The sequence below is a fragment of the Amblyraja radiata genome, chromosome 2 (assembly GCF_010909765.2).
Source record: "Amblyraja radiata isolate CabotCenter1 chromosome 2, sAmbRad1.1.pri, whole genome shotgun sequence".
Taxonomy (NCBI): domain Eukaryota; kingdom Metazoa; phylum Chordata; class Chondrichthyes; order Rajiformes; family Rajidae; genus Amblyraja; species Amblyraja radiata.
In genome coordinates this window covers 55,137,263-55,281,441 of record NC_045957.1, presented here as the reverse complement: position 1 = coordinate 55,281,441, position 144,179 = coordinate 55,137,263, and the positions used below count along the sequence as shown (strand labels likewise).

General features: G+C 42.9%; 1 protein-coding gene across 4 annotated transcripts; it reads right to left on the bottom strand.

Annotated features, from left to right (window-relative positions):
* Positions 1-30,714: 30,714 nt before the first annotated feature.
* On the bottom strand, positions 30,715-118,951 carry LOC116989430 (ubiquitin-conjugating enzyme E2 E1-like). Of its 4 annotated transcripts, none has more exons than XM_033046808.1 (6): positions 118,790-118,951; positions 117,989-118,348; positions 117,436-117,486; positions 45,506-45,638; positions 40,557-40,704; positions 30,715-35,412 (listed from the first exon to the last, which is right to left on the bottom strand). In XM_033046808.1, the coding sequence occupies exons 2-6, from the start codon at positions 118,252-118,254 to the stop codon at positions 35,315-35,317; spliced, it is 696 nt and encodes a 231-aa protein (XP_032902699.1). In that variant the 5' UTR covers positions 118,255-118,348; positions 118,790-118,951; the 3' UTR covers positions 30,715-35,314. The 4 variants fall into 4 exon arrangements, with proteins under 4 accessions (XP_032902699.1, XP_032902709.1, XP_032902716.1 ...); XM_033046818.1 differs by having other exon boundaries at positions 117,989-118,341; XM_033046825.1 differs by having other exon boundaries at positions 117,989-118,284.
* Positions 118,952-144,179: the final 25,228 nt, after the last annotated feature.

Below are 144,179 nucleotides of genomic sequence, written 5' to 3'. Positions count from 1 at the left end.
CACTTGGACAACAAAAATTCATATGTCAGGCTGTTATTCATTGACTACAGCTCACCGTTTAACACCATCATCCCCTCCAAGCTGGTTACCAAGCTCTCATATCTGGGTCTCTGCGCATCCCTCTACAATTGGATCCTCCACTTCCTCATCCACAGACCACAGTCTGTCCGTATTGGTAGAAATGTGTCATCCTCGATAACAATCAGCACGGGAGCACCTCAAGGCTGCGTGCTCAGCCCCCTGCTGTACTCACTCTATACTCATGACTGTGTAGCCGGACATAGTGCGAACTCCATCATCAAGTTCACCGACGACACCACTGTTGTGGGACGAATCACTGATGGTGACGAGTCAGAGTATAGAAGCGAGATCCACCGATTGACCAAATGGTGCCAGCACAATAACCTGGCTCTCAACACCAGCAAAACCAAGGAACTGATTGTGGACTTTGAAAGGGGTAGGACAGGGACCCACAATCCCGTTTGTATCAACAGGTCGATGGTGGAAAGGGTCAAGAACTTCAAATTCCTGGGCGTGCATATTTCCGAAGATCTTTCCTGGTCCCAGCACACTGACGCAATTATAAAGAAAGCACATCAGCGCCTCTACTTCCTGAGAAGATTACGGAGAGTCTAGTTTCAACTTTATAAATTAAGATAAAGGTGAGGCATAGCATGCACATTCTAGGCAGTTCAGATCAGTGAAATGCAAATCCCTAACCACAAGATAAGTTGTGGACACTTCCATTGGCCTACAGTGCCCTCCATATTGTTTGGGACAAAGACCCATCATTTATTTATTTGCTTCTGTACACCACAATTTGAGATTTGTAATAGAAACAAATCACATGTGGTTAAAGTGCACATTGTCAGATTTTATCAAAGGATATTTTTATACATTTTGGTTTCACCATGTAGAAATTACAGCTAGCCCCCAAAACAAGCATAAGCTAAAGATGGCTGCAATACAGGCCTGGCATCACCAGTGAAGACACCCAGCAACTGGTGATGTCCATGAATTGCAGACTTCAAGGAGTCATTGCATGCAAAGGATATGCAACAAAATACTAAACATGACTACTTTCATTTATATGACATTGCTGTGTCCCAAACATTATGGTGTCCTGAAATGGGGGGAACTATGTAAAAACACTGCTGTAATTTCTACATGGTGAAACCTAAAGATATAAAAATGGCCTTTATTAAAATCTGTCAATGTATACTTTAACACCATGTGATTTTTTCTATTACAAATCTCAAATTGTGGAATACAGAGGCAAATAAATAAATGAATGGTCTTTGTCCCAAACATTATGGAGGGCATTGTAGACACCTACTTAAGGATTTATTGTCTCCAGGTGCAGTTGTTTGAACTGAGCTGGAGTAAAGGTTGAATTCACTGCAAGGCTGAGGACTATAGATGGCACATTTAGACGGATAGTCACACTGCGGCTGTGTGCAGAAAGAGGGTATAGGTGACGACCCCAAAGAAGAGGAGGAATAGCCAGGTTGTCTAGCAGTCTCCCGAGTCTATTTTATTTCCTAATAGGCTCCACATTGTAGTCTGCTCTGAAAGGATAGATCACCTACAATGACGAAGCGGTAGAGTTGCTGCCTCACAGCGTCGGAGACCCGGGTTCGAACCCGACTACGGGTGCTGTCTGTACGGAGTTTGTACGTTGTTTGTACGTTCTCCCCGTGACAGTGTTGATTTTCGCCAAGATCTTCAATTTCCTCCCACACTCCAAAGACATACAGGTTTGTAGGTTAATTGGCTTGGTAAATAACAAAATTGTCCCTAGTGTGTGTAGGATAGTTAATGTGCAGGGATCGCTGGTCGGTGCAAACCTAATGGACAGAAGGGCCTGTTTCCGCACTGCATCTCTACACTAAACTATGTGGATGATTAGGGAAACATGCCATTTAGTATATCAAGCGTCCACATTCATTAACACCAATTCTACATTAATTCATTAAAAAAATCATCCCACATTCTCTTTAATTCCCTCCAGATTCTACCACTCTGAAAACACACTGTTTTCATGACAAGGATGATTTTAACAGTCATAAAAGAATATGGTTGAATTGCCATTACAAAATCAAGGCTGCAGGGTGATTAAAGCTGAGAACTAAGTATTTTAGGAAGGACAAGCGGAAAGGAAGTGGAGGTGTGGGAGCATTGTTTGTAAGTGCTGACATCAATACAAAATCATTAAGGATCAGCTAAGCAGAATGTGAAATAGAATTAGAATCAATTGGTGTGGAGCTAAAAAAACAGCAGGGTGGTACGTGGAAGAGTTGCTGCCTTACAACGCCAGTAGGCCCGGAGTTTGAATGTTCTCACCGTGACCATGTGGGTTTCTCTCTTCCAAAGACGTAGGCCATGTGGATTAGGAATATGGACATAGCACGCCTTGAAGAAATGAGACTCCGACTAATAGATAAATATGACCAATTCTTAAGGAGTTGGTCTCCTTTCATCGACTTTTTGGAATCATGTGATGCAGCGGTACCATAAGGATTGCTGATTTCAGTTCATGACGTGGATAGATTTACATCTCCGAATATAGATTTGAAAAATTCTCTTTTAAGGGGCCTTCTCTTCTATTTCTACTTTCCACTTTTTCTTTTTTCTTTTCTTTTTTTCTTTTTTATATACACACTTCACGTTTTTCTACTCTCTACCATCTATTTTTCCACTTTTTCCCCTTTCTATTGTTTTCTTTTTCTTGTCTTGCTTACTTCCTTCTCATAACATAAAACTAGAGGTTGTACATAGAATGGATTACGGTATGACATAGTTGGCACCTAAAATTAGGTGCCACTGTATTGTTTTGTACTGTATTAACTTCTAATAAAATATATATATATTTTTTTAAACAAAAAAAAAAGAAAATAAGTGTAAATTGTCACTAGTGTATGTAGGATAGTGTTAACGTGCGGGGATCGCTGGTCAGTTCGGACTCGATGGGCTGTAGGACTTGTTTCCGCACTGTATATACAGTGCCGGAATTAGATGAAGAGAGGCCCTAAGCTGTTCCACTTGTGAGGCCCCCAACGACCGGACAGCCATGGCGGCCAAATCTCCCACAATTCAAAGCGAGGGAGAAAGTGCCCAGCGCCAACCAGTTGCCGTTGCAGTGCGCATGCGCAGGGCGGCTGATGATGTGCTGGCCGTGGTTGTGCGCATGTGCAAGGCGGCCTGCCGTGCCAGCGGATGAGGAGCGAGCGGAGCCCGGCGGCCCGGACACGGATAGCGGGGGGAGATGGAGAGAGAGAGATAGAGAGGGGGGCCGCCCAGAGTTGAACGGTAGGTGTTCTGCCTTGGCCGGAGGCCCCCCTAGACCTCGAGGCCCATCAATTTTTTCGGGGGGCCCCCTAGAAAGTGGGGGCCCTAAGCTATAGCTTGTTTAGCTTATACGTAAATCCGGCACTGTGTATATATAAACTAAACATTGGAAGAATGTGTAGGAAGGAACTGCAGATGCTTATTTACATCGGATAGACACAAAATGTTGGAATAACTCAGCGGAACAGGCAGTATTTTTGGATAGAAGGAATGGGTGACGTTTCGGGTCGAGACCCTTCTTCGATCAGAAAGTTGTTTATAATCACCTGAATATTTTGCATGGTATACATAAGGAAAGTAAAGGTGCATGGAACTGGGGGAATAGAGTGTGATTCTGATCTATATGTAGAGTGGGCAAATTAAATTGTTGTTATAATGTAGATGAATTCCTGGAATGTACGCAAGAGAGATTTCTAGATCAGACTGGTGTGATACTGCTCCCTATCTCAATCTTACTGCAATGGGAAAGATTAATTAATATTGGAATAACCTGAACAATTTCCCCTGTATAATCGGAAACTGGGATTTTCAACATAAATATACGGCACTATGCAAGAGATTGGTGCGGTTTTGCTCTGGTAGATTTGGAAACTGAAAGAGCATGGCAATGGATAGGCAATATCAGGCATAAATGAAACAGTAAATGACAAATACATGTTATTTTATGGCACAGTAATGACAAGAGAAGAGGTCAAGGCATGGATTGGTATATTAAATTGAGATGTTAAAGAAAACCAAAGCTTAGAAGGCTTATAAATTTGACAGAACACAGTACACCCAAGGACTGAGATTATTTTAGAATTCTGCAAAGAATAACTGAGAAATTGAAAAGTAAAGGAAGAGTAGAATACAGGGTTACAGGGTTTCCTTTATTGTCATTCAGACCGAAGTCTGAACGGAATTTCGTGCCTGCAGTCATACATACATACAATACAATAAAAAAACAACAATAAACACATATTAACATCCACCACAGTGAGTCCACATAGCACCTTCTCACTGTGATGGAGGCAAAAGTCTTAGGGCTGCAGTCTCTTCCCTCCTCTTCTCCCTCTGCGCTGAGGCGATACCCCACCGGGCGATGGCACAAACAGTCCCGCGGCTCAAACACCGCGGCCCCGGGGTGGTCGAAGCTGCCGTCCACCAGTCCTGCCGACACAGCCGCTGGCCCGCGGCCGAACCCCGGACTCAGGTCACCGCCGCCAGAACGCCATCCCAGCCACCGGAGCACCGTTCCAGCCCCGAGCCGGATCGCCCTCACGTGAGTGCCGTTACTGTCTCAGCCTCGCGCCAGGCCGCCCCGACATGAGAGTAAACTGGCAAAGAACTTGAATTCAGACCAACTTCAATAGAAATGCTAAAAAAGAAAAGTAGGCTAATGTGAATCAAAGTATGAAAGGGAAATAATGTTTGGCTAAACTACTAGTTCTTTGAGGATGAATCCAGTAAAGTAGATGAGGAAATCTAGTGGGTTCGGTATACTTGGAATTGCAGAAAGCTTTGGATAAAGTCTCACACAGGAGATGGATTAGAAGATTGAGACCGCTCCCTCCGTAACTCCCTGGTCAATTCTTCCCTTCCCACCCGAACCACCCCCTCTCCGGGCACTTTCCCTTGCAACCGCAAGAAATGCTACACTTGTCGCTTTACCTTCCCCCTTGATTCCATTCAAGGACCCAAGCAGTCTTTACATGTGCGGCAGAGGTTCACCTGCACCTCCTCCAACCTCATCTATTGCATCCGCTGCTTTAGATGTCAGCTGCTCTACATCGGCGAGACCAAGCGTAGGCTTGGTGATCGCTTCGCCAAACGCCTCTGCTTGGTTCGCAATAACCAACCTTATCTCCCGGTGGCTCAGCACTTCAACTACCCCTCCCATTCCGAATTGGGCAGTTTGCACCCCAACGGTATGAACATTGACTTCTCTAATTTCAGGTGGTCCTTACTTTCTCCTTCCCCTCTCAGCTCTCCCTCAGCCCACGGGCTCCTCCTCTTCCTTTCTTCTTCCCCCCCCCCCATCAATCTGAAGAAGGGTTTCGGCCCGAATCGTTGCCTATTTCCTTCGCTCCATAGATGCTGCCTCACCCGCTGAGTTTCTCCAGCATTTTTGTCTACCTTTGATTTTCCAACATCTGCAGTTCCTTCTTAAACAGGAGATTGATTAGTTGGTTACAGCACATGAAATTGGGGATAATATACTAAAACAAACAAAGTTGGTTAATAGATGGAAAATAATAGTGTATGATTGGGAGCAATTCAGGCCGCATCTGTGAAGGGAATGGACAGGGGGAAGGTGGGCCATCGGTGAATACAGGTAAGGGGATGTGATTGGCACGTGGGTGGAGTAAATGACAAAATGAGACAAAAGAATGTCAGATAAGGACGGAAGAGGAGTGGTGGGATGTAAAGTTGGGGAGAGGGGTAGCGTGAAAGTGGACAGGGTAAATGTAGGGAGAGGAAAGCAGGGGAACAAAAAAGAAAACATGAGATTTTAGGGATGGGAGATAAGCATACAAAGGAGGGGAAAGGCACAGGGTGACTGGTGGTGGGAAACGTGTGTGCACTGTGGTGAGGGCAGTTATGATTTGAAATTGGAGTCTTCCACATAACTTTTTTTTCCTCTTTGCATTTAGCAACCAGGTAAAACTGCAATTAGGCGTTTGAATATTCTATTGTTGTGATTAAGACCTTTCCTATTTCCATAACTCACTTTGGAAAGTGCAGCCAATAGCGATAACACTCCAGATTAGCTGGTTAAAATGGGATCCAATTAAAGATGCTTTAGAAGTCCATCACAATAAAATAATGTTTAATAAAATAATGTCCAACATGGAGCAGAAAATAATTCTCTTGTCGGTGAACAACATTGTGGACTTCTGCCCAGCAAGCTTTTTTCATCAAACTGAGGGAGGCCAGGGCAATGAATTTGTTAATGGCCGAGATAGTCTCAAGGCCATTTGGCCCAAAGAACGGTTGAGAATTGTCAGGTAGAAACGTGAAGCTGAGGACAAGAAGAATGAATGGTGGAACAGGCTCCAGGATCCACACGAATAAAAACAGCAAACTACTGGAAACACAAGTTAGTTAGCATTTGTGGAAAAAGAAGCTGAGGAACTGTTTCAGAACCAGGACTTGTGTCTGAAAGGGTAACTCTATTTCTCTTTTCATTTTTTATTTTGCCATCTGCAGTTATTTTTGATTTTCATAATATGGTTCTTATTGCCTACAGGCTGGTGGAAAGTGAGTCAATCAGGCACTTCCGTGCAGAGCCCTGGGAAAAGAGCAGAGATATGGAACTGGAGGGATTGCTGTGCTTAGATGATATAAATTCAATATATTCCCAGTCCATTATAAATTACTATTGAAACACAAAGTACCATAACCATACTATGATCTTAAGTGAAAATCTGCTTTTCATTTTGTTTAAAGTTTCACTCCAATATTGTGGACTTAAAACAATGCTGTAATCTATATAAAAATACATACGCTTGAGTAAAAGAAAATATGTAACTTTAAACAACGGCAATTGTCAAAGTCAATATGAAGGTTTTTGTGAGCTTTACTACAAACACTATAAATAATGCATTGTCAGAGCTTTAAAAGTAAATCAACTAGAATGAAATATTGCAATAGGTAGACTCATGTGGCCATGGCTGGATGCCTTAATATTCTCTTTAATGATTGGCTATTCATCACACCTTATCTTTCTATATTGCAGTTCACCACTACTCAGATCAGAAATGAAATAAGAAGTTATAAAGCTGAAAACATATCAGTCTTTTGAAATAATATTTTTACCAGCAATAGCATGCACAATTTAAAATGATTTATGACATGCATGACATATAATTGCATTATTAATTACACGTTATTGTACTGGCTCATTGTGCCACACACAATTTACCAGGATACCTGAGTAAGGGAGGTGAAGGCTTGGATTTCTTCACTTTGTCTCAGTACTTCTGGAGTCTTTTGTAGCTAGTTTGATAAGAAGGAAAAAAACTTTGCAGTAGATGCATGTTAATTAAATATTTTTCTGAACCACACAAATTATTCATTCACATTCCAGACTGTCGAGTGGATTCATCATAATTTAACAAGGCTGTCAGTTGTCTAGTAATGAAAATAACATTGAGAAATGTGTGTGGATGGGAAAAAAATGAAAGAAATAAACACGTAGATAAAAGCATGAGTAAATCATTGGAAGACAGCAACAGCAGCCAGAAAGAGTGCTAGAGCCATCAAAGAAGAAGTGTGAACATTTTGTATCAGAAATATGGCCTTGGTTTCAGGATTCTCCACATAGATATTCTTTCTGAAGAGTGAAACTGTCTTTGCTTGTGCCTGTATAATGTGGTGGAAGGTCTCTTCAAAATGTTCTACACTAGTCAGCAGCAGTCAGGGAAGATCCAAAAAAAATTAATACTGCTATGCAAAGTAACTGTTTTCATCGTAGATGACATTCCGATATCTATGTTAACTGGTCACAAATTCACTCTCACGTTGATTGGATAGCTAATCACCACATGCCACTCTCTTTAAGAGAACCAAGAAAGTCTGACTGTCACTGTGATGAGATTCTGCATGTCTAACATCAATACTGTAAGTTTCATTTCAATTTAGAGTTTATGACAGAAGTTGTCGATGAAACAGCAAACCATTGACTATATTTGATTTGAGAGATTTAGTGTAATATTTTAGAATACACACTTTGATAAGCTGCTATCATCTTAATTTAAAATGTACCAAATATAATCATGGGCCCTGAAAACAACTAAGTAGTTTAGCCAAATATGGCTGAAATCAAAACCTAAGCTGAAAGTAAGGGTGACAACATTCTAACATTTGCTGACTCAATTTAATGTAGAATACAACATTTTTTATCACTGTGCTTATTAAAATTAATGACAAGACCACAAATTGAATAACAAATAATCTATTAGTTACAACAATTATCTGCTTTTTCACATTTTAAAAGATCAAACAGAAAAGTGGTTTTGATAATGCTCTGTGTTTTGTCACCATTATCAGCAGTCTTTGCAGCTATTTAATGGATGTCAGCCTAATCAATCACAGCATATTGAAATCGGGATAAACTACTCAGTGCCATAATCTTCTGTGCACAGTAAAAACTTGTAAGATTTGACTTACTCTAATAGCACAAATATAAAGTTCAAACAGTTTGTATATAGTTCAGTTTCATGAACAAAACTGACATCCGACAGCATAATTTAAATTGCCATCTTTGGCATGGATATAGGCTCTTCCAGACATCTATGAGATTAGGGTAATCTTAAAAAACGTACTTTGACTCAGTGGTTGAGTATAAACATCATTTAATACATTGATCTTAAATTACCACCGAACTTGCTTGTAAGAATTAAAGCAATATTATTAACTGAATACTATAGTCAAAAATAATGTTGTGGTTGTTATGGGAGATTTCAACATGCAGGTAGACTGGGACAATCAGGTTGGTACTGGACCCCAAGAAAGGAACTTTGTAGAGTGCCTTCGTGATGGATTCTTAGAACAGCTTGTAATGCAGCCTACCAGGGAAAAGGCAATTCTGGATTTAGTGTTATGTAATGAACCGGATTTGAAAAAGGACCTCGAGGTTAATGAGCCATTAGGAGGCAGTGACCATAACATGGTCAGGTTTAATCTACATTTGGAGAGGGAGAAGGGTAGATCGGAGGTGTCAGTGTTGCAGTTGAATAAAGGGGACTATGGGGCCATGAGGGAGGAGCAGGCCAAAGTTGACTGGAAAGATACACTAGCAGGGATGACAGTGGAACAAAAATGGCAGGTGTTTCTAGGAATAATACAGAAGGTGCAGGATCAGTTCATTCCTAGGAAGAAGAAAGATTCCAAGGGGAGAAAGGGACGACCATGGCTGACAAGGGATGTCAGGGACAGTATAAAAATTAAAGTGAAGTAGTACAACATAGCAAACATGAGCGGGAAGCAAGAGGATTGGGTAATGTTTAAAGAACAGCAGAAGATAACCAAAAAGACAATACGGAAAGAAAAGATGAGGTACAAAGATAAGCTAGCCAAGAATATAAAGCAGGATAGTAAAAGCTTCTTTAGGTATGTGAAGAGGAAAAAATTAGTTAAGACCAAAGTTGGACCCTTGAAGACCGAAAAAGGTGAATTTATTATGGGGAACAAGGAAATGGCAGATGAGTTGAACAGGTACTTTGGATCTGTCTTCACTAAGGAGGACACAAACAATCTTCCTGATATAGTAGTGGCCAGAGGATCTGGGGTGACAGAGGAACTGAAGGAAATCCACATTAGGCAGGAAATGGTGTTGGATAGACTGATGGGACTGAAGGCTGATAAATCCCCAGGGCCTGGTGGTCTACATCCCAGGGTACTTAAGGAAATGGCTCTAGAAATCGTGGATGCATTGGTGATAATTTTCCAATGTTCTATAGACTCAGGATTAGTTCCTGTGGATTGGAGGGTAGCTAATGTTATCCCACTTTTTGAGAAAGGGGGGAGAGAGAAAACAGGGAATTATAGACCAGTTAGCCTGACATCGTGGTGGGGAAGATGCTGGAGTCAATTATAAAAGATGAGATAGCCGAATATTTGGATAGCAGTAACAGGATGGCATGGATTTACGAAGAGGAAATCATGCTTGACTAATCTTCTGGAATTTTTTGAAGATGTAACTAGGAAAATGGACAAGGGAAAGCCAGTGGATGTAGTGTACCTGGACTTTCAGAAAGCATTTGATAAGGTCCCACATAGGAGATTAGTGGGCAAAATTAGGGCACATGGTATTGGGGGTAGAGTGCTGACATGGATAGAGAAGTGGTTGGCAGACAGGAAACAAAGAGTAGGGATTAACTGGTCACTTTCAGAATGGCAGGAAGTGACTAGTGGGGTACTGCAAGGCTCGGTGCTGGGACCGTAGCTATTTACAATATACATCAATGATTCAAAGTAACATTAGCAAATTTGCAAATGACACAAAGCTGGGTGGCAGTGTGAACTATGAGGAGGATGCTTTGAGAATGCAGGGTGACTTGGACAGGTTGGGGGAGTGGGCAGATGCATGGCAGATGAAGTTTATTGTAGATAAATGTGAGGTTATCCACTTTGGTAGCAAAAACAGGAAGGCAGATTACTATCTAAATGGCGTCAAGTTGGGAAAAGGGGAAGTACAACGGGATCTTGGGGTCCTTGGCACGGCGACGGCGGTGGCGGAGTCTGCGGCGGCGCGACTCACTGTTGCAGCGGCCCCTACAGCCTGTCTGTCTTTTTTTTATTTTTTGTCTAGTTAAATGTAGTTGTTCGTGTTTTTTAAAAAAATACTGTTTTTAACTGTGTACATGTGGGGGGCGGGGGGGGGGAAACTTTAAAAACTCTCTTCCCTGCACGGGAGACCCGACCTTTTTACTGTCGGGTCTCCGTTGTCGTTGGGGCCTAGTACCGTGGAGCGGCCTCCAACCGGAATGACCTGGGGGCTCCAGTCGCGGAGCCTGCGGACTTACCATGGTCTCGGAGCGTGGGGAGTGGTGGTGGCTCGCTGCTGCGGCCCGACTCCGGACCTCGGAGGCTCCAGCTGCAGCCGCAGGTCCGGTGGACTGTGATATCGGGAGCTCGCAGGTCCGTGTGGGAGACCACTTTTCGGAGCTCCCGCAATGCGACTTCTCCCGCCTGTGTCGTGGGGGTTGGAACGACCGGTAGCGGGTCCGTACATCGCCCGGCGCGGCTTTAATGGCCACGGGACATTCCAGCGCCCGCCTGAGGCTCCAACTTTGTGACTTTTGGGTCTGGAGCGGGGCCGTACATCGCCTGGCGCGGCCTTAAATGGTCGTGGGACTTACCATCGCCTGCCTGGGGCTTCGACATCGGGAGAGAAATGGTGCAGGGGAGAGAAAAGACTTTGCCTTCCATCACAGTGAGGAGGAGATTCACTGTGATGGATGTTTGTGTAAATTGAATTGTTTGTATATCTTGTAGGAATTGTCTTTGTTTGTATGGCTGTGGAAACAAAGTTTCGTTTGAGCCTCACTGAGGTTCAAACGACATGGAATAAAATATTGTATTGTATTGCATTATTGTATATCAGTCTATGAAAGTAAGCATGCAGGTACAGCAGGCAGTAAAGAAAGCGAATGGCATGTTGGCCTTTATAACAAGCGGAATCGAATATAGGAGCAAAGAGGTCCTTCTGCAGTTGTACAGAGCCCTAATGAGACCACGCCTGGAGTATTGTGTGCAGTTTTGTTCCCTAATTTGAGGAAGGACATTCTTGCTATTGAGGGAGTGCAGCATAGGTTTACAAGGTTAATTCCCGGGATGGCGGGACTGTCATATACTGAGAGAATGGAGCAGCTGGGCTTGTACACTCTGGAGTTTAGAAGGATGATAAGATTGAAAACATAAGATTGTTAAGGGTTTGGACACGCTAGAGGCAGGAAACATGTTCCCGATGTTGGGGGAGTCCAGAACCAGCGGCCACAGTTTAAGAATAAGGAGGAAGCCATTTAGAATGGAGACGAGGAAACACTTTTTCCTCACAGAGAGTGGTGAGTCTGTGGAATTCTCTGTCTCAGAGGGTTGTGGAGGCAGGTTCTCCTGAAGCTTTCAAGAGAGAGCTTGATAGGGCTTAAAAATAGCAGAGTCAGGGGATATGGGGAGAAGGCAGGAACGGGGTACTGATTGGGGACCACGAGTGAACATCTGGGAAGAACGGAGTGGAGGCTGGCTGGACTATGGTGCCTTTCTCACCTTGGTGCCACTGTGTTATGTTGTGTCGTGGACTTTCACTGTTTGTGCTTTTTTTTAAATTCTATTTTATTTTTAATATGTTTTATTATTTTTTATTATTTATTTATTTTTTATTTTTATGATACTGCCTGTAAGGGAAATTCATTTTGTTGTCTCTAACTGAGACAATGACAATAAATTTGAATACAATACAATACAAGGATGATCAGCCATGATCACATTGAATGGCGGTGCTGGCTCGAAGGGCTGAATGGCCTACTCCTGCACCTATTGTCTATTGAATATGCCAGGACAAATATGCCAGGAGATTGCAGACTGCCACAGGTCAAATAAGGTTGTTATAGTGGGGTATTTCAACTTGCCCAATATTGACTGGGAAAATCATAGTGTGAAGGGTGTAGATGGGGTGCAATTTCTTAATGGTGTTCAGGAGAGTTTTCTCCAGCAGTATGTAGAGGCCCACACGTGTGAGAGGGCAACACGTGATCTAGTATTGGTAAATTGGAAAGGGCAAGGAATTGAAGTGTTTGTGGAGGAGCTTTTTAGGACCAGTGGCCACTGTTCGATTAGGGTTAAGATAGTTATGGATAGGGACAGGGTGGGCCCTCGTGTTAAAATCCTCAATTGGGGTAAGTCCAACTTTGAGGGTATGAGAGAAGGTCTCACTCAAGTTGACTGGAGTAGGTTATTTGAGGGGAGAGGAACATCAGCCAAGTGGGATGTTTTTTAAAGTGTGATGACAAAAGCTCAGGATATGTACATCCCCGTTAGAGTGAAGGGCAAGGCAGGCAAATGTAAGGAAGCTTGACTGAGGAGGGGAATAAATGAATAAATGCTTTATTGTCATGTGACAAGTCACAGTGAAATTCTTTGTTTGCATGCCCAAATGTATGCAAATAGTTGCCACATAGAGAGGGTACTCAGAAAGTATCCCTGTGCCAGGTCCCCCCAAGGTTGTCCCCCAACATAGATCCTCTTTTGTTCCTTCCCCAGGCTGCGGTGTCCTTACTTCCACATGTCCGTCTTCGTCCTTCGGTTGGCACCATCATCGACCGCCGCACCGACCTCTCTACTATCACCGCCAGATTCTCTCCTCTCTGGGAAGTCTAACATGGGCAGGACCTACACAGTGAATGGTAGGGCTCTGGGGAGTGTTGTAGAGCAGAAGGATCCAGGTGTGCAGGTGCATGTTTCCTTGAAGGTCGAGTGGCAGGTAGATAAGATGGACAAAAAGACTTTTGGTACATTGACCTTCATCAGTCAGATTATTGAATATAGAAGTTGGGAGGCCATGTTGCAGTTGTATAAGACGTTGGTGAGACTGCATTTAGAGTATTGTGTTCAGTTCTGGGCACCATGTTATAGGAAAGATATTGTCAAGCTGGAAAGGATTCAGATAAGATTTATCAGGATGTTGCCAGGACTAGAGAGTCTGAGCTATAGGGAGAGGTTAAGTAGTCTGGGACTCTATTCCCTGGAGCGCAGGAGGATGAAGGGTGATCTTATAGAAGTGTGGTATAAAATCATGAGAGGAATAGTTCGGGTAGATGCAGAGTCTCTTGCCCAGAGAAGGGGAATCGAGGACTGGAGGACATAGGTTTAAGGTGAAGGGGCAAGATTTAATAGGCATGTGAGGGGTACCTTTCACACACAAAGGGCGGTGGGTTTATGGAACAAGCTGCCGGAGGAGGTAGTTGAGGCAGGGACTATCCCAACATTTACGAAACAGACAGGTACATGGATAGGACAGGTTTTGATGGATTTGGACCAAATGCAGGCAGGTGGAACTTGTGTAGCTGGGACATGTGTGGACAAGTTGGGCCGAATGGCCTGTTTTCACACTGTATCACTCTTTGACTATGAATTCAGGTCTCTCCCTAGCCTTTCTTGGAATCACATTAGCCAGATGAGTGGGTATGAATGGACAGACTTTGAGATATGGCTAACTTGTTACTTTAGTCAAACAATTTGGAGAGTCTTCATTATGCATGTAATTTACAACCACTACAACTTGCATGTACAGAGCACATTTTAATGTCCCAAGAGAATTTGACAGTCCAATATGGAAACAGGAGTTGTAGCATTTTATAAATGTTAATAGGTATTATATTATACCTATTAAATGGATATTATATTATATACCTATTAAACTGTGAATTGATGTACTTAACGTAGACCTTCCTTCCAATCACATATAACACTCAAGGCTAAATATCTCAAATGATACCGCTGAATTAATGGAGTCCTTTATAATCCTTTAATACAGTCCAGTTTCTAATACTGTTCCCTACTAATACTGTTTATTACATGACCTGACATGAAACATCCTTCATTTTATGTAGATAACTCTAAAAGCTATCAGATTCAAATGGATGAACAAAAGAACACATTTTAAATTTCAAATTATGAGAATAATTATGTGATGAGAGATCTCTTTTAACTGTGCCCATTGGTTTTCATTCAGAGACACAGTCCCCTACGGAACAGAATTATAAATTTAATTATATGTTGGTTCTTATATTTGCTATATCATGAATATGTTTCTATGGTAACTGAATTGGAACAATAGATGTATAGCTGTAAGAGAAATGTTTCTAAATTTGCAATTATAAAAAAATCATCAGTGGAGTGTAGTGTGTATTTCTAATTGGTTAGTCACTTTAATAGATGGAGGGGCAGGTAGTGTAGAGAAAGCAAGGACTCTGCAGAAGGATTTGGGTAGGTTGAGAGTTGGCAGAGAAGTGGCAGATGGCATATAGTGCAGCAAAGTGTGGAGTCATGCATTTTGGAAGTAGGAATAAAAGCGTAGAATATTTTCTAAACGGGGAGAGAATCCAGAAATCGGATGTGCAAAGGGACTTGGGAGCGCTGGTGCAGGATTCCCAAAAAGTTAATCTGCAAGTTGAATCGGTAGTAGAGAAAGCAAACTCAATGCTAGCATTTATTTCAAGAGAGCTCATATACAAAAACAGGGATGTAATGCTGAGGCTCTACAAGGCACAGGTCAGGACACGTTTGGAATATAGTGAGCAATTTTGGGCAACATATCTGAGGAAGGATGTGCTGGCTAGAGGAGGTTTACAAGAATGATCCTCGGAATGAGTAGGTTAACATAGGATGAGTGTTTGATGGCACTGGGCCTGTATTCGCTGGAGTTTAGAAGAATGAGGGGGGGGACCTCATTGAAATGTACAGAATAGTGAAAGGCTTGGATAGAGTGGATGTGGAGAGGATGTTTCCATTAGTGGGAGAGTCTAGGACTAGAGGTCATAACCTCAGAATTAAAGGACGTTCTTCAGGAAGGAGATGGAGGAATTTCTTTAGTCAGAGGGTGGTGAATGTGTGGATTTTTTCGCCGCAGAAGGCTGTGGAGGCCAAGTCAGTGGCTATATTTAAGGCAGAGATAGATAGATTCTATCTCTGTATGGGTGTCAGAGGTTATGGGAAGGTCAGGAGAATGGGGTTCGGAGTGAGAGAAGATCAGCCCTGATTGAATTGTGCAATAGACTTGATGGGCCAAATGGCCTAATTCTGCTCCTATCACTTATGATCTTATGAAACCATTCACAGTATCTATTGGCAGGATCTCAGTTTGGACAACTAGAAACTGTTTGGATAAATAATTTCCTCAAGTAAATGCATCCTATCTACTCGGTCAAATAGAAGTAAATGATCTCATAGCATTACTCAAAGTAAAATAGAAAATACTACTGGCATCCAAGACAATATACTTTCTTTAAGCAACATTAGTCGTATCAGATAAAAAGGTAATTTACCTCTTGTTTCTGGGACATTGCTACTATTTTTGGTGCAAATATCACTATGACCAGGTGACCAACTATGAGTGTTCAGGTTTCTCGCTGCAGTTTCAAAGCAAGTAGAAAAATAAATCTGCATTTGAAGTTTCTTGTTACTTCTCACAAAACATCTCAAACTATTTGATATACTATAAAGCTGCAATTTTATGCAGGTAAACACAACAGCCATCTTGTATACGTACCAATGTCCCACAGTCAACATGATGTGAATAGTCAGTTAATTAGTTTTTGGTATTGTTAGTTGATAATGACTGTTGACTGGAACGTCACAACTGTCAGCCCCACTTCAAATGTAGCCCCAGAATCATTAACGTTCACTTGATCCAGCAGATGGAGTCTCAGTTTGAAACTCTACAAAAGATGAAATTCGTATTGCAGCAAACCCTCGGCATTAAAATGAAATTCCAACCTGCATTATATGCTGCTGAACCAAAGAGCTTGAATCTGAATTGTTTTTGACATGGCGGCATTAATATCATGAGTTGAGCCAAACTAACAGTAGAAAATTTGAATGTTTGAAAGTAGAACAATGTATATCAGCATAACCAGAAAAAAAAATCAGAAGCTCTGTATCAGTACACCACAATTTTTAGGACTCTTTCTGATAAAGTTACAATTCATAAGTGTAAATATGAATGGTTTGAAAAAGAAACAATGTAGTAATTTTTTGGCAGACTACTGGAATAAATGTTTTATTTGCACATTTTAAAAAACATGACTCATGAAAAGAGAATGATGTGGAAAAATGTAGCATTAAAACTGTTCCTTAATGTAAAAAAAAACCCTGAAAAGAAACAGATTGTTAATAATCAACTTAGGCTGTTAGTGCAAATTGTGTTTGTATAACACTGAGCGCGCGTGATTTGCACCTTGTGTAGATTTTTAGAGTAAGCACAGCTGACCGTGCTGAGATGCTACTGGGAATTAGTAGCATTTCAGATCCCACAGAGTTGTCACAAAGGATAATTTAATGTCATTAAACCTCCATTATCGTCTGCAATAGCAGCTGATCTCACTCTCTCTCTCACACAATATGTTTATGACACTTTTTCTTATGTGGCTAAACAGTTGTAAGTGCTTTGGGTTTAGGTTAATAACTAGTGCTTATGCAAATATAATAATCCATTCAATTACTCCTGCATTGTGCATAGTTGATTCTGGAAATATCAGGAGTGTAAGAGATTTCTAATTACCTTTAGATGTTTCACAACTTAAATAAAAAATGGGGAGGAATCATAAACACTATTAAATGCTTGTTACTTTAAGAAATTGAGGAAGAACTTGTTTGGCATCACCACCAGAATGGAGTCAAGGTAAACCTAAAGATCAATTATGGAAAAAGTTGGTTAATTTTAAGAAACATTACATTAATTTTAGTTAAAATAGTTTCTGGTTTCATGATGCTGAGACATGTTTGTTGGTTTGTGTATTTTGTCTTTATCTACTAGAATTTGCCATACCAGTATTTCCAATATTATTGTTTGCATGTCATTAGTCCATGGTATGCATATAATAAACACTATGGCTCCTGATAATATCCCAGTTGTGGAGATAATGACGTACAACAAAAGTAGGTCCTTCACAAAACTAGCCTCCCCAAAACAAAGAGGGTGGCACAGTCACGCAGTGGTAGAATTACTGCCTTACAGCACGAGACCCATGTTCGATCCTGACTACGGGTGTTGTCTGAACGGACTTTGCACGTTCTCGCTGTGACCGCATGGGTTTTTTCCGGGTGTTCCAGTTTCCTTCCACACTCCAAAGACATGCAATTTTGTAGGTTAATTGCCTTCTGCAAATTGTCCCCAAGGGGTAGGATACAACTGGCGTAAGGATGATCGCTGGTCGGCCCGGATCCAGTGGGCCAAAGTACATGTTTTCACGCTGTATCTCTAAACTAAACTAAAGCTGTTGCAACATTAGCCACATGGCAATGTGTCATTACTATCTTGCCAGCCTCATCCAAATCATCATGAAGGATTTATTTGAAATGTCATTATATGACATTTAAACCCCTGTCCCACGGTACGAGTTCATTCCAAGAGCTCTCCCGAGTTTGCCCTGATTCGAACTCGGAGATTTACGGTAATGGCCACTCGTCGGTACTCGGGGCTCTCGTGGACATTTTTCAACATGTTGTAAAATCTTCATGAGTCTTCCCGTGCTTACCTGCCATTAGCGAGTCTTCCCGAGTACCTGCCGTTAGCGTTATGAGCCGCTAAGAGACGTCCCCGAGCTCAGACGTACCCGCTACGTTTATTCTCCATGCTTACCCCGAGTTTGATTTTTTTTTAAACTCGGGAGAGCTCTTGGAATGAACTCGTACCGTGGGACAGGGCTATTACACCTCAATAATCTGATCACTGATCCTCAGTTCAGGTTCTGCCTGAGAAATTTGACCCCAGATGTCATCATAACCTTGATTCAGATCTGGCAATCATAAACAATGCCATATGTAGGGTAAGAGGAACTACAACATATTAATCACACACAGCACCAAAAAGGTCTAACTAAATCTGAAGTAATTGTAAACAGAAAACTTTCATACTGAGATACCGTGGTCACTGAATATCACTGGAATTCCTCAGGGAAGTGGCTTTAGCTGCTTATTGTCAATTTATTTCCCAAAATAATTCTGCAAATAATTTCTGAGAACATTTTATTGAATCTCCAACAAGATTGTTGTGAATTCTGACAAAATAACCGGTGGATACATGGCCTTTTAACTGGATTCTTTTCATTACTTTATTATAGAGGAAAGAGTTATTTCCCAATGATTCCACAAAACTCAGTCTCATTTATTGGCCTTGGTAAACATCCAAGCTCAGGTTGACAATTGGTGGTTATCGTCACACCATTTTAATCTGACCATCAATGACGTCAGGATTGGTATTCCTGCAGCAACACGTTGGGAAGGACCAAATAAATTGAACTGGACCAGCTATATCAACATTGTAACTACAAGGGCAGGGCAGAAGCTGGAAAATGTGCATTCATCTCACGATCCCTGGAAGCTCTCAACCTTTAAGAACTCTTGTCAGGGATGTGGTAGAAAACCTTACATTTACATGAACAGACACAGTCACAATAACACTCAAGAATTTGATATGACCCAGATTGGAATGTTTCATTTGAGTAATGTCCACATTCTTGGATTCAATATTGATTCAAGATCCATTATCTATATGTTGTCACTCCAGTATCCTCGAAATACTGGTGCACTTCAAAAACTCTTCACGCTTACTTTAACATTGTATCTCTTATTACAATTGTATGAAATGAGTATACCACTAAAGATGGCAGAAAAATATAGTTTTGGTACATTCAGGGTTAACTCGCTAATAATCAACCATTACAGCTTAATGTAAACTCTTGGCCTTGAATAGTTACCTTTACAAGTATAGGGTTGTGTCTTAGAGGAAAAATGATATGGGAGATTTTCAAACTAAAAATTGAAATAATTTAAAATATTTCCCTTTTTGTTTCTTTTGTATCTCTCTCGTAATATATTTCCCTATATTTATTTCACCTTCCAGATACTATTTAAAGCTTATTTCCTGGTTGGGATGCTGTCCCAGGGTAGGTAGTTCCAACAGACTGGTTGAAGAGCCTTGCTAATTGCTTTGTTCATGGACACTACAGATTCCTGTAGAAATAAATCCAGATTAATGGAAATCTCCAACTAGATAGATAGCGTTGGTGAGGTGAATGGTCAGTTATAGAGTCATAGAGTGATACAGTGTGGAAATAGGCTCTTCGGCCAAATTTGCCCACAACGGCCAGCGTGTCCCAGCTACACTAGTCCCACCTACCTGTGCTTGGTCCATATCTCTCCAAACCTGGCCTATCCATGTTCCTGTCTAGCTGTTTCTTAATGTTGGGATAGTCCCTGCCTCAACTACCTCCTCTGGCAGCTTGGCAGTGTTCCATACACTCACCACCCTTTGTGTGAAAAAGTTACTCCTCAGATTCATATTAAATCATTTCCCCTTCACCTTAAACCTATGTCCGCTGACCCTCGATTCACCTGCTCTGGGCAAGAGACTCTGTGCATCTACCCAATCTATTCCTCTCTTGATTTTATACACCTTGGGAAGAGCACCCCTCATCCTCCTGCGCTCCAAGGAATAGAGTCCCAGCCTACTCAACTTCTCCCTAGAGCTCGGACCCTCTAGCCCTGGCAACATCCTTGTAAATCTTCTCTGTACCCTTTCCAGCTTGACAACATCTTTTCTATAACATGGTGCCCTAACAGTTCAGTTCAGTTAGGTAGAACTGAACACAGTACCCTAAATGCGGCCTCACCAATGCATTAGACAACTGCAACATGACCTCCCAACTTCTATACTCACAACTGAATCAATGCATACTTTTGGAGCATCTTTTTATTCTTGCTCTAAGTGTGCTTGTCACCGGGATTACCAACATATCCTGTCCAACTCTAAATGTCTCTAGTTTGCGGGGCCAGTTCAGAAAGCTGTTGGGAGACAAGCTCATTCGTGGGTTTGGAGTGACAAAAAGGACAGACCAGGTAGTCATAGATAGACAATTGAAGGAAGAGGCGACGTTTTGGGTCCGACTTCAGTCTCGCCTCGAAACATCGCCTATTCCTTCTCTCCATAGATGCTGCCTCACCCACTGAGTTTCTCCAGCATTTATGTCTACCTTCGATTTTTCCAGCATCTGCAGTTCTTTCTTAAACAGGTAGGCAGCGCTGGTTTCCTTTCCGTAAGGCCATGTGTGTCAAATGGGTTTTTAAAACAATCATGTTGTGCTGTGGACATCATTACAGATTCAAACATTTCCAGCATTATTTAAATCACAAACCTTAGATTTCTCAACTGCCATATTGAGATTTGGACTCTTACCTACAGATTAATAGTTCAGGCTATCAAAAGGCGATACAAGTAGTTCAAGTACTTTGTGCATTACCTTTTTAAGACTTGTTATACTAGTTCCAGTAGCTATATTTAGCAATATATTCCATCTAAGTGCAATTAGTGTTTGTTTTTCATCCAACTCGAGTAAACTGAACCCAGTTATTAACATCATTGCTGGTATTTATTTGCAATTGGTTCATTGGAACGGAAGTCACAGCACTGAGAGAGAGTGGGGAATGCATGGAGTCCTGTAACACCCATGGGGATGCATCTGTTGTATCAGGAAATGCCATTGGATTTTACTTTGACCACTTCATGTCACGTTATTCCCTTTATCATGTATTTGTGCACAAATGGCTCAATTGTAATCACGTATTGGCTTTCCGCTGACTGGTTAGCATGCAACAAAAGCTTTTCACTGTACCTCGGTTGGTAAACTTCACTCAAACTCGAATAGTTATCATTCTAACGTCACATGGTTTGCCAGCTGGAAGGAAGTTGGCTTTTTTGTTTCCAGTCCATTCAAGCTATTGCAGGGATTATTCAAGTGAATCATTTCTCAGTTTACTGCTGCATTCAAAACAACAATATTTTCCAAACATACACACCCTACAATGGGATATTTGTTATTGAGCTACAGTATCGGATATTCAGACAATAAGACCTCTTTGCAATGGGTATGTTCCCAAGGTGCAAGCGCCACAGATTATATCATGTGCCCATTCAGATACCAGATAAACCACAAATATAAAGCAGGGCAAAGGAAAAGAATGTTACTGAGCATGTATGGAGATAATGTGTGATGTCAACTTAACATAAGAAATAGGTTTTCTGGCCATTTGAACCTGACCCGTAATTTCATTATGATCTCTCACATAAGCATAATCTTTACGTGGTCAAATATTTCCACATCCCTTGATTTCATTTAATATTCAGGTATCAATTAATCTCAGTTTTAAATGAAGACTACAATTGAGACTCCACAGCCCAATGACATACACAATTTTAAAGTCTGAATAAGGGTCTCGACCCGTAACGTCACCCATTCCTTATCTCCAGAGATGCTCCCTGTCCCGCTGAGTTACTCCAGCTTTTTGTCCATCTTCGGTTTAATCCAGCATCTGCAGTTCCTTCCTACAGGACTTTTAAAAGTCCAGCACCAACTTGAGTGAAGAAATCTCTTCTCATCTCAGCCTGAAATTTCTGAAACTCGCAGAATCTGCCCATAAGTTTCAATCTCCTCAATCAGGTGAAACAACTTTAATTTTATCTCAAGTTCAAAAATGTTTTGCTAAAATCTCTTTCTTCTAAATTCTAAATACATTTCTAGTCCACGTAATCTCTCCGATATTGCAAACCTGCCCTCCCTGGAACCAATCAAGTGAACCTTCACTTACTCCCAATATGGCAAGTGCATCCATGGATAAGGAGACTAAAACTGTATGCAGTACTCCAGGTATGGTCTCACTCAGATGCCATACAATAAGTCTTTCTTTCCCAGGATGGAAAACAGGATGACATTGATTGGAGAATCGGGGATGAGGCATGGTTCCATACATTTGCATGTGCTTGAGGTTGTGGACTGAACTCATGCAAAGTTTTGAGCAGCAGTTGATGCTACCTGTACTACATTTAAAAATTGACAACATACAGAAAAACACCAAGAGAGCCACTATGGTTTTTCCAAATAATAAAAACATTTGAAGCTTATGCTAATCCAAGAAAAATCAACTTAAATCAACATCTTTTTGTGATTTTTAGTTTGTGAAATCTTAGAAATGGAAAGCTTTGATATTATCTTTTCAACTGGAGCTGTCAGATAGAACACCTATGCTGGTGGGAATTAGGGGCTTGTGGTGATGGGAGGCAGGGCTTCTCCTTTTGGCATGGTCCCACTGTGATTCTGGAATGGGGCCAATCATATAACTGCATGGTTTCTCTGCAGGATTTGTGCTCTACAGAGCAAATCTGTCTTGGCAATTGAAGGCAATCCTTTTATCTATCTGCTGCACACTCACTAAAGGAAACGCGGAATGATCGCGTTAAAAGGACCCCTTAAGATAAATACCTCTGAACTAATTGCCAGGAGCAGTGCAGACATTAGGAACTTTTAGTAATTATGGAGACTTGAATTTTCAACCCTTCAAGCTTATTCTGCCATTCAATTCCAAAAACCTTCCTTTGTTCCAAATTTAAGTAACTAGAAGGAAATAATGAGCATTAACTCTGTGACTATCAAAATGTTTAATGATTGACGACTTCTTCACAACCTTGTTTTCTCCTCATCTTTTCATCCTTTGCCATAATTATCTATTATTCTGCTCATAAATTTCCCCTACTCTTTCTTGTGTCTCCATATCCTTTATATAAGGTAACCAGAACCATATGCAATGTTCTAAGTGTGCTCTGAAAAAGGTTAAAAAGTTTTAGCAAAACTTGCGTACTTTTCAATTCTATTCCTCCATAAGGAAATCCTGTGGCTCGTTTTTGCTCTTTTTTTTATTATAGCCTTGTGCTGCTCCTTCCTAACATTGTGCCAGATTCAGCTATGTTCGTATCCACCACAGTGCTAGATTTTCTTGCACTTGCTGTCGAGAAGCATTTGATTTAGAAAACCTTGAAGGGAAAAATGATAATTCTGTCTCACAGAAATAATGAAAGTAACTAACTGAGGTAATGGGATGAAGAGGATGGTGGGGAGGGGTTGGAGCAAGACGGAATAAACACGAGATAAAGACTGAAAGAAACATAGACACAATTCTATTATACTTTTTTTACTGTGTTTCCAAAGGACATGTAGATTTTGTAGTAGTTGCAGTGTAGATTTACTAAAATATTACTGGGGCTAAAAGGGTTAAATTACAAAAACAGATTGCAGAGTGTAGTTTACTTTCCCTCGCTTATAGAGGATTAAGGGATGATCTAATTTATTTAAGATGATTAAGGTATTTGAGAGAGTAAAAGAACTGCTCACGATAGTTGGAAGGCTTGAAGGGGATAGAAACTTAAAATCAGTTAGGATGTTCAGTAATTTCAGGATGTGTATCTTTCATATAAAAATGGGTAAATTGAGATCAATGTTTTTCAAAAAAGTTGTTGGGGGTTAGATTATTGCTCAAAATTGGAAAGTGTGACAGTTTGATTCTTGTTAGGTAAGTGATTGTGAACCAAGTCAACTAAAAAGAGTCAAGATTTAGATTAGCAGGAAACAAATGGGGGAAATGGAACTGGTGGGTTCCTCCAACACAAGACATACACCCAATGGGCCAAATTACTTCCTTCCATGTAAGGAAATACAAAATTACATTTTACATAATAGGGCGGCACGGTGGCGCAGTGGTAGAGTTGATACCTTGCAGTGTTGGAGACCTGGGTTCGATCCTGACTACGGGCGCTGTCTGTACGGAGTTTGTACGTTCTCCCCGTGGGTTTTCTCCGAGATCTTTGGTTTCCCCCTACACTCCAAAGATGTACAGGTTTGTAGGTTAATTGGCTTGGTATAAGTGTAAATTGTCCCCAGTGTGTGTAGGATAGTCCTGTGCAGGGATCGCTGATCAGTGTGTCGAAAGGCCTGTTTCCGCACTGTATCTCTAAACAAAAAACTAAAAAACACAAAATATTACATTGGGAGAACTACTTGCTGATGTTGGTATAGACAGGTTTAAAAACAATACATGGTGACATTTCCTTTTGTTGCAAACTCAATTTTAAGAGCTACATCCTCATAGAAAGACCTAAATTAATATGGATTGGCAACGCCACCAATTCCTCACTGACCATTAACAAAGGGAGCACCTCATGGCTGTGTGCTCATTTCCCTCCTCTGCTCTCTCCATACCCATGACTGTGTAGCCAGACACAGCTCCATTACCATCTTAAAATTCAATGAATAATATCACTGTCATTGGACGAATAATGGGTGACAGGAGTCAAAGTACAGGAAAGAGATTGATGCTCAGGTTGAGTGGTGCCAAAACGACAATTGTGCTCTCAATGTCAGTAAGACCAAGGAGCTAGTTGTCATGCACCCATCTTCATTGGTGGACCGGATCTGGAGTCAACATCTTCAAGTTCCAAGGCATATACCTCAATGAGGATCTATCATAGGCCCAGCACATTAATGCATGTTGGCATGTCACCAAATACTTTATCTAACCTCCACAGATCGACTGTGAAGAGCATACTGACGGGTTGCATCACAGCCTAGTTTCGTAATTCGAACATTCAGGATAGGTGGTGGTTCCAGAGTCATGTGCAGTGCCCAGTGGATCATAGTTAGCAACTTTTCTTCCACTCCCCAAAATGAAGGAAGCTACAGGAAGTACTGTCTCAAGATAGCTAATATCACCAAAGACCCACACCGTCCTGGCCACACTCTGGTCTCGCAGCTACCAATGGGATAGTGGTACACACACCCAAGAACCAACTTCAAGAATCGTTTCTTCCATTCAACTGTGAGGCTCTTGAACTACATTGCACACCTATCATGGACTTTGCACTTAGGCTGTTTGGTACTTTTGTTTTTGGACCATTTTTGTCTAGTTTACCTAGAATTTTTGCATATTTATTTGTTGTGTTGTTATTGTGCCTGTAAAGCTGCAGCAAGTATGAATTTCATTGTTTTGTTCCTGGTGCACATGACATTGAATCACTCTTGACTCACTTTAAAGCTGCCTTTTTAATTGAAATTTATATAGCTGATTCATTTGTCCTGGGGCCCAAACTGTGTTGTGGGCAGGATCAGTTTGAGCGCACACTTTTAATCAGATATACATTTTAAATCATATAACCTGATATGCAATCAATATACTCCTAAATTTCCAATCTTTTGCACTGATTCGGGTAATTTTCCCGAATGGCACTATGACATTTCAAAGCAATATTTAATCAGTCTTCTAATTAACACCTTTCATCCGTTGAGCTGATCTGGCTGCATATAATCATTGATAAATATTGACATCACTGACTACTTCACAGCTTGCAAGCAGCCAGGTTTACACAATCATTAGAATCAATTAAAGCCACTAATTCATGCTGAATCATTGCCCATTCAGCCTTCAAATGTTGATTCTAAATTGGGTACAGCTCAGTTCTGGGATTTTCCAAGGCAATATTCAGAAGTAACCTAAACTATTACTTAATTGATTAGGTAATAATAACCTAAATTACAATTGATTGTTATTTCTGAATATCAGGGATACCTACATCATGATAATTGAATGATAAGCCTTTTGCAAAATGATTTTATTATACGTTAATTAATAAATTAGACGTTTATAGGCAATGTTGACACAAAATAAGCAATTTCTCAAGTTTTTCCTTACTAAAAGAACAAAATTTCAATTTTCTGAAGCATGTAAAAGTCACACTACAGTTGTTTCAATAACTGTAAGAAACAGTTTGAAAGAAAGTCAGTCCTTTTCAACATGTAGGAACAGTTGAATTTAAGATCAAAATATGGATTGTGGATTACAGAGGAATCACAGGGAACAAAAGGAAGATGGTAGAGGCCAGCATCACATCCAAAGCTGGGCCGAGAGGTCCTCTTTTATTAATATTTCAGTCATTTCAATGGGGATATTTGCAACTAGGATCTGGGCGATCTTGTTAGTAGTGTTTGCTGCATCTGCTTCTTTCTTTCCTTAACATAATGAGCCAACCCGCAAACATATTCCCCACCAGCACCTCCACTTGTGTATTGTTTCTGTTTCAGGCCCATTCCCCTTTTCGATCCATGCCCCGCACTTTGATTCCCACCATCCATCTTTCCTTCCTGATCCCATTGTTCTTCGGATGTGAGATTACATCTCCCAAAAAACAATCCTTTAGTCCTCACAAATGCAGTCTCATTTTTAATCTCCCTTCCCTCTTTGAAGTTGTGAAACCCATTGTAATCCTCCTGAATCCAGGCCGAACTCCTCATCTGAACCAGTGGATATCACTCCATAGATTATCTGATCGTTACGACAGATGATTGCAGCAATTTCTATGAAACAATGGATAACTTTTAGAAAATACTTCATTTGCTCTAAAAAGCTTTACCACAATATACAAACCTTTTGTTTTATTTAGTCGTATACATAAGCCACCCTCAACCAACCCATCTCCTGTCCCAATCTCTCTCTCTCTCTCATCAGATACTTTTTTATAACCTTGCATATCATCCACTCCATATATACTTAAGTAGCTTTTGACAAATTTAAATTGATGACAGTCCTGTGAATTTTCTTTGAATATTTTGTTAAAGAACAACATAAATATAGATTCCTACTGCAAAACTATTGCTGTTAAGGAGACAACTATGGTTGTTAAGGCCAAAAGAACCACAAAATTTCACTGAACTTATCTTCTGGGTTATGTAGAACAGATCGGCACGAGTTGGTCCATGTACAGTCGCTGTCCCTGCTGCTTTGTCATGGCAGATACTGTTAAAGCACAGGGTCTTATATTTGTCTGAAACAAGTTGTTAGTGGATGCACACTCACATCTTCATTCAAAAATAATGACGTCATGCATGCAGTCCCATAATTTTTTTAAGTTTAATATCATACGGACCTTTAAACAGTACATTCTGAGGAGTTATTTTTTACAGTTGCAAATATCTGTTGAGACTTCAGGTGCACATCAAACTGAAGATCACACTCAAGTGTTAAAACAAGTGCTTAAAAGTCTGAAGATGGTTCTGACCTGAAATGTTGTCTGTGTAATCCTCAACAGATACTGCCTGACCCAATGAGTTGCACCAGCACTTTGTTTTCTTTACTAAAACTCAGCTGTGAGAAGGTATGATGCATTCCTGCAGCTAGCCTTTAAAATCAGACATAATGTGGCGTTTTTTTCCCCTACAAAAATAATTTAATGTTGCTGCTCCCATTTTAAGATTTTCTCCACCCCATTTTTAGATTTTCAGTCCCTTTTCCAGGTGTGTTCCAGCTTGTCTCTTGTCACTTCCTCTTGGCAGGCGAAACCCCATCATTAGTTTAAAGAAAATCCAGTTCACTTCTTGTAACACGTGTTTACAGAGGTGTGATCAAGATTATCACTTTGTTTCTGGAAGGACTTTATTGAAATGTTGTCACCACGTGGAGAGGGTTCTGGAGACGGGCTCAATGTATGGAAGGAAAACGTTTAGAATGTAACATACAGCTCCCTTATGTTGAGGTTAAAGCATTGCTATGTGAAGACATAGGACTGAATTGTCTACTCTTCCAGCAGTTTGTCCTGTTTTATGTCTTCCTATTCCCCAAGAGGACTCTCCCTCAGCTGCATACAGACATACTTTCACTGGCTTGGGCAAAAAGACAGCAAGAACAACAATTCCAGTCTCTGTTGATTTATTAAACCAACTGCCCTGGAACTTAGCGAAGCATACGCTATGACTTGAGCGACAGCCAAAAGTAATAATCAAGCAATTTACATACAACCCTTGCACAAAACCGTAAAATAGCATAACACACTGACAAACACGATCAGTTCACGACTTGCAAACAGTAATAGTGGCCTCAATTCAACAAAGCACACCGATTCATCTCAATCCATTATTGTTCTGCATATCAGTGGAGATGTATGCTCACCCTTTTCATAAGATTGCACTGCAGGGCTACAAAGAAGGAATTAGACTGCTAGATGTATGCCGTTTGCTCAAAAGTTTCCTTTTATGTCGCAGGTTTCCTGTGAGTTATCTCCAGTTGCAGTCATCTGCAATTCATCCAATATAGCAGTCAAGGGCCTGTCCCGCCCGCTTGGGCGATTTATCAGCGGACTGCCGGCGACTGTCAAGTTCGTGGCACTCGCTGAAAAACCGGGAACAGAAACGGCGATTGTCAGAATGGAACACACGCGCACACGCAAACACATCGCCAAGGCGGGGGCCAGGGAAAGCGGGGGAGTGTTGTCTGAAATTCACATAGTGCAAAGCCAAGGTGATAGACACACACCGCGATGAACAGGAAGGTTAAGACAGCTAGCACAGTGTACAGCAAGTCCTTTAAAAGAGGGGGGGGGGGGGGGGGGGGGGGGTGGAGGAGAGAAGGAGTGGAGACACTTTTCAGAAGCCAGACAACTTTTAATAAGCCAGAGATACACAGATATGAAGTTCGGCGGACATTTAACATTACCGGTCGGTTCTCCTTGGTTCTGAAAACTTGTGCTTACGTTTCTTTCCCCCCAATGAGCCAATGAAAATGTCCGGTCAGCAAAGGAGATTAACTAAAACCACCTACGTCTAGCTCGACTACCTATAACTACATGGCGACCCCACTACAACTGCACCTACGACTACAAAAGTATCGAATTTCTCCATGGCGACCAATTTATGGTCGCAGAAAAACTTCTAACATGTTGAAAAATTTGTGGTGACTAGTTCCCAGAATGGGAGAACTCCTCGCGACCATGAAGGAGACTCACCAGTGAACATGTAGCAACTATGTGGCGAGCGCAGTCGCCTGCACTCGCCCAAAAAGTCACCTAAGTGGGACAGGCCCTTAAGGCACTTGGCAGCTTGCCACATCACAATTCCGTTAAATAGTTACAGTCAAGCCACACAAATGATTATCTTCAACAAGAACGTAAACACTTAGCATTACTTTTGCTAGGTCCCAAGCTATCCTGTAGAGTTCCTTGAAATGATTTGGTGACTAGAGCAGCTTCCAGTCTGTGTAGTGTGTGATTCACATTTAATTCTGGAAACTCTTTTCACTGGCCACAAAGGGAAATTAGTTTCATTCTTGCTATCACTATTCAAATGATGTTTCAACTCCTTAGAACCTCTGGTAAATCCATACTTTAAGGTTTTACATCATGCTGAAATCAGAAGATGCAGGTCTCGCCCAATAAATCATCCGTCGTTTTTATTGTTGAGAATGGAAAACCATAATCACTGAGGTTACCAGGTTTTAAAATAAAATCTAATTATTCTTTGACAGATTGGTCTTTAAAACAATGAATATGACACAACATTATCTGATTTAAAGAATATAGCTGTTTGGTCCCTGGGCGCTTCCAAGCATAACGGTATAAGACAGACAGCCAGCTATAGGAATTCCAGCAGAAGTGCAAGCTACACAATCCCACAAGTTTTTTTTACACCACCAAACTAAATCAAGGTCTATATCAGCTTTATTTCCACTCCCTTTTTAATTTCAGCAAGTTCACAGGTTATAGGAGTAGAATTAGCCCATTCGGCCAAACGAGTCTACTTCACCATTCAATCATGGCTGATCTCTGCCACCTAATCCCATTTTCCACCTTCTCCCCACAACCCCTGACACCCATTCTAATCAAGAATTTATCTATCTCTGCCTTAAAAATATCCAACTTGGCCTCCACAGCCCTCTGGCAATGAGTTCCACTGATTAACTACGCTCTGACTAAAGAAGTTCCTCCTCACATTGTTAAAAGAGTGTCCTTTAATTCTGAGGCTATGACCTCTGGCCCTGAACTCTCCCACCAGTGGAAACATCCTTTCAACATCAACTCTATCTATGTCTTTCATTATTCTGTAAGTTTAAATGAGGTCCCCCCTCAACCTTCTAAACTCCAGTGAGTAAAGGCCCAGTGCTGTCAAACGCTCATCATATGCTAACCCACTCATTCCTGGAATCATTCTTGTAAACCTCCTCTGGACCCTCTCCAGAGCCAGTACATCCTTCCTCAGATATGGGACCCAAATTTACGCACTGTACTCCAAATGAGGCCTGACCAGTGCCTTATAGAGCCTCAGTGCCACAAAACCCATCTTCACTCCCACACATACACTTTGAATCAGCATTCTAGCCACCCGAGGGTGGAAATTTTAAAAGAGTCATAATGCTGAGTGAAGAAAGGTCTCATCTTAATGCTAAATGACTACTCTGAGATCTTGTTCTCCATTGATATTGCCTAATAGTATAGTGTTTTTATTTTTTTTGCTATTTCCTCTCTTCATCCAGCCATATCCCTCATTCCCATAGCTACTCTATTCTTTCCTCCTTTAAAATGCTAAATGACTGTTTTCTTATTCTGACATCTAGTGTCCATATTGTGCCATCTTTATTAATATTATCTCCTGTAGTGATGCACATTGAAGAGTATATGGCTGGGTACACTGCGGAAAAAACAACAAAAAGCCATATGATCAGTTGAGAAAAAACAAAGCTAATGTTTCCAGTTATTGGTTTTTCATTAGACTTTTCTCTGCAGATGCTAGCTGACCTCCTGAGTATTTCTCTTTTGTAAAACAAGAAACAAAATGTAAATGTTCTATCATAAATGGAAATCAAAAATCCACATAGGGTAAAATTAATCAGTCAGAAAAGCAAAAAAAAAAGAAGCAGAAATTGCTCAACTGGTCAGGTAACATCTGAGGGAAGAGAAGCAGAGTGAACATTTCAGGACTAAAGCACTTCATGTGGTCTTTGACGTGCTGCGTGTTTCCAGCAGATGTTTTTTAAGCTCTCTATGTTATTTTTAATTAACAAAGAAAATTAATCAGGATGTACTTTGTGACTATACAAATTGCAGTAGAAGTACAGAATTCAGAAATTATCTTAACATTAGCTTCAAAACATTAATACTGCTAACAATTTTGAAACTGAGCGCAGTACAAAATCGAGAGGTTGAAAAATTCAGCACTTGTTAATTAACACTCTTCAAATCATTACCATCCAGGTCCTCTATTAAAGACTAATTCGATTTAGAACAATGGACCACATCAGGTTGGCTTTAAACAAATTGCCAAATTAAACAAATCCCTTCACCTGCACATGAACCATGTCCTATTCCCTGTATATCTATGCGCCTAATCTAAAAGCCTTTTTATACCCGCTTCCAATTCCATCCCTAGCACCACGTTCAGACACCTAGCACTTACCGTGTAAAAAACATGCACATTTCCTTTAAAGGCTCTCTCTACCCCCACTCTTCCCTCTTCCTCCCATTCCCGACATCATCTAGTGTATGATATTTCTAACCTGGGGAAAACAGATTCTGACTCTCTCTCAGAATTTTATAAAATTGCCTTAGCCTCCAGCCCTCCAGAGTCGACCATCCAAGTTTGTCCAATCCTTCCTTACAGCCAATATCCTCCCATCCTGGTATCCTAGTCTTCTGCACCCTCTCCATAGCCACCACATTCTTCCTGTAACCAGGTGCCGCAAGACCCAATGTGCAACCTAGCTAAAGTTTTATAAAGCTGCAACACAAGTTCTTGACATCCTCGATGCCTCAACCTTCTTTACCACTCGATTTACTTGTGTTGCTACTTTCAAGAGCTGTGGATTTGGATCCCAAGATTCCTCTCTACATCAGTGCTCTTGATCCTTCTATTACCTGCATACTTTCCTTTTACATTTGATCTCCCAAAGTGCAACAGCTCACAAAATAAAATCCATCTGCTACTTCACCACCCATATCTATAACTGATCTATATCCTGCTGATGGTCTTCTTCACCTACATTAACTCCACTCATTTTTGTGTTCCCTTAAATTCACTAACAACCCATCTACATTTTCATCCAAGACATATACATCACAGAATACCGAGGCCTCCAGCCAGAATAACGCCCTGCCACCACTACCCTCTGTCTTCTATGGGTAAGCCAGCCAATTCTAAATACAAATTGCTGAATCACCATGAATTTCATGCATCTTTATCTTCTGGATAATCCATTCGTTTCCAAATACAAGCAAATTGTATCCCTTAGAGTCGTCCCCTCTCAAAAACAAAATAAAATTCACGACTCAAATTAACAAAACTCTTCAATGACAAAGTGCTTTGAAATTAGTCTTCCAAATCAGAAAAGATACTACAGAAGCAAAAGATGAATCCCGGAGTAAACAGAAAACAGGGTCTGAAGGGAAATATCTGTGAGTGAAAACATCCACATTTCATTTCACATCTCAAATTATACAAAATAAATAAAATAAATACATGCTCTCTGGGATCTAGCCATATCCACTCCATGCTCGAGGCTGCATTTTATGTTTTATTTTTATTTCCTCTGCTTTCTTCTTTGTGCAATTCCAAATGGTTCAAAGCAGACTGCAACTCTCGGAATCACCCTTAGGATAATTTCAGAACCTGGGTGATTTTCACCAAATACCAACAGTGAGCATCTTCAAAATGGGATTACAGAAAAGCTCCAATAGATTTGTAGTTTTGACTTCAGAAGGAACTTGGTATCAGATGTATGCAAAATAAAACATTAAAAACTCTCATCTGCAAGAATGAAAAACCTTGCATCAAATCTTAAAATGCATGACTTAAACAGATGTGCTGATTTTTTTTTACCCAATGAAAAAATATATTATGAATACATATTTGTACTCAAGATACCAAGGAATGAGCATAAACCTTCCTGAATCTAAAATAACCGTTTAGGTATCTGCTTTGTGTCTGCAATTCGGTTGTCTGTAAAAAGTTAAACATCATGGTCCATTGTATATTTTCAGGTAACTTGCATCTCATGGTAACATCTGGATAACAATTTGGTAACAATTACCTAAGTTTAAACTAAAATAATGGTCCTGATCTACTTACATTAGGGAGACTGATTGTGAAGCAAGTTCTGAAGAATTTTATAAACTTTTCAATATTGCTTGGTGTAGTTTCAAGTGTAGCAGCAGCTTGTGGTACCTCATCTAACACTTAGAAGTTCGTATATCAAAACTAATTGCAAGCAAAGTCTGCAGAAATGCACTTCACCGCATGTCTTGCCAAATGGCAAGCAGCTGTAGGACCCTGGAATCTGGTTGATTTTGCTCCTCTTTGTCTAATGAGGCATCTTGTTGATCTTCCACTGAGATTCACCAACTCAGCAACATTTTAAATTGAGTCTGTTACCTTCTGGTTTGCATCATGTGCACCAGTTCTGTATTTACAATATTAGGACTCTCAGTTACTGGAATAACCATAACAAGAAAACAAAGCTCAAGACTGGCATTGCAATGGAGACAACTAATTATAGTTAGAGTCCGTGAACAGATGATAAATAGAGAGCAGGGGCGGGGGGAAGCAGTGAAAATGTTGATTCATTGGTCAGTCAGTAACACTTTCAGTTATTTACATACATTAATTGTGTCACCACACATCTTAAAGCTACTTTCTAAAAAATAAGAAACTCTTTTAAACAGTTTTGGGATATGCACATTAATACCATTTGTGAAAGGTGATTTTGTGCCATCACAGAGCACACACCAATTTTCCCCCTGTAAAACTGTAAGTTGCAGACGCCACTTATTGATTAGTTCTGTGTTAATGTACGCATGATACACAATTGGTTTTTTTAAGTGTCCTGTGAGCAGTATCTCCAAACTGCCTTTTATAAATTCTGAACATTCACAAACAGCAGAACCAACCAAGTCTATGGATCAAATGCAGGGTTTATGTGATTTTCAACGACTGCTCATTAAATAACATATCTTGATCAGTGTTTTTAATTACAACATGCGATTTCCTACAATCTGGCAATGTAATTTTTCCAAAGAAAATATCAGCAGTTACAGTGGTTACAGACCAGTGGCTGTACAACTTTGGTAGAGGTCAACATTCTTTAATTTTGTAATGTGAATGGGGCCAATAGAGTTGTAACAATAAGTTGTTTGAAAGGATTTCAATTACTAACAACTCATTCGGAAGACCTAACATTGCTTATAGTCTTTAAAACAAAATTAGAATTAAGATGCAGCTTTTTCTTTTTGCGAACTCTCTGCATCAAATAAGCAGCCATACATATTTTAATACAATACTCTGACTACAGCATGATCATTGACATAACTGTGCTTTAAAACAGATATTTGTAGAATTGGAAACCATTCTGGACTCACAGACCTTAATCTATTAATTTTAAGATTACATTTTGTAAATTTAAACAATGCCCAAAGCCGTGTAAAATATTGAAACAAAACAACCCATATTATAACTGCTGTAATGCTTAGTTTAAATAAGGCAAATCTGTTACTTGAAAGGATTTTGGATTTACTTATTTCTCCCAAGTTTCCTGCAAATTAAAACCAGTTCCCACAAACTGCAAATATTCTGCCAATTTATTTCTTATTCCCTGAATGAAGACAATTCCATATATATCTGACCATTATTCTATTTGGGTCTTAAACATGGTTACGTTTCCATTCAGTTTTAATTCATGCTTTTTGATTGTTAAGCATTTTCAAACTCTGACCAAACACAGTGGACACAAACAAATAAAACTCATACCAGTAAAGAGGTATCACTTAATATTTCAGTAACAAATCTGGGTCTTGCATGACACATCATGTCATAATCTTCAAACTTTTCCATGTGAATTTCCTATCTATTCATATCAATAGTTTATTGTTTAAGCTACAATAACAAAGCTCATCAAGAGTTCTGACTAGACTTATGCAAATAAAAGACAGTTGCATTTAAAACCTGTAATAGGAATGCTTGTCCCATTCCCCTCCCCCACCCCTTCACCCTTAACCCCTTCCCATTTTCATTCCAATGAGGAGCAGCTCATTTCCATCAGAGACAAATGTCGGTAGGACTGATGACCATCCAGTTTATGTGGCATATTTCTTGGTCCACTGTCTTGCTATTCTGTCATGTTCAGCCCTGTTAGTCATATACTGTGTGGCTATGCTCCCAACCAAAGGATCCGCTGCAATGAAACACAAGATACTGATTAGTAAGTACTTTGCTTTGGGATAGACCATGCATTATAGCATTCAAATGTCTCATTCCCCTTCTCCCACATTCCATCCATAAAGCAGCATAATCAGATAATCCCGCATAAGTGACTAAATTATCATAATCGATTTTATTCCAATGGGAATATTTGCCAGTGGACAATTAACCTGGAGCAATCCTGGGTTTTTCTCCTTTTCCAGTGGATTGTGAAGGCAACAGCAGCTTTCCAAGCGTAAATGATTGATTTACATCATCAGCTAAATATGATATATATGATAATAAGCAGCGACTATTCCCACCATTGCTTCTTTGTAGAATGTAATCAATTCATCAGGCACGACCTTCAGACTATAGAGATATAGTCCCTTCGGCCCACCGAGTCTGCACAGACCAGTGATCACCCCACACACTAGTACTATCCCACACCAGGGACCATTTACAATTTTACCAAAGCCAATTAACTTACAAACCTGTTTGGCTTTGGGATGTGGGAGGAAATCAGAACACCCAGAGCAAACCCACACGGACACAGGGAGAACATTACTAACTCCATACAGACAGCATCCGTTGTCTGGTTTGAACCCAGGTCTCTGGTGCTGCAAGGCAGCAACTCTACCACTACGCCATTGTGTTGACCTACCCTACTGAAATCCAGGCAGATTTATTCCGATCAACTGAAACTTCTCTGGAGCTGAACACCTTCATCCCAAATAGCAGGGTCTGGTAATTTCCCCAAGAAAAAAAGTTCAAATTCCAAGGAATGCCACCCATGTTGGAATCATAATGAGATGCAGCTTGAAAACAGCCATCAAGTCCACCAACCACCAATTTATGCTAATCCTACACCAATTCTACTGTTTAGTTACCTTACATTCACTCCAACTCCCTTCATATTTTATTACTCACTTACCTAAAATTGACAGGGTCCTATTAACCTGCCAATCCACATCTTTGAAGTACAAAAATAAACCAGAGCACCCAAAGGAAATCTATGAGGTCACAGCGAGAGCATGTACAGACAGCACCCAAAGTCAGGATTGAACCCTTGTCCTGGGCATGTTAGGCATTGGCTCTACTATCTCTGCCACTGTTGTGGAGAAGTGTGATTTGATCAATTTTGCAATACATATGCAACAGTGTCTGTAATGAGGAAAATGTTGAAGCAACCAAAACCACCATATTTTAATTTTCTTATTTTAAGGAAAATCTTGATCCTGCCAGTCTGTCATTCTCTGCTGCCTTTCATCATTGACATGCCAAAATCAGCATGGACAAAGTAGCAATTCAATATTTTCTTGGATTGTCTGGCATATGATTCTCTTCCACCACTATTAATACTGATAGTGGGTAATTCAACGTTTCCATGGTTTTACTTCCACTTTCAACTTCGTCATCCTAGCCAACTTCCCATTCCAAATATAAATTATGAAATAAAATGGTTGTTTTTGGAAACGCATTAGGATTTCTTATTTTATCCCTCCCTGGATTTTGTATTTCTCCAATTTGCTAAGATCAGAGGTTAATTTTGGTTTACCACCTGACATCAGGAAGGAGAGTCTGAAAATAGTGACCTCCAGGTTCAGGAACCACTACTTCCCAACAACCATCAGGCTTCTGAGCACTACAAACACCAGCTAAACTTCAAACTATGAAATGTCTTGGTTGCACGAGGGACTTTGGGCTTTTGTTTTGTTTGCCATTAACATTTTTTTTTAATGTAACATTTTTTTGTTTGTTTTATTATGCTAACTATTGAGTACTACGTTTAAAGACCTGTTATGCTGATGCATGTAAGAATTTTATTGATCCATTTCAGCACATTTGAAATATTACTCGATTATTATCTTGACTTTGTTTTTTCCCCCATTTTAATTACATGTTTTTGTGTCATGCCAACATCATTAACCAAATATGCCCTTAGTCCTTAAAAGGACCATGTTGTCTACAAACTAGTTGATGCCATAAAGGCACAATAATCAGATGGCTTGTGACAGGCCATTTAACATTCTGTTCTTCGGCCAACTGCTGGGAAATAAATTAACATTAAAGTCCCAAGGCATTGTGCCTGGCTAAACAAAATGTGGACAAATAATGTATTGGGTTGCACGCTCTTGGGACCAGGGTCTTGCTCATAAGAGACAAGGGTAGATTGTGAGCTAGAATTCACAATTGCAGAGAGGGTGCAGGCAGGGGCGTGGTGAAGGGGCAATCAAAGCAGGTGGGTAGAAGTTAGAGTTTGGTGGATGGTGAGGGAGATGGTAATCAGTAATTGGAAGTTGTGGGGCAACTTGAGAGTGGAATGGGAGAGGGGTAGAAGAAGAGCCTGTTTTAAAGGGAATCCATGCTATTCTGGTTCACAGCATGGGCCTTCAACGTGCGCATGCAGTGGCTGACACAAAATAGAGGTACTACATAATTTCTAGCCCAATATGGTCCCGAATTGAATTAGTCGCTTTCTCACTCTCTTTTGTGGTTTCAGCAGTTTTGCTCAGTTTAACCACAGAATGAACGTCTTATATCATCACATGGAAGCCAACATGCTCAAATCTTGATTCTGTTAGTGTTCTGTATTTCTCTCTTTTAAGCACAGACATTTTTCTGATCACTGGAAAGTGAAGTTTGCGCTGTTATTTTAATGAATTCTGGCTAATTACCAAGAACTTAATCTAATGTTACCCGCTTCCCTTTTGGTTCTGGCACATATGTTGCAGAACAGTTCTGTATACGTGCCAGAAACTGGAATAACACGCAAACCTACATACAAGTAAAAAAATCACCCTTCATGACAATGATCCCCTTACTTTACCTTGGACTAATCCCTTCATTTTGTCACTTCACAGCTGCTACTTGGTATTATATGCAAATCTGACTGGTGTATTAAACCCTTCTCTGTTTTTTAATTCTACTCTTGAATCAGATATATTGATGTGATTATAATTATGTTTATAACTTATGATCTTGCTCATTAGCCATTTACATCTACCTATTGAAACTCTAATACTGTTCCATCATTGTTTTGACCCAAATTTCCTTCTAGGATATCCCTGCATTGTGACCCAAAAGTTGCGGAGTTATAGACAATAGGTGCAGGAGTAGGCCTTTCGGCCCTTCGAGCCATTCAATGTGCTCATGCTGATCATCAACAATCAGTACCCCGTTCCTGTCTTCTCCCAATATTCACTGACTCCGCTATCTTTAAGAGCCCTATCAAGCTCTCTCTTGAAAGTATCCAGAGAACCGGCCTCCATTGCCCTCCGAGGCAGAGAATTCCATAGACTCACAACTCTTTGTGTGAAAAAGTGCTTCTTCATCTCCGTTCTAAATGCCTTACCCCTTATTCTTAAACTGTATTTTCTGCCACTGCCTTGCTTGAATTGCCCAAGAAACTCTGACCTTTTCTGTCCTCACAGAATAATCTTTTTGGCAAAAGACGAACACTGTGCATAAGAGTAGTTAGGAACTTGTCGCCCTGATCCTCTGTAATACTCTGGCCATTTCCGTTGTTCTCTGGTACTTTGTTATTCAGTATTCACTAAAGCCTGTAACTTGATAGGCTTTGAAGATCAAGAACAAATTAAGAACTGTCCCCTTCAAAAGATTATATAGATGTGGCACAGACCGGTCGAATGGACTGTGTTTACTATGTAGAAGAAGCGGGTTTGTAGTTACCTAAACTTATAGACTTCAATATTCATACTGTTGGGTTTCAAGCCGCCCTTGATGTGCTGTTCGTCCAATTTGTGTGTGGCCTCACTCTGGTAATTGAGGAGGTCCAGGAGAGAAGGGTCAGTAAAGGGCCTGTCCCACTTGACCGTCATTTGCGCTTCATTTACGCGTCATATGTAAAATATCACGCACGCTGACGCATTGGGTACGCACACTGCGTCCCGACATCCCACGTGTATTGCGTGGTGACGCATGGTTACGTCACCGTGCGTAACCATGCGTCACCGCACGCCGCAGGGTATTCTAATGACGTCACTCGCACCAGACGGCATGATGACGCGTGATTTGCGCGCGACGTCGCACGTAACGACGCGTCCATCTATTTTACATATGACACGTAAATGAGGCGCAAATGACGGCCGAGTGGGACAGGCCCTTAAGGGAATAGGAAGTGGAGTTAACATAGTTAGCAAATGGGAGATGCATTAGGCCTTGACAGACAGAGCGCAAGTATTCAGCAAAACGGTCGATACTAGGTCTCGCCAAAGATCAGGCCACATTGGAAACACCGGATGCAGTAGACAGGGTTAGAGGACGTGCACATGAACCGCTGTCTCACCTGTTAGGACTGTTGGAGCCAACTCTGGCCTTTTTTAACCATTTGCCTACCACAAACCTCCCTCACCGATATCAACCATCAACCTACTACCTACCAGGCTTTGTCCTAGCTGATCTTTCTTCCAGCTTTCTTCCATCACACCCCACAACCAGTCTGAAAAAGGATCTCGACCAAAACCATCACCTCACCATGTTCTCCAAAGATGCTGGCTGACCTGCTAAATTACTCCAGCACTTTCCCTATAGTCCCGTAAATTATTCTGTGGAAAGTACCGAGGTAATTCCCCTTTAAGGGCCTTGATTCATTATGTTTCTACCATTATGTATTTGATAGTGAATTCCAGATTCTAATTATGCAGAGCTAAAAAGTGCACTTCACACTTTCCCCTCTTCCCTCCAAGGTCCTTCATCCAAAGTTTAAATCTACGGACCGAGGTTCTTGACCCATTCGTTAATATGCAGAACTTACCTCCATTCACACTGAAACATCAGAATATACATGCACAAAGCCCGTCCACCATTTAGTACAATTAGAGCTGATCTGCCCAAGGGTTCACCCCCTCTTTGCCAGTTGTCAAAAGCCCTCAGCTCCCTGAACTTCTGAAAATGTATCCCTTCCTCTTTAAATATCTCCAGCGATTTGTCTCCACACCCCAATGAGGTAGAGAATTGAACAGTTCACCAAGCTCTCTGAGAAATAGTTCCCAGTCCTAATCTTCCATATTTTCTCCCATTTTCAGCCCACAGTGAAATAACAAGTTGACTTTGACAACAAGACCGTGATTGGAACTGACCAAATCAAATTAGATGATAGAGTATAAATCCTCTTACCAGGGTTGCAGTCTGTTAGAAGTGAACAAATTGACAGCAGAACCTTAGAGACCGTTAATGCTGGGCTCCAGTTATCCTTCAGGATATCCAGACAGATCACTCCTTGGCTGTTGATGTTGCAATGGTAAATTCTCGTCCGGAAAGTGACCTGTCAATTTTGTTAAAAATTAACACGTGTTCTTGAAAAGTAAGAAAGCAAGCTCTAATGAACATGTGCCCAATAACATATGCTAGAAACATGCTAAAGCAGAGGACAATAAGACATGTGTATGAGCCTTTGATTCTAAATCACACAGTGCTTACATAATGAACAGGGATTCACATGGATAGGAAAGTCTTCATTTGCATGAATTTTCATACATGATTTGTTTGTTTAAGGAACTACTCACACAGACTGTGAATTCATACAAAATCATAACATATACAGGTTGAACACCAAAGTGCTGGAGTAACTCAAAGTCTGAGGTAAGGTCTCAATGTCACCTATCCATGCTCTGCTGAAATCCTGACCCGTTGAATTATTCCAGCACTGTGTCCTTTCTTCTATTAACCATCATCTGCAGGCAATAATGGTCACCACTCCCGCAACTATGGTCCGTTATAACGAGCATTTACTGTAAACAGACCAAGGCGGAGGGAGTGCTGTCTGTAGATGACTACAGAGTCGGTAGTGGGGTCGGAAACCGGGGCTCTAAATGGCCGAAGTGATGATACGGGCTGGGGATGGATCAGCAGGTCATTCCATTCACATACAGATACCATTTTATATTTGTTGTTTAAGTTTCTAGCACTCCATGGTGCTTTACGGACACAGGAGGGGTGTCATTAACATGCCATTACATTATCACGTGATCTCTGTTGGTGCAGAAAATCGGATAATCCAGAAAGGCTCTGGAACCGAGGATGCCGGATAATTGGCTTTCAACCTGTGTTGTTATTTAAAACAGCCTATCAACTATTCTTTATTTTAAAAAGAACATTTTATTTTTTATAAATCATCATATCTTTACTGTATTCTACTTCAGAATTATAAATTCTGATTCAAATTCATGTTAAGAACACATTAAGCAATTCATTTCTTTCCTCCCAATTCCCTTGCTGGATCTTTATATGTCCCTAGTATTAAGCAATTTTGTCAAAAAAACTTTTAATAATTGACAGCTTTTTGTGCATTAAAGCACTTCGATAAGGTAAGGGATGAATTTGTGGATGGGAAATCATGTCTTACATATTTGACAGACAATAGACAACAGGTGCAGGAGTAGGCCATTCGGCCCTTCGAGCCAGTACCGCCATTCAATGTGTCATGGTTGATCATCCCCAATCAGTACCCCGTTCCTGCCTTCTCCCCATATCCCCTGACTCCACTATCTTTAAGAGGCCTATTTAGCTCTCTCTTGAAAGTATCCAGAGAACCGGCCGAGAATTCCACAGACTCACAACTCTCTGTGTGAAAAAGTGTTTTCTCGTCTCCATTCTAAATGGCTTACTCCTTATTCTTAAACTGTGGCTTCTGGTTCTGGACTCCCCCAACATCGGGAACATGTTTCCTGCCTCTAGCGTGTCCAAGCCCTTAACCATCTTATATGTTTCAATGAGATACCCTCTCATCCTTCTAAACTCCAGAGTATACAAGCCCAGCCGCTCCATTATCTCAGCATATGATAGTCCCGCCATCCTGGAAATTAACCTTGTAAACCTATGCTGCATTCCCTCAATAGCAAGAATGTCCTTCCTCAAATTAGGGGACCAAAACTACACACAATACTCCAGGTATGGTCTCCCTAGGGCTGTGTACAACTGCAGAAGGATCTCTTTGTTCTTGTTCTCTACTCTATTCTACTCTACTCTTATTATGAAGGCCAACATTCCATTCGCTTTCTGCACTGCCTGCTGTACCTGCATGTTTACTTTCATTGACGGATGAACAAGGACCCCCAGATCGCATTGTACTTCCCCTTTTCCCAACTTGACACCATTTAGAAAATAATCTGCCTTCCTGTTTTTGCTACCAAAATGGATAACCTCACATTTATCCACATTAAACTGCATCTGCCATGCATCTGTCCAATTCCCTGCATTATCATAGCATCCTCCTCACAGTTCACACTGCCACCCAGCTTTATGTTATCTGCAAATTTGCTAATGTCACTTTGAATCCCTTCATCCAAATCATCGATGTATATTGTAAATAGCTGCAGTCCCAGCACCGAGCCTTGCGGTACCCCACTAGTCACTGCCTGCCATTCTGAAAGGGACCCGTTAATCCCTACTCTTTGTTTCCTGTCTGCCAACCAATTTTCTACCCATGTCAACACTCTACCCCCAATACCATGTGCCCTAATTTTGCCCACTAATCTCCTATGTGGGACCTTATCAAATGCAGCTGAGCTTTTAGAAGAAATGACCAGGGGGTTAAAGAGAGCTGGGCGGACTTGCCTACATTGACTTTAACAAGGCTTTTGATGTGGTCCCATATGGTAAATCAAAGATTAGACCACATGTTATCCTGTGTGAGCAAGCCAGTTGAATACAAAAATAGGCTTGGTGGAAGGAGACAGAAGGTTGTACTGGAGACAAGAGATTGCAGATGCTGGAATCTTGATGAAAAAAATAAGCTGGGATGAAAATGGACAGACGGCGTTGAGTTGGGACCTTCATCAAGACTGCAAATGAAAGTGGAGTGAAAATTTGTTGTGTGGTGGACAGTGAAGCAGGTTAACTGAAACAACAAAAGTATCTTGATCAAGTGAATTTTCAAGTTGAATTAGCAGTAAGGAAGGCAAATGCAATGTTAGTATTTATTTCGAGAGGACAAGAATATAAAAGCAGGTATGTAATGCTTTATAAGGCTTTATGTTTATTTTATCCTCGGAGCCAAAAGTCAAATGAAAGATATAATGCTTCACACACAAATTTAATTTCCACCCCAAATTTTTTTCCCAATCTTTACTGATGCTTGTCTAAAGTGCAACGTCAAACATTTTATTGTTGATATTCTCCACCATGCTTAAGTGCAATCCTTCATGGCAGTTCAGAACCAGTTAGAAACTGTTAATTTGTAAGTCAAATAGACAACAAAAACCAAATGCATTCAAAACACTGCCTTCTGTTCACTCAATATTTACACTGATTGTAAGTGACAGCGCAATATTAACTACTGGAAATTGGTATATTTGGATAAAGTAAAACTACAATATCTGGACAGAGTACAAGAGAAAAGAAAAGTAAATCTTAATGCTATTTTGAACAAGGACCATTTTTGATAAGAATTTAGTTTAGTCTACTTTAAACTAAAAAGAAAATAAATTCACTGAAAATAAGTTTAATTGTTTAAAGTGGCACAACATTGTTCTCTACATATCAAGAATGGCGATATGTAAAGAACAGCGCTGCGATCTGAGCATTCACTACTGTGCCAAATCTCAGGATGGATTGTGGCAAAAATATCAAAATTTATTTATGCCTACTATATTCTGTTGTGCTGAAGCAAAGCAAGAATTTCATTGTCCTATCTGGGACACATGACAATAAACTCTCTCTTGAATCTCTTGATCTTGTGCTTTTAATGGAATATGTGGTTAGGGTGGGGGTATATGGGGGAAGAATGAAAGAGTGAAATAATTTCCATTTCTGATTAAGATTCAGTTACACCAGCTGAGAAGAAAAATTATGTAAAAGGTAGGTGTAAAAAAAAAAGGGACCAGCTTGCACATGCAAACAGCCTGCAAGCAGTTGTTGTTTAGGCTCATGAATCAGACATAGGATTTAGCTGCAGTACTGCGAACGGCCATTGTTTATTGCATTGAACACAAGTCTACACGATACGATAAACTGTTATTCATCCACGGACGGAAATTGGTCTGCCAATAGTCACAACATGCAAGGTACACAAAATTAAAAGTGCAAATCAAAAGAGAATGACAAGCAACTGTTGGCTGACTGTACAGCGCCTAAACGGGAACGATCAACAAAAAAATGAACAAACATAGATTTGGGCAGAGGATTCTAAAACTAAAGTGCTCCCCCTTCCTCCACACCGGGTCCCCCTTTGTTCTCCCACCGTCCCCCATGCCAGGTCCTCGATTGTTCTTCACGGCGGTTCCCCCACACCGGCTCCCCATTGTCTCCACCACCCCCACCCCACAGTAACTCTGTGCCAAGAAACTACAAAAGAAAAATAAATAATTGTTCAATGGCAATTCCTTTTGCAGGCGGTTGTTATTATAGCTCACTCACAGGATTAATATGACTCACACAAATCCAAAATGAAGCTGAACTAACATGAAATGGGCAAGTCTTAAAAAACTTACGGCAAATTATTTTCCCCAAATCAAAGGTACTTGAGTGATTATTATTATTCCTTATAATTCTGACAAAAGCAATTTTTATTCTTCCTACAAGATTGACTAATTCTTTGTGTGAGCGAGGGCTGTCAAAACAACATACAATGTGATGTGTGGGATGACTGTGGGGATAAAGGGAGGGAAATGTAAAGGAGATATGCAGTTTCAAACACAGTTTTCAAATGACAAATGTGAATACTACATCCATTTTTGATATCATGAAGTACTGTGAAGAATAGCAGTGCGAAACCCAGGAACGCCACTTACACATTTCATTATCTCTGTATGCAGCTCCTTAGAGGGAACTAGAATCCTTGACAAGGGAATTGATGTAGACAGCAACATTGCAAGACTCCTTACATTCTGCTATAGCTCAAATGTATCAATCATTCTCAGCACGAATAACACTGCCATGTTGACAATAGCAACATCTCACCACTTACGAATCACAACTCAAGCATCCATCAATAAAAAGGGACTCAATATAACTTTCAGCTTTCAGTGACAAAGTTTGATCAATTTAAACCATTATGGCAACCAACGATACCACCAAATTATAGGCAGAAGACATCAATATGAGGTACTGTTATAAAGTCTTCTTACCTTGGGTGGTTTAAAAGGATATTCTGCTGAGAAAACGATGTCAAGGAAGAAGACGCCACCTTCGTATACTGATCCAGGGGGGCCCAGGATTGTTGATCTCCATTCATAGACATTATCACCTTTTGGACCAGCACTGAAAAAAAATGTTTTCAAAAAGACAGTGTAATAAATTTCAGAACATTGGGCATTCGAAATATTTCAGCACAAAAATAGGTTAAAAATTGTTAGCATGAACTAATGAAAATTAGCATTAAACATAGTCAGGGTTCCATGTGATTTTTCATTAGTTGCCAAAGAAACAACAGTGGGAGAACTGAGACTGGAAAAGGTAAATCACGATTGGGAGCGTGCTGAGGAATGAAGAAAAAGAGTGGGGTGGGCAACGGGGTATATGTCGCAAGGACGAAGGTTTTTAGTCAAAGGGAAACAAGGAAGAACAAGTGACTGCAACTGAATTGGGGGGGGGGGGGGAGGAGGAGAGCAAATGGCAAATGAAAGGCAGATAAACTGTCAACTGGGTAGGCTGAAATTGGAATTACAGACGGGGTGGGCAGGGGACCATATTTAACATTAGTGGAGAGGATGTCTCTAAGTCGCTGCATTTTCTTTGGCCTTCAGCCCTTTGCTCAGGGAGGGTTATGGCTAAAATCTTCATCAGATCATGACAAGCAATTGGGAGATAGGGTAAAAGAAATGCATTCTTGGACAATTCCTGACCGTTTCTTGTTATTTTTGCCAAAGCTGTTAAGGCGTGAGATTACTGTGTGTTCAGTTATGAACTGTCGTATTACTGTAGATTCAAGGCTGTTGTAATTAATTAGTTAAGTTTTCACGGTCACTTACTGTTGCAACACCATTAGGCATTCAAGACCACTAATTATTTTTTAATATGTTACAGATTTAACAATGTGTGGTCAGAGTTCATTCCATAGCAACTCGATACATCATTCAGGCATCAGATTTATAAAATAGATGGTGTATAACAACAGATTAATGGACAACACAAGTGTCATTCACCCATAAACCTGTCTGTGAACTTGTCACTGAGCTTGGACCAAATCCATTACCATATTTTCTTTTGCAAAGCCAATTATTGGAATCAATTGTGAACAAGGAAGTCAAATGTTACAGTTGCAGATCACAAATGATTCTGGGAAGCAAATTAAAATATGAATATAATTCTACTTGCTCAAGAACATAAGGATGTAAGATGCATGTTGAATTGAGAAATCAATCAACAATTAAAATGTTTCTTCTTTCACTTCCACATTCTTCCCCTCACATTGCATCACACATCCAACAATCCTAATTTAACAGCCAGCCCTCAAAAAGTGCACAATCAAGACCCTGCTCAGGACCCCGTTTCTCAATAAAGGGCCTGTCCCACTTGGGCGTCATTTGCAGGTGGCGCGCGAGGATTTTGAGCATCCCAAAATCCTGGGGTTCCGCACGTTATCGCCTCACCATGCGCCATGCGTGCACCACAACACACCAACCAATTTTTAGGATGTTGCGTAAATGACGCCCAAGTGTGACCTGCCCTTAAAGCATTTAAGCAAATCATTCTCAGTTTGATCACTGCAGATCGTACAATTAGAAAATTACTGGTTAATTTCACACATGCACTTCCCAATGTCTTAGGGTGAAGAAATCTGCATTGCAGAAGAGATCATTCGCACTAAACCATAATCTACCACCTTCCAGAAACTATTCCTGGTGATTCACCTTTCTGCTATTGCACTAAAATACACATGCTTTTAAAAATGGACACATTTATCAGATGTGCATTAATTTGAAATGTTGATCACAATAATTGCATTTTCAGATAACGGTGATCTTGTCTAAAAGAACATTTAAATCAGCAAATCAATAGTAATCCAATGACTAGGATTACATTAATTAGATAAATAGAATCATGGTAGAACACTTCAATAATTTACTGCAAAAAGAGAACAGGGAATTAATAAGCGAGTTCGGTATTCCAACTGCGCGTGCCCAGGTCATAGGTCACTGGAGATAAGCATTGGAGGGGGCGGATCTGCTCTGTGTTATCTTTGGTTATCAAACCTTCGTTTCAGTGAGCGCTTTATGCTTCGTGCTGCTCCGCGGGGTTGGGGTCCATGGTCGTGTCTCCGGTGCCGCGGGCGCCGCCCACCGAGTGCCCCATCCTCATTCGGAGGTGTCGGGCCGGGCTCGGATCCGGCGTGAGGTGGGGGGGATGGGCTCTCAGCATCGGTGGGGCTGTCACCCGGAGGGCCGGAGACCGCCGACCGCGCCACTGTCTCTGTCCAGCGGCCATCGGTTTGCCCCCTCGGTGGAGGGCACGTCATTACAAACAGTGAGTCAGTCAGAGCTGGAATAAGCAATCAGTTACACTGGAGCTGCTTGTAGTCTTCCGGCATCAAAGGCCCTGCCGATTGAGGGTGTTGTGACTCAGACGGAGAGGTTCGGTGGCGGCAGGTGCCGAGTGCCAGCCACCGGCGCGAATGCACATGGGGCGGGCCAGGCAACATCTCAGGAGAAGGGTCTCGACCCGAAATGTCACCCATTCCTTTTCTCCGGGGATGCTGCCCATCCAGCTGAGCCGCCGCAGCACCCCACATGCACCCCCGCAAACGGACGGCGGCCGTCGGGTGGTGCCGACCGAGCGCCGATGCGGATGATGCGGCGGCTCGGCTTGACGGGCATCCCCGGAGAAAAGGAATGGGTTCCTCGGTTGTAGGAGCGGAGCCGGGCTGGGCTGGTGCAGGCGCCTCCCCCCCCCTGCGCCGGCTGCGGGCCCATGGGCCGCCATTCCTGGGTCGCCCCGGATGTCTTCAACTGCCCCCTTTGGCGGGGACGGGACACCAGGGGGGGGGTGTGGCCCATCGGCGGCTCGGCAGCGACCGCGGCGCCGGGGACACGAGCTCAACCCGGGCTGCGGATGAGGCGTGGGTCTGTGTGCGCTCTCCCGTCTCCAACTGGCATCTGCCCTCTCTCTGTCTCTTTCTCGCTGTTACACCCGCTCTCCGGCACCCACCTGTTCCTCAGATTAAATATATTTTTACACTTAAATCATGAATAAAGATAAGAATTTACACACAGTTTATGCACCCAGCGCTTAGATCGCTTTTTCTTTATAGCGAGTGACCTTTGACAAATCCCATGATTCCTTGTGTCTTTCGGCATACTGAACTCGCTTATTGGTTCAAATATTAAAAAGCAGACATGATTTCAGTTTTTAAAATTATAGCATGCTATGATGCTTTTAATGAATGGGAGCTCATTTGTTAATATGCATGTATCCATCTGTTGGGTATTCATAACCCAGGTACGACCTGTACCACAAAGACCAAAACCACTGACTGCCACAAAACTCCATCTCTTAATTCCAGTTCTATTTATTTCCCAAATTATTCTTTCAAGTTGAGTCAGATGATTTGTAGCCTCGATGTTTGTTGTAATTAGATTTTTGTGAAGAACATCTCACGACAAGTGCGCAGCATTGCCAAGACAGGCCGTTATACCTTCACTGCCAGACACTGGCTGCCTCAGCTCACCCATGCCTTCATTCCCCTGTTACTTGACCACTCCAACGTTCTCAAATGATGCACTGAGCCACAGCCTGGTCTATGCCGGTCACCCAGGGTGAATTCAGCACAGAGTCTCTCACGGGAGGGGGGGGAAGGGAGGGAGAGAGGGAGAGAGGGAGAGAGGGAGAGAGGGAGAAGAGGGATAGCTTGAGAGAGGTGAAGATATGCATAGGGGGATAGGAGAGAGGAGAGAGGGAGGAGGGGGAGATGAGGGAGAGATGCGAGAGTTACTCCTTTCTCTCTTTCTCTTCTTTTAGAGAGGGAGAGGTATCTTTTACCTCTTCTCTTGCTCCTGTCTCTTTTCTTTTCTTGCTCTTTCTCTTTCTCTTCTCTTTCTGTCTCTCTCTCTCTTTCTTCCTCCCCCCTGGTGCCCCTCAGAGTTTTGACTATAGGTGCCCTGGTGCTTGCCAAGCGGGGCAAAATAGCACGGCTTTTAGGTTGCCCGACGGGACTTTAGGTTGCCATTGGCACCCGGGCAACCTTTAATTTCGAGCCCCGATAGTCTTTTCACTGACTGGATAGCACATAACAGAAAAAAAACTCTTCACTGTACCTCGGTATATGTGACTATAATAAATTAAACTTATTGCAAATTCATATCATCCACATCTGAGCACGACGCTGACGCACACTTGCGATCACACCATCCCAAATGCAAATGGGATATTAAAACAATTAATTGACCCGGTGTTTGAAATTAACAAGCACCTAACCATATTCCTTCTGTGGATTTAAAGAGCAAAACTTCAATGTATTTATGTTTTAAAATATTCATAATTTACACAAAAAATCTGAGCGATATTGAAAGTGCAAGTCCACATTTTCATGGGAAGCAATGTTATTACCATCACTTATTCCTGCTTTTATGAATACCAGATTGCATCATTTACTCCAATGATGGTTTCCCAACAGAATTATTACTTGTTTCAGTGTGCCCACTAGGAAAAGTCTGTGCAGTGCAGCACAAAGTCCTGTGTCATGCTGCTGTCCGGCACAAGCCTTGACAAATCCCTTCGTATTTCTTTCCAGAACCTTCCTAGTAAAGGTGCATTATTTAAAGAAGAGAGGCAACAGTCTTATTTCCAGCTGCCATCACAAGTGCAGCATGCAGTGTGGCTAATATGCCAGTCAGACATGAAGGATCCAAAGGGTAGGTCATTCTTGCCACTAAGCAAGTATTTTTGCTGGGATGATAACTCTGGTGTTGAAACATAATACCAATCACTTTGAGTGTACACTCAAGGAACTGCCCCACTGAATATAATTGTTACTCAGAAATGAACCTCAGAAAACATAGAAACATAGAAAATAGGTGCAGGAGTAGGCCTTGTTTACACACCAAGAGCCAGCTGACCATGGTTGATCATCCAGAATCAGTACCCTGTTCCTGCTTTCTCATCATATACCTTGATTCCATTAGCCCTAAGGGCAATATCCAACTCTCTCTGGAATACATCCAGTGAATTGGCCTCCATTGCCTTCTGTGGCAGAGAATTCCAGATTTACAACTCTCTGGGTGAATAAGTTTTTCCTCATCTCAGTCCTAAATGGCCTACCCCTTATTCTTAAACTGTGACCCCTGGATCTGGACTCCCCCAACTTCGGGAAATTTTTTCCTGCATCTAGCCTGTCCAATCCCTTAATAATTTTATATGTTTCTATAAGATCCATCAAATCACTAATGTTTCATCTGCAAATATTCTATCAGTCAAATGTTTGTGAGGTTATTAAATAGCACCCCGCTCCTCAGTGTCCAGTGGTGGCAGGAACCAAGACTATGATATATACCCACACAGCCTTTGCAGTGACTGCATTAAGCTTCAGTGAATCCCTCAGCACACATTCCTGGCACCATAACTGTTCCTTGTAGTGGATGACCAGCAAACGTCTGGCAGGCCAAAGTGTGCCTTTCATCAAGTTGAGGATCCTCAAGCAGTGATTGATGTTTGTCCAAGTGTGCGTTTTTACAAACAATCCATAAACCACAAACTCCGAGCTTAACAGCTTCCTGAATGAACTTACAAAGACCACTGCATCCATTTCCAGATTTTCTTGGCAACCATGCATTCCACAAGGATGGAAGGGTCTGATATGGAAGCCCTATCTCACCACCAGCCAAACAAGGTCCAGGTGCTGGTTTGAGTTATTTGGTGATGAGGCATTCTGCCAGATAATTTTGATAGTTGGCTACCACCAAAACGATCCATGGTCTAAGACTCCAGAACATTCTTTGTAAGCCATGCCTGATTGGCCTGTGGTCAAAGTTGTTTTATTGCATTAACATTCCTATGAGGGACAGATGGCACAGTCTAAACAGAGCAGACGGTTCTGCAGCAACAGCAGGACAAGTGCAATCACAGCAGATGGTGACACTTGGATGTTTACACACCAAGAGTCTATCCACAGCTTAATGTAACCACACACAAAAGATGGCCATTACAATAATATCTACATTGAGTATATTCTTACCTTTTTTTTGGAAGCCTGTACATCACTTCCAACCAACATGATCCATCTTGGATCTCCAGATGAAATGGCAAATGGTGTGGGTTTCCACCATGGCGGAAGAGCAAGACATGTTTCATGTCTTTGCCGTGTACAGCAACAACAAGAGCATCTCACACCTGATGGCCAGATTCTTTCCGGCAATCAAGAGCGAGCAGTGCTCCCACATTCCCAACTTGGCTATTCACTTCAGCCAGTTCTTGCTACTTGCCACAGGTCAATAGACAATAGACAATAGGTGCAGGAGTAGGCCATTCGGCCCTTCGAGCCAGCAGCCATTCAATGTGATCATGGCTGATCATCCCCAATCAGTACCCCGTTCCTGCCTTTTCCCCATATTCCCTGACTCCGCTATCTTTAAGAGCCCTATCCAGCTCTCTCTTGAAAGCATCCAGAGAACCTGCCTCCACCGCCTTCTGAGGCAGAGAATTCTACAGGTTCACCAAACCAGAATTTTTAAAGTTTATACCAAGGATGTGGGCTTTGCAGGCTGAGCCAGCATTTAATTGTCCATTCCCGATTACTCTTGGAAAGTAGGTTTGAACGTAGGTTGTAGTCCTGGAGGTGTGAGTTTACTAACAATGTAGTTGGGGAGAGTCTACCCCAGGATATTGACCCAGCAACAGTGAAGGAATGATACTTTATATCCGAGTCAGGATGGGGATGTAGCTTGGTGGGCAACTTCTAGCGCATGTTCCCATGCGCTGTCCATGGGCCTCTAGCTGGTAGTCATCATGACTTTTGGAAGGTGCTGTCACAATTATTCTTTCTATTATTTACTGATGATCGAGAGTAGACTAATGGGGTAGTACTTGACCAGGTTGGATATGTGCTACTTCGTGTGGACAGGGCACAGAAACATAGAAAAATAGGTGCAGGAATAGGCCAGTCGGCCCTTCGAGCCAGCACCAACATTCAATGCGATCATAAGGTACACAAAAATGCTGGAGAAACTCAGCGGGTGCAGCAGCATCTATGGAGCGAAGGAAATAGGCAACGTTTCGGGCCGAAACGTTGCCTATTTCCTTCGCTCCATAGATGCTGCTGCAGCCGCTGAGTTTCTCCAGCATTTTTGTGTACCTTCGATTTTCCAACATCTGCAGTTCCTTCTTAAACATATTCAATATGATCATAGCTGATCATCTAAAATCAGTACCCCGTTCCTGCTTTTCCCCATATCCCTTGATTCCTTTAGCCCTAAGTGCTAAATCTAACTCACTCTTGAAAATGTCTTTATTTTTATTTTTATTTTTTATTTTTGCCATTGCATCTCCACCATCAACCCCTGAAGTATAATTTTCCAGTCTATCCTAGCCAATTCCCGTCTCATACCTTCAAAGTCTCCTTTCTTTAAGTTCAGGACCCTCGTTTCTGAATTAACCGTGTCACTTTTCATCCTAATGCAGAATTCCACCATATTACGGTCACTGTTGCCCAAGGGGCTTTGCACAACAAGATCGCTAACTAATCCTCCCTCATTACACAATACCCAGTCTAAGATGGCCTGTCCTCTAACCAGTTCTTCTACATATTGGTTTAAAAAACCCATCCTGTACACATTCCAGGAAATTCTCCTCCTTAGCGCTGCTAGCAATTTGGTTGGCACAATCAATATGTAGATTAAAGTCACCCACGATAACTGCTGTATCTTTGCTACACCCATCCCTAATTTCCTGCTTGATGCTATCCCTAACCTCCACACTGCTTCATATCAGCATCTTCAAGTAATCAGACCAGCCAACTCATTCACCGCATATTTAATGCTATGATATCAAAGCACATATAATGTAGCAAATCACTGACTCTCTTGGAGTTACTCCACGTTTTTGTGTCTATCTTCGGTTTAAACCAGCATCTGCAGTTCCTTCTTACACATTTGTAAGGTTACATTAAATAATTTGTTTTGTTCAGAAAGAACCTAAAATGGTCTCTTAACTGTTTAGGATCTTTATTTTTATTTTTAATGTAGTTGAGAATTTTGCCTCAGGGGCATACTTAAAATCTCCACATGGTACAATGCAGCTTTCTCTATTCTAAAGCCAACCAGCTTCCATTGCAATAAAGCAACACTTCAGTCAGATCTATAATAGTACGAGGTTCAAAGCCAACTTTATGTTATACAATTCCTAGTTTTTAAGGTAACCCACACCCATTTCAAATATGGATTACATTTCAAGGCACCCACATATCTGTTCCGATGTTCCTTTCTAACTCCCACCAGTCCACCCAGGGTCTCTCTCTTTGTTCACCTTTTCCACCCTTATTTCCCACCACAATACCCATTGTTATCTTTCCCCATTTGGATCCATCACTGATCCAGTTGTGTTTCATCTGCAATGGTTGACCGTTTCTTATACCATCACCAATTTGCCCATCATTCGTCTTCATCCAGATCGACCTATCACCTACCAGCCTGTCTCACACCTTCCTCCCTTTCTACTGGATGCTCTCTCCACCCTCTCAGTCCTTATGCAAGGTCTTGACCCGAAACCCATTTATGGGCGTTTAACCCATACATTTGACTCCATCCTTACAAACTTCGTATTGTTCCTCTCTGATTCTGGTTTATTGTTAGCTACTTAGTGCTTAAACCCCCAAATCTGAAATTCCTATCACCTTATTTCTTTTTGGGCTTTACTCAAAATTTAGAGACCAAAAAAAGCCATATTGTTAATATGTGTATGTAAATAATCCAGGGTGAAAGGCTTGGCTCTTTGCTTAACAAATCTTCAAACAACTAATTGGTCAAACTGTGTCTCTAATCATAATCCATTGTTGCCAGATCACATTATGCAAACTCGTTTCCAATGCTGCAGGAAAGGATTGCTTTTACTTTGATTAAGTGCTAACCCCTTTGTATGACTTTAATTCTGGCATTCTCCGGCCTGGCCTAGCATTGATACCACAAGCTCAGTAGCCCTCGTCAGTTCAGGTCAGCTGTGCATGTTATAGTACAAAAATGTTTCCAACATGTATATAAAATCAGTATAAATAGAATAGTTCGGTACAGGGAGAATATAAAATATCTGAGCGATATCAATGTACATATCATAAAATGTTTTGTGCAAATAAACTGCACTGACTACATACATGCATGCAAGATTACACTGGGCAGATTTATATTACCTCAAAACAGATCACTTTATAAATAGTAATTACTGAAACTAAATTAATCTAAATATTCTGCATGTAATCATGCATACTGTTGAGACAGGAAGTGTATTAGCTCTGGTAGCTGCAAGTGAAATATGTCTAACGTTGTTTATGTGACAAGTGGCAAGACAACTACTGCATTAAACCAATTAACTAGCAGTCTCTGTGAGGTCACAGTACAGTTTAATTTGTTTGAGTCCAATTCATCTAAATACTTTGTACATGTATCACCACCTAATGTTCCTTTCGCCACACTTTTCAATCATGAATATGGAAAGCTCTTTCAACTGTTTTGACCTGCCTTCTGCTTTACCGTTGATGTCATATGTACGAACTTCAAGTGAAGGACAGTCACTCTTGTCCTATCTCTGGAATTTGGCTCTTTTCTCCTGGAGGCTGATGTGCGATCTTGGAGGGGTGTATAAAATCATGGGACGTGGAATTAAGAACTGTAGGCATAGGTTTAAGATGAGAGGGAAAAAGAACCAGAAGGGCAACTATTTCCACATAAAGAGGTAATGGGTAAATGAAACAAGCTGCCAGTGGAAGTAGCTGAGACAGGTACAACAACAACATTAAAAAGACATTTGGACAAGTACGTGGATAGGAGAGATTGAAAAGGATACTAGCCAAATGCAGGTAAATGAGACTAGCCTAGATGGGACATCTTGGTCACAAAGGCCAAGTTGGACTGAAGAGCCTGTTTCTGCGCTGTACTGCTCTATGACTGTTGGAACATTTTGCCTTTTTGAAGGGAGGCAGTAGAAGCAGGATACATTGGGTTGATGCAAAATATTCTCTTATGAGAGCAGGTAAGCAAAATAAAATGGTGAATATGCTATCCTTATTCATTATTATAAGCTGACAAACTATTACAAACTCTGGTTGCCACCATTCAATCACAGGAATAGCATTAGTGAATAAATGTTTTCAGGACTTTCACTTTTGCATTATTTTACATAAAGCTGACATTCAATGTCCTATTGAGGAAACAATGCATTGCTGGGGCTCTGATTGTGACATTCGGCTGAGATCAGTCCATTGATTTTGGTGCAAAGTAAAGTCATCAACTTAAGAACCCAAGTACCACCCCCATCTCCGGGTATTATTTCAATGCTCAAACACGTAATTCATTCCGATCCATCAACATCACCACGCTGGATTAATATATTGTACTATTGGGCAGTGGATCCTCAAAATGTGGTAATTTAAAGCAATTCTCTGTGCATGGAGTGCTTAGTCACATGGTAGAGAAAAGCAATACAGTGCAAAAAATACAGTACAGTGCATTTCCCAGACGCAAGAATATTTTTGGAGCACATGACAGGACTTTAAGAATGAATGTTGTGCTATATTTATGTCAATCTGTACTGAGGAAGTAACCACAACACAGGATATGAACAACTTGTGCAAAATGTTGATATGCAGTGGTTTGAATTAGCAATAACTACTGTGAAACAAAGCATTCACATTCAGTTGGATTTAGCTCTGAGGACTAAGGGAATCAAGGGGTATGGAGAAAAAGCCAGAACGGTGTACTGATTTTGGATGATCAGCCATGATCATTTTGAATGACGGTGCTGGCTCGAAGGGCCGAATGGCCGACTCCTACACATATTTTCTGTTTCGATGTTCACATCTTTTATTTTTCTGTAGCACAATTTCAATCACTGCAATCATATTTCTGAGTATATTTATCCAAAAACCTCCAAAATATATCACTGAAATCCCTGCCTCTTCTCTCATCTAAAGATAATAGAATGGAAGTAGTGCAGGTAACCTTACAGACTTTGTACTGGAGACACATCTTCAACAGTTACCATTGGCTAATGTCGCTGTGGTTGCTGCTGAGTTTCTTTCATTTCTATAAACAAAAACAATTCTAGAAATGCATCATTTTGAAAATGTAAAGGGCCTGTCCCACTTGGGCGACCTCTACCGCGAGTTCTGGCGAGTTTGCCCTCGACCCATACTCGCAGCATGGTCGCCACGAGGTCGTAGGAGGTCTTTGTAACTCTCCTTCACGCTCGAGAGTGCTCTCCGCGCACTCGAGGCCTCAGCTAGGTCGCGGCGCTTTTTTCAAAATGTTAAAAAACGTCCGTGAGTAAAAAAAGGTCGCCATGGAAAAAATCGATACTTTTTTTACTCATAGGTTTAGTCGTGGTAGGTCGGCATGTTAGTCGTGGGTAGTCGAAGGTAGTCGAAGCTAGTCATAGGTGGTCTTCATCATAGTCGAAGGGAGGTCGTAGGAGATCGACGGAGGTCACTCTCCACTATTCGGCGTCCAATTTTCCCGAAGTTAGTCGTAGCTAGTCGAAACTGGTCTTCAACATAGTCGAGGGAGGTCTTCAACATTACATTTTTTCAAACTCTCCTAAGCTCTTCTAAACTCGCCAATTAGGTCGCCCAAATGAGACAGCCCCTTTACAGGTAGTTTTGCTATAATACTTGTTCAACAACACAATTTGGATGCAACATGATTGATGTATTTATGAGCGTTAAAATGGGTTTCCCGAGCTATAATCAGGCTGAACTGGAATCCTGACCCAAAATGCCACCTATCCATGTACTCCAGAGATGCTGCCTGATCAGCTGAGTTACTTCAGGTCTTCGTGCTCTACTCAGTTTATGTGAGGTCTGTTCAAGAGTCTGATAGCAGTGGGAATGTGGACATGTTGGTCGATGTGGGCAGGTTGGGCTGAAGGGGTTGTTTCCACGCTGCATGACTCTATGACTCATAGTTCAATACTTTTCAGCATGAATTATTGAAGAGTGACAGAGATTGGAACCCAGCCATTTTTTTCCCCTCTGTGCCAACTTATTTATGATTCATTCACAACAAAGCCTGAAACGAAATTTGGAACATTATAACCTAATTATTTAAATGCATAAATTATTTGAAAAATTCTACTCCCAGCTGAAAAACATTTCCTTTCTGTTTCTGTTTTATGTCTTCCATCAATACTTCAAAATTCCCATTTGTAGAAGTTCAGATAACATTGCATGTTATTACATGCTAGATGAGCAATTTGTAATGTAAACTTTAACCAGTTTTCTGTTTGCTTTTTATACTGATGGCCCATGATCAGATTTCCCCACACTAATGTGTGCAACAGGTGCTTTAGAACATGGAACATAGAACGGTACAGCACAGGAACAGGCCCTTCGGCCCACTATGCCGGCGCCACACATGATGTCAACCAAAACTAATCCCTAGATAGACACAAAAAGCTGGAGTAACTCAGCTGGACAGGCAGCATCTCAAGAGTCAAGAGTGTTTTATTGTCATATGTCCCGGATGGGACAATTAAATTCTTACTTGCTGCAGCACAGCAGAATATGTGAATATGTAAACAGAGTACATAACAGGGGAAGAGAAAAAAAAGGAAAAGTTCAATAAATAACAAATATAATGCAATAATAATAGTCTTTTGCAGTTCAGAGCTCAGAGCTTATTCGTTGTTGTGTTTAATAGCCTGATGGCTGTAGGGAAGAAGCTGTTCCTGAACGTTACAGTTTTCAGGCTCCTGTACCTTCTTCCTGATGGCAGTGGTGAAATGAGTGTGTGGCCAGGATGGTGTTGGGTCCTTGATGATTTTGGCTGCCTTTTTGAGGCAGCGACTACGATAGATCCCTTCGAAAGTGGGGAGGTCAGAGCCGGTGATGGACTGGGCAGTGGTCACAACTTTTTGTAATATTTTTCGCTCTTGGACGTTCAAGTTGCCAAACCGGGCCACGATGCAACCAGTCAGAATGCTCTCTACCGTGCACCTGTAGAAGTTTAGGAGAATCCTCTTCGAAGTGCCAAATCTCCGTAATCTTCTCAGGAAGTAGTCGCTGATATGCCTTCTTTATAATTGCATCGATGTGTTCGGAAATATGCACGCCTAGGAATTTGAAGTTATTGACCCTCTCCACCAACATCCCCTTGATATAAACAAGATTGTGGGTCCTCAACCTGCCTCTTCCAAAGTCCACAATCATTTCCTTGGTCTTACTGATGTTGAGAGCCAGGTTGTTGTGCTGGCACCATTTGGTCAGTCGTTGATCTCACTTCTCTACTCTGACTCGTCCCCATCTTTGATTCGTCCAACCACAGTGGTGTCGTCGGCAAACTTGATGATGGAGTTCGCATTATGTCCGGCTACGCAGTCATAGAGTGAGTAAAGCAGGGGGCTGAGACTGCAGCCTTTTAATCCCATACAATCCCATACTAATTGTTACCGAGGATGAAGTGGTTCCACCAATTCGAACAGACTGTGGTCTGTGGATGAGGAAGTCAAGGATCCAATTGCAGAGGGATGCACAGAGGCCCAGTTCTGTGAGCTTGGTAACCAGCTTGGAAGGGATTATGGTATTAAACACCGAGCTGTAGTCTATAAACAACAGCCGGACGTAAGTGTTTTTATTGTCCAAGTGGTCCAATGCAAAGTGGAGAGCCAGTGAAATCGCATCCTCTATTGACCCGTTGTGGCGGTATGCGAACTGTAGTGGGTCCAGGTTTTTGTCGAGGTAGGAGTTGATGTGCACCATACAACCTCTCAAAGCACTTCATCACCACAGACGTTAGTGCCGCTGGACGATAGTCATTGAGGCACGCCACCTTACTCTTCTTGGGCATTGGTATTATTCTCTGGAGAGAAGGAACGGGTGACATTTCGGGTCGAGACCTTTCTTCAGACTGGTTAGGGATAAGGGAAACAAGAGATATAGACAGTGATGTGGAGAGATAAAAAAGCAATGAATGGAAGATATGCAAAAAAGTAACAATGATGGGCAATTGTAAGCTGTTTGTTGGGTGAAAATGAGAAGCTTGTGCGACTTGAGTGGGGGAGCGAGAGAGAGAATGCCGGGGCTACCTGAAGTGAGAGAAATCAATATTCATACCACTGGGCTGCAAGCTGTCCAAGCGAAATGTATGCTGTTCCTCCAATTTGTCTTTAGCCTCACTCTGACAATGGAGACCGAGACCAGAAAGGTTTGTGTAGGATTGGGAAGGAGAAATAAAGTACCCAACAACCGGGAGATCAGGTTGGTTCAGGTGGGCTGAGCATAGGTGTTCCGCAAAATGATCGTCCAGTCTGCATTTGGTCTCGCCGATGTATAAGAGTCCACATCTTGAACAACGGATACAGTAGATGAGGTTGGAGGAGGTGCAAGTTAACCTCTGCCTAACCTAAAAGGACTGTCGGTGTCCCTGGGCAGAATTGATGGAGGACGTATAGCGACAGGTGTTGCATCTTCTGCAGTTGCTGGGGAAGGTACCTGGGGAGGGGGTGGGTGGGAAGGGACGAGTTAACCAGGGAGTTGCCGAGGGAACGGTCTCTGCAGAAGGCGGAAGAGGGTGGAGATGGGAAAAAGTGGCAAGTGGGATCCCATTGGAGGTGGCGGAAATTTCGGAGGATTATGTGTTGTATGCGACGGCTGATGGGGTGGAAGGTAAGGACTAGGGGGACTCTCTCTGTTGTGACTAGGGGGAGGGGGAGCAAGGACAGAGCTGCGGGGTACCGAAGAGAAATGAGTGAGGGCCTCATCTATGATGGGAGAGGGGAACCCTCGTTCTCTAAAGAATGAAGACATCTCAGATATTCTAGTATGGAACACCTCATCTTGGGCGCAGATGTGGCATAGACGGAGGAATTGGGAGTAAGGGGATAGAGTCTTTGCAGGAAGCAGGGTGGGAAGAAGTGTGGTCGAGATAGTTGTGGGAGTCAGTGGGTTTGTAAGAAGTAACTACTCCCTGCTGTCTGCACATGATCTTTGTTCTCCATTCTATGCATATTCATGTGTCCATCTTAAAGTCTCTTGAATGCCACCAGGAAAAAGTTTCAGACTACCCTATTGATGCCTCTCATCATTTAATAAAATAGTCCATGTATGTCCAACCTCTCCTTATAGCTAAAACCAAGTCCAGACAGCATTCTGGCAAACCTCTCCTGTACCCTCTCCCAATCAGCCACATCCATTCCCCAATGGGATGACTGCAGAACTGCACATGATTCGAAATTTCTCATTAATATTTAGGTCAGCTTCTTATATATATCAAGTTCAAGTTCAAGTTCAAGTGAGTTTATTGTCATGTGTGCCTGATAGGACAATGAAATTCTTGCTTTGCTTCAGCACAACAGAACATAGTAGGCATTGACTACAAAACAGATCAGTGTGTCCATATACCATTATATAGAGAGTCCGGAAGTGGCGGCGCTGGTGAACGGCTGCGACTCGCCTGCAGTCCGTTTGTTTTTACTTTTTTGTGTTGTTTTTTTCGTCTTGTTTAGTTAAGTTTTTGGTTTTTAGGTTTGTGTTATGTGTGTGGGGGGGGTTGAAACAGGGCTTTCTGTCTCTCCCTTCGGGGGAATGCAACTTTCTTGTCGCATCCCCCTTCTCTGCCTCCGTCTGCACTGAGGCCTAATGGCGGAGCTGGCGACCTCGAGGCTCCGGAGGCAGAGCCTGTAGGACTCGCCCTGGGCTCGCACCCGTGAGGGCGGCCCGGCTCGACGCTGGAACGGCGCTCCCATGAGGGGCTGAGACGCTCCCGTGAGGGCGGCCCGGCTCGAGGGTAACGGCGCTCCCGTGTGGGCGGCCCAGCTCGAGGGTAACGGCGCTCCCGTGAGGGTGGCCCGGCTCGAGGTTAACGGCGCTCCCGTGAGGGCGGCCTGGCGCGGGGCTGAGACGCTCCTGTGAGGGCGGCCTGGCTCGAGGGTGGAACGGCGCTCACGTGAGGGCGACCCGGCTCGGGGCTGGAACGGTGCTCCGGTGGCTGAGACGGCGTTCTGGCGGTGGCGGCCTGAGTCCGGGGTTCGGCCGCGGGCCAGTGGACGACATCGTCAACAGCTGCGTCCGCTGGACTGGAGGGCGGCAGCTTCAACCACCCCCGGGCCGCGGTGTTTGAACCGGCCCGTTCGCGGAGCTCGGTGAGCCGCGGGACTGACTTACCATCGCCCGGTGGGGTATCGCCTCAGCGCAGAGGGAGAAGAGGAGGGAAGAGACTGCAGCCCTAAGATTTTTGCCTCCATCACAGTGAGGAGGTGCTTGGTGGACTCACTGTGGTGGATGTAAATTTGTGTTTACTGTCTGTTCTGTTGTTTATTATTGTATGTATGGCTGCAGGTAACGACATTTTGTTCAGACCGTAAGGTCTGAATGACAAATAAAGGATCTAATTCTAAAAAATCTAATTCTAATAAATATATACACACATGAATAAATAAACTGATAAAGTGCAAATAACAGATAATGGGCTATTAATGTTCAGAGTTTTGTCCGAGCCAAGTTAAATAGCCTGATGGCTGTGGGGAAGTATAATGACCAGGTTCTATTCCTGAACCTGGTCGTTGCAGTCTTCAGGCTCCTGTACCTTCTACCTGAAGGTAGCAGGGAGATGAGTGTGTGGCCAGGATGGTGTGGGTCCTTGATGATACTGTCAGCCTTTTTGAGGCAGCGACTGCGATAGATCCCCTCGATGGAAGGGAGGTCAGAGCCGATGATGGACTGGGCAGTGTTTACTACTTTTTGTAGTCTTTTCCTCTCCAGGGCGCTCAAGTTGCCGGACCAAGCCATGATGCAACCGGTCAGCATGCTCTCTACTGTGCACCTGTAGAAATTAGAGAGAGTCCTCCTTGACAAACCGACTATCCATAATCTTCTCAGGACGTAGAGGCGCTGATGTGCTTTCTTAATAATTGCATCAGTGTTCTCGGACCATAATATAGAAAGAATCAGTAACTCCAAACACGTCGCAATGAAATAGCCACATCCCCTTTCAAGATTTTAGCAACATATTCAATGTTGTTCCTCCTTTGACAAAGATCTGCCAATGTCAGCTTTTATCAGTTTTGCTCGTGCATGCGAAGGCATTGTACTAAAAAGCCATTGTCTTTACTAATAAATTATGTTGAATGGAAACCCAAGAACAACATGCCCAAATAAATCTGTACAAAATCTAATTACAATAGCATTTACATGAACATCTAGCTTGAATATTTATCGCAGTCGTTGCCTCAAAAAGGCTGGCAGTATCATCAAGGACCCACACCACCCTGGCCACACACTCATCTCCCTGCTACCTTCAGGTAGAAGGTACAGGAGCCTGAAGACTGCAACAACCAGGTTCAGGAATAGCTACTTCCCCACAGCCATCAGGCTATTAAAACTGGCTCGGACAAAACTCTGAACATTAATAACCCATTATCTGCACTTGATGTCATCTGCAGTTTATTCATGTGTGTATATATTTATATTATGGTATATGGACACACTGATCTGTTTTGTAGTAAATGCCTACTATGTTCTGTGTGCTGAGGCAAAGCAAGAATTTCATTGTCCTATCAGGGACACATGACAATAAACTTGACTTGACTACACAATGAGCATAAAATGTAACATTTTGAGGAATACATTCATGTCAATCTGGCTTCTGTATAGATTTGTGGAAAAGCATTTGTTTTTACAAGTTTGAGTGTGACTAGATTACTATTTTCACCTGTAGTAGCTTGTTTGATCAACTTCAGTTATTCTGAAACTGAAAGTAATAATTTTAATTAAAATGTTATTCATAATTCATGTTATCAAGATCAAGGTGGACTGTTGCCTTCGGAATTAATTTTGAGGCAAAAATCAAATTTTTTGAAAAGATGAAATACCTTAAAAATGAAATACTCAAAATGTATTGAAAAAAATACCCATTCCTTCTCTCCAGAGATGCTGCCTGTCCCACTGAGTTACTGCAGCATTTTGTGTCTACCTTCGATTTAAACCAGCATCTGCAGTTCTTTCCTGCACATTTGCTGTCAGTTGGCCTCTTCAGTTGGCCTCTTCAGTTGGCCTCTTCCTTCTCCCCCAGAGTCAACGTGTGTGTGTGTGCGTGCGCGCGCATGTGTGCCTTTATATTTTCGCCAAAATACGTGGTAGCGATAAAATGTTTACATATTCTGACACATTTTCCCCCTCTAAGCAGTGATCACAAGGTTTGATGCGATATTTCACGACTTATCGGTGATTAAAGTTTAAAAAAAAGCAAAACCTTATTTTAAGCTTCGACTGATGATGTCACAATGAGGTGGGTGGCCACGATGGCTCTGGTCGGCGCCCGTTTCACACACAGAATATTCCACGAGCTTCAAGTGACGTCAGGGGGAGGGCCACATTTAAATGAACGTTCCGCTTTTTCCGACCCGGTCTCCTACCCGACGCTCCAGCTGGGGTTTTACGCGGCCATCAAGATCGCGGCGGTGAGAACTCGCGACGATGGGGCCGCGGCGGCGGTGACACATCGTGACGGCAGTGGGGTCCAGGCCTGTTGGTTGGCTCGGTGAGAGTTGAGCTGGGGTTGCCGCTTCTTCTCTGCACTAGCTGTGGGCCTGGGGCTGCTGTTGTCGTCGGTCTAGGCCTATCGGTTGGCCTGGCCTGAGTAGAGCTGGGGTTGCCACTTCTTCTCCGCGCTAGATATGGCCCCAGGCCCACAGCCTGCACGGCGAAGAAGCGGCAATCCCAGCTCAAAAAGGCAGCCAGCAACCCCACCCCAGGTTATTCACACCCCCCGCCCCCTCAAAAAGGCAGCCAACATGCCCCTGGGTTATTACCACCCCCTTAAAAAGGCAGCCAACAACACCCCCCCAGGTTATTCACACCCCCGAGTTATTCACACTCTCCCCCCCGGATTATTCACACATCCTGCCGCCACCCCCCCCCACTCACTGCCTCAAAAAGGCAGCCAACAACGCCTCCAGGTTATTCGCACTCTTTCACCCCCCCCCCGCTGCCAACGGGAAGAAGGTACAGGAGCCTGAAAAAGGCAGCCAACATCATCAAAGACATACACCATCCTGGCCTCACACTCATTTCACCATAGCCATCGGGAAGAATGTACAGGAGCCTGAAAACTGTGACGTCCAGATTCAGGAACAGCTTCTTCCCTACAGCCAAGCAAGCAAGAAATTCATTGTCCTATCTGGGACCTATGACAATAAAATACTCTTGACTGTTGACCGGAAACAACAGAAGGCTCGTATCAATGAGGGATACAAAGTTAATAGCACTATTTGAATACTTTATTTAATGATCTGCATGATAAATGAAATTTACAGAATGCCAATGTGAGACATTTGAAATAAAACAAAAAATGTGAGAAACACACAGCAAGTCACTCAGCATCTGTGCAAACATAAATTGTTAATACTTCAGGCCTGATAATCCAGGGGGGGGATCTTATAAAGGTGTGCAAAATCATGAGAGGAATAGATTGGGTAGATGCACAGTCTCTTGCCCAGAGTAGGGGAATCGAGAACCAGAGGACATAGGTTCAAGATGAAGGGGAAAAGATTTAATAGGAATCTAAGGGGTAACTTTTTCACACAAAGGGTGGTGGATGTATGGAAGAAGCTGCCAGAGGATGTAAGTTGAGGCTGAGACTATCTCACCGTTTAAGAAACAGTTAGACAGGTATATAACATATAACATATAACAATTACAGCACGGAAACAGGCCATCTCGACCCCTCTAGTCCGTGCCGAACACATAGTCTCCCCTAGTCCCATATACCTGCGCTCAGACCATAACCCTCCATTCCTTTCCCATCCATATAACTATCCAATTTATTTTTAAATGATAAAAACGAACCTGCCTCCACCACCTTCACTGGAAGCTCATTCCACACAGCTACCACTCTCTGCGTAAAGAAGTTCCCCCTTATGTTACCCCTAAACTTCAGTCCCTTAATTCTCAAGTCATGTCCCCTTGTTTGAAGGGATATTAACCAAGCGTAGGCAAGTGGGACTAGTGTAGCTGGGACATTGTTGGCCGGTGTGGGCAAGTTGGGCTGAAGGGCCTGTTTCCACACTGTATCACTCTATGACTATGACTCTATGATGAATTATCCCAGATCTGAGACATTACCTGTTCGTCTTTCGACAGATATTGCCTGACCTGCTGAATATTTTCAGAATTTTAGTTTTTATTCTTTGTACACTGTCATATTGGTCACATCAAGATTCATGCTTTTAAGAACAAACACTATTTCCAAATTTAGGCAAATTCACAGGCACTGCTTTTTACATACTTTCACATTATGCAGCAGTATTTTTCTGCCTATTCCCTCCATATCTAACTAATTTAATATGTGAAACATTAAATTAACACCTTGCATCCTATTTAATTTATCTTGATCTTATCCAACAAAATTCAGTTACTTAAAAAACATACTCTATAAAACAAAGTAAATTATATTTGTCACTTGATAAAATCTCTCTGGAGTGCAGTACTGCACTAATGTTATTTTTATTAGAAAATCAAAATACTGGTTCAAGCATCCTGTTTGAAAGCCAACTCCTGTTAAAAATGGAGTTGCCAGGTGACTGACCTGCACCAGTTGTGGATAACACTCCGACCATGATAATTATAGACATTTTTTTCAGAAGCTACATTTGTGCATCTAGTCAATGCTAAAAATGTTTAATATTTAAACACAGAAAGTAGAATTATTTTGGAAAGGGTAATTCCACCGTTTAAATGTGACCCCAAACAGAAGACTTGTTTATAACATGTCATAAACACCTTGCTTAGTCACGAGTCATTTCTGTGGCCATTGACAGAATTTTCCTTGTTCTAATAAACTGAATTTGACACATTCTTTCAATAATCCATATTGAAATCAAGACAATCCGAGTTTAGGAATTATAGGAATATTTTACAGACCAGGGATTTAATCCCTATAATCTTATAAATTGAGAGGTTATTTTATGAGAATTTACAATTTACTATGGGAAATTGGCAGGACCATCTGTGGCTCAAATAACAAAGGGCATTAGTTGCCAAGAGTCAAGAATGAAACAGTAATGGTTGAGAACAACACAGTCGCTGCCTATTAGAAGGAGCACTTTAAATATCTCCTCAACTGAGACTACTCCTGATGCAAGCAGTCCTGATGTAACATCTGGTCCAGTCTTGCCACCACTCCAGACTGATAGGAGGTTATAAACGGTCACATACCAACTGAAAAATTATGCTTCTGAACCAGATGACATCCCTAAATATACCTGGTGAATAAGAAATGTTGACATGACTTCCTTTTCTTGGAAGAGAAGGCCATGCCAGAGTTCATAAGTTCATAAGTCATAGGAGCAGAATTAGATCATTCGGCCCAGAGTCTACTCCGACATTCATTCAGGGCTGACCTATCTTGCCCTCTTAACCCCATTCTCCTGCCTTCGCACTGTAATAGGCCTTTCTCACGGGGCGACTTGACGCAAGAGTTAACCAGAGTTTAACATCGTGGGAACCTCGTGCGATAACAGTACGGCATTCGTGGACCACCGTGGCGCTAACGGCAGGTAATCGTGTAACTTGGTGACTCGGGAGAAAATTCAAGCAAGTTTGAATTTCTCCAAGAGTGACTTGTACACTTGTGGTTGAGCATTGCAACATTATATGGACGTAGTGGCCAGTGCGATATCCATAATAACTCTTGCGGTTACCGTGGGAACTCCTGCGAACGGTGAACCCGGAAGCTGGACAGAGGGGACAGAAGGTGAGTAAAAATTGTCTTCTGTGGGATTGAATTTAAAAAATAAATAAAAATAAAGATTTGCATCCGCATATGGACATCAACTTATTCATGAGTTATGTTAATGAGATTCAAGAAAATAACTATAATCTTTAAAAGGGACTTTACTGAAAGATCCCGTATTTTGATGGTCCGTGAGAAATTTTTCACATGTACTTCTTTGAGAGATACAGCTCGGAATCCTCGCCGACTAGCGATCGATGCCTTTCCGAAGCAGGGTCCGGAACGCTACCAATCAATGTTCTCCAGAGACCCGTGTAAGGAGTGAACTGCACATGCTGGTTTAAACCGAAGACAGACACAAAAAGCTGGAGTAACTCAGCGAGTCAAGCAGCATCTCTGGAGAAAAATAGGTGATGTTTCGGGACGAGACACATCTTCAGACTCAATTCCGATTAGGATGTCTGAAGAAGGGTTCCGATTCGAATCGCCACCTATTCTTTTTCTCCAGAGATGCTGCCTGACCCGCTGACTTACTCCAGCTTTTTATGTCAGATTTTTTATGATCTGACTTACCTGCTGAGTTACACCAACATTTTGTGTCCTTTTGTGCGTATTAACCAGCATCTGCAGTTCCTTTAGACATTACCTAACTTCAGATTTTAGAGATATAGCGCGGAAACAGGCCCTTCGGCCCACCGAGTCCGCGCCGACCACCTATTCTTATCCGGCTTCAGAACGGTTCTTCCTTACATTCGTTTGGGCACTGACCTGACCTACCAACCTACCTCAATGCGGACATTGGACTTTTTCCCCCTGGAACTGACCTGAAAACATATATTCTGAACTCTGGTATTTTCCTCTTCGCTCTACCTGGTGTTCTTGTGCATGTGTCGGAAGGAACAGCAGATGCCGGTTTAAAGAGAATGCTGGAGTACTCAACGGGACATGCAGCATCTCTAAAGAGAAGGAACGGGTGACGTTTCGGGTCGAGGCCCTTCTTCAGACTGTACGTGGCTTGGTTATATTCATGTATAGCATTATCTGATATGATTGTATAGCACGCAAACAAAAGTTTATTCCCTGCATAGAATCATACAGCGTAGAAACAGGCCCTTCGACCCAACTTGCCCACACCGACCAATATGTCCCATCTACACTAGTCCCACTTGCCCGCGTTTGGCCCATAACCATCTAAACCTATCCTAGCCATGCTTCAGTCTAATGCGTCTTAAACATTGCGACAGTACCTGCCTCAACTACCTTAACGGATAGCTCATTCCATACACCCACCACCCTTTGCGTAAAATAGTTACACCTTAGGCTCTCATTAAATCATTCCCCCCGAACCTAAACCTGTATCTGCTGGTTCTCGATATGAGACAATAATAACAAACCAAAGCGAGTTAGGACATCAACGGGGAGATCCTGGATAAACCCAAGGTAGACACAAAATGGAGGAACTCAGCGCAACAGGCAGCATCTCTGGGGAGAAGGAATGGGTGACATTTCGGGTCGAGACCCTTCTGATATGCTGCCTGTCCCGCTGAGCTACATGTTGTGTCTATCTTCGTTTTAATCCAGCATCTGCAGTTCCTTCCTGGCCGAACCCGATTGAAAGATGAGAGGCTGGGCGATAGAGCACTGGGTGTGACAAGGATCAGGCTTCAGTAAGCAAAGTAAAGAGAGGTGGCAACGTTATGGAAATGAAGCGGGTAATCCGAGTGATGGCGAGACGGTATCCTCTAATGTGTCGGAAAGAACTGTAGATGTTGGTTTGCGCCGATGATAGACACAGTAATACTGGAGACAGACATAAAATACAGGACGGGCAGCATCTGGATAAAAGGAATGGGTGACGTTTCGGGACGAGACTCTGAAGAAGGGTCTCGAACCGAAACGTCACACATTCCTTCTCTCCAGAGATGCTGCCCGTCCCGCTGTGTTACTCCAGCATTTCGTGTCTATCTTCCGTATGCTCTGAGATGGTCATCTCGGAGTAAAGTGGCAACTCTGGTCTGTAGACACGAGGAACTGCAGATGCAGGAATCACGAGCAAAACACAGAGCGTTGGACGAGCCTGACCCTTTGAGTTCCTCCATCACTTTGTGTTGAAGTCAGGTCTGGACATTGCTTGGCTCAGTCTCAGGCGCCGGCTAACCAGGAAGGTCGAGTCAAAGTCCAGCACTAACACTCAAGAAATAACGTTTGCGGCCTGATGTTCCCAATATTTAATTGAAATCATTAATAAAGTAAATAAATAGATACCGGTCTAATCAGTATCTACAGGATTGGACAGGCTAGATGCCGGAAGAATGTTCCCGATGTTGGGGGAGTCCAGAACCAGGGTCCCAGTTTTACAGTCTACCGTGGGAACTCTTTAACTCAGCGGGCAGGCAGCAGTTGATTGTTGCTCCCTTCCGTTTCCCAGGGGGTCGGGACGGGACTGGAGTTGGGAGGGAAAGGTGGGGGAGTCGAGGGAGAGGAGGGGGAGACAGATGGGGGTGTCTTCATTTACTGGCGGCGGGTGTCTGTCACTGAAACAGGCAGGTGAGATTTCACATCCACCTTGTGTGTGCCTCTCTCTCTCTCTCTCCCTCCCTCCCTCTTACACAGGCTGAGAGACTCTGCCTCTGTGAGTGTACGTCTCTTTCTCCCCCTCTCCCACACACAGTAAGACCGAGGTAGTGTGCTCAGTCCATCTGTGTCTCCCACATACACAGTAAAACATGTCTCCAAATGAGCCAATTCAACCAAAGGTGGATATTTATAGTGTGTGAAAAAAAAAGTGACATCATTTGTGCCACGTGATGATTTAACAACACTTTTACAGTTCACAATGTTCATTCAAGATTTAACGGGAAAGCTCGGGAGACGGACAAGTCACTCGCACAAATAACAGAAATGCCGAGTACCGTGGGAACTCTTTATCTACCCCCTGTTATATCGTGTGATATCGTGCTAGACCACGACCACTTCACTCTGGTTACATCTTGCGTCAAGTCGCCCCGTGAGAAAGCGCTTTAACCATTTCCCCCCTTACTAAACAAGTAACTGTCAATCTGCTTTAAAAATACCCAGACTTGGCCTCCACAGCTGTCTGTGCAATGAACTCCACAGATTCACCACCCTCAGGCTAAGAACATTCCTCCTCATCTCCATTCTAAAGGTATGTCCTTTTATTCTGAGGCTGTGCCCTCTGGTCCTAGACTCTGCCACTAGTGGAAACATCATCTCCACATCCACTCCATATCGGCCTTTCATTATCCGGTAGGTTTCTATGAGACCCCCCCTTCATCCATCCAAACTCCAACGAATGAAGGCCCAGAGCTGTCAAATGCTAATCATATGTTCACCCAATCACCCCTGGGATCATTCTCGTAAACCTCCTCTGGACCCTCTCAACGCCAGCACATCCCTCCTCAAATATGGGGTCCAAAACTGCTCACAAGACTCCAAATGTGGTCCAACCAGCATTACATCCCTACTTTTATATTCTAATCCTCTCAAAATGAATGTCAATAATGCAATTGTCTTCCTTATTACCCATTCAATCTGCAAAATAACCCTACGGGAATCCTGCACCAGCACATCCAAGTCTCTTTGCACCTCTGATTTCTCACCGTTTATAAAACAACTTTCTGCTTCCTATATTCTAAAGTGAATGATCTCATTTTCAGTATTACATTCCATCTAACACACCCTTGCCCAATTACTTAGCCAGTTTGCATGTGCCCAAATCCTCTCTGTAATGCCTTTACTGTCCACAGTGCCAGCCATCTTTGTAAATGAGCAAACTTGATTTATCACAATTGATTCACTCATCTAGACCCCAACATAAATTATGAGCAGCTGAGGTACTATCAATTCAGTCAGTCTCCACAAAATCTTCCAAAACCATTAATAAGAAAAGCGAAATAATTGCAGCATTTGTATCCCAAACCAACATCCCTGGTATTAAAGGTACACAAAAATGCTGGAGAAACTCAGCGGGTGCAGCAGCATCTATGGAGCGATGGAAATAGGCAACGTTTCGGGCCAAAACCCTTCTTCAGACTGATGGGGGATGGGGGGCGGGGAGAAGAAAGGAAAAAGGAGAAGGAGGAGCCCGAGGGCTGAGGGAGAGATAGAAAGGGGAGGAGACGTTTATCCCAACTTTCCTCACAGCAAAACCTTCCCAGTCATGGCAACATCCTTGAAAGTTAGCTTTGCATCCTTTCATGAATGAAAGAGTTCTATAAACATTTTAAAGTACCTTTTAAGTTGTTACTTGGCTAAAAATAAACAGAAATCAACAGAAAATTCTAGAAAATGGTTTTGTTCCGAATTATGGAAAAACATATTATGGAAAATTATTACAGTGTCAGGGCTTATGGGGAGAAGACAGGAGAATGGGGATAGGGGGGAGAGATAGATCAGCCATGATTGAATGGCAGAGTAGACTTGATGGACCAAATGGCCTATCTCTGCTCTACTTATGACCTATTGACTCAGCGAGCCATGTGCTGCTGCGCGAGGAGGGATCCCTGAGCAACTGTCAAGTACGAGGGGACCGCCGAGAGTGAGGAGGGTCGTTGACAGATATCCGCGAGGGCCGCCAAGAACGAAGGGGGACCCAGTGGTGGTAGGGAGGGAAGATAGGACTGTGCGATGACTTTTGTGACTTTGTCAGCGCCAGAAACGCGGTGACACTTGTGTACTGCTTGGTGAGGTTTGCTATATGATTTTATCCAGTTGTATGCAAAACAAAGCATTTCACTGTATCTAGGTAGATGTGACAATAAAGTATAATTGAACACACAAACACACCTGATAGGTTTCATGGCCTATTGTAGCGATGTTACAAAATCTACCTTCCGCAGCGCTGCAGATGTGTAACGGGCTGTGTGCGCAACTTTGGCGCCTTTTGGGTGGGGGGGGGGGGAGATTAAAATGCAGGTTTTTTATCGCTTGTCAGAGAGGGATTTCCTCGGGCTGCTAGTCGGTGAAGAAAAATCGATCGGACTTCCGTTCCCGGCTTTTATATAATAAATAAATAAATAAATAGATAGATAGATAAGAAGGGGGAAAAAAGGAAATCGCTGGACAATTTAATAGTTGGATTAAAGTAAAAGGCGACTTCTAACGTCCTCAACGCCTACAACGTGACGGATCGCAAAAACAGGACAAAACAAAGGGTAAGTCGTGTATTTTACATGTAATCTTGCTCCTTGGGGTGGCTTTAATCTAATTTTACGTTGCGAAATGTTATTTGGGCCCCATACGATTCGGCAGTGTCTTTGCCTGCTGATACGGGGTTTAAATTCACGGCAAATGCAACGTTCCAATCGATCACATTCTAGAAACACCTACTCTCAAGATGATTTAAATACTGTCATAGGAGCATCTAAATTTCATAGGAGCATCTAAATCGTCTATATTTTGTGTAATTGTCTATCCATAGTCAATATTTTTATACTAAATATCCACAACAGGGATATTGTGAAAACAAAAATTTTGATTATATTGAAAGTGGATGCTTCTAGATTAATTTATGGGAATTAAACATTAAATTGCTTCATCTGGCATATAAATTCATGACGGTGAGATTTAAAAATCATGTTATATTGTGAATTCTTGTGTGAATGGGATTAGTTTGTTATTTGGATACATGCTATTTAAAAAAAATTATCCTTTTCTTAAGAAATAGAATCTACAGGACATTGTTAATGGGAAAGTAGTGGGCAGAAAGGCATGTCATGCGTGGTTTGAAGAGCAAAAACTTGTAGTTTGCAATTCCAAAATTGAAAAGTTGAGGAAAAACAAGGTGTACAGAGTTGCTTATTGGTTACAATCTGAGGAGTATGATGATGCTACTGATTATGATATGCCAATGTACCAGCTAGCAACTAATCTTCTCCATAAAGATTTGGTCTATTACTAGAAATTGTAATTTATTTACCTATCTGTTACGGACTTACAGCATATAATACAATAATATTAAAGTTCTGATCTTGAGAATATCACATTTTTGAATCTTCAAGGCAGTCTGGGTGTTTATTACTATTTCCATCACAACGGTCAATTTTGTAATTAGCTACAATTAGGTAACTAACTAATTATATGCTTTAATTTCAGGTCATCCAAGTAAGATGTTTTATATTTGTTTCAGAATGCTTCAATCTATAATAACTGAAAATTTCATTCAGTTCTCTTAATTTTGAAGAAACTTATGGGATTTTGACTGTCCTCGATCACAGCTTTTGTGTTAAGTCAATGGAAAAGCAATAGGGAACAAGATGCTAATTTCCGAGTATGAAAATGGCCATAAAACTTTTAATACTGAAGATATGAAAGTGAATTAGGTGTCAAATTAAACTTCTTTTTATGCTTTATCTGATGGGATAAATTGCAGACTTGATTTTTAAAATCTCAAAATGTTGTAACATTGCTACCTATTGACATCCCAAACCGTTTTGCAATTAATTATTAAGTCTGAATTGCAATGTTGGAAAGTTGGCAACCAACTTGCACACAATCAGCCGCGCAAACAGCAATGTATTAATAAACAGATTTGATGTTATTTGAGGCACAAATATTGACAATGACTACAGAGTTAGCTCCCAGCATTGCCTTGGAATGTTTGGTTTCAATCAAAGTCTGGATGGAGTCACCTGAAAAGCTCCATAGTGAATCCAGATTTGAGGATCTCGTGATTTATGGTTCTGACCGAAAACTCCACCCGTAAACATACGCAAATGAATCAATAGTCTTATTTCAGCAGGAGATAAAAGGGCGATTCATTTAGTTCTCAAAGCAACATATCAAACTGAATGACCCGATTTTTGCTTGTTCTTCCAGTTTTTCTATTTTAATATTTCTTAAACTGTTTGTGTTTTTTTCCTATCTCTCTATATTTCACTTAACTCCATTTCACCCTCTTGCTTTCTATTTCTTCTCAAATACCCTGGTAATCTGCAGGGTATTAATTTGTTAGAATTTTTTGGGCTTATGGGAAACATATTTCTAAAAAAATAATATTAGAGTATACGCGTTAAAATTTATCAATTGCCAAATGCATTAGGCAGCTGGGTGTAAATCATTTGGCCTCACCAAGCATTTGGGCAGAGAAATGGCAGATGGAGTTTAATGTGGCAAAGACAGTCAAATGCAAGAGAAAAGCATACAATGATTGACAGGACCCTGAGAAGCATTGAAGTACAGAGGGATCTTGGGGTGCTATTCCATAACTCCCTGAAAGTTGCACACGGCATGCTTGCTCTCAGGATGCCAGGCACTGTGGAGCCGACACGAGAGGCCCCTACGGCAGTTGAGGATGAGGTCAGGCTGGCTGTCGAGGAAGAGGCCGGAGGTCGAGGATGAGGACAGGCTGGCGGTCGAGGAAGGTGCCGGAGGTCAGGGGAGGATGCTGGTGGTCGAGGTCAAGGGAGGACGCCGACAGTCAAGGTCATAGGCACCAGCGGTTGAGGTAGGGGCCAGGCGGTGAATGACAGGCTGGCAGGCAGTGCCATTGGGGGGACGGGCATCAGTGAATGCCGGAGGTCGAACAGGACTGCGTGGGTGCCAAAGGTTGGACGTGGCCACAGTGGTTGCTGGAGGGTCCGACAGGCCCACAGTTTTTACCAGACGTGCTGCCAAGAACAAATGGGGGGGGGGGGGGGGCGCCGATAATAAAAGGGGACTATTGGGGACTGAATGGAATGCTTTGTAACTTTGTCGGAGCTCTATATGTGGCGACTATTTGCGTACTTGTGTATGCAAAACAAATAATCTCTGACATGTCACATGTGATAATAAAGTATCATTCGTTCATTGCCCTCTTCAGTCGAGGAATCAAGTGTAAAAGTTGGAAAGTTACGATACACTTGCATAAAACATAAGTTATGCCAAATTTGGATTATTCTGCACAGTTCTGGTCACCACATTACAGGAAGGATATGGAGGGTTTGGAAAGGGTGCAAAAGAGGTTCACCAGAACCTAAGTTTGATTGGAAAATATTAGTATTAAGGAGAGGTTGATTTTTTTTCCCCCACTGGTGGGTCGGAGGCTGATGGGACAACCTGATAAATGTATATAAAATTAGAGGCACAGACAGGGTGGACAGTCAGTCTTTTTAAACTTCTCTCCTAGGGTGGAAAGGTCAAGTACTCCAAGGCGTAGGTTTAATGGGGAAAGTTAAGGAGATTGGCAAGGCAAGTTTTTTTTTTTAAACAGTGAATGGACACAGTAACATGCTGGCAGGGGTTATGTTAGAAACAGATACGATGAGGCATTTAGACAGATACATGAACAGGCAGGAAATAGAGGTGGGCCTAGGTACTTGTTCTTGTGCTGTACTGTCCTTTGTTCTACATTATGTTCTAATCTGCACGTCACATTGTTCACATTCGCTAGGCCATGAGTGCACACAACGTCAATGGTACTCGGCTAAAGAGTGCAATACGATCGCTTTTTGAGTTGATTCAATTATCACTCTATTTCCCAGGAGCACATCCCTAGTGCAGTACCAGATTAGTGAACATAATAGTCAAAATAAATTGTTCTACTAGTGAGTCTGTGTGAACAACTTCTGATCCAATGCATAGAGCCAATGTCAAAATAAGGTCCAAAGTTGATAAACAGCATACAGTGCATTCAGAAAGTATTCAGACACCTTCACATGTTCCAAATAACTGAAGTATCACATTTACATAATTATTCAGACCCATTACTCAGTACTTTGGCAGCAATTACAGCTTCAAGTCTTCTTGGGTATGACGCTACAAGCTTGGCACACCTGTATTTGGGTAATTTCTCCCATTCTTCTCTGCAGATTCTCTCAAACTCTTGTCAGGTTGGATGGGAAGCGTCGATGCACAACTATTTTCAGGTCCCTCCAGAGATGTTTGATCTGGTTCAACTTCGGGCTCTGGCTGGGTCACTCAAGGACATTCAGACTAGTCACGAAGCCACTCCTGTATTGTCTTGGGTGAGTGCTTAGGGTCATTGTCCTGTTGAAAGGTGAACCTCCGCCCCAGTCTGAGGTCCAGAATGCACTGGAGCAGGTTTTCATCAAGGATCATAGAAACATAGAAACATAGAAATTAGGTGCAGGAGTAGGCCATTCGGCCCTTCGAGGATCACTCTGTACTTTGCTCTGTTCATCTTTCTGTCGATCCTGACTGGTCTCCCAGTTCCTGCCACTGAAAAACATCCCCACAGCATGATGCTGCCACCACCATGCTTCACCTTAGGTGTGGTATTGGCCGGGTGATGAGCGGTGCCTGGTTTCCTCCAGACGTGACGCTTGGCATTCAGGCCAAAGAGTTCAATTTTGGTTTCATCAGACCAGAGAATCTTGTTTCTCATGCCTTTTGGCAAACTCCAAGCGCACTGCCATGTGCCTTTTACTGAGGAGTGGCTTCCGTCTGGCTACTTTTTTTCTCAGATACCAGCCGGACAACCTAGGCAGCTTTTTAGGTTGTCAAACGACAGTTTAGGTGGTCATTTAAGAAGGCTAGCATGACGCGTGCGATAATGTGCTCGGACGGAGTGCGTAGTTACCAGTCGGAATCATGCTCAATGAAGCATTCACATATTATTTCTGCTTCAAATAAAGTCACAAACTAAACATATTCACCAATCAAAACATGATATATACCACAATGACATGCAGCAAAATTACAATACAGTATCTCAACTCTTTTTACACGTTGCAATGAATGCAATTTCTATTATTTCTTTCCACTTCCAAACAAAAATGTGGTTGGATTATTCAGCGTATGATCAACCTCAGTGAGACCAAGCGCAGGCTTGGCGATCGCTTCACACAACACCTCTATCTAGACTTTCAGAAACCCTTTGATAAAGTCCCGCATGGGAGACTGGTGACTAAAATTAGAGAACATGGTATTGGGGGTAGGGTGTTGACATGGATAGAAAATTGGTTGGCAGACCGGAAGCAAAGAGTAGGAGTGAACGGGTTCTTTTCAGAATGGCAGGCAGTGGCGAGTGGAGTGCCGCAAGGCTCAGTGTTGGGGCCGCAACTGTTTACCATATATATTAATGATTTGGAAGAGGGAATTCGGAGCAACACTAGCAAGTTTGTGGATGACACAAAGCTGGGTGGCAGTGTGAACTGTGACGAGGATGTTAGGAGGTTGCAGGATGACCTGGACAGGTTGAGTGAGTGGGCAGATCCACTTTGGCGACAAAAACAAGGGGGCAGATTATTATCTCAATGGGGTTAGGTTAGGTAAGGGGGAGGTACAGCGAGACCTGGGTGTCCTGAAAGTTGGCGTGCAGGTACAGCAGGCAGTGAAGAAAGCTAATGGAATGTTGGCCTTCATAACTAGAGGATTTCAGTATAGGAGTAAAGATGTTCTGCATTTGTAAAGGGCTCTGGTGAGACCACATCTGGAGTATTGTGTACAGTTTTGGTCTCCTAATTTGAGGAAGGACATCCTTGTGATTGAGGCAGTGCAGCGTAGGTTCACGAGATTGATCCCTGGGATTGCGGGACTGTCATATGAGGAAAGATTGAAAAGACTAGGCTTGTATTCACTGGAGTTTAGAAGGATGAGGGGATGGAACTTATTGAAACATAAAATTATAAAAGGACTAGACAAGCTAGATGCAGGAAAAATGTTCCCAATGTTGGGCGAGTCCAGAACCAGGGGCCACAGTCTTAGAATAAAGGGGAGGTCATTTAAGACTGAGGTGAGAAAAAACTTTTTCGCCCAGAGAGTTGTGAATTTATGGAATTTCCTGCCACAGAGGGCAGTGGAGACCAAATCACTGGATGGATTTAAGAGAGAGCTAGATAGAACTCTAGGGGCTAGTGGAGTCAAGGGATATGGGGTGAAGGCAGGCACGGGTTATTGATAGGGGACGATCAGCCATGATCACAATGAATGGCGGTGCTGGCTCGAAGGGCTGAATGGCCTCGTCCTGCACCTAATGTCCATGTCTATGTCTACCACAGTTCGCAATAACCAACTTGATCTCCCGGTGGATCAGCACTTCAACTCCCCCTCCCATTCCGAATCCGACCTTTCTGTCTTGGGTCTCCTCCATGGCCAGAGTGAGGTCCGCCGCAAATTGGAGGAACAGCACCTCATATTTTGCTTGGGTAGTTTACACCCCAGCGGTATGAACATTGGCTTCTCCAATTTCAGGTAGTTCTTGCTTTCTCCCTCCTTCCCCTCCCATTCCCAGCTCACCCACAGCCTACTGTCTCCGCCTGTTCCTTTCTTTTCCCCGCCCCTCCCCGACATCAGTCTGAAGAAATGTCTCGACCCGAAACGTCGCCTATTCCTTCGCTCCATAGATGCTGCCTCACCTGCTGATTTTCTCCAGCTTTGTCTACCACCTATTCATACAAGTTCTGTTATCCCACTTTCCTCACCCACTCCCTACACTTTAGGGGCAATTTTCAGAGACAAGTTATAGTACAAAACCAATGCGTCTTTGGGATGTGGGAGGAAACCCACACGCTTGAAGGGAGAATGTGCAAATACAACACAGACAGTGTCCGAGGACAGGATCGAACACAGATCTCTGGCGTTTGAGGCAGCAAGTCTACCAGCTGTGCCACTATATTTTATTTTCCAACACACAAAAAATTATACATTAATAACTTTGGTTACTAAAATAAATAAACTCTCCATTTTCAGTCTTAAATCTCTAAGTCACGCTATGTCCCCCTTTACAGCTACTGTGTTTTAATTCAGTTTAAGACTATGGGTCAGTACATTGGCCATAAAGTTGCTGCCTAAAAGTGCCAGAGACCCGGAATTGATCCTGAATATGGGTGATGTCTGTATAGAGTTTGCTCCTTTTCCCTTTGATCGCATGGGTTTTATCCGGGTTCCCTTGTTTCCTTCCACATTCCAAAGGTGTGCAGGAACCTTTTTCAGACCCAACCCAAAACTTAACATTTTCCTTTTGCCCAGATTCAGTCCATCTTCAGTTTAAACCAGCATCTGCAGTTCTTTCCTACACACACGATATTATAACGATAGAACTTTACTAATCCCAGGAGAGAAATTGTGTGTGTATGCGTGTGGGTATATTTATTATACACACACGCACACATAATATATATATATATATATATATATATATATATTGTAGTGTGTGGGTCTCAAAAGGAAGCACGAAGTCCAGTGTTTTGAGAGGCACCTTTTATTATGTTCCTCCCGGTTGTAGGGAAGACCAAATGAGAGAAAGATGGCACCCAAACCCCTGCCTTTAAACCCTCTGGCTAAGGGCCGCCTCCGGACTGAACCACTCCTGTGCCGAGGGGTTCGACACTATGATGGCACGACCCTTGGGAGCCGCCACAGGACCCCCCCCCCCCCAGAACCAGAGGCACGAAACGCACCGGCGGGCGCACGACCCGGCCGGCCCGCGTGCGGAAGTCAGCCGCTCGTGGGGCTTGCGGAGGCATAGGCGGAGGGACAGGTCGAGGGAATGGTCGAGGGACCGGCGGGAGGACAGGTGGAGTGACAGGCGGAGGGAGCCGTGAAGGGGGGCGCCCTCGAGGCCAAGGTTGGGCAACCAGCACCGGCTGGTCAATGTCCAGGTGTGCCGGCTTCAAACGGTCAATCCACACTGCCTCCGGCCGGCCCCCCATGTCCAGGACAAAAGTCGACTGCCCGTGTTCCAGCACCCGGAACGGGCCCTCATACGGCCTCTGGAGTGGCGTCCGGTGGGCATCACGGCGCAGGAAGACGTATGGGCAGTCCCTGAGGGCTGATGGCACGTGTGGGCGAAATGTCCCATGGCGGGACGTCGGGACGGGTGCGAGCCTGCCAACTCGCTCGCGAAGGCACTTTAGGGTGGATGAGGGCGTTCCCTGCTGCCCCGGCGCCGACGGCACGAATTCCCCGGGCACCGTGAGTGGCGACCCGTACACGAGCTCCGCCGATGATGAGGCCAAGTCCTCTTTGGGAGCAGTCCGGATGCCCAGCATGACCCTCGGCAACTCGTCCATCCAGTCCGGGCCGGAGAGTCGTGCCTTCAGTGCTGCCTTTAGCTGCCGGTGGAATCTCTCCACCAGACCGTTAGCTTGCGGGTGGTAAGCCGTGGTGTGGTGTAGCCGCACCCCCAGCAAGCGAGCCATGGCTGCCCACAGCTCGGAGGTGAACTGTGGCCCCCGGTCTGAGGAGATGTGCGCCGGCACCCCGAAGCGAGCAATCCAGTGCGCGGACAACGCACGAGCACACGTAACCGTTGAAGTATCGGCCAACGGAATGGTCTCCGGCCACCGCGTGAAGCGGTCCACCATTGTAAGAAGGTGGGTGATGCCCCGGGACGGCGGGAGAGGCCCTACAATGTCTATGTGGAGATGGTCGAATTGCCGGTGAGGTAGACCAAACTCCTGGAGAGGCGCACGGACATGGCGCTGGATTTTTGCCGTCTGGCACGGAATGCAGGTGTGAGCCCAATGGCCAACCTGCTTGCGCAGACCGTGCCACATGAAACGAGCGGCCACTAGTGCCGTTGTCGCCCGGATTGATGGGTGAGCCAGTCCGTGGATCACCTCGAACACCCTCAGGCGCCAGGTGGCAGGGACGATGGGGCGCGGCTGACCGGACGACACATCGCACAGGATTGTCACTCCCCCAGGACCGAGATGGACATCCTCAAGGCGGAGGCCGGAGATGGCAGTCTGGTAGGCGGGCACATCATCGTCCATGAGCTGTGCCTCTGCCAGAGCAGAATAGTCAATTCCGGGCGCCACCTCGAACACGGCGTTGATAGCGGGGCGGGACAATGCGTCGGCCACCCGGTTCTCTTTCCCCTCGATGTAGCGGATAGATGTTGTATACTCCGATATGTAGGCCAATTTCCGCTGCTGTCGTGCGGACCAGGGGTCGGAAACCTTCGCCAGGGCGAAAGTGAGCGTGCTTGTGGTCCGTGTAGGCGGTGAACGGGCGGCCCTCCAGGAAGTAGCGAAAATGGCGCACTGCAAGGTACAGAGCGAGGAGCTCGCGATCGAACGCGCTGTATTTTGTCTGCGCACGGTTGAGGTGCCGGCTGAAGAAGGCCAGGGGCCGCCAACCTCCGCCCGTCAGTTGCTCCAGCACAGCACCAACCGCCGACTCCGAGGCGTCCACCGTGAGAGCAGTTGGGGCATCTTTCCGCGGGTGCACCAGCAGTACGGTCCGAGCAAGGGCCTCCTTCACACCGTCAAAAGCTGCCCCTGCCTCGTGGGTCCATTCAACGTTCTTGTTCTGCCCACCCGCCAGAAGTTGATACAGAGGCCGCATGATGTGGGCCGCGGATGGCACGAAACGATGATAAAATGCCACCATGCCGACAAACTCCTGCAGGCCACGCACCGTGCGTGGGCGGGGAAACCGACGGATGGCGTCGACCCTGTCAGGCAGGGGAACCGCGCCTTGCACAGTCACACGGTGGCCGAGGAAGTCAATCTCGGTTACACCAAAACGGCACTTGTCTAGGTTGATGGCCAAACCATGCTCGCTGAGCCGCTGACAGAGCCGCCGAAGGTGGGCGCAGTGCTCCTGCTGCGAGCGGCTGGCCACCAGGATGTCGTCCAGATACACAAACACGAAATCGAGGTCGCGACAAACCCCGTCCATTAGGCGCTGAAAGGCCTGCGCAGCGTTCTTGAGGCCGAACGGCGTCCGAGTGAACTCGTAAAGTCCGAATGGCGTGATGATCGCCGTCTTGGGTACGTCATCCGGGTGAACCGGGATCTGGTTATAACCCCGTACCAGATCCACTTTTGAAAAAATTGTGGCCCCAGCCAAATGGGCGGTGAAGTCCTGGATGTGGAGTACGGGGTATCGATCCGCTGTTGTTGCGGCGTTCAGCCGTCGGTAATCCCCGCAAGGTCGCCAGCCCCCGCTTGACTTAGGGACCATGTGGAGTGGGGATGCCCAAGGGCTGCTCGAAGGGCGGACGATCCCCAAGGTCTCCATTGTGCGGAATTCCCGCCGTGCCAGACGCAGTTTATCCGGTGGCAGTCGGCGTGCTCGTGCATGGAGTGGTGGGCCGGTAGTCTGGATAAAATGCACCACTCCGTGGCTGGGGGTCGATGATCGAAACTGTGGGGTCAGAATGTCTGGGAACGCAGCCAAGATCCGTGCGAAGTGGGAGTCCACGGACGCCAGGGGCCGTCCCACCGGTTGATACAAACGCAACGTGATCGGCTCCATCGTAGCGGCGTTGACGCCTGACGTCCACCTTGAGGGAATGCGCCCGGAGGAAATCGGCCCCGAGCAATGGTTGGGAGACGTCGGCAATGGTGAACTGCCACGAGAAATGGCAGGAGCCGAACACGATTGGAACCATGCGCACTCCATATGTGCAGATGGGGCTGCCATTCGCCGCGGTGAGGACGGGCCCCCGCTTACCGGAACGAATGTCGGCCAGCGAAGGGGGCAGGACGCTGAGCTCCGCTCCAGTATCCACGAGGAAGCGGGTCCCGGAGCGCTGATCCCAGGCGAAAAGGCGGTGAATTTGGCCGGCCGCCGCGGGGACTATTGGCAGCCGGCCCAGGCGTTTCCCGGGAACGTGCACGGCTGGCGGCATTGTCGTGCTGCAGCACCCCAGCGCTGATGGAAATAGCACCAGCGCCTCGTGTTGGTGCTACTTGGAGCTTGCCTGCTCCTGCTGGTGGTGCCTGCAGCTTGCTGGCGCTGGACTGCAGGTGCAGAACCCTCACTGCCGCTGGGGGCGATCGTACGGGCCGTCGGGCTGGAGCTGTCACTCCTTCCACAGCTCACCCGCCCCACCGGAGGAAATCGGGAGCTGCCGGGGTGACGTCATCGGCGCGCCTGCCGACGGCCAGCGCGTTGACGTCATCAGGGCGTGCCATCCACAGGGCGTCGGCGCGCCTCCCGAGGGCCCTGAGGTCGGCAAAGGAGACGTCGGTGAGCTGCAGACGAATGTAGGCCGGCAGCAGATGCAGGTAGGTGTACTCGAACAACAGGCACGGCGTGTGCCCGTCCAGTAGAGCCACCATCTCCTTTAGGAGGGTAGATGGCCGTCGGTCGCCCAGGCCCCCCATATGCAGGATCCTACCAGCACGCTCCATCCTGCTCAGGCCATAAATCTGGAGCAGGAGCTCCTTAAGGCCGAGATATTTATCAGTGTCCGGGGGGGCTGCGAGGAAGTCCGTGACCTCTTCAACCGTGTCCTGGTCGAGGGCCCCCACCAGGTAATAGAAGCGGGTGGCATCGACCGTGATGCCCCGCAGGTTGAACTGGGCCTCCGCCTGCTGGAACCAGATGAGCGGCCGGGTGGTCCAGAAGTTGGGCAGTTTCACCGAGACTGCGTCCAGAGACAGGGCCGGGCCGGCCTGTGAGGAGGTAGGGCTTTCTCTTCTCTCCATCATGACGCCAATGGAGCGTCGGGGGTCACCAATGTGGTGCGTGGGTCTCAAAAGGAAGCACGAAGTCCAGTGTTTTGAGAGGCACCTTTAATTATGTTCATCCCGGTTGTAGGGAAGACCAAATGAGAGAAAGATGGCACCCAAACCCCTGCCTTTAAACCCTCTGGCTAAGGGCCGCCTCCGGACTGAACCACTCCTGTGCCGAGGGGTTCGACACTATGATGGCACGACCCTTGGGAGCCGCCACAATATATATATTTATTATATATATATATATTACATATATTTATATATGCGTATATAAATATACACTGTTTTGTTTTCTCGTTTATAACATTGTTTACTGTACTATGTTTACATATTCTGTTGTGCTGCTGCAAGTAAGGATTTCATTGTTCTAACTGGGACGTGAGAGAATAAAACACTCTTGACTTACGTCGCTAATGTGTGGGATAGAACTAGTGTACGGGTGATCGGTGTGGACTCGGTGGGCTGAAGGGTCTGTTTCCACGCTGTATCTTTAAATTAAACTAACAACACTAAAACTCTATTCTAAAGAAGGGTCTCTACACGAAACATCGCCCAATTTCTTCTATCCAGAGATGCTGGTTGCTCCATGGAGTTCCCCCGCACAATTAATGCATGGAATAGTCTTCACCCTACCATAATTACCCAACCAGACGCAACTAAATTTAAGGTAGGCAAAAATGCTGGAGAAACTCAGCGGGTGAGGCAGCATCTATGGAGCGAAGGAAATTGGCGACGTTTCGGGTCGAGACCCTTCTTCAGACTGATGTGGGGGTGGGGGAGCGGGAAGAAGAAAGGAAGAGGCGGAGACAATGTGCTGTGGGAAAGCTGGGAAGGGAAGGGGAAAGAAGGAGAAAGCAGGGACTATCTGAAATTGGAGAAGTCAATGTTCATACTGCTGGGGTATAAACTACCCAAGCGAAATATGAGGTGCTGCTCCTCTAATTTACGGTGGGCCTCACTCTGTCCATGGAGGAGGCCCAGGACAGAAAGGTCGGATTCGAAATGGGAGGGGAGTTGAAGTACTGAGCCACCGGGAGATCAGGTTGGTTATTGCGAACCGAGCAGAGGTGTTGGGCGAAGCAATCGCCAAGCCTACGCTTGGTCTCGCCGATGTAGAGCAGCGGATGCAATAGATGAGGTTGGAGGAGGTGCAGGTGAACCTCTGCCACACCTGGAAAGACTGCTTGGGTCCTTGGATGGAGGTAAAGCGACAAGTGTAGCATTTCCTGCGGATGCAAGGGAAAGTGGCAGGAGAAGGGGTGGTCTGAATGGGAAGGGACGAATTGACCAGGGAGTTACGGAGGGAGTGCTCTCTGCGGAATGCGATAGGGGAGGAGATGCGAAGATGTTGCCAGTGGTGGGATCCCATTGGAGGTGGATTATCTGTTGTGGTAGACAAAAATGCTGGAGAAACTCAGTGGATGAGGCAGCATCTATGGAGCGAAGGAATAGGTGATGTTTCGGGTAGAGACCTGTAGACAAGGATAAAATTCAGGGATTGGATAAGTAAATAACCTCTACTGAGAAAAGTGAAAGTAGTAGTTTTCTGTGATAATTAAAATCCACTGGTGCCATGCACTAAATCCTTATTTTTCCATTATTTTCTCGGTTTTAAATATTTAATTTTTTAATTCCACAACAGCTGATACTGGACCACAGAGTCCAAAATGCAGTTACACCCATCAATTAAAATCTACCCTGATTCAAGAACTGGGCTCCAAGCTGGAGATTTATTCCCATCATAGAATGTTGGGATAATACCAGAATAACAGGTTAATATCCAGAAGCGAGACACAAAAAGCTGGAGTAACTCAGCGGGACAGGCAGCATCTCAGGAGAGAAGAAATGGGTGAGACCCTTCCTCAGACTGGCCTGTCCCGCCGAATTACTCCAGCATTTTGTGTCTATCTTCGGTTTAAACCAGCACCTGCAGTTCCTCCCTACAGATTAATAGCCAGTGCTTTACAATGAGTTGAATTTAGCCAAAGACAAAACTAGTTAATTAATCCTGACCAATATTAAACCCACGATACGACCACAAATGAAAAATATCACACTGCAATAGCTCACCGTGGCAGTATTTTCACCACCGATTTTAGTAAAGAAGTTTCATACACTGGACAATTTGAATAAATGGACTGCTGCAACGAATGTTAGAACCAAGACACTAATGGATAATCTTGAGCATGTGCTCATTTATAATGTATATAAAGCTGCAGACCATGGATATAAATGAATGTCAAACAGAGCCAGCTCCATCTGAATGCAGGATCCGTATTGCTGATCTCATACAATGAACAATGCAATTGATTCAACATATAAACCTTACAATGCATGATCCACATGAGTTGCATTTGGCAGTCACTGATCATACTGGGCCACCACAAATTTTCTGGCACCTTCTTTAATCCGGACAAAATTATGAGCGTGCCCTTAACATCCCACCCGGAAGTCCCCAAAAAAATGTGGCGCCTAGGCCGGGTCTCGACCTCATCGGGACTTCTGCAGCCGATTGGTGAGTGGAATTTTTTTGCACTGACATGCACTGTCAACTGTGGGACCTTATATACACAGGTGTGTTCCTTTCCAAATCATGTCCAATCAATTTAATTTACCATTGGTGGACTCCAGTCAAGTTGTAGAAATATCTCAAGGATGATCAATGGAAACAGGATGAACCTAAGCTCAATTTTGAGTGTCATAGCAAAGGGTCTGACTACTTATGTAAATGTGATATTTCAGTTATTTATTTTTAATTACTTTGCAAAAATGTCTAAATACCTGTTTTCGCTTCTACATTCTGGGGTATTGGGTGTAGATTGATGATAAAAAAAATGAATTGAATCCATTTTAGATTAAGGCTGTAACGTAACAAAATGAGAAGGGGTCTGAATACTTTCTGAATGCACTGTAGTTTGTGATAGGCTAATGAGAGTTTTGGTCATGAGCTTGCTGCTGTGAAATTCAGTGGCCTGATACCTGGGTAGCTTTGCAGTAGGTAAACCTCTTTCTTAATGGCGTAGACTGTGCAAAGAAAATTGGTAAAGGGACGAGAGATGAGAAGCTAAGGCCTTGGTGCAAAGGTCAACTGGTTGTGGTGGAGTCTTTGATCAGGGCTGGTGAGTTGGTAGGTTGATGGGGTGAAGCGTGACAAGGGATGAATGGTTGTGAGACTGGTGATTGGTTGTTGCTGGAGGCCTGAAAGAATAGGGGCAGTGCTTTCAGTGATTGATGTGTGGGTTCCAAAGGAGAACAATAAGTAAGTAAATGGAGTATTATGTGAGGAAGTGTGAAATCTTTTCAGCTTAGCAAAAAACTTGAGTATGCTTTTGGTTCCATATTGTGAATCTCTTTGCAATCAGTCAGACATGATCCTGACCTGCAATTAAACTATTGCAGCTGTGGAGTAATCTGCTGTAAATCCTTGCTGAGTTTGTTACATGCATAGGATCAGGAGTCCTGCACTCAAGCTTCCTGCAGCATTTAATAAGATTAGGGTTGATCAGATCACAACCTCAACTCCACATTCCCATCTACTACAATTATCCTTCTTCACCCCCCCCCCCCCCCCCCCCTCCCTTATCCAAGTATCTCTGCCTTGACAAATATGCAAGAATTCTGCTTTTCAGCATAATTGAGAATTTTATTCCACAATGTTTAAAAACAATTAGGTTTCATTTTACACTCTCAGGTTTTGTAGTGATGAGTCTCAGGTGCACAAAATGAGGTGAAAAACGAGTCATTTAAATTATGTTTTTCTAATTAACTAAAATCCATTACCTGAAATCGTATTGTTTATAATACAAATAAATTCTTAATGCAGCTTTTTTTATGGCCCTGTCTGGATATTATGTGATATGAATTGCATGAATAAGTTGAGTCATCCATTGTAAGCAATTTGAAGAGCTGTCAGGAATGCTGAATATGTATTGTCCATAAAGGTGGGCATTGTATTCACTTCACAGTGTGGAACTGCACCATTATACAGCCAACACATGAGAATACATTTTGGTGTGTGTTGAGCAGTCTATGTTGCAAGAATTGCTACAGTTATCTTCATACCCCAAGGCGAAGGAGGGGAAACCTATTGCAAGATTTTTTAAACACCCAAGTGCTGACTAATAAATATCATAATTATGCCTCAAGTTTAAAAAAAACACTTGCTCTGAAACTATTTTGTTTATAAAGTGTTTTAATGACATTGTCAATATTGCATAACTATCATAAAAATGAGAATTAGTATTTGGGAGATTAAACTGGTTATCCTCCAATTAAAACTGATCTGTTTTAGAAATATCAAGTTGCATTACTGGAAGTATCATTGCATATAGCGATTGTTTTTGAAACATGCGAGAAAAGTTGTTTTTGTCCTAGGTAAAGTTATCAATCCGGTCGGTATGCGGTTATTTACCAGTTTAGAAACTCGTAACCAATTGTAGCATCAGGCTACATACAATAAACAATATTTTATATTACTGCAGCAGCAAGAATCATTTTAAACTTGTGATAAACAGTTTATAAAAGGACAGATGCAATTGACGATGTACAGTGCATTCAGAAAGTATTCAGACACAACCATTCATCCCTTGTCACGCTCCACCCCATCAACCTACCAGCCCTGATCAAAGACTCCATCACCACCACCAGTTGGCCTTTGCACCAAGGCCTTAGCTTCTCATCTCTCGTCCCCCCCAGCTTCACCAATTTTCTTTGCACAGTCTATGACCATTAAGCAAAAAGATTTCTTACTGCAAAGCTATCCAGGTATCAGGCAACTGAATTTCACAGCAGCAAGCTCGTGACCAAAAATGTCATTAGCCTATCACAGACCTCATAGCTGTTTAACATAGGTCTTCAGGGATCAAAACAATTTAAATCCATTGTAAATTCAACCAATGCACAGCACATTTAAAAGGTAACATGATGTAAATCAGCAAAATACAGAGCTACAGAAGATTGCGTCCTAAGACCATCATCGGCTCTGCCCTTCCTTCCATCGAGGGGATTTATCGCAGTCGCTGCCTCAAAAAGGCTGGCAGTATCATCAAAGACCCACACCATCCTGGCCACACACTCATCTCCCTGCTACCTTCTGGTAGAAGGTACAGGAGCCTGAAGACTGCAACAACCAGGTTCAGGAATAGCTACTTCCCCACAGCCATCAGGCTATTAAACATGGCTCGGACAAAACTCTGATTATTAATAACCACTTTCTGTTATTTGCACTTTACCAGTTTATTCATTCATGTGTGTATATATTTATATCATGGTATATGGACACATTTATCTGTTTTGTAGTAAATGCCTACTATTTTCTGTATGCTTAAGCAAAGCAAGAATTTCATTGTCCTATACAGGGACACTTGAATAGTGATGAAAAAAAGTGAAAGTGCCAAAATCTGATAATTGTCTTAATAGCTATTAACAATCAAGCACCAATCCTATACTAACTAATTCCATTTGCCCAATATTGCTCTATTATCCCCACATTCCCCTCTTCTCTCCCCCAGATACCTACACGTTGGAGTTTACTGACAATGAACAATAAACAAACATATCCCCAGGTAGGTTGGAGGAAACAAGAGAACACAAGGAAAACCCACATGTCCCATGAAGAATGCGCAGATGAATATTAATATCGTGGTACATTAAAGTGCATTGCATTTAACATAATCTACACAAGAATGAGTCAGGAATAAATAATGCAGACAATGTACTCTCGATGGTAAAGTAATCCAGGAGCTAGTTACACCGTAAATGGAAGGGATTGGGCACACTTTCCTTCATCGGTAAGGACACCCCAATTACAGGAGTTGTGACATAATGCTGCAGGTGGACTAGATGTGGTGAGACAACATTTGGGGTAAGTATTGTTTGCCGTTCTGGTTGCCCTGCTCTGGGAAGGATATCATCATGGTGGAAATTGTGTAGAAAAGACCCTCCAGGATGTTACCAGGACTCATGGGCTTGAGCGATGTAAAGATTGGGACTTTCTCCTGAGCATGAGGGGTTACAAAAAATCATGAGAGCCGTAGATAAGGCAAATGGTCGCAGTTTTTTCCCTTGGGTGGAGGAGTCCAAAATTAAAGAACATAGGCTTAATTAAGGCGGGAAAGATTTTAAAGAGACCCAAGGGGATTTATTTTTCATTCTGCGGATGGAATAAGCTGTCAGTCGAAACTCGATGGGAGTGCAATGGTAATGATGAAAATACATTTGAACAGATACATAGACAGCAAAGGTTTAGAGGTAACTGGACTATATGAAGGGATGGGAGATTGCAACCTTCACGTGGTTCACCCTGTTTCGACGAATGCAATCAACCTGGCGTGCACAAACAGACGATCAAACAGAACAAGTTGTCTTACAACTTTAGGCTGTGCACGCCATACGCAAGAAGAAGACTATATGAAGGAAAATGTGTTAAGTTCAGTTATAAAACCAAGTCAGCATAGAAGAGTTGGTCCAAAGAGGTGATGCCCTTCTGCGTGATTCTATGACTAATTTTTAACACTTTGAAAAATGTTACATATTGACATCAGCTGCTATTTGCTCCAACTATATCTCCATTTTCAGAGGCTTAGGTATCATCCCCATAGTTTTGAACTGTACTTAGTTAACTATCCTACTCAATAAAAAATTCCCATGAAGTGCAACAAACTCTACTTTTCTTTAAAACTGTGGCACAGATATTCAATCTGAAAAACAAAGTAATCTGGAAGTTACACAAAAAAGCTGGAGAAACTCAGCGGGTGCAGCAGCATCTATGGAGCGAAGGAAAAAGGCAACGTTTCGGGCCGAAACCCTTCTTCAGACCCTGGAATCTGGATTTGGTTTTCAATGGTGTAGGGATTGCACTCAGTTCTGACTCTTGAATGCAGTAAGATTGTCCCCCCCCTTCCCCCCCCCCCCCAAAATCTGATAAGATTAAGTATATCACTTGTAGGGAACAGCGAAGGCGAGGTTCAGTTCCTCAAATTTACATTATGATATCACCATTGGAACAATGTGAAAGGCCAAAGACTACAAGTGGGAATGGGGAGGATAATCAAAGAAACATGCAACTGGATGCATGGGGTTGTGCTTGTGGACTGAACAAACTGGCCACTCAACCAGCAGTTATTTTCTCCATGTAAAGGAGACAACATTGTCAGCATATGATGCAGTACAGGAGTGTAAAACACATGATTGTACTTAATATTTTAGTTCTTTTATAAAAAGTGAAATAAAGGCCCAAATTAGAAGCTGAAAATTCAACCGATTAAAAAAATTTAAACACCTATGACATTATAATTGAACAATTCACAATTCTCATATTTGTTTTCTCGAGTCTAACAATGTTGTTCAGCAGTATGTATGACACTTGTTTGCCATCAGAAATTAAAGTGTAGCCTCATTTGACCGGACTTATTTGTCTGTTGATTACATCTATGAAGAATGCAACAATGCACACAGCGCGAGAACAAGGCGTCACTCACAGTCAATGCGCGAGAGCAAGGTATCGCTCAGTGAATTCTGGATTTTCAGATTAAGCTTCACATGCGTTAACATCAAAATTGCTCTTAGTTTTTCAAGGCAATATTAGCAAATGTTGCTGCCAATTTAATTATTGGTACAAGTAGAAATTTTAATCTATTAAACCTCCGTGGAAAGCAACGTTTCAACAAGAGGGTGAAAAGAAAGTCTGCGAATAACAAGACATCAGTTCAAAGCACAACTATTAGATTATGCAGATCAGTTCGAGAACCGGATGGTTGTAGCAAAATAGCTGTTCCTGAAGCTGGTGGGGTGGGAATTTAGACTTCTGTACCTGCTGCCAATGGTAACAGTAAGACAGCACAGAAACATGCCATTTGGCACAACTCTTCAGTGGTAATTAAGATGCCCATCTCAGCAAATCCCATTTCCCCATACATCTATTTAACATGTCCTATCCATGTACCTGTTCGAATGTATTTTAAATGCTATTGATATACTTGCCTCAACCACTTCCTCTGGTTCTATATACATGCCTTCCTGTTCGTAAAAATGTCCCACAAATTCCAATTAAATCTTTTCCCTTCCTCCTTAAATCCTTGTTCATAAGTTCTAAGAGTAGAATAAAGCCATTCAGCCAACGTCAATCATGACTGGTTTATCTTTCCCTCTCAACATCATTCTCCTGCCTTCGCCCCATAACCCCTGACACGCTTACTAATCAAGACTGCCATTTAGTTATTGAATACACAGCGATGGGAAAAATACTTTGTGCATTCAACCCATCTATGCCCCTCATGATTTTATATACCTCCATAAGATCACCCCTTAGATTCCTACACTCCAAGAAAGGAATTGTTTTCCTGACCTTTCCCTCTCGAATCCTGGCAACATCAAGCAAATCGTTATTGGTCTCTTTCTAGCTTAATGGCAACTTTCCTATAGCTGGGTGACCAACAAAGCACACAATTCTCCAAGTGTGACTTTTTCAATGTCTTACACAACTGCAACATAACATCCCAACTTACGTTCTCAATGCCCTATTATGGGTCAGCCTGCAAAAAGTCTTCTTCACCACCCTGTCTACCTATGATACCACATTCAAGGGACCTTGTTGATAGGCGGCACCTTTTTGACAGCGCCTCATGTAGACGCGTTTGATGATGGAGATGCCTGTGATGGACGGGAATGAATTCCACCACTCTCTGCAGTCTCTCGCGTTCCTGTGCATAGTAAGTGTCAAACCAGGAGCTTATGCAACCTGCCAGAATACATTTTACAGCACATCTGTACAAGTATTCACTGACATGCAAAATCTCTTTAAACATCCAAGAAAGTAGAGGCCCTGGCAAACTTTCTTCATAAGTATATCTATGTAGACACGTCACCCAAGATGTTAACACCCAGCAATTTGAAGCTGCCACCCACCACAGACTCACCAATCTAGAAATTGGAACGCCTATGAAAAGACAAGTATTTGTAGACGGTGTTTATTCATGACTGATATTGCAATACTGTTGAGACCTCAGGAGATGACAAGGTGATGCAAATATGGCAATTATGGGGAGAACGCAGGAGAATGTAGTTAGGAGGGAGAGATAGATTACCCATGATTGTATGGCGGAGTAAACTTGATGGGCCAAATGGCCTAATTCTATTGCTATCACTTACGATCTTATGATCTTAAATGTTTATATGAAGGGAGAGGTTTGAGGAGTACTGGAAGGTGATGCCGAAATGGAGAACAGGTCAGTAAATTGAAATAGAAGCTGAAATAACTAAAAATGGGTTTCTCAATGCACTGTCAGAGCTTGGTAGGGAATGGAGCTATTCAGTAAGAATGACAAAACAAATTGAAGTATTTGAAGGATTAAAGGCCAAGCTAAATTCACAGCACCACCACCAGGACGTTAAATAATTGACAGGCTATACTATCAGCACGGACAATAGGAAATAGTTGTGATAATGCAACGGTGTGCACTTAATAAATATCGTTAAATCACCAACGACATAACGTGTACCGTTCTAAAAACTGCTTCCTGGTGTATTTTTTGTGTGATGGATCTGAGCACAATAACAAAAAAGGCACATTTGGCCAAGTCCTATCTGGAAGTCTTTGAAATTTGAATAGGACATGTGCATTATAAATAGATTGGATTGTGAATAATGTATATGACATGCTTATATTCATAGATCAGGTTAGAGAATAAAATAGTTTAGTTTTGTGTAGAGATACCGCATAAAAACAGGCCTTTTGGCCCATTGAGTCTATGCTTACCATCGATCATCTGTTCACACTAATTCTGTTATCCAACTTTCCCCTCATTCCAACATACTGGGGCAATTTACAGAGATAATTAACCTACAAACTTTGGGATATGGGAAGAAACCAGAGTACCTAGAGGAAATCCACATGGTCATAGAACGTGTAAACTCCTCAGAGATAGCACCCGAGGGAGGTAAAGATCAAACCCAGGTCTCTGGCGCAGCAGGGCAGCAGCTTTACCACCAGTGCCACCCTTCAAGTTGACGGTGGATAGACCACACTTGGAGCATCGTGTAATTGCTTAGCTACCACACTGTAGGAAGGTTGTGTTTGTGCCCGAGAGAGAGAGAGAGTACAGAGGAAATTCATAATGATGTTGCCTAATTTAGAGGACTTGAGTTATGATAAGAGATTGGATAGGCTGGGGTCTTTCTTTCTAGAGCAAACAAAGCAAAGAGATGACTTGATAGACTCAATAGTTTAAAACAGAATCTGTTTAAAATCAACAAGTAATGATTACCTTACTAGGTGGCCGTGTTAGCAATTCAATAACTACATCATTATCGATGCAATCGCTTTGAAGAAAAGCTGAAACTAATTAATCTCACAGACCATATTAAGAATTAACAAAAATCTTACATAACATAAAAAAAGCTTTTACTGGCATTGAGATTTGTACCGAGGCATTTTCATGACTAATAGAAATGGAATACTTTTAATAACAATTAAAAGAAAATGTAGCGTGTCCAAAGTTATAAAAAGCACAAATAAGCTTTCAATCACTTTGTTCAGGAGCTTGTGTTTACCAATGACCTCCACAAGAATGTTTAAAGTAACTACAAACACTGAGATTCCCAAATAACAGTAAAAAAGACAATGCATACGAGCTAAGGATTGAATATGAATCATGTGAAAGAAGAATAAGAAAGCATAAAAAACTTTCCATCATCTGAAGACTAATGGGCCTGTCCCACTTTGGTGACTTTTAAGGCGACTGTAAGAGTCTATGCATTCTGGAAACTAGTCGCGGCTTCATTATGGTCGCTGCAAATTATTCAACATCTTGAAAAATTAGCGCTCATCAGAATTAAGCCGCCATGGAGAGTATCGAGAATTCTCGTGCTCTAGGTGGGTCACCAGGAAGTCCTAGTGGGTTGCCAGGAGGTCGATGGTGTGTGTGTGTGCGTGTGTGTGTGTCTCACAACAATTACAAGTCGATGACGTTTGCATCTGCTTTTCATGTCCATTTTGCACATTCTTTTCTCAATAAACAAGAAATGTCACTGAATAGTCAGCTGGAGACAAAACCCTCAGTTCATCTCCCTCCCAACCCAAGGGTCTACAGAGACTGCTGTGGCCCACTGCAACCCACAGAAGTGAACTCACTTGTTCTTAGGGATTAAACATCAAACATTCCGATGGCTTAACTAACTTTAGAGCAACATATTTTTTACAGAAGTAGCAATCTAGTAATGCAGGATTATGTGTTTATTTTAAACCAGTGAAGGTATTGGAAATCTAACTCTTTCTACTTGTTTAATAACATACACAAATTGCCTGAAGTTGGCTGAAGCTAGGCTTTGGATGCTAGTGCTCACTGTCTCAGGCGTGGGCTAAGAAGGAAGTCAATAGTCCGTACTGGTTCAGTCTGGGGTTTTATCCTATCATTCTGTCTTTAATTCCACAAATGGGTTCGAGCAAAGAATGGACTGGTGCTAGCAGGAGGATTGACTGGCTTACCCATGATAAGAATAGCTAACAAGCCAGAGAAGAAGCATCTCAAAATCTGGTCAGAGGATGTTGAAGAGGTACTAAATAAATACTTTGTATTGGTATTCACCAAGGAGAAAGAGTGGGAGGTGGCTGATCTGGAGGTCCGGGCCGCTGAGGATGTTCTCCGTCGGGGTTCAGCGTCGGTGTTCCATCATCCCGGCATGATGGCCTGAGCATCGGGCCGCCCGTGGCGGCGACTGCGGGTGCTCGGGAGGCCCCGACCACGGGTGAACATCTGGGAAGGTCGCCAGGGAGGCTGGCTGGACTATGATACCTTCCTCAACTTTGGTGCCACTATGGGGTCATGTTGTGTCGTGGACTTCTGTGTTTGTGCTTTAAAAAAAAATGTTTTATTTATTTATTATTTATTTTTATGTTACTTGACTGTAAGGAAAATCCATTTCGTTGTCTCATGAGATAATTACATTAAATTGAATACAATACAAAGACATGGAAGGAAAGTGAGATGAGTGTGGGGTATACAATTTATGAGGGCAGTTTGAGATCAGGAAGGGAATGGTGCGGGGTCCCTTGAAGAGCAATAAGACGGATAAATCCACAGGGCCTGATGGGATCTATCACAGGTTATTGATAGAGGCAGGAAAGGAGATTGCAGGGGATGGGATGAAGATCTTTGAATTCTCTCCAGCCACAAGCGAGTCCCGCAGGACTGGAGAGTAGCCAATGTTGTTCCTTTGTTTTAGAAGGGAAATTAGTTTTGATCCAGTAAATTAGAGGCCCGTGAACCTCAGGTCAGGGAATGATTGGGGAGGATTCTTACGGGATAGGATTTACCCATATTTGTCAGAGAATAGGCTAATTAAGGACAGTCAGCATAGCTTTGCCTGTGGCAGATCATGTCTTACAAATTTGACTCAAATTTATGATGAGGTGACAACGATGATAAACGAGGATAGGGCAGTTGATATTATTCACAAAGATTTTAGGAATTTGAGATCCAACACAGTAGACTGATCCAAAAGATTAAGATACAAGGGATTCTTGCAAACTTGGTAGTTTGGGGGGGGGGGGGGGGGGGGGGGGGGGGGGAGTAAAGGGAGGGTGTGAGCAGTAGTGAGAGGAGGAGTGTGAAGGGCCAGGTGAAGGTACAGGGGGGGGAAAGACAGTGGACCTGTGTTACTTCCCCAAAGTTATCTCCTCGCCACCGCCTCCACTCCTCCGCCAGCCAACAGTAAGGTGCGGGGCCGAGCAGTGCAGGTGCTTCAGACGGCGGAAGGGGGCCTCCCCCTTCCACCCTCTCTCCCTCCTCCTCCCAGCCTCGGCGTGCAAGAGGGTTTGTTTGAAAGCGGTTATCGCCGTTGGCGGAGTGGCAAGTAGCGGCCGCTATCAGGGCGGGCGGGGTGCGGGAGGAGGTGGAGCCACTGTCGCTGCTGCGCGGGGCCCGTCATTCGCTCCGACCCTCCCCGCACCTAGTATCTTTGCCTCGCACTACAGCCGTTGCCGCCGCCGACATGAAACATCACGTTCCTTTTCTCCAGAGATGCTGCCTGACCTGCTGAGTTACTCCAGTTTTTTGCACCTATCTTCGGTATAAACCAGTATCTGCAGGCCAAGCCGTGCAAAATGACTCGGCACTTAGGTTGCCCGGCGGCACGTTAGGTGGCCATAGGCACCCGGGCAACCGTTAATTTCGAGCCCTGGTGAATCTGTGGTATTAATTGCCACAGATGGCTGTGGTGGCTAAGTCATTGGGTATTTTTAAAGCAGAGATTAATAGGTGCATTATTAATATGGGTGTCAAAGATTACAGGGGAAGGCAAGAAAATGGGGTTAAAATAGATCAGCTATGATCTAAAGGCAGAGAAACTCAATGGGCCGAATGGCCTAATCCTGCTCTTATGTCTCATGGCACACTTATTTTTACCACACAGACATCACTACATTATTAGTAGCTGCAGAACAAACTGTCCCAAATACAAAGAAAAATAAACAAAAATAAAGGATGCATCTCAGTATTTTGTAAAGGCTTCAAAGCATTACTCTACATTCCAAAGGTCACAATCAGTAAAACCTGTGTACCAATTTGTCGAAAACCCCAAATTTCACTTCCCCATTTAAAAGATACAAAAACCTACAACTAGTGTTTAGAACAAATACAATTTTCTCATTTCTGCCAGATTTTAGCTCTAAAGAAATAATAACAATCGAAACTGGCAAATGTACTAGATAAGATCAACCTTTGTAGATTACTTCTCAAGCACTCAAAAAATAATTACTTATGAAATGTTTGCTCGTACCATACGTAAACAACGTGTACGACAAAAGGTGTCAACTAAAAATATCTTTGTTATGTATTAACACTAGCAAAACATAGTCATGATCCATGAATTACAAGCTTGACAACTAGTGGTGCACTAGTTTTTTCATGAGGTTTCGTCTACAAAATGAGAGATAGTGCACTTTCCTTTAGGAACTACATTCTGGCATTTATGTCTGATTTTAAAAATTTGTTTAATGGCCAATTGGTTGGGGAGAACGACAGGACCAATTTACTTCAAATGCATGGTGTATAATTTACAAATTCCCACACCTCGAGTTCCTTCTTTGTTCAACCACAATAGATTATTACTCAAGAAAATGCAGCATATTCCAGTCTCACAAAACAGTCCCAGAATGCCAAGAATTATGTATTGCAACCAAGTGCACATCATGGAACAGAGATCCACAGGCTTGTCGATCAGCAGTAGTATTAAAAAAACTATTTACACATATGGCACAGTGCAGTTGCACAAATGGCAGGGCAGCTTTCTCACAGCACCAAAGAGACAGGTTCGGTCCGAACCTCGGATGCTGTCTGTGTGGAGTTGTATGTTCTCTCTGATCATGTGGATTTCCTCTGGGTTTTCTGGTTTCCTCCTACATTCCCATAATGTGTGGGTTTGTTGGTTAATTGACCTCTGTAAATTGCCCAGAATGAGTAGGCAGTAGAAGCGAAAGTGGGATAACATAGAACTAATGTGAACAGGTGATCGATGCTCGGCATGCACCTGGTGGGCCAAAAAGCCTGCTTCTGTGCTGTAACTTTCAATTTTAAAAAAGGACAAAATGAAAAATGTTGTTCATACTCACCTGGTCTGACAGCATTTGTCAATAGAGAAAAACACAGATGCAACATCCAGCATTGCAACAAATTTCTCTTAGAAAGCCATTTGCACGTAAAACTCAAAACAAGATTGCTGCTTAAATATTTATGATGTGGGTTGCATGGAAAATTCTTGCACCTTATCCCATAAGCTTTTGAAAATCGCTCAAAGGAATATGGATATTTTTTTGTCAAAGGGCTACTTGTTTAAGTCATTGAAAAGTATTTTGAACTGTTCATTTATAACCAGCTGAACATGTTCATCCTTGTGCTGTTTTATTTTCTTAATGTTTTTATCTTTTATCAGAATTTATTTTAAATCTTACTTGATTATTGATAATCTGCTAATGAAAAGTATTTCAGAAAACAGGATCGGTCAGATGGCATTGATTATTATTTTTTTTTTGATTCACGTATCCATGTGTGCAAGTCTTATTGGAGAACTTTGCAATAAAATTAATTTCACTAATCAGCATTTCAAATACACCCAGAAAGTGGGTGTAGGGAAGGTGGTAAATCAAGTCAGTTTATAAATAAAACCTTGGTGTTAACAAAGCCATCGAACTTTGCTTTTGTTGACATTCCAAGTTTCTATTAGGTTTATCATTTTCATTTCAAAATACAGAACAAAGGTTCAGATGGCAAAAACATTTCAGTGGATGAGCTGAAACAAACATCCCATAAATACATCATGAAACATTAATGGTAGAACAGTCCCACACAGCTTAACTGATTATTATTTTGATGCTTCCTGTCACTATTCTACCTCTGAGAATTATGAGCAACCATGCTAATAATAGGGCTTGGCAGAAGATTTCAAGACCCGTCACCCAAAGCAGTAGCTTTGAGCATAGAGCATTAATAGCACATGATATTCCAGAATCTTAATGGAATCAAATTAAAAAAATATGCACAAAACACTAAATGCTGGAGGAATTCAGCAGGTCAGACAGCATCTGTGGAAAAAATAGACAGATGACATTTCGGGCCTGGACCCTTCTTTAATAATACAATAACTAACCAGACTATTAAATCAGATTTTCCATTTGCTGCTATAGACAAACTAGAAATAGATAGATCAGGAACAGATGATTTAAACTAAGAGTGGAGGATGAACTCAACATTTACCAGTGGTGCTCTCAGGGAGTTCTCACTCTGGATCCCTGATAGCTGGGTTTGTTATTGTATCTTGATCCAACACACGAACCCTATAATTTGCAATCACAACAAATGTCCATCACCTCCTCAGTTTGATTCGACTTAAACATAAATTCTGCAATTTAAAACTGAGTTTAGTTATCACATTTGCTGGTTAATACAAAGTGATAGTCACAAAGTGCTGGAATAACTCAGTGGGTGAGGCAGCATCTCTGGGAGAAAGAGGATGTGTGATGTTTTGGGTTGGTACCCTCCTTCACAATAAAAGCAGGGGCTGAAGAGCTGGAAACGAGCAAAGTCTAGGTCAGTCAGGTCCAACCACAAATGACCTCAGGCATAGCTAATTTCAATGTGCATGAAGGAACTGCAGATGCTGATTAAAAGCAAAGATAGACACAAAAAGCTGTAGGGGGGGGGGGGGGGGGGTGGGGGAAGAGGGGAGGGGAGCAAGTTGGCTACTTTAAATTAGAGAATCTAATGTTCATACTGCTGGATTGTAAGCTTCCCAAGTCAATTATGAGGTGCTGTTCCTCCAATTTATGCCTGGCCTCACGCTGGCAATGGAGGTAGCCCACGACAGAAAGGTCAATATGGGAATGGGAAAGCGAGTTGAAATGGTTGGCAACAGGGAGATCTATCATAGATGTCCTTCATACGCGACTCGTACGAGACATAGTTTTACGGTGAGAGGGAAACGGGTTATGTGTAAGGAGATAAGTAATGGTCTTGGCATTATGTTTGGCACAGACACTGAAGGGCCTGTTCTTGTGTTGTACTATACTATGTTCTAAGATACTCAGCGGGTGAGGCAGCATCTATGGAGCGAAGGAAATAGGCAGCATTTCTGGTCGGGACACTTCTTCAGACTGATGTGAGGGGTGGGGGGGGCAGGAAGAAGAAAGAAAGAGGCGGAGACAGTGGGCTGTGGGAGAGCTGGGAAGAGGAGGGGAAAGAAAGAGAAAGCAGGGACTACCTGAAATTGGAGAAGTCAATGTTCATACCGCTGGGTGTAAACTACCCAAGCAAAATATGAGGTGCTGCTCCTCCAATGGCCATGGAGGAGGCCCAGGACAGAAAGGTCGGATTTGGAATGGGAGGGGGAGTTGAAGTGCTGAGCCACCGGGAGATCAGGTTGGTTATTGCGAACCAAGCAGAGGTGTTGGGCGAAGCGATCGCCAAGCCTATGCTTGGTCTCACCGATGTAGAGCAGCTGACACCTAGAGCAGCGGATGCAATAGATGAGGTTGGAGGAGGTGCAGGTGAACCTCTGCCGCACCTGGAAAGACTGCTTGGGTCCTTGAATGGAGTCAAGGGGGGAGGTAAAGCAACAAGTGAAGGATTTCCTGCGGTTGCAAGGGAAAGTGCCAGGAGAGGGGGTGTGGGAAGGGCCGAATTGAGCAGGGAGTTACGGAGGGAGCGGTCTCTGTGGAAAGCCAAAATTATATTGTTTCAATTATCGCCTAACACCACTCCTCTATCCAGTTATTCATTAAAGTTTACTTTAATTACAAATGGTAAGCAAGCCAGCAACATTTGAAGTATGTTCACATCAATCCTAAAGCAAACAATGCAACTTTTGTACACCAGCCAGCTAAGTTAATCAACACATCAGATATAGGCAGTGCCGGAGAGCATGTTATAAAAATCAGCTTTAAAATTGTATTGCAGCTATAGTTTTTTGATAACTGTGAATTAATAAACTTTATGTTGTAACTAGCAATAGGGAATCACACTGATGTTGTAAAATGAATAAGAATTTTAAAATTATTGTAATAGCACTATTAAAAAATACCTATCCAATGTGTCAAAGAATAACACAGATTTATAAAGCAAGCAATAAAACACCAGTCCTTGAATAACTCATTGCTGGAGCCGACTATCCACCGATATTTAGATTTAATTTTTAAAAAATCAGTGTGGTTCATAAAGATTTTCAGGCATATTGTTGAATCAATAAATTACATCTTTCTTTTTAAAATAAGTGGGCATAACACTTTCCATTAATATTTCAATCATATTTTACAGTATTCTTAGGTCAATAAGCACTATTGAAAAAGTCATTCCCCCTATAAAGGTGTTAGATATAGTCTTTAATGAGTGAGTGTATTGAAAGCAAAGTGCAGCTATAATCAGTATCAGCGACTCAGAGGGAGGAAGATTCAAAGAGTCAGATGCACCTGCTGAAAATCACAGTGCTTCAGATGTGGACATGATCAATGATCTGATGGTTTCCACAGAATAGGACAACTATCGTCGCAATATGAAATGCAAAGAATGTCCTTTCAAGTGAGATACTATTATCATCAAGAGAAAATATAAACATTTAAAAACGTATCTACTTTTACCACAAGACAGCAACTGAAAAACACCATTCCAGTTCCAAAAATGGTAATTGGGAGGGAAAATGTGATGATGATCTCTCAAATGGCAATTAAGCAACACTGGATGCAAGGAACGTAAATGTGTGACGTTATCTTGGTCTGGGACCAAAATCCAAGTTAGCAACCACAGGTTGAACATCGATTTTGTCGGCAACTGATGATCCGCCTGCCCGCCCCTATAATACGGACAAAATCACGAGAGTTCAGATGAAATTCCGAGCGGCCTCAGATGGCATTTCGAGTGGCGAGCACTATTTCAGTCGTGTCCCTCCATTGTAAAATAATCAACTATGCTCTCAATCTCCTTCCCGAACTGTTTCACAAAGATAATATGGTACACCCTTGTTTTAACAACCCCCTTATAACAAATGTGTAGGAAAGAACTGCAGATGCTGGTTAAAAATTTAAGGTTTAAACCAGCATCTACAGGTGGGACAGAGATAGAATGTAGTCGGAGACAGTAAGACTGGTGGGAGAACTGGGAAGGGGGAGGGGTATCAGGGTTTAATTAGAGAGAGAGGGGAATCAGGGGTTAATTGGTTAGGAAAGGCAATCTCTAATTCTACCCGTCCCACCCACACCCTTGACATCAGTCTGAAGAAGGGTCTCGACCCGAAACGTCACCTATTCCTTCTCTCCAGAGATCCTGCCTGTCCCGCTGTGTTACTCCAGCATTTTGTGTCTACCCTTTTAACAGATGCTGGATATAGCAGACAGACCTGCCGACCTAGCCCCAGCTCACACCATCTCCTTGGCGTTGAGAGCCAGGAACTCTGGAGAACACAGGTCGGGATCACGGGAGAACACGGATATTGGGACCCTTCCTTAGACTGATTCCGTCAGCTGGGTTACCCCAGCACTGTGTCATTTAACTTTAAAACTAGGCGCCATTGCCGCTAGTCTGCACCAGCGAGCCCTTCGTCACTGGTTCACACCGCTGTTGTTGCAGTTCATGTTGTAGCCTCTGGGGACAGTCTTTCTTCAGTGTGCCCCCATCGACAGGACACGCTCGGTCAGCGTGGGGCTCCCTCCCCTTGCACATGCTGTTGCTTCCAAGGTGGAGTATGCTGGTGACTCCAGGGGAGAAGGAGGCGGCGACGGGTGGTGGAAGGGAAGGAAGGGGCGGTGACCCGAAAAAGGTCTCGAGTCTAGAATTGCCTCAGACAACTACTCCCCCCCCCATCCCCACACATAGACCATTATAAATGGCATGCAATGTTCTGTCGCAAAAGTAATGAGAAGGAAAAAAAATCCAATATCACTGCCTGCTAACGGCAGATTCACCTCGATCACTCCTTCTCAGCATCAAGCACACTATTTACCCAAATGTTACAACAATCCAGAATCGTCTATATAAAACTAAAAGATAATTCAGGAGTCCAATTGAAATACCTTTCACCTGAACCTCTTCAATATCCACTAACCACTATGCAACCAGGAAAGCCAGACAATAAAGGGATTATCAGGCAATGCACGTCCACTTTCAAAAAGAATAAAATTAGACATCTGGGAGTAATTTTACAAGCCTGCAATCTATAAGGAGAACAGATTACAAACATAGGAATTATATTTGAATGATATTTATCTGTTTGAACCGTGACATTCAATTTGATGCATAAATGCATGTCCATGTCTATGATGCCCTCTATTCCCATATTTTCTTTTTACTACTTGAGCTTACCGAAGCTTAGGCACAATTCCACAGGAGTTTTCTGTTATGTTATCAAACAAGCAACATATCATATATCAACCTACACAGTGAATGTCAGCAGACTATTTAACTACTTAGGACACAAAGATTTGCACCTGATCCAGCCCTGGTCAGCTGTGGGCACATCTGCATTCTGTATCCCCTTTACTCTACATATTGTACTTGAGTCTGACATGATTGTATTCCTATATTGTATTATCCTATCAGATTGGATCGTATGCAAAAAGCAGCAAAGCTTTTCTTTGTATCTCAGTACACATGAGAATAATATAGTTAAAATATGTTACCATTTTTCAGATGGAGGACCATACAATAATGCGAGGGAAAAAACCCCAATTGTCTTTCAACCTAATCAGCAGCCAATTTAGTTCTATCTAAGATTAGATAATTTGTCTAATCCAAGGTTTAGTTCTGACACATTGTTCTTTCTCACCGTGCCAGTTAGTGTACATATTTATTGAGTCATCAGGACAGAACCAACATGAAGGTTTTAATGTGATTCTGGAGACAGCAGACTCTGTAAAATATATGTCTTATTCTTGGGAAGCTGTGGACATGCTCTCCGAGCTTGCTAATCAGCAGCAGCTGCAGAGCAACTTCTCCAAATCCACCCCATCCCCACTCCCACTCTTTCCTCAACCTAATGTTTGTGACTCCCATCATTATTATACTTCTCTTTACTTCTACAAACAGATAAAGCTCAATTACTAACTTATTTACGTTTATACACAATGCTGATCTGTTTACAGTTGATAGGCTGGGATAACATAATGATTACATTACTAGACCGATCCATCAAAAACAAGACAGAATCTGACGCAACAAACAAATTAAATTCAATTTATATAATATTGGTATCATTGATAATGCCCATTGCACAAATAGATTGTAAAATCTCTGCGTAAAAAGTGCCTTCCCATGTCCTCCTGAGATGTTAACTGACCTGCTGAGATACTCCACCTCTTTGTGCTTTTTAAAAAAAATTGGTAAAACCTATCTGATGTAGTAATGTCCTTTTGGAGAGGAAATCTGTTTTAATTCGCCAGTCTGGGCTATATTCAAACCCTTGAAAATGATAAAGGGCCTGTCCCACTAGGAAACCTCTCACGGCCATACAGGCGACCTCTGGCGACCTCTCACAACCATACAGGCGACTCCCTGGCGACACCCCGCCAGGGGTCGCCTGTATGGTCTCCTAGTGAGAGGTCTCCTAGTCACCCAAAGAGTCGTAGTATCTTTCTGGTCGCCGATGAATTTTCAACATGTTGAAATTTTTCAGTGACCTATGACAGATGCCGGCAGTCGCCGAAAAGGTTGCGTAAGTAAGTGGCAGGCCTTTAAGCCACTCCAGTCAGGAATCAGGAGAAACCTCTTTGCCCAAACAGTGTTGAGGATGTGGAACTCATGATCACAAGAGGCTGAAGCTAATAGTGTAGAAATGTTTAACAAACAGATGGGGGAGAACAAGACTGATTGATAAATGAAGCAAAAAGAGAGAAGGCTCAGGTGGAGCAAAGTATGTTGATGTGGCAGCCAAATAGGCTGATCCTATGCTGTCTGTTAATATTATCTCACACATTCAAGTAAGACAACTCCAGCTGGTTTAATACAATGGATGAAATGAATTAATTTACTCGAGTCCTCCTCAAAGTTATAACATGTGAAAAGGCAGCCAATTTTAATAACCATCTTCCCAAATGCTCATCTATAAAACCAGCATTTAAAACCGGTTTAAATCTTGTTACTTCAGAAAATCTAATTATGAGAAGTGATGAAACAGCAGGTCAAAATTACTGTTGCCTGGAAAAGTCAAATAAAACCTCTCAATTGAAAGGCAGATGCAGCTTGGTTTAGAATATTTAGCTTAGAATTTAAATGCAACAGGTTACAAGCAAATACTCTGACTCCTTATAAATATTCAGCATACATTTTCAAATTCCAACAGTAGCCACAGAAAATAAAAAATCCCCGGATGCGCCTACAATTAAAAACAAAATCCCATGATAAAAATGTAGGTCAGATTTAATTTGTCTACCAAAATCAAAAATAATTTTAGAAGTTGGACAATATACACAACAGATAAGAGTTGCAGCTCATCAGTATTGTCCTTCATTATTAAAACAATATTTGACAAATGAAATATTTGAATATTAAATATTTACAATAACAAGGGTCTTAGTTTTTACAATTAATCAGAGTGTTGCCAAAGTAATTGCTTGAAAGGCTTAACATCAGCCTGATATTTTTAACTAAACATTTTGTCCAAAATACCTTATGTCAGAAGTTTATCAGATGACAATATTTCCTTTCACAAGGCACTTTCTTGAACCTTAAATATCCCTTGTCAAAGGCAGCTCCAGAAAACCAAAGCACAGCAAATATGACTTTAACAGCATTTATAGCTTCAACTGCTCCACTACTTAAACTTCAACAAGCTAAAACAACAAAATAAATCGATTTTTCAAGATTCCATTTCCCATTTCAATACCTGCTTGCATTTCAGCAAATTCTCTAAACTGTTTTTAGTCTACTTTAAACACACACAAGTATCCACATTGTTAACAGTGCAGCAGTTTATCAAAATTAAATGTAAACAAGCCCTTTCATTGAAAGTAATTTGTGCACAGTTATGCTTTCCAACTTACAAAAAGAGTATGTTCACGCATTCAGTACCCCACCTTCTTATATTCCTCTTAAGTAACCCAAAACACTGTCCAGACTATTCAAGCTTGGAAGGCATTACTGGTAATACTATGCCCAAGTCAATTTATCTTTCAAAATAACTTGCTGAAGCCATGGCTATTTTCTTCACCTATTTTGCTAGAGGGCCACGGGTCAATTTTCCAGTTATGATTATTAATAATGCGAATGGACCAATTTAGTACAAGTTTTGAATTTAAGTCTCAACTGATTGTTTATCATTGAATATCCAGTGGAACACCAAACATTTTTAATCAGAGGGTGGTGAATCTGTGGAATTCATTGCCACAGAAGGCTGTGGAGGTCAAGTTGATGCATATTTTTAAGGTGGAGATTGATAGATTCTTGATTAGTAAGGCTGTCAGGGGTTATGGGACAAAGGCAGGAGAATGGGGTTTAGAGGGAAAGATGGATCAGCCATGATAGAATGGCGGAGTAGACTTGATGATCCGAATGGCCTAATTCTGCTCCTTTAACTTATGAACTTATGAGACAAAAAGAACGACAGTTGCTGGAATTTTGAGCAGGAAACAAATTGCTGGAGGAACTCAGCGGGTCAAGGAACATCTGTGGAGGGAAATGAACAGATGATGTTTCGGGTCAGGACAATTCTTCAGACAGTGTGAAGGAGAGTCCCGACCCAAAACGTCATCTTCCTTTTCGCTCTGTAGATGCTGCCTGACCCGCTGAGTTCCTGCAGCAGTGTTTGTTCTGTTATAACGTTATAGTTGTTATAATGTTACAGCATCTATCCACTGCTAATGTTATTGATTCATTTCTATCATGCGTTTCGAGATAGTCAAATCGTACTGTACACAAGTACAAAAAAGCCATGCACAAGTACACGTTAGTACAAAGAGAGAGATAACAACATGCACAATAGAGCATTACAGCAACACAGTTACAGAAAAAAATTCTAAAGTCTGCAATTAGATAGGTTGGAACATGGGACTTCATCCTAGCTCATGGGAGGGTCATTTAGAAGACCGATAGTAGCAGGGGGGAAGCTATTCTTGAATCTGTTTGTATGTGCTTTCAAGCTTTTGTATCTTCTGTAGGGTAGGAGAGGAGGGAAGAGGGGATGACCAGTGGCTGAACATGGTCCTTGATTTAAATCGGCTACTTTCCTACGGTAGCAGGAAGTGTAATGCGAGTCAATGGTGGGCGGAGTTGGGGGTGGGCGTCTGATCTGTGTGCTGGAATGGACAATTCCGCTACTGGCTGCCATTTATTGTAGACTTGGGCGGAGCTGTTGCCAAACTAAGCTATGACGCATCCCAATAGAATGCTTTTTATTGTGCACCTGTAGGAAATTACAAGAGATTCTGAATTTCCTCAGACTTGAGAGATATAGCCATAAGGAAACTGGTCATTTGGCCCAACACACTCATGTCAACCAAGATTCCCCATCTACACTAGTCCCACTTGGCCATGTTTCGCTCATATCCTATTTTCCGGGTTCGATCCTAGCCACGGGTGCTATCAGTGCAGACTTTGTATGTTCTCCCTACAACAGTGCGAGTTTTCACTGGGTTCTCCAATTCTTCCCACATTACAAAGGCGTGCAGGTTGGCAGGTTAATTAGCCTCTGTAAATTGCCTTTAGTGCATAGGATGCAAAACTGGAAAACATGGTACTAGTGTGCAGGTGATCAATGGCCAGCATGGACGATGGGCTGAAGGGCCTGTTTCAATGCAGAGTCTCTAAATTACTCTGGGTAAAATACTCTGTACGGTCTCCCGATGGCTCAGGCCCTCAAGTTCAGAAGTCAAAAGAGCAGAATTAGGCCATTCAGCCCATCAGGTTCACTCTGTCATTCAATCATGGCTGATCTATCTTTCCCTGTCAACCCCATTTGCCTGCCTTCTCCCCGTAATCCCTGACACCCGTACTAATCAAGAAGCTGTCAATCTCTGCTTTAAAAATATCCAAATGACTTGGCCTCCACAGCTGTCTGTGACAATAAATTCCACAGATTCACCACCCTCTAACTAAAGAAATTCCTCCACATCTTCTTTCTAAAGGTACGTCCTTTTATTCTGAGGCTGTGCCATCTGGTCCTAGTCTCTCCCATTAGTGGAAACATCCACTCCACATCCGCTCTACCAGGCCTTTCACTATTCTGGGCGTTTCAATGTCCCCCTCATCCCTCTAAACTCGAGCGAGTAGAGGCCCAGTGCCGTCAAACGCTCACCATACGTTAACCCACTCACTCCTGGGATCATTCTCGCAAACCTCCTCTGGACCTTCTCCAGAACCAACACATCCCTCCTCAGATATTGGGCCCAAAACTGTTCACAATACTCCAAACGCGATCTGACCAGTGCCTTATAAAGCCTCAGCATCACAACCCTGTTTTATACTCCAGTCAATAGACAATAGGTGCAGTAGGCCATTCGGCCTTTCGAGCCAGCACCGCCATTCAATGTGATCATGGCTGATCATCCCCAATCAGTACCCCGTTCCAGTCCTCTTGGAATAAGTGCTAACATTGTATTTGCCTTCCTTACTGCCAATTCAAGTTGCAAATTAACCTTTTGGGGAATCCTGCACTAGCCCTCCCAAGTCTCGATGAACCTCCGATTTCTGTTCGCAATGTTCCCCATTTAGAAAATAGTCTACACCTTTATTCCAACTACCAAAGTGCACAATCGCACACTTTGCTATGCTGTATTCCATCTGCCACTTCTTTACTCACTCTCCCAACCTGTTCAAGTCCTGCTGAGGTATCTGCCACAAACCTGGCCACAAAGCCATCAATTCCATCATTCAAATAAATCATTGATAGACAAGTGCTACAAACATCCTCGTAAATCTTCTCTGCACTCTGTCCAGCTTCCGATAGCAGGTTGAATAAAACTAAACACGATACTTCACATGCAGCCTCACCAATGTCTTGTACCACTGAAACATAACATCGCAAATGTACCGGAAGCCTTCTTAAATGTGACACCATTTTCAAGGAACTGTGTACCTACACTCCTAGATCCTTCTGCTCTACAACAGTCCCCAGGGGGCTGCCATTCACTGTGGTCCTGTCCAGGATTGACTTCCAAAAATACAACACCTGGCATTAAACTCCATGAACTAGTCCTCAGCACACTTGCCCAACTGATCAAGATCTGCTGAAAATTTGATAACCATCTTCGCTATCTGTGATTACCACTCACTTTAGTGTCATCTGCAAACTTACTAATCATGCCGTCTACATTTTCATCTAAATCATTGACATAAACCCCAAACAGCAATAGTCCCGGTACCTATCACTGAGGCATACCAATAGCCATAGGACTCAAATCCAAATTAAAAACATCTACCATCACCCTCTACTTCCTTCCATGAAGCCAATTCTTTATCCAGTCAGCTAGCTCTCCCTAGATCCCATGCAATCTAGCACAGCCTGTCATGCAGAATCCTATCAATTGCCTTGTTGAAGTCAATATAGACAACATCTACAGCTTTACTCTCATCAAGTAGTTGAAACAAACAACTGCAGATGCTGGTTAATACACAAAATGACACAAAGTACTAGAGTGGCTCAAGCAGGTCAAGGATCATGTATGGATATCGTTATTCCTCAGAGATGTTGCTTGATCTGCTGTGTTATTCCAGCATTTTCTGTCCTTTCACCCTCATCAACATTTTTGGTTACTACTTCAAAACACTATCGGATTCATGACATGATCTCCCACGTACAAAACTATGCTGAATATCCCCAGTCAGCCCCTGCCTCTTCAAATGCATAAATATCTTATCTCTCAGAATATTCGGGTAAAATGCCTACCACAAATGTTAGATTTACTGATCAATAGTTCCCAGGCTTCTCCTTGCATTCCTTTAATAAATATTAGCCACCCTCCAGTCAACATTAGCTACCCTCGTGTCTTAAAGCATCTTACCCATGTCTAATGATGATTCATATATTTCAGCCCCTTCAAATCTTCACTCACTTTCAAGTGACATTGGATATCTGATCAGGCCAGATTTATGCACCTTCATGCATCTTAGTACGTTCAGCACCCCCTCGACTGTAATGTGAACTATCCTCAGACATTTCCATTAATTGTCCCAAGTTCCTTAGTCTTCAGGTCTTTCCCCACAGTAATAATAGAGAAGAAATACTCATTGAGGACCTTACCCGTCTCCTGTGGCCAGAGATGACAACTTTGGTTTCTTGAGGGGCCCTATTCTCTCTCCAGTTACCCTCCATGCCTTAATGTACATAAAATCTCTGGGTTTTCCTTCATATTATCTGTCAGCGCCATCTGTAATTTTGATAACCATCTTCGCGATCCGTAATATCACTCACTTTAGTGTAATCTACAAACTTACTAATCATGCCTTCCTGACATCCTTCTTGTATGCTCCTCGGTTCCAAAAACAAAAACTTCCACAGGGATATACTTGATCCCAGCTGCCTATTCCTGTCCCATGCCTCTTTCTTTTTTTCCCTGACTAGAACTTTAATTTCTTTTGTCATCCAAACTTCCTTGCTCCCACCTGCCTTGCCCTTCACTCCAACAGCAACATGCACGTCTGAACGTTTGTCATCAGTTTTAAAAGCATCCCACTTTCCGTACGTTCCTTTGCCTGCAAACAACCTAATGAAATCACCTTTAGTAAAATCTTCTCTAATACCATCAAAGTTGGCCATGTCCCAATTCAGAAATTTTTGGTGGCCCACCCTGTCACTATCCGCAACTATTTTAAAGCTAATAGAACAGTAGTTGCTGATGCCAAAAGGCTCACCCACCTAACCCTAATGCAAAGAGTAGATAAGCTTTATCCTCTCCCCTATTGCCTGAGGAAACTTTCCTGAACACATTTGACAAAATCCACCCCATCTAAGCACTTTCATTGTGATAGTGCCAGTCTATATTGGGAAAGTTAAAATCCCCTACTATGACAATCTTATTCGTTTTGCAGCTGCCTGCAATCTCCTGGCATATTTGCTCTTCTAATTTCCATCGACTATTCGGGGAACTGTAGTACACTCCCATAGGGTATATGGTGATCATCACCTTTTTATTTCTCAGCTCCACGCATATATAGTGCCCTCCATAATGTTTGGGACAAAGACCCATCATTTATTTCTTTGCCTCTATACTCCACAATTTGAGATTTGTAATAGAAAAAAAATCACATGTGGTTAAAGTGCACATTGTCAAATTTTAATAAAGGCCATTTTTATACATTTTGGTTTCACCATGTAGAAATTACAGCTCAGGTGTTTAATTGCCTCCTTAATGCAGGTATAAGAGAGCTCTCAGCACCTAATCTTTCCTCTAGTCTTTCCAACACCTTTGGAAACTTTTATTGCTGTTTATCAACATGAGGACCAAAGTTGTGCCAATTAAAGTCAAGAAGCCATTATGAGATTGAGAAACAAGAATAAGACTGTTAGAGACTTCAGCCAAGCCTTTGGCTTACCAAAATCAACTGTTTGGCCATCATTAAGAAGAAAGAGAGCACTGGTGAGCTTACTAATCGCAAATGTACTGGCAGGCCAAGGAAGACCTCCACAGCTGATGACAGAAAAATTATCTCTATAATAAAGAAAAAAAACCCAAACACCTGTCAGACAGATCAGAAACACTCTTCGGGAGAAAGGTGTGGATTTGTCAATGACCACTGTCCGCAGAAGACTTCATGAACAGAAATACAGAGGTTGCACTGCAAGATGCAAACCACTGATTACCACCAAAATAGGATGGCCAGGTTTGCCAAGAAGTACTTAAAAGAGCAACCACAGTTCTGGAAAAAGGTCTTGTGGACAGATGAGATGAAGATTAGCTTATGTCAGAGTGATGGCAAGAGCAAAGTATGGAGTAGAGAAGGATCTGCCCAAGATCCAAAGCATACCACATCATCTGTGAAACATGGTGGTGGGGGTGTTATGGCCTGGGCATGTATGGCTGCTGAAGGTACTGGCTCACTTATCTTCATTGAGGATACAACTGCTGATGCTAGTAGCATAATGAATTCTGAAGTGTATAGAATCTGCTCAAGTTCAAACAAATGCCTCAAAACTCATTGGTCGGCGGTTCATTCTACAGCAAGACAATGATCCCAAACATACTGGTAAAACAACAAAAGAGTTTTATAAGCTAAAAAGTGGTCAATTCTTGAATGGCCAATTCATTCACCCGATCTGATCCCAATTGAACATGCCTTTTATATGCCGAACAGAAAACTGAAGGGGATTAGCACCCAAAACAAGCATAAGCTAAAGATGGCTACAATACGGGCCCGGCAGAGCATCACCAGAAAAGACACCGAACAACTGGGGATGTCCATGAATCACAGACTTCAAGCAGTCATTGCATGCAAAGGATATGCAACAAAATACTAAACATAACTACTTTCATTTACATGACATTGCTGAGTCCCAAACATTATGGTGCCCTGAACTGGGGGGACTTGTATAAACTATGTGAAACCAAAATGTATAAAAATGGCCTTTATTAAAATCTGACGAATGTGCACTTTAACCACATGTGATTTTTTCTATTACAAATCTCAAACTGTGGAGTACAGAGGCAAATAAATAAATGATGGGTCTTTGACCCAAACATTATGGAGGGCAATGTAGCCTCAGTAGATGAGCCATCAGTAATGTCATCTTACTGCCATGATATTCTAATTAATCAATAATGCAACATCCACTTCTCTATTGCCCCCACCAGTAGCACCTGTACCTGGAACATTAAGCTGCCAGTCATGTCCCTCACAGCCAGGTTTCTGTAATGGCTACAACGCCCCAGTATCAAATACCTATCCATGCCCCGAGTTCATCCACCTTACCGCTCAGGTCTCTCGCATTAAAATAAATGTAATGCAATCCAACAGTGCTTTCCCATTCGCTGCCAAGCTCCTGCCTATTCTGTGCACTGAACTTTCTTTCATCGTCTTCTATATTGACTTCAAGCCTATTACCTGTCTCATTCCTACATTGGACCCCCTCCCCCCAAAATTGTTGGTGATACCTATGCTTAAACTTCCCCACACCAGCACCATTGATGCCAAAGGTAGACAGGCAGCATCTCTGGAGAGAAGGAATAGGTGACGTTTCGGGTCGAGACCCTTCTTCAGACATCGATGCCAATATGAGCACAAACATCACCTCATTTTCTGGTCAATAACCAGCTCCTTCATCTTGTTGACATTGAAGGAGAGGTTGTCATTTTGAAACCAAGTTATTAAGCTCTCTATCTCTTTACTGTACTCCATCTCGTCATTGTTGCGATCTGGCCCACAATGGTGGTGTCATCTGCAAACCCGTAAATTAAGTTTGAGCAGAATTTGTCTGAATTCCACAAGAGCTGTGAGAGTACAGGGTGGATAGTACAAGGCAGAGAATACATCATTGCAAGGCAACGGTTTTAAACATTATATTGTGGAGGATATTTTGATTGGTTATGTCTTTATTTATGTACAATGTTTATCAACAAGTGCACATAAAGAACAATTACTGTCCCAGCATTTTGCTGAAAAAGTTTGTCGACTGCAGCTCATGCTTGGCTTTATGGAAAGTGGAGCGAATCTAAGAACAAGAGTAGGGCATTTAGCCCCTAAACTGGTTCTATCATTCAATTACATCATAATGGATCCGTTCCTGTCATCAAACTCCTATGTTTTCATAATTATATTATCGAAAAACAAAAAAAGAAATTTGATGCAAATTCAAAAGCTTATTGTGCAGTCAAAATCACTGCAATAAATGTTTCACAAAAGAAAAATCATTTTTTAATCTGAAAAAACACCCCCTTCTACTCAGTTTGTTTAAGAAGGCACTTCAGATGCTGGAAAATCAAAGGTAGACAATGCTGGAGAAACTCAGCGGGTGAGGCAGCATCTATGGAGCGAAGGAAATAGGCAACGTTTCGGGTCGAGACCCTTCTTCAGACTCAGAATTTCTCCAGCATTTTTGTCTCAGTGATCTGGACTCCAGCAAAGTAATTGGTTATTCTTTATTTGCCCTATGAAATGCATTAACCATTTTAGATTCTCCTGAATATTATTCCAGTGAAATACCAGTGCTCGTAATTTAACCCTAGCCCATCCTGAGGTGACTGTGCAAGGCCACCCTTCCTAAAGAAACTGTCACGCTTTTCTTTATGTGATTTAATATGTAATTGTACAGCAATAATATCCATCACTTACTCAATTCCCATTTTACCATCCAAGTAACAAATGTCATGATTTACATTAAATGACCATACATTCAATTTCTAAAGGTTTTAGAATTCTATCAGATTAGATGAACAAAGAGAAAGACTTTCCCACGATATTTAAATAATTGCAATTTTTCCAATAGACGATTTTCAAGGCTTCATCTGACAGCTAAAGGCACAAGAAATGGAAAAGTGAAAGTCCAGATCAGAAAGAAATTCACGCACCTTTAGTTCTAATAAGGCTAGACTGAATTTTCAGCCAGCAAGTCAACTGAAAGCACGTACATGTAGGAGCCATTGGAAAAGTGTATGTTGAAGTTGTTTCTTTTTATTTTTTTAAAATCACTATGATAACTTAAAATTACAGTGAGCAGTTATCGGAATTAAACTGCCTTTAATTATTCTAGCCAGAATATAGAACCAATGTAATATAATATTTGAAATTTAAATCCAAATTCCCAAGACAGAAAGAATGAATCCAATGAAGTTATGTATGTTTAAGAAGGAACTGCAGAGGCTGGAAAATCGAAGGTAGACAAAAATGCTGGAGAAACTCTATGGAGCGAAGGAAATAAGAATCTGAAGGGTCTCGATCCGAAGCATTGCGAGTCTGAAGAAGGGTCTCGACCCGAAAAGTTGCCTATTTCCTTCGCTCCATGGATGCTGCCTCACCCGCTGAATTTTGCCCGCATTTTTGTCTACCTTTGAAGTTAGGCATGCACTGCCTTTGCAAGTCCCACTTATTTAAAAACCAAATGAACCTCATAACTAAGACTAAGTGCCCATTAAGATCAAGTGACAATTAGAGAAGCCAAACAAAGCAATCACTTCAGTATAGACCCGAGTCTCTATTGTACCCAGAAATGTGTGCATGATAGGCATCTGTAAATCCTACATCATACAGGCCAAGATTCGCTTTAGCACTCTTACTGAAACAGTTCCATTCGCAAGACAACAGCTATTGTCACTACTATCAATGTGTAAAACAAAATCAAGAATCCAAGGGCGACGGTGGCGCAAAGGTAGAGTTTCTGCCTTGCAGTGCATGCAGCTCCGGAGACCCAGGTTCGATCCTAACTACGGGTGCTATCCCCCGTCCTCCCCATGACCACGTGGGTTTTCTCCAAGATCTTCGGTTTCCTCCCTCACTCCAAAGACGTACAGGTATGTAGATAAATTGGCTTGGTATAAGTGTAAATTGTCCCTAGTGTGTGCTGGATAGTGTTAATGTGTGGGGATCGCTGGTTGGTGCGGACTCGGTGGGTCAAAGGGCCTGTTTCCGCACTGTATCTCTAATCTAATCTAATCTAAAATAGGGTTTTCAGTATGTGTTTCAATGTCATGCCCTCATAAGATCCTGTGTTGAATTAAAGACCCTCAAAATCCTTCTCAATGCATAATCTCCTCAACCCTGAATTGACCTTGTTACACTAATTTTCTGCTCGGTGCCACTTGATGGCTTGACTGAGATACAGTAATAACATTCCACTTTTTCAGTTGCCCCCAAGAAAGATGCCTTGAATGATACACCAATCATATGCAACTACAGTATATCCAGATTTTCACGATGAGGAAAAGTACTATTGCAGCAAAATTCTCCGATGTATTGTGGACCACTTTCCCTCAATCTTATTTAAAAAAAATGCAGGTCACCTCACCATAAAATACTTAATCGCAACATACAATTTGAGTCATGGTACACTTTTTCTAGTAAAACTATCCATCAATGTTGAATACAAAGCAGATCCACAGAGAAGAAAACCCAATTCTCAAGGGTGTCTTTAATCTTACAAGTGTGAATTTGGTCAGGACATTTACCTCTCTTGCCTGCAAGCTTGGTTGGTGTGATGCCTTTCACTCAAGCTGCCTTATGCAAATTATATTAAAAAATTAGTTACAGTGAACTAAGTGCAGCAATTCAGTTTCAAGATGCCACTGCCAACCATTAATCTCAGTTTATAGTTTCTGAAGTGCTTGTATAAATTACTAGCCTGAACTCACTGACATTCATTTATTGTCCCATAACTCAAAGAAGAAAACATATCTGTGATACAATAGAATTACACAAATTAAACTATGATGTGCCAGATTTTCTGAAACTTGATCAGATCCAAAACAAATATTACACTCTAAAAATGAAAATATGGATAACCCAAAAAGAGTAGTCACCATGCAAAATGTAATATGATTTCTACCCTAGATTAAAAAAAAAGACAAAAGGATTAATTTCTGCAAAAGCCTAGTTTGCTTTAGGTAAGTGGCCAGAACTAATTGACCAAACTCAAGTCAAAACTGGCTTTTGAGAAATATTGCAAAACTGTAAAGCTCCAAGTTTAAAAAACAATCACAATAGAATAACAATTATGAATCATCCTGTTTTCCTAGAATTTGACAATATATCAGCATCATAAAGGCATAATTATATTTTATATACATAATTCTTAACTAAAAACAGCCAACCTAAAATATGTGACTACTTTTTTTTTTTAAGGAGCTTCTTAGGTACTTTTTTTGAAAAAATAATCGGAAATAACTCCCGTTATTTTGAAAGTTTTTAAATAATCCATAAAATAGACAGTCAGCATGATAACAGTATTAATAAAAACCTTTTTCGGTACAAACCAACTGTTTTCACACATTCAACAGCTATAACACTTTCAGACCAAAAAGCTTTGGAATATCTCGAAAAACATCGGTACACACACTCAACAGATAACTGCGGACACCCCCCCCCCCATCCATCCCCATCATCCATCATCATCCGAAACATTAGTCTCCAAAATGACATCAAATCCCACTCTAAAGAGTACGGTTTTGACAGTAACCCCCTGAGCAGCGAGGTAAGTTTTAAGCTTCCAAAACGAAACTTACTAAAACATTTCAGTTAAAAGTACTGGCATCTAAAGCATGTTTGGGTCTAAAATGTACAATTGGGCCTCAATCCCAATTCCTGTTGCAATACAACAATAGAGTTGAATGATTAACACGGTTTTCGTGGGCAAAAACAGTACCAGTTACTCCTGATCGGCGCATTGAACATATTTTAAACCCAATCAATATATTTTGTTAAACCTACCAACCTGCAGTTCGGCGGTGGATCCAACGTGATATCGGCCAGCTCCTTCTGGATCCTGTGGATCATAAAACATTGATCTTCTTTAAAACACACTGCACCACTCGGGATCAGCACACTGCATTCTTGCCCTATTCTCCAGAGATTTCACTACTAAAGTTAACAAAATTAAGTAAAAAATAAAGCAAAGACCCTGACCTTTGCTTCCGAGAAAACGAGAAAAAAACATGGCCGCTTCTCGTAGCTCCAAGAAGCCAATACAGTAAAATTTCACAACTCGATTTGTCTCGTTCCAAAGCCAATTCATTCCGCAAAAGCCAAAGGGATCGGAAATAGTCGACGTTAGTTACCCAGAGATGGGGAAACGGGGTCAAACCATGATGCAGTCCTTCTACACAAAGCGATTTTAGCTAATATGCAAATGACCCTTTGGTATTAAAGAAGTCTGGCGTGTCGCGAGTGAGGGGAGGAAATAAAAAGGGAGAGAAAGCAAGAGGCGTGCGGTGCAAGGCTGGCGACCGAATCCCGGACTCGGAACGGTGCCCGGAGCTCGTGCTCACCTCTTGGCGCTAGTGGTGAGCAGCTTGGGGTTCTTGCTCATGGTGCTGTTCTTCGCTTCTCTTTTCCTCTTGTTGCCTCCACCGCCGCCGCTGCTGTTGCTGTTGTTGTTGTTGTGGTTGCTGCTACCGGTGATAGTGGTGTTGCCGCTGCTGCTACTGCTGTTGTTGTTGTTGCTGCTGATGTCGGTCCCTTTCTCGCCTGGTTGCGAAGAACTGGAAGAAGGCGAGGAGGAGCTGGTGCTGGCCCTCGAGTCGTCATCCGACATCTCCGCCGCTGGCTCGCTGGCACACGCTGACTGTAGTGAAACACGAGTGTCTCACCCCGCGCACTCACACACAAACACACAGACCAACTACACACCGACAACAGCAAAACACAGAGAACAAGGAGTTACCACATAGGACTTGCGAGAAAGAGGATTAAAGTAAATAAAAGGAAATACCCAGGCACCTGATTTGTACCCGAAGAGAAAACTATATGTAGAGAGCGAGGATACAATGTCAGTAAGAGTGAGTCAGTGTATCTGATGTAGTGTAACACTCACAGGGCAACGCATTGACTGACACACACTCACGGAGCTATATCTCGTCACAGGCTGCTATTGCACCGCGCCGTCAACCGGAGTTGCCTCCCTTCCCCTAGGCTGACTATGGGGTGCAATTCCAATAATAGGAAGCGGGCGATACTTTGTGTTTAGCTGTAGGGGGAGGGGGAGTTAAAGACAGAGAGAGAGAGAGAAAGAAAGAAGGAAAGAAAGTAAATAAGTGGTGGCAAATTCGGGCGTGGGGTCAAGAACCCACCTGGCAGATGTTGTTGGATCAGCTTCGTGTTTCTCTTTCTTCTTCCTGTACTTTCTCCTTTGGATGATCCTATCCCTTTCTTTGTCTGACAATTGTCGCCTGCGATGGTACAGGGGCAGACTCGTGTCTGACACGGTCACCGAGAATGGAACGGAAGTACAGATACAGGGAGGAGACAGGACAAGGACTTTCACGAAGTACAGTAACTTTACAGAAAACTGCTGCTTCAGACAAGCAACTTTTTAAGGTCTCGATGTTAAATTATATGGTTTCTTGCATTTCAGAGTATGTTGCAACCTTTCAGTTCAATTTTCCACAAGGGAAGTATTTCGCTTGCGTCACCCATGGGGATTTTATTTCAGAAATGGATTTGTGAGATGACATACTTGTGTATTGAGGCACGTATGTTTTTTTTCAGAAATGTTCTAATGTGGTAAGAAGGCCTTGAATTTATTGCATCAACACGAAAATAACCTACATTTATGTCACCCCGGTGCCCCAAAGCACTTGAGAAGTGAAGTATTTTTTAAACATAGTCACTGTTGTAACGTAGAAAAGGCGACAGCTAATCTGCTTCCAGCAAATTACCACAAGTAGTAAGGTGATTATAGTCTCATAACTTATTTTATTGCTGGTAGTGGAGGCATAAATATTAGTCAGGTCATTGAGATTTCCCTTCTCTTTCCTGAAAGCAATAAAGACAAAGTTCGACATAGGAGAATCTGTGGGGGTTCAAAGCCAAGATGATATGGATTATGTAAATAATGCTACCAAAAGATGACAACTCCCTCCACATCATCTGATGGTTTCATTCCAGTATTCTCTTCTGAATATCGCAGACTTCTTAACTCTGATTTTTGTTTCCCCAAAGCTTTACCAATTCAGAAAGCTCCTCAGGGCACTACATCACTAGGCAAGGTGATGGAGGGAAACAGTTGTTGAATGTCTGTCACAAGGAACAAGAATCAGTCCTCTCTATATCCTTCCTTGCTCGCCTTCAGGGCCCTCAAGGTACCCGGCCCTCTAAACACTCTCCACTTCACTCACACCATTGCCACTCCATCTTTGTCCTAAGTGGCTGACCTCCAATTTTGAGTGTGATTATTTCTGGACACTACAGCTTTGTATGATATCTACTCAACAGTGAGCATGAAGAGTTTCTTATGGTTAATATCTGACACCTTTTTGTATTTCATAATGACAAAGAAGGCCATTCAGCCCTTCAAGCCTATGACAACACTGAAAATAATCCAGCAATCCCCCTCAGAGATGGGAAGATGGAGAAAAGCAGCGGTTCATCCTTTACTTAACCACTCCTTAAACAACACACCTACCATTGCATGAATCAATCAATTATCACTTCAGTGCTTCGAACACAACTGTAACCTTCCTATTGTCAGGACATGTATTCCAGACTGGGTCTTGCCATTTTATATAAATGCAGCAAGTCTGTCCTACTTAAATCCTCATGCAATAAAGCCCAACATATTGTCCACCTTTTAGTTGCTTGCTGGAGCTACACACTAACTTTTAGCAGTTCATGCACAAGATCACTCGGCTCCCTTTGAAAACAGCAATTTTTGATTACATCACTGATGTTGTGTTCAGGAGCATCTATCGATGTATTTGTATCAATCACTGTGCTGGTGAAACCAGTGGCGACCAGGAATAGACTGGTTGACAACCAAGAATAGGGTGGTGACGACAGGAGAGACAGTGGACAGCTCGGAAAGACGGCAACCAGGGCGGGGCTGGGCGGGTTGGCAGCCCAAACCGCATCCTCTGAGAGAAGGAGACCCAAATCACGCTACAGAAAAACACATGGAAAAATACCCCCAGGGGTGCCCGAGAGGGGGGGAGGATGAGCACCTCAATTGGACGGATCAAAGGTTAACGACTAATGGCAATGGACAACCGACTATGAGTATCAAATGCAGATGTGGTAAGGTTTGCAAGAACAGCCGAGGCCTGAAGATTCACCAGACCCAGATGAAGTGTTTGGAGGGACAGGGAGTGTCACAACGCACAGGTATTTTACCTGGTGAGACGCAGGAGGAGCCGGACCCGGAATCACCCCATAGAGCCCGAAGCCTCCAAGTGGCGCAACTAGTCCCTCAGAACAGTTCTCCTCAGGCCTGCAAGACGGCAGTCTGGCATCAGTTCGAGGAGGATGTCGACAAGGTGCTAGAAGCAACTGCGAAGGGAGACGTGGACCGAAGGCTGTGGACGATGACGACAATCATCATCAGCCTAGCAGTGGAAAGGTTTGGAGAAGTGGAGAAGAAGCCGGCCAGAACACCTTTCACCATGAACCAACGAGCAACGAAGATCCACAAGATCCGGCAGGAGCTGAAGTCCCTCAAGAAGCAGTATAAAGAGGCCAGGGAAGAGCAACGGTCCCCCGTGGCTGAGCTGCGAACCATCCTGAGGAAGAAGCTGATGACCCTCCGTAGAGCTGAGTGGCACCGAAGACGCCGGAAGGAAAGAGCCAGGAAGCGAGCATCGTTCATAGCCAACCCCTTCGGCTTCACCAAACAACTACTCGGGCAGAAGCGCAGTGGGAGTTTGGCTTGCTCTAAGGAGGAGATCGACCGGCACATCCAGACGACCTACAGTGACCCCGTCAGGCAGCAGGAGCTGGGCCAGTGCAACATCCTGATAAAACCACCTCCACCCATCAAAGAGGTTGATAGTAGAGAGCCACTCCTGAAAGAGGTCCAGGACGTTGTGAAGAGAGCAAGAGCTGGCTCAGCCCCTGGCCCGAGCGGAGTCCCCTACAGGGTCTACAAGAACTGCCCCTTGTTTACTGAAACGGCTGTGGAAGATCCTGAAAGTCATCTGGAGGAGAGGAAAAGTGGCGCAGCAGTGGCGATTCGCTGAAGGAGTCTGGATCCCAAAGGAGGAAGATTCCAAGAAGATCGATCAGTTCAGAATCATCTCCTTGCTAAGTGTTGAAGGCAAGATTTTCTTCAGCATAGTGGCGAGGCGGCTGACCAACTTCCTCTCCAGCAATTGTTACATCGACAGCTCAGTGCAAAAGGGACGCTTGTCTGGAGTGCCGGGGTGTCTAGAACACACGGGAGTGGTGACCCAGCTCATCAGAGAAGCCAGGGTGAACAAGGGTGACCTGACAGTGCTCTGGCTTGACCTGGCCAACGCCTACGGCTCCATCCCGCACAAGCTGATCCAGACAGTCATGGCCAAGCATCATGTGCCGGGCCAAGTGGCAGATCTCATCCTGGACTATTACAACCAGTTCAGCATGAGAGTCGAAGCAGGGTCAGTAACACCAGAGTGGCACAGACTGGAGGTTGGGATCATCACAGGCTGTACCATCTCTGTGATCCTTTTTGCCTTGGCGATGAACATGATCGTCAGGTCTGCTGAGCCAGAGTGCCGGGGCCCTCGGCCCAAGTCAGGAATGCGCCAACCACCAATCAGAGCCTTCATGGACGACCTGACTGTCACCACTGAGTCAGTGCCAGGAGACAGGTGGATCCTGCAGTGGTTGGAGAAACTGATTGGATGGGCAAGGATGAGGTTTAAGCCAGGAAAATCAAGGTCACTGGTGCTGAAGAAGGGCAAAGTCATGGACAGGTTCCGCTTCAGCATCGAAGGGACACCAATCCCAACTGTCTCCGAAAGGCCAGTGAAGAGTCTTGGCAAGGTGTTTAACAGCAGCCTGAAGGACACAGCATCTGTCCAGGCAACCTGTCAGGAGCTGGAGAGCTGGTTGAGAGCAGGAATAGCTACTTCCCCTCAGCCATCAGGCTATTAAACCTGGCTCGGACAAAACTCTGATTATTAAGAACCACTTTCTGTTATTTGCACTTTACCAGTTTATTTATTCATGTGTGTATATATTTATATCATGGTATATGGACACATTTATCTGTTTTGTAGTAAATGCCTACTATTTTCTGTGTGCTTAAGCAAAGCAAGAATTTCATTGTCCTATACAGGGACACATGACAATAAACTCACTTGAACTTGGACCGGTCGGGGCTTCCCGGCAAGTTCAAGGCATGGATTTACCTGCATGGTATCCTGCCAAGGATACTCTGGCCTCTGCTTGTCTACGATGTCCCAATATCCATCATAGGGAGATTGGAGAGGAAAGTCAGCAGCTTTCTCAGAAGGTGGCTGGGATTGCCCAGGAGCCTTAGCAGCATCGCCCTTTACGGAAATAACACCAAGCTCCAGTTGCCCCTGAAGTCCCTGGAGGAGGAGTTCAAGGTGACTCGGGCCAGAGAGGTGATGCTGTACAGGGACTCCAGCGACCCCAAGGTGGCTCAAGCAGGGGTGGAGGTGAAAACTGGGAGGAAGTGGAGAGCCGGCGAAGCCGTGCTGCAAGCAGAGTCCCGGATACGCCACAGAGTCCTGGTGGGAGCAGTGACTCGGGGAAGAGCAGGCCTGGGAATCTTCCCATCTCCCCAGTTTGACAAGGCCAAGGGGAAGGAGAGGCGCAGGCTGGTCCAGGAGAAAGTGAGGGCAGTGGTGGAGGAGAAGAGGTGTACCAGAGCATTTGGATTGAGGCAGCAGGGAGCCTGGACAAGGTGGGAGCAGGCCATGGACCGAAAAGTCACATGGACTGAGCTCTGGCAGGCTGAACCACAGCGCATCAAGTTCCTGGTCCAGGCAGTGTATGATGTCCTGCCCAGCCCATCGAACCTCTTCATCTGGGGCAAAGCGGAATCTCCAGATTGCCCGCAATGCTTAGGTAAGGGGATGTTGGAACACATCTGGAGCTGTTGCCCAAAGGCTCTTGGGCAGGGCCGGTACACATGGCATCACGACCAGGTTCTCAAACCCATTGCAGAAGCCATCAGCATGGGAATCAGCAGCTGCAGACGAGAACGCCCCACCACCCAGATGATCACCTTCGTGAAGGCTGGAGTGCAGCTGCCAAGAACCACAGCAGCCAGGAATCCATCAGGAATCCTGGCGACTGCGCAGGACTGGCAGATTTCCGTAGACCTGGTGAAACAGCTGAAGTTCCCACAGCACATTGCCACGACCACCCTGAGGCCAGATATCCTCCTGGTCTCAGAGGCGACCAAAAACATCGTCTTGTTGGAACTGACAGTGCCGTGGGAGGACCGTCTGGAGGAGGCCCACGAGAGGAAGATGGCCAAATATGAAGAACTGGTCATAGACTGCCGCAAGCAGGGCTGGAAGGCAAGGTGCATGCCCATCGAGGTTGGCTGCAGAGGTTTTGCAGGGCAATCGCTCTACAAAACCTTGAGTGCACTGGGCATCAACGGAGTGGCGAGGATAAGGGCTATCAAGAACACCACAGAGGCAGCGGTGAAGGCCTCGAGATGGCTCTGGATCGGGAGAGGAGGTCCATGGGGAGGAACGAATGCCACCTGAACACAAGTCATAGTCTGATCAACCACGGCTGGGTCGCCTGGGTGAGGGTGTCTGATGTTGAAAGACCCGAAACACCCAATGACCCCAGGTTACATCACTGATGATGTGTTCAGGAGCATCTATCGATGTATTTGTATCAATCGATCTTTCAACATTCCAATTCTTTTCTATCTAAGTTCCCACATTTTTGGGAGGTGAAATGTAATGGGAAATATATACAATTACCTGCATTACCCTTACCAGCATTTAGGTACAGAGGGATCTTGGGTGTCCAAGTCTATAACTCCCTGAAAGTGGTGACACAAGTAGATAGATTTGTAAAGAAGACATATGATATGCTTGCTTTCATAAGGTCGGGCCTTGAGTATAAGAGTCAGGAAGTCATGATGCAGGTTTATAGGAGTTTGATTAGGCCGTATTTGGAGTATGGCATACAGTTCTGGCTGCCGCAGGAAGTACAGGTGGTGAATCTGTGGAATTCTCTGCCACAGAAGGTAGTTGAGGCCAGTTCATTGGCTATATTTAAGAGTGAGTTAGATGTGGCCCTTGTGGCTAAAGGGATCAGGGGGTATGGAGAGAAGGCAGGTACAGGATACTGAGTTGGATGATCAGCCATGATCATATTGAATGGCGGTGCAGGCTCGAAGGGCCGAATGGCCTACTCCTGCACCTATTTTCTATGTTTCTATGTCTATGTATTGGCATTGGAAAGAGTGCAAAGAAGGTTTGCCAGAATGATGCCTTAATTAGGGGGTATTGGCCACAGGGAGAGTTTGGACAGACTTGGATTATTTCAGGACAAGCTTCATGTTTTCTAGGTTTGACTAATTTATCGAATATTATCTCCCTTATTGAACTGATATATTTTTGGATTTCTTCTTTGTTGTTGACCCTTGTAATGGGCCATCTCATGTCAAGAGTGTTTTATTGTCAGATGTCCCAAAGAACAATAAAATTCTTATTTGCAGCTGCACAATAGGTATGTAAACATAGTGCTCAGAGGATATATTATAAACAACAAAATAAGTGAAATATATTATTTTTAAAAATAGTTTTGTTGGAGTTCTTGGTGATCAGCAGCATGATGATTTTTTGGAAGAAGCTGTTCCTTAACCCAGACGTACTGTATTCAGGCTCCGATACCTTCTTCCCGATGGCAGGAGTGAAATGAGAGCATAGCCAGGATGATGTGCATCCTTGATGCTAATCACCTTCCCACCATCGAAGGGCTCTACATGATCTATACAAGCAGTCTGATTCTTAATCAAAATGTTTTTGAAAATCCATGTATACGACATCTACTGTACAACATTACTCTTTCTTAATATTTTAATTCTTTCTTTAAAGAACTCAATAAGATTGGTTAAGCTTTTCCATCCCTTCAGAAATCCGTCCTGACAATTGTACTTTCAACTGGCCTCCTATAGATCCTTTCGATGGTGGGGAGTCGGTACCCATGATGGACTGGGCAATGCTCACCACTTTTTGCAATCTTTTTCATTCCTGGGCATTCGATTTGCTTAACCACGCCATGATACAATTAAAATGCTCTCAAACGTACACCTGTAGTTCAAGAGAGTATTTCTCGACATACCTAATCTTCTAAGGAAGTAGAAGCATTGTTGGGCTTTCTTTAAGATTGCATCAATTTGCTGGGTCCAGGACTGATCTACATAAATATGTACGCCCAGGAACATGAAGTTGTTGACTTCCTCCATTGCCGATGAAGACAGATCTATGGATTCTTGGCCTTCCTGTTCAAAAGTCAGCAATCAGTTCCTTGATTTTACAGATTTTAAGAGCAAGGTTGTTGTTCTGGCACCTTTCAGTCAGACGAATGATCTCCCTCCTATACTCTGTGACAATGAATTATTATCTGTAATTCGTGGTGTTGTTGGCGTATTTAAAGATGGAGTTGGAACTGTGTCCGAACACACCGTCACTCAGTATAGAGCGAGTAGATCAGGGGGCTGAGCGAACATCCTTGTGGTGCCCCTGTGCTGATGGTTATCGGGGAAGAGTGTTCTTGCCAATTCATACCTACTGATTGTGTTCTGTGGAAGAGACAACCCAGTTGTGAAAGGATGCACAGAGACCCAGTTCCCTGAGCTTGGTATCAAGTTTGATGGGGATATTGGTGTTGAATGCCGAGCTCTAGTTATGGGGAGAAGGCAGGGGAATGGGGTTAAGAAGGAAATATAGATCAGCCATGATTGAATGATGAAATAGACTGGAGATGGGCTGAAGGCCCCAATACTGCTCCTATGAATCCATGAATGTGAATCATGGGCTAACAACAGGCTGACGTATGTGTTTTTATTGATCCAGTGACACGTGGCGAGCCAGGGAGATCGCATCCTCTGTTGATCTATTGTGGTAGTAGGAAACTTATAGTGGGTCAGGATTCATGCTGAGGTAGGAGTTTGTATGTGCCATAACCAATTTCTCAAAGCATTTTATTGCCACTGACGTTTGTGCCACTGGTCAGTTGTCATTGCGGCATGACACCTTACTCTAATTATTGATGCCCTTTTAAAGCAGGTAAGAACCTCACAAATAATTTTTCACACAAGCGGCAATGAAAATAAGAAACTCATGGAAGGAGGTATGATTTAGAGCATAAACAGACTAGGTAGGACAAATGGCCAACTCCCATGCTGTAACTTGTATGTTTGTACTTTTATGTTCATCATCAAGAGATATGGTATTAAGGGGTGAATGTTGTGTAATTTAATGTCAAAACAAGCCTGGGGAACTGGAAGGACTGGTACTGATCTTATAAACATCAAAATAATTTAGCTGGGCTATCTTTCGATCTAGATGCTGAAATATTTATATAGGGAACATGAAGCTTTCTTTTCTAGATATACATGCATGAGTCTTGGTAAAGTTAGATTTTGTTACAGGAGAAAACGTGAGATAGTTTCTCCTTGTTAAATTTTTGGTTATTTCTGTAATTGTAACTTGTGTGACCTTGCTATGCAGAAAAGTTAATCTATATTATCACCATCGTGATATTTAGGAAGTGCTTCTTGGCTATCGTACACTTTGAGTCACCCCATGCTTGTGAAAGCCTTTGCTTGTTGGCACTTGGTACATTGTCTCAACCTGTTAATTAAGGAAGTGGTCAGAATTGTGGCAGAAGGAGTTATACTTGCATATATGTAAAGTAACAAGTTTTAACAAGTATTCACTGGAATTGCTTTTAAATGGCAAACCCAAAGGTCCAAAGAGAGTATCTATGTAGATAGGTCACTAAAATGTAGCAGTCAGATAATTTCAAAAAAGTGCATGTAATGTTTGCCTTTCTATCTAGAAAACAACCATTTAAAAGGAGTTACTGCTTCAGCTATGTAATACTTTGAGTCGGACTATATCCTGAGGACAGAGAACAGTCTGGGTATGAAACTATATTAAGGGAAATGCATGAATTCACCAACATATTACCAGGATACCTAGGGACAACTTAGACAAGTTCGATGCTTCATTTTCCTGAAATGTTGAAACTGAATGTGTTGTGACTGAGATTTAAGATTTTGAAATGTTATTGGATGTTTTAAAAAAAACTTTATCTAGAACAAGAAGGATAACCAGATAATTAGAGCCAACCTTTTTAGAAAAATGTTTTTAAATGCTTCTTCACAAAGGGTGGTCGAGTGTGGAATTATGTCCCAATAAAACAATATATGTTGGTTCAATTAATATGATTAAATACCGCATACATCGTTGTTAGCCGACGCAATAAAAGATCATCGAGCCAGGATGGAGCTGGAATACAAATTATGCATGATATCATTAATGTGGAAGTGGCTTGAAAGGTTATGCAGCTACTCCTGTTTTCATGTTCCTAGTTAGGGACATTAACGGATCGATTATATGCATGGTAATTTGGCCATTTTATACAATAAATATAGCTAAATAAACAATCATTTTTACATTGCATCTAATGAAGCAAAAATAATAAAGTACTTGAGAGAAATATTATTAAATTAATCCCAAACCAGGGAGGAGATACTAAATTAGATGAACTAATGCTTGGTCAGAGAGGTTTTGAGGAGGAGGGGGGGGGGGGGGGGGGGCAGGATGTCTTGCAGAATCAAAGCTTCCATACACAGAGAGGGAGAAGGTAATGGAAGGTTTGAGAGCAAGGCCACAAATGTTAAAATGAAGACAATTTAACTGGAAGGCAATTTGGGGAAAACAAGGTTTCAAAGTACTTTATTCAAGTAAAAAACCAAGATTTCAAAGGAAGTCACGTTTAGGAAAAGTAGAAGGGCAGTGAAGAATGCATTGAAATAGTCAAATCCCATTGTCTGAAGAAGGGTCTCGGCACGAAATGTCACCCATTCCTTCTCTCCAGAGATGCTGCCTGTCCCACTGAGTTACTCCAGCATTTTGTCTACCTATGGTACCAAGCTTGCTTGACGGTTGCAGAAGCAGATGAGATGAGGCACAGCCAAGTCACTGGTAGTACAGAGGTAGAAATGTGTGTTCTTGGTGATAATTCAAACATATGGTCCAAAGCTCAATAGTGCCATCCTATCCACTGCCCTAATGACCTTTATGCACAAGATTACTTTCAAGGTGTTTCTGGGGCCTTAAATAGGATGGAGAAGGTTCTTGGGTAATTATGGCAGAACCATGATGACATGGAGGGAATAACCCTCTAAAAAAGAATGACATTATTTTGCACATTGTGAGTAATAAATTTGACATTTAAAGCCTAATGTAGAATTCAGTACAGGTGCACAACCTTTTATCCGAACATCCAAATAACGAAAACCTCTGAATAGCGGACATTTTTTCGGTCCTTGAAGAAAGGTCCTTGAAGACGTTCAACGAGGGCGGCCCGCAGAGGTGACAGCGGAACCTCCGGTCGGTCCTCGAAGAAAGGGGAACTAAATCCCCATTCATAAAAGAGAAGGTGAGGGTATATTGCGCAGGAGGGTTAATAATTGACAATCTGCTGCTGCCTGCCCGCTGAGTTAAAAAGTTCCCACGGTAGACTCACGTTACACAGTGTATCGTGAGTCTTGCGTGGGAACTTTTTAACTCAGCGGGCAGGCAGCAGCAGATTGTCGCTCCCTTCAGTTTCACCTCACCTACACCCCTCTGCTTCCCGGCCATGTGTGTGACCCCTTCCCTCCCCTCTCCAGCTCCCCGCCCATTGCACCAGCGCGGGGGCTTTGCACTGTCTTCACGTCGGCGATGCCAGCAGGTCAGTGCCAGTCACCGGAGACGTCAGGACCAACGGGACACCGATCCCCAGGCCCACTGCAAGCACGGAGATCCCAGAGACCCACAGCCAGCAGCAGCCCAGCCCCGTTCCAACTCCAGAGGAACACGCACCCCGTAGGGACAGAAGCTGATGGTGTGCAAGGTACGTCTTGTTCTTGGGCTTGCGGATGAGGGGGCGCAGCTCGGGCTGTGACGTCTCCGGCCACCCCCCTGTACAGGAGCTGAGACTGGGAACTGTGGGGTTGTTTGCAGTTGCAGAGGGAGGGGGCAAGGGCGGTACAGTTCCCAGTCTCAGCTCCAGTCCAGGGGGATGACCGGAGACGTCAGGACCAACGGGACACCGACTGCAAGCACTCACAGCCAGCTGCAGATCTAGCCCAGCCCCGCTCCAACTCCAGAGGAACCCGGGTTGCGGATGAGGGGGGCGCAGCTCGGGCTGTGGGCGAACTGCCACTTGTCGCTGTAGCGGCCCATCGGGGAGCGGGTTCCTGTTGGTCCTGACGTCTCCGGCCACCCCCCTGGACAGGAGCTGAGAGACGTCAGGACCACCAGAAGCCGCTCCCCGATGGGCCGCTATGGCGCCAAGTGGCAGTTCGCCCACAGCCCGAGCTGCGCCCCCTCATCGGGACACCGACCCCCAGGCCCACTGCAAGCACGGAGATCCCAGATCAGCAACTCCAGCCCAGCCCCGCTCCAACTCCAGAGGAACACGCTCCCCGTAGGGGCAGAAGCTGATGGTGTGCAAGGGACGTCTTGTTCTTGGGGTGGTGCAGCTCGGGCTGTGGGCGAACTGCCACTTGTCGCCGTAGTGGCCCATCGGGGAGCGGATTCCTCTGGAGTTGGAGGGACAGGGAGACACAGCGGCTTTTGAGAATGGTGGGCAATCACTTCCAAAGTTCTGCCCACACAGTCAGTACACCTCTCCTACACTTGTCTCCCGCACTAAGATCATCTCGCAGAGAATGATCCCAGCCTAACCCTCCCTATTCTCGCCTATTCTGCAAGAAAAAACTACATTGATGACTCAAACTCGCGATCGAGTAACTGCCGGGATCGAGGCGCAAACTCGCGACCTTGCGGATATGAGCCGAGCACGCTACCACTGAGCCAGCCGTTAAAATCTACGCTAAAAATCTTCTAATCCGAAAGCCGAAAAATTCCAAGGCTTTCGGATAAAAGGTTGTGCACCTGTATTGTTATTACTGTGTTAACTGTAGGTAAGGAAGGTTCAATGGAAGGACAAAGCCAGTAGCCAAATAAACCTTTGCTAAAATAAAGGTTATCTTGATATGCATGAACATTTTCCCAGATATAAACTTAAATAAAACCAAAAACTTGAGAGAGACAAATAATTATGTTCCTCTTCAGGCAGAGGAATCAGTTACCTGCTGATGTAACAAGCAGGAGCTGGCTGTTGCCAAGTAGCTGACCAATTCCTCCATGGAGAGCCAGAGTCAACATGTGCAGCAAGAAGTAATTTGATAAATGTAATTTGATAAATTGTATGGGATAGAGTAGATGAAAAGAGTCATTAAAAATCCAGGTTTTCCATACTATCAAAATAAATTGTGTATTCATGATAAATAAATTACAGCTTTATCTAATCTGTTTAATAAAAGGGAATCTGGAATTTAGCTGTGGCAACTTACTCTGTGGTTCTTGTATTGTACAACAGGTTTTTCTTAGCTTTGTGTTGGAACTTTACGGTTACAATACACATGAAGATATTATTCATCAGTGAAAATGGTAACATGGTTGACCTAGATTATTCAGGGCAATCTCCAGCCAAAAGCAGACAAATTGGCCAGAGAATGAATATTCATTAATATAAATAGACTAACATTTAAATCATTTAAAATTTGGCAAATAGTCAAAGCGCATACATATTTCTTTCAAGACCATGTACACTGAAAATACTGCTTAATCCTAAATGTAATGTATTTAAGCTGGTAAGAGTGCAGCGAAGATTTGAGGATGCTGCCAGGACTAGAGGTTGGGCAGGTGAGGACTTTATTCCTTGGAGTACATGGGGCTGAGGGATGATCTTGGTGTATAAAATCATGAGGAGGAATAGACAAGGTGAATGCACAGACACACTTACCCAGAGTAGGGGAATCAAGAACCAGAAGACATTTAAGGTGAAGGGCAATATGTAATAGGAATCAGAGGGGAAGCCTTGTCACTCAGAGGGTGGTGGATATGTGGACAAGCTGCCTGAAGAGATAGTCAAGAGTCAAGTCAAGAGAGTTTTATTGTCATGTGTCCCAGATAGAACAATTAAATTCTTGCTTGTAGCAGCACAACAGAATATGTAAACGTAATACAGAACAGGAGATAAAAGTTCAGTGTGTCTATATAGCAAAGACCATATATATATATATATATATATATATATATAGTCTTTGCTATATAGACACACTGAACTTTTATCTCCTGTTCTGTATTACATTCACCTTGTCTATTCCTCCTCATGATTTTATACACCTCCAAGATCACCCCTCAGCCCCATGTACTCCAAGGAATAAAGTCCTCACCTGCCCAACCTCTAGTCCTGGCAGCATCCTTGATATTCTTGATTCCCCTACTCTGGGGGTGTGTGTGTGTGTGTGTATGTATATGTGTGTGTGTGTGTGAATGACAAGGAGCAGAGTGGGGGGGTGAAGGGAGGAGGGGTGACTGAGTGAACTGCCAGCGTACCAGGCGTGAGTGACTGCACTGCCAGCCCACGAGCCGTGAGTAAGTGAACTGCCAGCCCACCAGTCGTAAGTGACTGAACTGCCAGCCCAATAATCCATTCAGTCCACCCTCTCCCCCTTCTCTCTCACAGTCTTTCACCTGTTTTGGGCAGAATTTCTGGCAGTTTCTCAGCTGCCAGCCTACCAGGTCTGAGTGACTGTACTGCCAGGCCTCAGTGACTGAGCTGCTAGCCCAAGAATCCATTCTGCCCACAATGTCTATACTAGCCCTCTGGAAACCAGGACCTTCAGCCCACGACATCCATACTAGCACAACAGAAAGCCCCCCCCCCCCCCCCCCCCCCCCACTGGCGAGCAATATTGGAATTGGTGGAGAGGTGGAATATTGCGTTGGGTGACCAGTCCTCCCGTGTGATGCTGGGACCCAACGGGTCCAACTTAGTCATATATATATACATCAGAGCTGATGATGGATTAAAACAGGTACAATAACAGCATTTAAAAGACACATGGACAGGAACATGGTGTGACATTAGGGATGCCACTAGATCAGTAATGACCACACCAGCACAATAGGCTTTATTTCCCATGTCAAACAATAGTGCCTATAAGATCCAGATCCACTCAAGGTTCCAGTACCTCATCATCAGTGAGGAGGCACAGGCAATTTGGATTCATCCCAGCAGCTTCCCCTGGTCTCAAGAGAAAGTTCTGATGGCCTCCGGTTTGTCCAGGTTGTTCAGTCTTCTCCCAAGCCTGGAAAAACAGAAGCACAGTTAGCAGAGGAGTTTGCACACACATTTTCTTTCTCGGCCCCCCCCCCCCCCCCCCCCCCCCCTTGTGGCGGGAGCTCCTTGGTTTATAAGGAGTATGGGTGATGAGGTGAAAGGTCACCCAGTTAGGGGGGGAAACCCCATAGTTGCTTTCATCAATTATTCCCGTAGTCTTTCAACCAACCTAATGAACGATTTCTTAAACAACATACACAGAGTGGCGCAGCGGTAGAGTTACTGCATTACAGTGCCAAAGACCCTGACCCTGCAGTCTTCGGTCCTGACCACGGGAGCTGTCTATATGGAGCTTTTACATTCTCCCTGTGACCCCATTGGTTTTCTTTGGGTGCTCTGGTTTTCTCCCACATTCGAAAGACAGCACGTTTGTAGATTATCTGGCTTCTTTAAATAGTTCCTAGAGTGTGGTGGTACTAGTGTACAAGTGATTGCTAGTCAGCATGGACTCAGTGGGCTGAAAGACCTGTTTGCTTGAAAAACCTCAACAGCAATGGGGGGAGGGGAACAATGTCAGCCTCTGGCAAGTTGAATCCTGTGCCAACTGCTCTATAGTTGTGCAAACTGTATTTCTATTGTATAGGAAAGAACTGCAGATGCTGGTATAAATCGAAGATAGACACAAAATGCTGGAGTAACTCAGTGGAACACACAGTATCTCTGGAGGGGAATGGGTGATGTTTCAGGTCAAGACCCTTCTTCAGATCGAAGAAGGGTCATTCCTACTCTCCAGAGATGCTGCCTGTCCCGCTGAGTTACTGCAGCATTTTGTATCAATCTTGTATTTCTATTGTATTGAGCCTGCTTTACAACAGATGCAGTAACGAGAAAAGTCTAAGATAAGAAATGCAGCAATAACATGCCCATTCTTTAGTCGGTAAAGTTATCAGTAAATTACAGTGTTTGGGAGCAAAGACACATCATTTATTTATTTGCCTCTGTACTCCACAATTTGAGATTTGTAGTAGAAAAAAATCACATGTGGCTAAAGTGCACATTGTCAGATTTTATTAAAGGCCATTTTTAGACATTTTGGTTTCACCATTTAGAAATTACAGCAGTGTTTATACATAGTCCCCCACCCCCCCATTTCAGGGCACCATAATGTTTGGGACACAGCAATGACATTTGTTTCAACTTGAGCAGATAGGATGTGTCTATGCACTTCAGATTTCATTATGCTATTACCATCAGGCAGTTGTATCATCAATGAAGATAAGTGAGCCAGTACTTTCAGCAGCCATACATGCCCAGACCATAACACCCCCACCACCATGTTTCACAGATAAGGTGGTATGCTTTCGATCTTCGGCCGTTCTCTCTCTCCTCCATACTTTGCTCTTGCCATCACTGATATGTTAATCTTCATCTCATCTGTCCACAAGACCTTTTTCCAGAACTGTGGTTGCTCTTTTAAGTACTTCTTGGCAAACTGTAACTCGGCCATCCTATTTTTGCAGCTAACCAGTGGTTTGCATCTTGCAGTGTAGCCTCTTTCTTTCTGTTCATGAAGTATTCTGCAGACAGTGGTTATTGACAAATCCACACCTGACTCCTGAAGAGTGTTTCTAATCTGTTGGACAGGTGTTTGGGGATTTTTCTTTATTATAGAGAGAATTCTTCTGTCATCTGCTGTGGATGTCTTCCTTCGCCTGCCAGTTCCTTTGCAATTAATAAGCTCATCAGTGCTCTCTTTCTTCTTAATGATGTTCCATAACAGTCGATTTTGGTAAGCCTAAGGTTTGGCTAATGTCTCTAACAGTTTTATTCTTGTTTCTCAGATTCATTTTTTTTTTTTTAAATTATTTTTATTAGAAGCAATTGTACAAGAATAAAACATTTGGCATGTAAAATTATACAATTATTGTACAGCTTAAATTTTGAGCTTTTAACCTGAAAATGAGGGAAAAGAAGAAATAAAGAACAAGAGAGGGATAAAGTGAAAAGATAGGACCCCTAGATGACCAAAGTGTGAATCAAGATACAAGAGAGGAAAAGGGAAAAAAAAGAAGAAAAAAGCGGGAGATATACCTGCCCGTCGTCCACCCCCACCCACCTCACCCAGCCCATAGTTGGGTTTGTGTTGCACCATACTATCCTTGGAAGAATTCGGTAAAGGGTGTCCATGTCTTGAAAAATTGCTCTGGTTTGACAGTTGATGTTGGTAAGCCTAACGTGTGGCTGATGTCTCTTAAGTTTTAATCTTGTTTCTCAGTCTCATAATGGCTTCTTTGACTTTCATTGGCAACAGCAATAAAGTTTTCAAAGATGATGGAAAAACTGGAGGAAAGACTAGGTGCTGAGAGCTCTTATGCCTGCGTTAAGGAGGCAATTAAACACACCTGAGCAATTACAAACACCTGTGAAGCCATGTGCCCCAAACATTATGGTGCCCTGAATGGGGAGGACTGTGTATGAACATAGCTGTAATTTCTACATGGTGAAACCTAAAGATATAAAAATGCCCCCCCCCCCCCCCCCCGTTCCCCCATAGTTGTTTAACCAGTTCCCCAGTTCTCCATGGTATCCCTTTTGAGAAGCCACCAATGGGCCTACCAGGGCACCACATTGCCTGGGGTCTCTGAAGAAGGGTCCAGAACCCAAAACATCACCCATACTTTTTCTCCAGAGATGCTGCTGAGTTAGTCCAGCACTATGTATCAATCTTCATTAATGTCATACTCCATCCTCCTTGCAATATGGACCAATATTTTATTTATGTTCAAAATGTTAGATATAGAGAAGGAATTAGAAATTGATGACTGAGACAAGATAAGATTTACCTGTGAATGAACAAGCACTGGTTTCAATGAGGCAGCAGTGGTCTGTAGGCCTCAGTATTTTAAGTGCAATACTGATATTTGTCATTGCATTAGAAGCCATGTGGAGCATGGTACTGCAACACTCAATGGCCCACAGATATACTACCACAAATTTACATGATTTGGTTACATTGTACCAGAGGAGCAATTTGCAAAGTTCCCAAGGTTTTATGTATTGCAGGAATCATATTGAAAAAGAAGATGCCATATGGGTTGAGTAGTGCAACCATGAAACCAACCATGACAGGAAGACTTGCACACTTGTAATAGAATCATCGTGTTTCTTGCTAAATGTATTTCTTTATATTGGAATGCTGGGTGCTTTCAATAAGAGTTTATGCACATTTACTTAATTGGATAATTAAATGGAGTTTTTCGATGTAGTGAATTAGATGAGAATGCAGCATATACAAAAACACACAGCAAGGCAATAAGAAAAAAAGTGTTCTTCTGAACTGAAATTGGATTAGCAATGTGCAACAACCTGACCAATTTACTGTATGTTAAAAAGTATTGTATCTTGCTTTTGCGAAGTAATTTTCAAAAAAAGAGCAGTTCACCTTATGAGGTGCTTGAAAGCTACAAGTTTGGACTCTGAAATCAAATGTCAGGTGGGTGCATTAGCAGTTACATTGTGGCAATAAACAAACTTTCATTGCATTGCAACTTTGTGATTTTTCACGTAAAACTAAACGATAAACTTGTGTGTAGATTGACTAATGAAAGATCCCAATCAGAGTTGCAGCAACTTCACTGGAGATGGCAAGATTAAAAGCAAAGGAGCATCATTCATCACATGATTTACTAGAGCAGACTAAGGTACCTAACAAGAGCCAGATAAAAAAACTATATCCCAGTCAGCAATCAACTGTCATTGTGGGAGGTCCAACAGCAATCACCAGGAACAGTGATGGAAAAACAGCCATGTTACATATGCCAAGATTAGGATTATATTACACAAACTAGCAGGTCACAGTCTAAATTGAAGGTGAGGTTAAATGATAATGTTCTACTTAATTGTGTAGAAGCTGCTGAGAATGATAATGAAAGTAGCTTATATACTGTGCATGCGCAAGGTGGGCAAAGTCAAAAGCAAGAGCAACAGCATTAACTGAGGTTTGTCATGAATCAGCAAACTTGCTTTAATAATTTCCTCATGTAAACCTCCAAGTAAAATGAGACTTCAATTGAAGATTGTTCAGAAGGAATTCTCTAAACATTAGGACAAATGGGATACGTGGTGTGATATAGCAGCCTATGTATGATGCTACACTGTTGCAGTAGAGAAATATTATAATAATTAATTTGACGTGGAAGTATTAACACCAGCAACCAAAGTTGACGTGGCAAACATTGCATTTGAAGGTTGAAAAGATGTCTCGAGACCCTTTACTGAATCAGAATTTCTTAAAGATTCCTTTGATGGTATTACAGATTATAAACTACAAACCTGTGGAACCTGTTTATTATAATCTACACTGGTTGTGTTTGAATACCCAGGTTGAAGCGGAATTAACATAGATGGAGAAGCATAGAATTTTGGTAAAGATGGAACACAATGATTAGTTAACATGACTTTGGTGTCTCTAAAAGCAGATAAAACAGCCTGGCTCTGTAATAACTACCAGCAACAGTCAGATGGTAGATTATGAACAATATCCACCATCAACATCATTTATGTTAAGTTGGGTGGGGTAGAAATATTTACAGAATTATTTTTTTTCTGTGCTTATCTACAATTCAATGTTGATTTCGGATAGCCAACAATATTTCAACATTAATACCTAATAGAGGCTCCATTCTTATACCCATGTTTATGCCAGTAACAGATCATGAACTATCACTGGCATTTTGGGCTCCAAAGCCATTCACGGCACTTCAGACCCTTCTTTAGTCTGAAGAAGGGTCTCGACCCGAAACGTCACCCATTGCTTCTCTCCAGAGATGCTGCCGGTCCCGCTGAGTTACACCTGCATTTTGTGCCTATCTTCAAATGAAGTCACGTGTTCCAGACGGCTGTGCGGACGCATGATGACGCACGCGACCGTCGCGCGTCAGTCACTACCAGCCTGTCACGTAAATGACGGCCAAGTGGGACAGGCCCTTTACAGACATTCTCTTGGAGACCTCTGCTATAAAGTTTTATATGCTTAAGAATAAAGATCTTGGATCGAAGAACAGCAGATGATTTATTATAATTTCAATAGCTGCAATGATATTGACTATTTTGAGTCTGACAAAAGGTTCCATCCAATTACACATCTAGATTTTGAAATGACCTGAACAAAATTCATTAGTACCTTTGAGGCCAGAGAACTGGGGGGAGGGGGGCTGGGCTGCTACCGTCACCAAAGTAGATCTTATCTAGAGGGTTCAGGCTCCTTTAGCATGAACTGGAAGGGCATGGTCCCTGCTAGTGACCTCAAAGCATCAGGCAAAGTCAATGAACAATTTGCTTGCTATTCACTTTGAACCTCCTGTCTCCACCACACACCCCCTCCCCACCCTCAAACAACTGCAAATGCTGTTGGTACCTGTGATCATATGACTGTCCCCTTATGTCCCTCAACCCAACTTTATGGCTGATCCCTAATGAACCCTCTGCTTCCTCATGCTACCCAATTTGTTTCCCTACCCCCTCCACTCCTTGTGCTCCTCGCCCTCACGGTGTGTGTGGTTTCCTCTGTTGCTCAGCTAGCTGATTAGAGGCCTTTGTGGTTGTTTATATGTGTGATTCTGTTCAATTTCCTACATCTCAAGCCTAGTGCCTATTAAAATAATGCTGCCTTGCACAAAAGTGGTGCCAGGTTCCTGCACAGCAATGACTTTGGCAGCTTTTTAGGTTGCACCAGGTCCACGTCAATATTTGTTTTTTTTATTGTTTCCAGTTAATTTTATAGCTGTAACAGTCATCTTGATATTTGAGTGACTTTTTAACAGTAGCAACAAATTTGTTGCAACTGCTGTTTGCCTGCTCCAATGAGGACTTTCCCGAATAAGTGTGATTGATATAACAGAAGCTTCTAACACAGTAAAACGTCCCTTCTACATTAATGGAGGAAATTAAAGCAAATGTTCACATGAGTACATAACAAAGTAGTTTCGAATGATTGAGATTTTCTTCAAAGTAAATTATTCCTGTTCCTATTCACTAGTCCAGAAGAGTTTACAAATTCAAGGCCAGTACTTGTGGTCCATTGCTGATTGCCCTTGAATTACCAGGCAAGTTTGGCCCATTCCCAGCAGTTGACCATATTGGTGAGTCTGAAGTCACACATGGGTAAGGATGGCAGATTACTTCCTGAGTGATAACCATGAATAATTTTTTACTGTTGCATAAATTTGTGGGGTTTTTTAATGACTACATTTTTCCAAAAATTCCATCTAATTAGCTTAATTTAAATTCCACAGCGAGACTTGATTTTATACGTTCAGATTCAGTTTCAAATTAGTTTCTCATATACACCAGAGTGAAATGAAATTCCTTCTTCATTTGAAGCTCACAGAAAACAGTAAAGATACAGTAATTATAATACAACATGGGAGACTGGTGACTACAATTAGAGCACATGGTATTGGGGGTAGGGCGTTGACGTGGATAGAAAATTGGTTGGCAGACAGGAAGCAAAGAGTAGGAGTGAACGGGTCCTTTTCAGAATGGCAGGCAGTGGCGAGTGGAGTGCCGCAAGGCTCGGCGTTGGGGCCGCAACTGTTTACCATATATATTAATGATTTGGAAGAGGGAATTAGGAGCAACACTAGCAAGTTTGCAGATGACACAAAGCTGGGTGGCAGTGTGAACTGTGAAGAGGATGTTAGGAGGTTGCAGGGTGACCTGGACAGGTTGAGTGAGTGGGCAGATGCGTGGCAGATGCAGTGTAATATAGATAAATGTGTGGTTATCCACTTTGGTGGCAAAAACAAGGGGGCAGATTATTATCTCAATGGGGTTAGGTTAGGTAAGGGGGAGGTACAGCGAGACCTGGGTGTCCTTGTACACCGGTCACTGAAAGTTGGCGTGCAGGTACAGCAGGCAGTGAAGAAAGCCAATGGAATGCTGGCCTTCATAACAAGAGGATGTCAGTATAGGAGTAGAGAGGTTCTTCTGCAGTTGTATAGGGCTCTGGTAAGACCACATCTGGAGAATTGCGTACAGTTTTGGTCTCCTAATTTGAGGAAGGACATCCTTGTGATTGAGGCAGTGCAGCATAGGTTCACAAGATTGATCCCTGGGATGGCGGGACGGTCATATGAGGAAAGATTGAAAAGACTAGGCTTGTATTCACTGGAGTTTAGAAGGATGAGGGGGTTCTTATAGAAACTTATAAAATTATAAAAGGACAAGCTAGATGCAGGAAAAATGTTCCCAATGTTGGGCGAGTCCAGAACCAGGGGCCATAGTCTTAGAATAAAGGGGAGGCCATTTAAGACTGAGGTGAGAAAAAATGTTTTCACCCAGAGAGTTGTGAATTTGTGGAATTACCTGCCACAGAGGGCAGTGGAGGCCAAATCACTGGATAGATTTAAGAGAGAGTTAGATGGAGCTCTAGGGGCTAGTGGAACCAAGGGATATGGGGAGAAGGCAGGCACGGGGTATTGATTGGGGACGATCAGCCATGATCACAATGAATGATGGTGCTGGTTTGAAGGGCCGAATGGCCTCCTCCTTCACCTATTTTCTATGTCTAACAATTAATTAGTGTAAAACAGCAGAACTGTGCAAAATTGCAGTGCAAAATCTGATGTAATGCAAAAAATATTAAAGTACATCAACGGAAAAAATGAAATGAGGTAGTGTTAGAGGTAAGAGGTGGGTGTGATAGAGGCGATTGGTGCAGGAGTCTGAAAAAGGTTCTCGACCCGAAATGTCACCCATTCCTTCCCTCCAGAGATGCTGCCTGTCCTGCTGAGTTACTCCAGCTTTTTGTGTCTATCTTCGGTTTAAACTAGCATCTGCAGTTCCTTCTTACACATTGGTGCAGGAGTCCGATAGCAGTGAGAAGCAATCTGTTCTTGAGTCTAGATGTCTGAGCTTTCAAACTCCTATATCTTCTCACAGAAGGTGGAAAAATGAAAACCGAATGGCCAGAGTGACAAGCATCATTGACTATACTTCTCGCCTTCCTGATGTAACATGGAGATGGACTGGATGGAAAGAAGTGACAAGCTTCTGTAAAAGTTCACTTAAAAAGATAGACAAAGTACAAATTCTTAAGACCATACAAAGCTTTAACTTAACGACTGATGGGTGTGGACCTGTAGACCTAGAGGCAACAGTTTTACGTCTGAATCTCCAGCAGCACACACACAAAGAAATACCAGAAAACTTTATATAAGTTTATATACCTACAGACATAAAACCTATTGCATGATGTAATGTACAAGAAACCATCAGCCACCTCCAAATATGGAGTTGTTTTTCACTCTTGCCAAAAGCCAGCCATCCCAATGGCATCCTCTGGCCCCTTCTTATCTGATTAACCTCTTCAACGTACATAAAAAAACTTGTAAGAGAACTGTGAACTATTCAACTTAAGTTAAAAAAAAAAAAACCTTTGTCAAGATGGGAGTTGTCCAAATCCCATCATGTATTACAATTGGTTTTTTACAACAGGAAAGCTTAAATATGACAACAATCAATGAATAACTAATTTTCATTCCTTCCTTTTTATCAGAACCTGATAACAATTATAGTCCTAAGTTAGTACATAGTAGAGGCTTCAGACATTTCAGTACATAGATTAATATGATGATCAGCAGTACAATAGATCCATAATGTTTTATATTCTTCATATTCTTCCAAACATGCTAAATGACCACCATTCTCCACCTTTATTAAAGTTATGCATTTCCTCCCCTACCTCTGTAATCTTCGTTATTTCTGCAGTAATATGTACTGCTAAATCTGCAATGTTAGAAGATTCATCATGGATGGAAGTGCAGCATTTGTGCCCTATAATAGCACAAGTACCTCCTTTCTCTGGGTTGTTGCAATAACATGAGGTATTTAATGGTATACAAGGATCGCTTATTATTCTCAACCGTGGTATTTTCCCAGCCTTAATTTCATTCACCTTCCACCCTGGTTTAAACGGGGTGTGTACCATCCTTTAAATTATCATATATAAGTTCCCCCATATCTACGGATCCCATTTACCCGTGGCTTGATCATTCGGAAACTCCTAGACGCTGTAGTATTGCGAAAACAGAGTAGGGCCAACCCCAGAATAAAAGTAGGGTCAATAGCCCCATTGTCCTTCTTGGTTCTCCGACCATTTACAGTCACTCAGATGAATCCAACACGGTGATCTTCAATCTTCTTGGCGGTTGATGTTGTTGATACCACTTGGTACAGTTCTATTCAACACAGTTTCAATTCCTTCCATCCCAATGCCTTATCAGTATGTAGTCTGACAGTATGAACTCGTCCCTGTGTTCAACTGGTAGTGGTCTCTGCACTTCTCATACCTTAGAATGCAAACCTGGCAAGGCATGGATTAATTGCCGTGTAGGTGAAGCTTCCACACTTGAGTCGCACCACCAGTGGGTACGTAGCCTGTGGTCACCCTCTGTTCATAGCATCCTTCCCACAGCTCGCAGTCACCCAGCCCTGCGTCACCTGCAAATCTGTCAATGCCACCATCGCCATCACATTGCATTACATCGGCATACTTGGTTTCTTGCAGATCTGATGGCTATCAATGTCCGAAGATAGGCGAACAATAGCGACATGTCCATCGCAATCTATCCTAGAAATGATTTCTTAAAATAAATAAGTTAACGTTTTATCTTTCAGGCACCATACTGACAATCATACAGTGGTGAAAGTGAATCCACGCGTGTCTACCCTCCACCTTTTCTGCGGTAGGGGTTGTTAGAAGGACCTGGTAATGCCTTTCCCATCCGAATGTCCAGTCTCTTCCTCATCCAATTACTGATGATTACACAAGTATCAGGTTCAATTTTAGACATAGTGGTTCTATTGTACATCCTTCAATGCCCTGGTTAACGATAAAATATAATTAGTCATTTCCAGCCTTCGGAGTATTCTGGTTCCATGTTGCCCCCAGTGGATGGTCATATAAAATCTCTGCTGAATTCCTTTTATTGTCATTCAAACAAACAAAAGTTTGAACAATTTTTCGTTCCCTGCAGTCATAACAGCAAAAACAAAACACACAATTCCACACAACATCCAGCACAGTGAATCTCCAAACACATCCTTACTGTGATGGAAGGCAAAAGTCCTATCTCTCTCTCTCCCTTCTTATCTGTTCCACTGGAGAAAGCCTGTCTGAGAGAAATACAAGCCACATGATCTTGTGAAGTATCTCAGCAAGCAATGTAATAGCAATTAGCTCTTTCAGGCCTTGTGATTCATTTTGGCCAAAAATTTCACACAAAACAATTAAATACTCAAAAACACAAAATTTGCACATCAAAATAAATTCCACAATAGAGCTACACAAAACTCAGTGTTTAGAACCACAAAAGTTAGCAATGCAAGAAAAGTATTTGATTTAAATACGCCAAATCTGAAGAATCTGAGTGTGCCACTTTAATTGACAGCACTGGACCGCATCGGAATCCTCAGTGGAATCCTTATCAGTGGAAAAGAAATGCTGTAAAAACAGTCAAACTGCTGTTTCGAGGTGATCGATGTTAAAGCCCCCAGACAATTGCCATTTCTTAAAGGGACATACACAACTATTGTTTCAAACACAAAGCTCTTTAAACATTTATAACAAATAACACATTTGCACATTTTTCTCTTAAGTCATGATCCAAAAACACACATTCCACATAACTTCAAAGTGTAACACAGGTATCAAAGATTTCAAACCTGATTCGTTTTTATCGAATTAAAAAAAAACTATTTACACCAAGGAACCCCATGCATTTCAGTTTCTTAAAGGGACACGTACACATACACAAAATAATGTACAAAAGCAATTTACAAAAGCAGTTCATACTATATTAACTTCAAAGACGTCTCTTTGTAATCTACTTTCCCTTTTTCTCACAAAACCTTTTTTGCTCACCAGAATCTTGGTTTCAAAAAATTTACAAGAAAGATTTTACAAGCCACTGTGTTTTATTAGCTCAGGCATTGCTATGGTAGGACTGAGGTCTCAATTGTGGTTATAAAGTCTTTAAATTGTGAAAGCCTTCTTGTTGAAATGAGAAAATTAAGTTGGAAATAAAACTCGTTACAGCATTTTTTCTCCTACCATAAATCTTCACAATGATAGGCAGTGGAGTAGGATGGTCCAATTCCCTGTCAGTCAGGATCATGGACGTTGTGATTGGTCAGATTTCCCGTCACTCAAAGTCTTGCCACACCCACTGAGGTAACGACCAATCAGACTCCCCTTTTTCAAAGTCTGGCCACACCCAATAAGGTCTCAAATTCCACAGACAAAGACCCACATTCTTATTAGCTCCAGAAATAGTGGATGCATTAGTAATAATC

Bases quoted from the DNA above. Each gene is read 5' to 3' on its own strand.
- LOC116989430 (XM_033046799.1), bottom strand. The intron at 117,487-117,988 runs GTGAGCACGAGC...TATGATCCACAG, and splicing joins CTCACCACTAGCGCCAAGAG to GATCCAGAAGGAGCTGGCCG. The intron at 35,413-40,556 runs GTAAGAGGATTT...GTTTCATTGCAG, and splicing joins TCTAACAGACTGCAACCCTG to CGGATCCTTTGGTTGGGAGC.